This window comes from Eleutherodactylus coqui, chromosome 8 (genome assembly GCF_035609145.1).
Source record: "Eleutherodactylus coqui strain aEleCoq1 chromosome 8, aEleCoq1.hap1, whole genome shotgun sequence".
Lineage (NCBI taxonomy): Eukaryota > Metazoa > Chordata > Amphibia > Anura > Eleutherodactylidae > Eleutherodactylus > Eleutherodactylus coqui.
The window spans coordinates 141,564,575-141,693,339 of NC_089844.1; the positions used below are offsets into that span (position 1 = coordinate 141,564,575).

The 128,765-nt window shown below is 46.4% G+C and overlaps 1 protein-coding gene and 1 pseudogene across 5 annotated transcripts; both read right to left on the reverse strand.

The window, feature by feature from the left end:
- Window positions 1–25,306: 25,306 nt before the first annotated feature.
- Window positions 25,307–116,907, reverse strand: LOC136576940 (uncharacterized). 5 transcript variants are annotated; one of them, XM_066576590.1, is made up of 7 exons: window positions 116,874–116,907; window positions 105,625–105,744; window positions 102,850–103,107; window positions 99,274–99,389; window positions 27,429–27,481; window positions 26,212–26,297; window positions 25,307–26,129 (listed from the first exon to the last, which is right to left on the reverse strand). In XM_066576590.1, exons 4-7 carry the CDS (start codon window positions 99,300–99,302, stop codon window positions 25,656–25,658), a joined length of 642 nt encoding a protein of 213 aa, XP_066432687.1. In that variant the 5' UTR covers window positions 99,303–99,389; window positions 102,850–103,107; window positions 105,625–105,744; window positions 116,874–116,907; the 3' UTR covers window positions 25,307–25,655. The 5 variants fall into 5 exon arrangements, with proteins under 5 accessions (XP_066432687.1, XP_066432684.1, XP_066432686.1 ...); XM_066576587.1 differs by lacking the exon at window positions 116,874–116,907 and adding an exon at window positions 108,640–108,725; XM_066576589.1 differs by lacking the exon at window positions 116,874–116,907 and adding an exon at window positions 106,006–106,086.
- On the reverse strand, window positions 31,985–38,735 carry LOC136576939 (serine hydroxymethyltransferase, cytosolic-like; annotated as a pseudogene).
- Window positions 116,908–128,765: the final 11,858 nt, after the last annotated feature.

The following is a 128,765-nucleotide window of genomic DNA, read 5'->3' on the forward strand; positions in this document are numbered from 1 at the left end:
CGTAATCAGACCCAGTGCCCCCCAGAGACCCATACTCACCTGTCCGTGAGTGTCTCGGCCTGCGAGGGGGCGCGCATGCGCAGTGCAGCACATGACGCGCCGGCGCTGGGCTGTGACGTGGATTCCCGCGATACTTCTGTAGTGCTCACAACGGAAGTATCGCAGGACGGGCGGCCTCCATTGACTGCAATGGGAGCCGTCCGTGTGATTTTCCACACAGAATAAAACATGCTGCGATTCTCCCCCGTGAGCGGAATAATCGCAGATGATTTCCGCTCGTGGGCTGCGGAGAATCTTTTGACCTAGTATGTCTACGGACGGACATTGCTGCGGAATTCGTGGTGGGGGGGCGTCTAGCCACGAATACCGCAATGAAAATCCTTCGGTGGGCATTCGGCAAAAGGCTCGTTACAAACGGGCATATGTGCATGAAAATTTTGTGCACGCAATATACAGAAAATAGATCCCATATGCGTTCACGCACAAGTGCGGATTTTGCTTGCGCAATTGCATCTTTCAGAAAAAAAACGCAGCTCGCTCTATTTTTTTTCCACATTTGCAAAAGAAAAGAACACATCGTGACCTCATTACACTGATTGGCCGTTTCATTGGCTGCGGGCATCGTTGCGTGTTTTTTTGCACGCACGAATGCACACGCAAATCCTCTTCCGCTGGTGTGACACCGGCCTAAGGCTGGTCTGAGACGCGCCTATTATAACACGCCCACAATACGTATCCGCCATACGGACATGTCGCAGGTGACATTACAGCCGGACGTCATCATGTTTGAGGTTTTGGATTCCGCATATTTTATCTTACTGGACAAACACCGATCCATATCTGTCCAATAGGGAAGAACAACAAGACGGAATTCCTGTTTCCTTTGAAATAAACCAAGTGATACAGAAACGGGCGAATAACATAAGCAGCGCTAAACGCTGCCGCTGCTTTAAGTAGGAAGAAAACGCATTGAAGAGCCCCAAAGCAAATTGTAGAAAGGGGCCCGAGCCGAGAGCCCGTGTCACTATTCTGCTCAGCAGGGGCTGGCTGGCCAAGCACAGAGCACCGGCCCATGAGCAGCGGCCCACCTTGGGGTCTGCTCACACACGGCCGACTTGGTGTGGATTTTCTGTACCATTTTCTGTGGATTTTGATGCATATTTTGGTGCATATCCACAGCAGATTTCACCCCTTTAACCCCTTAGTGACGGCCCCATCGGGAAACTATGTAGAATTATGCGTCCTCTTAGGATTAATGCCCCTCAGGCTCTGGAAGTGACAGCTCCATGCTGTCGGTGCCCGCAGGTAGCCGACAGCATGGAGCTGTCATCCCGGGCTGCGGGCAGTCCCCCCGGCAATGCGATCGGCGCTATCCAATCGATATGCTACTACATTGTATACGGGCTGCGGGTACCCGCGTCATTGCTAAGCGACGGTGCGGGAAATACAAACAAAAAAAAAGGTGTACTGCGCATGACCGCCCGTGTAAGTACGCATTTATGCGCAGTACATTACGCGGCCTTACGCAGGGTCACAGCCGAGCTCACAGCTGGGATCCGCTGCGGGCCTCCGCAAGCGGGTTCCACCTACGGCTGCATGAGCCCGGCGTTATTCAGACCACTACCTGTAATACGCAATTTACAAGAAGCCCCGGGAACGCTCACCTTCCTGCAGTTCCAGGAGCAGCTTGTTGAGCGTCTTCTGTGTGTGACCGCCGCACCTCATCAAGTTTACGGAGACTCACGGAACCCCACTTTGTACACCCCATACCCACCACTGAGGTCAAGAAATGACCCCCAAAAAGCATGAGAGGAGGGGAGATACCCGGTTTTATGGCACCATGGGCCCATTCCAACCAGCCTCCGTAATTACCCCTGTCTTCGGAAATATCACACAGTTCGCATTATTACTTTTATCTAAGATTTGGGGAACGCCAAAAAGGGCACGGAGGGGGGGGGGGGTGGATATTTTTAGGGAGTCAATTTTTATTCCATACAAATGAGCAATGCGGCCTGGAATTTATTCAGTTGTGCCCTGCAATTCAACGGGTGTTCCCTCCATTACAGGCCTTGCCATGTTTCCTGTAAGTAGATTAGGGTCACAATGGGTATGTTTTTGAACACGGGACACGTTTGGGTGAACGTCTTCATTCCTATGTACACTGTACAAAAATACTGTGGGGTCAAAATACGCAGTACACCCCTAGATGTATTTGTTAAGGGGTTTAGTTTTCCAAATGGGGTCATTTGTGGGGGTTCTTTATCGTTTTGGCCGCTCAATGGCTCTATAAGTGGGCAATGGGGCCTGGAATTTATTCAGTTGTACCCTGAAATCCGACGGGTATTCCTTTCATTGTAGGCCTAGCCATGTGTCCTGTAAGTCTATTAGGGCCACAATGGGTATGTTTCTGAACACGGGACAAACAGGGGTATCCATTTTGGGGTGAAAGTCTTCATTTATATGTGTGCTGTTCAAAAAAACCTGTTTTAAATTGATGCAATTGCCCAATAAATGAAAATCATAATTTTTTCCTACTGCTTTGCTTAGATCTATTCAAAAATTGTAGGGTAAAAATACACAGTACACCCCCAGATGAACACGTTAAGGGGTCTAGTTTTCAAAATGGGGTCATTTGTGGGGGTTCTCTTGTAGTAGACATGATGATTAGTTAGCGTAAAAGGTCTATTGATTTGTACTAAACTAGAAGTATTACGCAGCGGTAGCGATTTAACGCTATAGAGGCAAATGGCTGCATAATCTTATTATGGTAATTGCTGGACAATGGCATGGTGAAAGATGTGTGTTTTATAACTTCAGCCTAATATAAAGCTCTTCTGCATAAGGAAAGAGTTAAATCACATTCCTATACTGTGTGTTTCCCCAGCTCTACCTCCCCTATACCGAAACTTCCCCCCACACAGAAACTTCTCAAACAAAGACTGCCACGTACACTGAGACCGCATGCTGAGAGGACAAAGTCCACACTACACTGGACTTGACAGAAGGTGGGGAGGGAGGCGGGGAATTCTATATGACCCAGCGAATAAAAAAATGTATACATTACTGATGTAATCTGTTAAACGCCCATAAAGGGCAGGTATTATGTGTTTCAATAAATTAGGGCTCTGGGGATTATAACTTCAGAGAGACCTGGTTGAGATTCAAGGCTGATGACTTGTGTCCGATTGGTTTCTTTCATTATGTGTGCACACTATACAATTAGGAAGCTACAGAATACCCTGAAACCTGCTGGAGGAAAATATGATCCAGTTCACTCTATGGTTTTGGCCACTCAAGAGCTCTACAAGTGTGCTATGGGGCATAAAAGGCCTTCAAGGAAAATTTATGTTCTAAAAGCCTCCGACTACTCCTTTCATTTTGGGCCCCATTGTGCATGCGGACATAATATAAGGGCCACAATGGGTATGTTTCTGAAAACAGCACAAACAGGGGTTTCCATTTTGGGGTGCAAGTCTTCATTCACATGTGTACTGTACAAAAAAAGCTGTTTTTAAAATGACAGAATTGCCAAAAAAACGAAAATCCCATTTTTTTCCCTTTTGCTTTGCTTGAATTCATTCAAAAACTGTGGGATCAAAATACGCAGTACACCCCTATATAAATTCGTTAAGGAGTCTAGTTTACAAAATGGGGTCATTTGTGGGGGTTCTCTATGGTTTTGGCCGCTCAAGAACTGTACAAGTGTGCTATGGGGCCTAAAAGGACTTCAAGCAAAATCTATGTTCTGAAAGCCACCAATTACTCCTTTCATTTTGGGCCCCGTTGTGCATCCAGACATAAGATTAGAGCCACATTGGGTATATTTATAAAAACAGGACAAACAGGGGGATCCATTTTGGGGTGCAAGGCTTCATTCATGTGTGTGCTGCACAAAAAAAGCTGTTTTTAAAATGACAGAATTGCCACAAAAATGAAAATCCCAATTTTTTCCTTTTACTTTGCTTGAATTCATTCAAAAACTGTGGGGTCAAAATATGCAGTACACCCCTAGATAAATTCGTTAAGGGGTCTAGTTTTCAAAATGGGTCATTTGTAGGAGTTTTCTATGGTTTTGGGCACTCAAAAACTCTACATGTGTGCTACGGGGCCTAAAAGGACTTCAAGCAAAATTTCTGTTCTGAAAGACACTGACTACTCCTTTCATTTTGGGCCCCGTTGTGCATCGAGACATATGATTAGGGCCACAATGGGTATGTTTCTGAACACGGGACAAATGGGAGTATCTATTTTGGGGTGTAAATCCTCATTTTCATGTAAACTACAGGAAAAAAATATGTCTTTAAAATAACATATTTGCAAAAATATGAAATTTTACTTTTTCTCCTTTAAATTGAATTAATTCCTGAAACAACTGTGGGGTCAAAATACTCATGACCCCCTTCAGTCAATACATTAACGGGTGTAGTTTTTAAAATGGGGTCATTTGTGGGGGTATCTATTATTTTGACACTCATGAGCCTTTCCAATCTTGGCTAGGTGTAGGAAAACAAAATGTTCCTCGAAATGCTGAAAAGTAATTTTAAATTTGTACTTCTCCTAAATAGTTAAAAAAAAACACAAAATTTTTTCAAATGCGCATCCAGAATAAAGTAAACTGATGGAAATATATACATTAGCAAAAATTTGTACAGTATGTTTGCACATATTTGCGTAATTACAGTTGAAAATGTGAAAAAATGACAATTTTTTCAAAATTTTCCCAATATTGGCACTTTTAATAAATATTCCTAAATACTATCAGTCTATTTTTTCCACCTATATGAAGTACAGCATGTGGCGAAAAAACAATGTCAGAATCACTTGGATATGTAAAGCCTTTATGGAGTTATGCTATGTTAAGTGACACAAGTCAGATTTTCAAAATTTGGCTCTGTCACTAAGGCGTAAACAGGCTTCGTCACTAAGGGGTTAACTGAAGGAGTTACATCTATTGCAGATCTGCACCCAAATCTGTGTCAAAATCTGCACCAAAAGATGGAGATTTTTGGTGCCGATTTTCTGTAAATTTTTCCAAGGTTAAAGATCCACACAAATCCACTACATGTGAATATATCATTAGGGTGGGAATACACAGCGCAGCCGCCGCACCCAGCCAAACCACGGCCACACAAATCCACTGCATGTGAATATATCCTTAGGGTGGCAATACACAGTGCAGCTGCCGCACCCGGCCAAACCACGGCCACACAAATCCACTGCATGTGAATATATCCTTCGGATGGGATTACACAGTGCAGCCACCGCACCCAGCCAAACCACGGCCACAACAAATCCACTACATGTGAATATATCCTTAGGGTGGGAGTACACAGTGCAGCTGCCGCACCCAGCCAAACCACGGCCACAGTAAATCCACTACATGTGAATATATCCTTAGGGTGGGAGTACACAGTGCAGCTGCCGCACCCAACCAAACCACTGCCACAGCAAATCCACTACATGTGAATATATCCTTAGGGTGGCAATACATAGTGCAGCTGCCGCACCCAGCCAAACCACGGCCACAGCAAATCCACTACATGTGAATATATCCTTAGGATGGCAATACACAGTGCAGCTGCCGCACCCAGCCAAACCACGGCCACAGCAAATCCACTACATGTGAATATATCCTTAGGATGGCAATACACAGTGCAGCTGCCGCACCCAGCCAAACCACGGCCACAGCAAATCCACGACATGTGAATATATCCTTAGGATGGCAATACATAGTGCAGCTGCCGCACCCAGCCAAACCACGGCCACAGCCAATCCACGACATGTGAATATATTCTTAGGATGGCAATACATAGTGCAGCTGCCGCACCCAGCCAAACCACGGCCACAGGAAATCCACTACATGTGAATATACCCTTAGGATGGGAATATACAGTGCAGCTGCCGCACCCAGCCAAACCACGGCCACAGCATATCCACTACATCTGAATATATCCTTAGGGTGGGAGTACACAGTGCAGCTGCCGCACCCAGCCAAACCACGGCCACAGCAAATCCACGACATGTGAATATATCCTTAGGGTGGCAATACACAGTGCAGCTGCCACACCCAGCCAAACCACGGCCACAGCAAATCCACTACATGTGAATATATCCTTAGGATAGCAATACACAGTGCAGCTGCCGCACCCAGCCAAACCACAGCCACAGGAAATCCACTACATGTGAATATATCCTTAGGATGGCAATACACAATGCAGCTGCCGCACCCAGCCAAACCACGGCCACAGCAAATCCACTACATGTGAATATATCCTTAGGATGGCAATACATAGTGCAGCTGCCGCACCCAGACAAACCACGGCCACAGCAAATCCACTACATGTGAATTTATCCTTAGGATGGCAATACACAGTGCAGCTGCCGCACCCAGCCAAACCACGGCCACAGCAAATCCACTACATGTGAATATATCCTTAGGATGGGAGTACATAGTGCAGCTGCCACACCCAACCAAACCACGGCCACACACATCACTGCAGCCAAGGACCACCGTGGGTGGACGTGGTTTAGCCTAGAGTAGTCAGCACCCCCATTGTCTTTACACCTTTTACCCGTTTACAAATACAGCACCAAAACCACGTTTATACCATAAATACAGCACCACAGCCAAGTTCATACCATAAACACAGCATCAGAGCCAACCTGTAACATGAATACAGCATTAGATCCCAGCTCATAGCATAAATATGGCACCAGAACCAATCTAATTACATAAATACAGTACCAGAAAAAGCTCATAACAAATAAAGTAGCAGTACCAAGCCGATTACATAAAAACAGCCACAGAACCAAGCTCATAACATGAATACAGCACCAGAACCCCTAAATAAAATAAATATATATATATATTTTATAAGACAACCTTTGTGGCAGACGGTGGATCTGTTGTAGAGTCCAACCATACCTAGGCTGTTTCTTCTGAAAGCACAGACACTTTATTGCACCAGTGCATAGGTTCAGTTGGAATCTCCATAAGACCGAACCAACAACAAATGCCAACATCCTCTCTTAGACAATCAACACAAAGACATTCCTTTGTTACCAAAATACAAGCTGATTGGTTACACTTCACTACAGTATTAGGCCTCCTTCCCAGTACAGTATTAGGCGGGTCGGACACTGCATTCGGGATTCCCGCAGTGGAGTTCGACCCCGTGCCCAGCCGGTGACTCCTGCATACCTGTCTGGTGGCTTCTGTTCAGTGCTGTAAATGTGTTGCCTGGTATTCCGTCGCACATGCGCAGTAGCCGCCGGCGCTGTGTGATGACACAGATCCCACGATACTTCCACAGTGCTCACTGTTGAAGTGCAGTGGGACAGACAGCTTCCATTGACTTTAATGGTAGCTGGACGTGCGTAGCCCACACAAAATCGCAGCATGCTGCGATTTCTCACACGTGAAAAGAAAATCGCATTTTGCCATAGCATAACTTTGGGCTGGATTTGCTGTGGAATCTGGAGGCGGAATCCCACTCCGGATTTCACAATGCAAATCCACCCATGTGAAGAAGGCCTTACATAGCCACAGTATGCCTGCCCTAAAATAGGTATACTTCCGCCCTCCTTTTAACAACACCCACCATCTTTCTTTCCTTAACTCTTTCTTATCCTAATCCCAGCTGCCACAGATCAGCTCTAGTATACCTCTAAACGAATGGCGCACTGCCTGAGCATGTGTAGTCGTTGCTCCACTCATTTCAACAGAGCTGACAAAAACATCAAAAAGAGGTGTGGGGACACCTAGAAGGTAAGGAGACTTATAAGGCCATGCAAGCTCTTCTGAGTAATTTATGCAAATAAGGAAGATGAAATTACTACCTCTGCAGCGCCACCACCAGGATAAAAAGCAAACAAAAAACGTAAAACAACATGTCAGGGTAATAAAATATTCTAAGTACAGCACCAATCAGGCCCACCCCACTTGCCCGCTGCCGGCGATAAGAAGAAAACACCACACAGAGGTCTGGTATCATTCCTTACACGGGACATGGCTCTCAGCTGTGCTTTATTACAGATTACATGAGGTCTTATACCCTCTGTCCCATCACCACCAGGGGGTGATGGGCTCATAACCATATATGGGAAGTCCAGATTTCCGGCCTTAGACAGTGAGGCGCCTCTGGCTTGTACATTTGAACATCTTGATATTGCGCTTCTGGGAAAACAGCCAAGTACATGCGTCCTTCATGTCTGGTTCGGTATCATCTCTCACAGCCTTGCAAAGCCTTGGAATATCTGATGTAAGGCGACATAAAAGTTTTTTCTCATTTGGAATTGAATAAAACTTGCATATAGGTATAAAAGTATAAAGAACATATGGCAATATATATATATACCCTCACAAACACCCCTAAAAAACTTAATATGGAGATCAAGCATCAGACCTTGCACTCTTCCTCGGTCGTCTCTCCCTTGCGTCAGGGTTTCCCCACTGCTCGTAAGTCCCTACTCCTAAAAGGGAGGGATCCCTACCTCACCTCAAAAGGAGGCCATGGATTCTCTGGGCTTATTTCCGGGCATCCATACCCTCTATCTGTACGAGTTAACACCCCGCAGGGTGTGCCCTCGCCGGAACCTAAGGTCTTCTGCACTTTCCCTAGGCAAATGGGAATTCCACTGACAGTCCATCTTATGAGATCGGGGCAGACACAGAACTAGTCCATCTCTCCATTCTTCTGGTAACGTACGTGGCTGGCATTATCGGAACTGGCTCTTCATCTTTTTCAAACAAGGGAAATTTTGGTGTCACATTATGCAGTCCCTTACTCATACTCTTTTTGATGAAAGGGATAATACACGTACAGGAAATTACATACCCCACCTCTTTCTGCTAAAATCATATCCAGGGCCACTCTATTTTGGAACGCCGTGGATGCAGTGGGCCCTAACTGGTCAGCTAACCCTTGCGAAGCATCTCTGGTGTAGTTTACAAACCTCTGCTGATTGTAATAGATATAATTCATCCAATCTACATTATTATTAACAGTGACAATAGCAAATAAGGACTCAAAACCTGCTTTCTAGAATTAAATTAATCTGGCACCCCCCTTGGCACTCCTATTGCATCTATGTATACATGTGGATAAAAGTTATCACCTGGAGCGTCAACTTCTCTCTTAGCACAATGCGGTGTTGGATTCTCACCCTCAGTGTAGGCTTCATATTGCACATTTGATTATATTAATTTGTTCTGAAACAGGGGCTAGTGTACAGTAGTCAAAGGTGTGTGTTAGAGGAATTGTACCACATTAGAGCATGTAAAGGATATGCAGGATCATTAGTTTTTTCAGTGCGAAGTGTGGATCCAAGTGGGCTTTCCTTCGAGCTTGACTGCAGTTGGGATGGTGAACAACATCTGGTAGGGACATTGAAACCGGATTTCTCTCTCAAACTTTTTTACATAGACCCTGTCACCTGGTTTCAAATTGTGACACTCATCTGTAGGACCTGGGAGAAAAGCAGAGACTACAGAATGGATTACTAACAATTCCTTGGAGAGACCTATGACAAAATTAACAAGAAAAACATTCCCCAAGCTCAGCTACTGTGGCATGTACCCTCCGGAGAAAAAGAAAAACTAATGGAAGACACTCAATTCAAGATTTGCCCATTTCCTCCATTGTCTTTTGTATCTACTTTCCCCCTACTCCGCGGATGGTAGGGTGTGTGAAAAGCCTGGAATATACCCAAAGCAGACATTATGTGTTGCATTATTTCACCTGTGAAGTGTGTACCTTTGTTTGACTCAATCACTTCCGGTGCCCCATATCTGCGGATTACCTCATTCATGAGCTTCTGTACGGTTACCTGCTTATTTACTTTGGTAACAGAGTAGGTCTCCAACCTGAAAAGAAATCAACAACAAGCACATATTCATGCTTCCCAACAAGTGGGAGCTGAGTGTAGCCAATTTGCAATCCCTGAAATGGGTAGAGTGGTCTAGGCAAGTGTGATGTGGCAAATTTACTTCTGCCCTGTTGCTTACGGCAAAGATCATGCAAAATTGGACAAATGATGCAGCAGCTACAGAAAACCAAGGAGCCACCCGTCCTCGTTCAAGCGTTGACATTATTGTTGCTTTGAGAGGTGCGTTTTTCCGTGCGTCAGCTGGGCCATCATGGGGCACAGGGACTATGGTAAGCAAGTTCTGTTGACTGTTCACCATACGCCGTCCCTTTTTAGTCCATTTTTCCTTTTCTTCCTTGCTGGCTTGTAAGTGTAAAGTCATTAGCATATCAAAGGCCAAGTTCAAATCAAAGTCCAAGTTCAAATCAAAGTCCAAGTGCAGTCAAAGTCCAAAGTTATTATCAAATTCTTCTTTTCTTCTTTCTTCCACGGCTTGAGGGCCGCTGCCTTTGCTGTGTGGTCTGTGATGACGTTGCCTCTCGCTTCTCCGGTGTAGGAATTGGTGTGAGCTTTCCACCTTGTCAGGTAGAAGTAGGGCCTCCATGAGACTGCACCGCTGCAACATTCTTAATTGGCTGTCCTGCTGTGGTAAAAAACTGTCTGGCCTTCCATTTTGGGCCGTAATCATGAGCTATGCCAAATGCATACCGGGAGTCAGTGTAAATGTTTGCCGTCTTACCTGTGGCCACTCTACACGCCTCAGCGAGGGCCTTTAGTTCCGCTTCCTGTCCTGGGACATGCGGAGACATTCTGCTTTTAGGACATCTTGTTGTGTAACCACTGCATATGCAGTGTGGAGTCGTCAATCACCCTGGGTACCATCTATAAAAAACAACTCAAAATATGCATTATTAACAAGGGCTTTCAGTAACTTATTTATTTTTTATTTTTTTTAAACTTAAATTTTCTTATTGCATCACTGCTAGACAATCAGGCTGATATTCTATTTCAAAAAGATCAGAATCTTGTTGCAAAAAATTTAAAAATTTAAAAATGGCTTGCAAAAAAATTTAAAAATGGCTGACTTTAAAAATGGCTGACTTGCAATACCTAGATCACCTATGCCTTCTCCTCCCCCCTTTAAACCAGGGTACTCAATTGGAACAATAGTACCCGGTTTAAGGTAGTACAACATTGTAAAAAGATTTGATGGATGCAGATAAGGCCTGTAAGATGTTAGCACCTATAACAGAAACATGAGTTACACCAGGGCAGAATAATCTACAAAACATCTATTAATATTTGAAATGTGATATTCCTTTAAGTGAATTCATTATTAGTCTGTTCCTGCCTGCAATGTCTTAGACAGGAGAAAAAAAACCAACAAAACAAAAACTTTTACTAGCTGCTCAAGCTCCTCACCCCTCCCTTGTGGACAAGAGGGATGAAACATTACGTACTATTACATCATCTAGCTCCACCCCTTCGATATTGGCTCCGTGCGTCCGTCTTCTCAGCTCATTTCAGCTTAACCGTCCAAGCATCCACATCACAACCAAGCAAAGTCCCATGCATGGGGAGGACTTTTATCTCCAGTCATTACCTGCATCACACATTCCACCACAGCTTGAACACAGGTCACTAACTCTCATCCATCCATGCTCTCAAGTCTGCTCCGTCACCCTCCATTGAAGGTGTACCAGTACATACAGATGCACGGACAAAAAAAAAGTTTGGCAAACATACATACATCAGCTGAAAAACATTGAGGTGAGTGCTTTTAATTTTATAAAGTACATAATTCTATTGAGATGAGATTGTGAGCGCTATCTTTAACAAATTATGTGAAAAAGTTTGCTGAGTGACTGAGATATTCTATATTTCTTATCTACTGAAGCTATTATATGCTGTATTAAACGCTGAAGTGTTTTAGAATCTCTGGGTATTTTTCAACCCCCCTGCCTTTCTTTCTCTGTATTTCTCTGTATTTGACCCTGAACAAAAAGTGAAGTCTGAAAGCCCCCACCTTTTAAAACATCTCTTATCTCTCTACGAATATGAAACACAGACTGAATTGTTTTAGCGTAAACTATTGCCTGACCTTGCAACATTCATTTTCAACCTCTGTATAAGTAAGAATATAACTTAGAAATTGATTGCTACATTTCCCTGCCTACTAAGACAGTATAATTAATTAAATTCATTTCAATTCTTCATTCCTTTACAGCAAGCAGAGATATTATCCAGGGTTATTATTGCATTCTTTCTCTCGCTTCGTTATCTCTTGACCTTGAAGAGCTTACACAGACTCGCAGCTACATGTCAACAAAACTCTTCTCCCCTAAAAGCAAGCTCAGTTAACTATTTGCACACACAGTATATACATATATACACACATATATATCCATATCTATTATCTATCTTGTATTATACACATTTTCTTCTTTCTTTGGCAACAAATCACATGCATTGTAACTTTCTTATCGACTTGCTTGTTTCTCATACTTCTCTCCCCTACCTAACTGCCAATATAACCTTCAATAGACACTCTCCTGACGCCCTCTTGATCACTTACTGTACTTTTCAACATTTCACTTACGGATACTTTCTTAAACAAATAATGTGTACATACAACTTTCTCTGACTGTCTCTCTCTCTCTCCTCCTCCTCCTCCTCCAGATTTTCTAGCAAACCTTGATCTTCCAAGGCACCTCTCGGTCCTAAAGACCTCCCTCCCAGACACCATTTTGTAATCTGCCGTGCGGGTTGGTGTCACACATTTTCATTAGAGTTTTCTTACATTTTACAGATTCATCCACACGGCGGCAGCCCTTGAGGGGCTCTGTCTTCTTTAATAAGATCTTACGCATATTAGAACAACAATAATAATAATAACACGCTCCCTAGAATGCATCCCTCTTAATTTTCAAATTGTCAGCCCCTTATATACCGGCAAGACAACCGAGGGTCCCTTCTCCTATGGAACCAGCCTCATAAAATGCATCCCTCTGAAATCAAATCGTTAGCCCCATATATAAGGCAAACCGACCGAGGATCCCTTCTCCTATAAAGCCTATCTCACAAAATGCATCCCTCTCTGCTAAACCATTAACAACTAACTAAACTAAACTGAGGGTCCCTTCTCTTGTGAGATTAAATGAAAATAAAGAGAGAAAAAAAAAACTTCTGCAGATACAACAATCTCCACTATTATTAAAACGTTAAAACTTCAAAGTACAAATAGACTACAGACTAGTTTCCGGGTGACCGATTGGTGCGCATATCACGGTCAGTGGTCCATGACGGCAAACCCGAAGCCCACACGAGTTACCGTGTAGAACTCTTAACCCAACCCGTCTGGTCACAAACCACAGATAGTCAGTCCTGCTGCAAGACTCGCAGTGTAAAACACAACATAAATATATGCTGGCCTTACCTGGAGTTCTAAGTGAGTTGATCAGGCTCGGTTTGCAGCAGGACGGCTTCCCCGTGGCGTGGATCTGGGTGAATTGCGCTGTAAGCTCCTGGTTTTACCGCCCCAGTTGGTTGCGCCATTTATCAGGGTAATAAAATATTCTAAGTACAGCACCAATCAGGCCCACCCCACTTGCCCGCTGCCGGCGATAAGAAGAAAACACCACACAGAGGTCTGGTATCATTCCTTACACGGGACATGGCTCTCAGCTGTGCTTTATTACAGATTACATGAGATCTTATACCCTCTGTCCCATCACCACCAGGGGGTGATGGGCTCATAACCATATATGGGAAGTCCGGATTTCCGGCCTTAGACAGTGAGGTGCCTCTGGCTTGTACATTTGAACATTTTGATATTGCGCTTCTGGGAAAACAGCCAAGTACATGCGTCCTTCATGTCTGGTTCGGTATCATCTCTCACAGCCTTGCAAAGCCTTGGAATATCTGATGTAAGGCGACATATAAGTTTTTTCTCATTTGGAATTGAATAAAACTTGCATATAGGTATAAAAGTATAAAGAACATATGGCAATATATATATATAGCCTCACAAACATATATTCAATTTTCAAGGGAAGAGGAAGCTGCCCCTCCCTGTACAGACGAATGTAAAGTCTGACATTGAAAGTCCTCCTTTATCAAACAGAGTTGGTTTTGGTAAAATGGCGCAATTGGTAAATTACTTTATTCACTTTATAATTAAAATGATAGTCCTATATTAAACGCACACATTAAAAATATTGCTGGTAATGGTAGAATCAGTATAAAATCTGCCCAGAAGGGCTGCAGCCGACCTCCAGGGATTAGAGATAAAACAAAGACCCCATAAAATCCATCAGCAGGCTAAAAATCACGCTTCTTCTATGAGAAGTCGAGGAAGATGATGATGACTTACCATCTAGAAGCGCTGGCAGCGTTTGGACATGTGACCTGGTAACAGAGAAGAGGGGCACTGAGGCTCCCCACAGCGCTAGTCCGGAATATAAGCACTCAGTCCTCGCTGTTCCTTATCTTTCTCCTCCCCTGCCCTAATCTAGCAACCGAACATCACACCACCCTCAGCCGTGACAAAGTAACATCAAGCTGTACAAATGCTATATAGAGGACGTGCTTTTTATGTGGATGTTTTTTTTGTTTAAGATTTTAATGCTTTAATTACATATTTAACCAGAATGATTTTAAACTCTCAGGAAAAAGCTCTGCTTGAAGCGTCGAATATCTTGACATCGTACTGAATCCAAAACATTTTTTAAGCCCGCTGACACCAACAGCTTCCCGAGCTACAAAAGTGCCCACTATAAAAAGGGGAGCACAAATATACCTTACGTCTCGTTCAAAAGACTCCGACGGCCCTGGGAAGCTCTACTGGGTAAACGGATCCCCAACATCCCCAAACACACCCACAAATGGATGTCCTATTGCTTCCTAGCTGTACGGATCGCAGTCGCCCGCTCCTGGAGAAAAACCTCAGTTAGTATGGACTTTGTGAAAACTAAATTATCTTGGATCATGGTCAATGCGAAGCTGGCAGCCATTCTTATGGATCGGGAAGGGTTGTACAAAAAAACGTGGGCGTCCTGGTACCATTATTCGCAGACTATGCGCCTATGGATCCCAACAGCCAGAGCTTTGACCCTTCCAGGGCAGTCTAGTTAACCTTCAAGCATTTCATCTAGTCCCCCAACAGATTTATGAGGAGCATGGCTACAGCCAGGTTAATAGAATACATTAATTTTTACTTTTCCTTTTCAGGCTCACCCACATAATAAATCATATTACAGCCTCATCCCTTATTTCCCTTTCGTTTTTCCCTTATGTGTTCCTCTTGTGTTCCCCCACTCGTTACTTTCATTTATGGTTCTCTAATGTTTATACTGATTAATCTGATTAGAAGTTGCAGTAATTGAAGAAGTGAAAATTGACACTTTACTTTTATTTTACTTTGTATGTTTATTAAAAATTAAATCTGGCAATATAACTCCTGATGTATCTGTCCAATCTACTTGCTGCTGGACTTCACACATGACTGGAATGTTGGCATTCCTGATTGATATATTTTGGAACATCATAAAACCAATAAATATTTTGTTAAACAAAGACGGAATTGCACAAAAAATGAGAACTTCATCTTTCAAAGTAACACTATAAAGGAGAGGCTCAGACAAAAGGAATCCCCATATAGCCTGGTATCATCAGCATTCACTACATTTACTGAGGCAACTAATGAAACCCAACCAGATTGAAGAAAAGAGGAGCAGATGAGCAGGACCTCCAGGGATTTAGCCTCAGCCTCGTCACAACGTATAATCCCTCGCACTCCGCCATTCGGGAAATACTCAAGAAACGCTGGCCAGTCCTCCTACAGGACCCACACTTGGTAGATGTCATCCCGCCTGAGCCACGTATCACCTTTGGAAGGCAAAATCACTTAAGGCTGCGGTCACACGGGGCACAAATATCACGGTATGACCACAGTAGGTCCGCATAGAAATACTGCGAGATTTCCGCGGCAGAAATGCAGATTCAAAACCCCCGCCAATCAGCATGGGTTTTAAAGCAGCTTCACCGCCTGTATTACACAGTGGCCAACTCTTCCCACCGAGAGGAGAGAGGCTGCCGCGGAAACGGCGATACAATTGTCATGTCGCGGCTTTGAATTCCGGCATATCAATTTCTGCGTGGCTTGGCCACATCGGCTTCTCCACAGTGGATACCTTGAAAGAAAAAGCTCCGGCAGCATCCAAGGTGCAATTTCAATATCCAAAAGGTTTTATTTTTCCATCACAAGAAACATGCAGGCAACGTTTCGGCCATGTTGGCCTTTGTCAAGCTCATCCAAACTGTGTGTGGATAAGATTTTTGCAAATCTCATCCACTTTGCTGGTTAGGCTTGGACTTACGATTGCCGGAAGATTTCCGTACGGAAAGCTAGCACGGAAATTCTGCGACAATTCGGCCCCGTGTGAACCCAGCCTAAGAACAGTCTAGCACCAAGCAGACTGAAAGTAGCCAAGATGAACGGACACATTGCTAACAGTTCTTCCTAGATATAGTTGGTTGTTTTAGGCCCCCTGTCCACGGCAGTTTATTTGCCAGCGGTAAACCGCCGGCGAATCACGCCGGCCGATGCTTCGCATAGCATTGCTTTGGAAAGCGCAGCACCTGTCCACGAGTGGATAATCATTGCGATTCTCCGCTCGCAGCGGGCAATTCGCAGCATGCTTTGATTTGCCCCGATTCTCCGCGGTCAGCCTATCTATTAGATATACCGCATCGCCCGTTGACAGCCGGCCTTAGATGTATCAAGAAGAACTGCAAATGCTGCTCAAGTATCGTAAACAGAACCACGTAATCTTTGATTTACACTACGGCCGAAAATTGTAAAATACGGTTGTTCACTAATTGTTCTTTGGACTAGCTTCTGTCTGCTCATATATATGTCCTCCTTGGAAGTTGAGATGTGATTTGGGTTAGCTGCATCGGTGGTCAGAGCTGGGAGTGTAATTAAAGTCTTCACTCCCATTCAAATCAATCCAAGAAAAAAGTTTTATCGTAAAAAATAAAGGACACGCAAAGTAAAAAAACAAACAAAAAAAACAACTTTTCCTATAATTATAATAAAAATGTCAAAACAAAAAAACCCCCAAAACATAACACCAGAGTTGCACTCTTTTGGTCACCCTGTTTCCAAGTAAAAATATAATAAAAAGCGATCAGAAAGACACATGTGCTCCAGTCATGCCAGTCAGAAGATGCAGAAGATGGCAACAAAAAATCTATAAAGTAGTACAAGAAAAAAAATCTGTAAATAAATGTGGTATTATCATAATCCTACTGACCCCCATAATAAAGTTACCATGTTATTTTTGCTGCGGTTTGTATGCCCCTAAAACAAGATTTTGGGTCAGGGACATGCGTGTGAGCTCAGCTGACACGCGAGAGGAGCTTTGCAACAAAGGTCACAAAAACCGTGAGTCCATCTGGGCACACAGTTCAGGCCACATTCTTCAGCTCCACCCTCCAGCTACTGAGGTGAGCTTGCAGGGGTCATCCTCAGGGGTTGCCGCTGCCCGCTGATCTCCGCAAGTGGAATCGGGGCCTCCTCTCTCCACTTCTGGCGACTCTGGCAGTGTCACTCCGGACTGCCAACGCTTAGGAAATGCTGCAAGGGTGGTAGCGCTGTTCGCTGGAGCACCTGTGCTCCCTGCTACAGGCGGGAGACCTGCTGAAGTTCAGGCAGTGCCGCGCTGAGACAGTGCTATAGTACCACTGTAGTGACACAGAGGGTCCTACAGGGTAAAAAAACAGGTAACAAATCCCAAACATACATACTATGAGCTCCTAGGGAGACATAGGAGGCATCCTGTGGGAGTAAGACGTTTTTCTCTACACTTCGGGTTAGAAAATAGTCTGCCCGGCAACAGCTCATCCTGATTGACTGTCTATTAGTAAATTCCCTGATGGGTGGAGATAGAGGAGACGAGTCAAGTCCGGGAAAGTGAGCAGGGTGTAGGAGTCAGAGAGAGAAAGAAAAGTTCGGGAAAACTACAGGAAGGGGGAGTGTGTCGTTGGAGATGAAGGAGACAGGAGGCAGAGAGATGAGCTGCCGCGACTAAACCGTTACCGGAGGTTGGGAGGTGAAAGAAAGTGACCGGAAACACTGAAAAGAGTAGAGTACAGGAAGGAAAAACCTGCGAAGTGTAAACTTCTCCGTAAAACTAAGAGAAAATGGAAGTGTAGTCGGCCCGGCACTAGTCCCTCCATACTGTTAGTCAAAAAAAAAAAAGAACCTTCCGGAGTATAATCCCAGATAACAGACTGGTGGGTTCATTTATCCAAGCAAAGCAAGGAGTCAGTAGTGGTTGTATGCTACTGTTACCTACAGGAAGACTGTACAAGTTACTACTGTGTCAAAATCTGCAAAGTGCATTATTCAAGAGACTGTTTTACAAAGTGTTGAGTAAACTGTGTACCTTCGGGTTACCCCTAATGTACCGTGGATTTGTCTCATTATTCGTACGACATCAACATAAGTCCACTTTCAAAACGTACTGGCATCACGAATTGACAAGCCCCTTAAACATACAGTAGTTTATTACAATCTGTATACTGCATGAGTAGTTCCCAGAGACGGAGTAGACACCATCATTGACCACGCAAAAGCTAGCACCTCCACTCAGGCTACCTGCACCCTTCTGCTCACTGCACCGTGTCAGCAGCATATCCTCGCTGGGGATTCTCCTTCACTGGAGGATGCTGATCTTACTACACCAGGCTGCACTTCAGCAATAAGGCAGGGGATCCTGGCCATCCCCGACTTCCCACAGCCTGTTGGTGCCCCATAATAGGATTCAGGAGACCCAGGAAAGCCCTAAATTTGTTTGGGACTGCGCTACAAGCTATCTCTACAGGAGGCCTGCTTTTCATACACTTTCTTTTCTATTTTATGAGCAATCACTGCCGCCATCTGGTATAAATGAATGAATCTACATTTCCATATATAATCTAGGGACACTTTTCATAATGATCTAAAGCACCATGTTATAAACATTTCAAGCAGGGGTTCCTTCTCCTCCAAGTTTGCCAGTCTGACTCTCTGGGGTACCGGTTTCTTTTCATACCCTATTTTAGACATAATAATGACAAAGATAACAAGAAACAAAAAGAGAGGCGCTAGACCTTCTAAATTGACATATTTTATTGTAGCTGCAGCCAACCCACAACAGGGAGCGGACAACACTGACCGTCGGGTCGTCTTCTACACCTCAAGCATAGCAAACAAAGAGACCCAGAACACCTTACCTAAGCAAGACATTAGACCTCAAGATGCTAGCTCTTCCTCTCCCTCCTCCCAAGATATGAGGACAAACTCCACTCCACCACACATTTCCTTCCTTATGGAACATAAATCCTCTACCTTGTTTAACGAAGAAAGAAGTGTAGTGGCCAGAAGTCTATGTTGCTGGCCCTCCATAAGTGTCATACATGTAATGTCTTTTGTAGGTGCGCCGTGCAAAAGTGTCTTGTCATTCTGTTATGTGTATTGAACAGCTGCAGCAAATGGGGAGATGCTTGCAACATATCAATTTGTCTTGTCCCGTGGTGAGAGTGAAGATATAAATATGAGTGCTTGGAGTTTTGACAGGGGTTCTGCTTGGTTCTTCAATTCTGAGAGTTGTATTTTGAGAGTGCCAGCCACATGGGAGTACCTTCAACTCCCATGTGGTGAAGAATGGAGAAGGAAGAGCGGTTCCCGAATATCTGTATGCTAGTGATCATGCCGTAGTTAGCCCCAAGAGAGAGAGAGAGCATGAGCGTGTTGGTGGCAAGTTAAGGCTAAGTCCCTGTGCAGAGGTACTTTAATTCTGGTGTTCCTACGCGGCCTCCTGTGCCTCGGGATCACCCATAGAGGTACTTTAATTCTGCTGTTCCTACGCAGCCATCCTGCACCTCGGGATCACCCATAGAGGTACTTTAATTCTGCTGTTCCTACACGGCCATCCTATGCCTAGGGATCACCATCTAGAGCTGCTATAATATTGTTGTTTGTCTGCAGGTCCGTTCTGTGTAAACTGTGCCTTTCATCCAGTGTTTATATGAAGTAAAGTTCTGCCAAGCCCTGACCGTTCCCAGGGACCTGAGGTACGTTATTCCAGTCTGCAGCTCAATTATTTACTGCCAAGGGTCATTCCGGTGGATAATGAAATGGTGGCGTCACCAGTGACAACCCATATACCTGTTCGCAAAGTTATCTGGCCATCTCTTTCCGAGGGGTGCCCGGAAAAGGCCCAGCGCTGCCCTGGCTACGTGCATCCCTCTGGGAGGGAGTATGGTTCACTATGACCAGTGTCCATCTTGACTTCCCAGCTCCTCAACGTACGCCCTGTGTCCGGGGGTCACCCTACGGAACGCTGCAGCAGCAGAACATATTTCACCTGAGACACTAAAAGCTATGTTTCATGACCTTAAAGACACCATTCAAAAGATAATAGAGAAACCATTTCCTCCATTCACAGCGATATCATGGCCATAGGTGAACGTTCTTCACACCTTGAGGAGAAGATGGAGGATTTTGTGACGGCTCACAACACACTAGTGATGCTCACAATGAGGCACAGAATGACATTGCAGCAATAACATTGAAGCTGCAGACTTGGAGGATAGATCGAGGAGGAATAATAGAAGATTCAGAAACATTCCAGAAACCGTTAATGACTCTCAGCTCATAGAATTCTTCACAGATCTCTTCGCCGCTTTTATTTCTGATGCTCAACAATCCGACCTCCTGATTGACAGAGTTCATAGAGTACCCAAACCTAAAACTATACCTGCAGGAGCACCCAGAGATGTACTCACAAGGTCAGATTTTTTCCAATCGCAAGGAAGTTCTCCTAAGGCTGGGATCTCACAGGGCGGAATCCCGCCAGAAATCTTGCAGTTTGGCCGCAGCAAAAAAAGCGCAAGATTTCCAACGGGAAAGTGCTGCTTCAAAACCTGCGGCACTTAGCTGTGGGTTTTGGAGCAGCTTGCTCGCATGCTTTTGCGTTGCAGCTGGCGCTCCTATAAAGGAGAGCGCTACCGCAGCGGGGAAAAAAATTGACATGCTGCGGCCAGGGGATCTGCACCGCAGTGCTGGCTTCTGCCAGCATTGCCACAACGGATTGGCCATTCCATGTGGACAAGATTTTTGAAAAAATCTCGTCCACATGGCTGGCTAATCCCGGGATTAGCGTCCACAGGCGGATTTACCGCAGTGAAATTCCGGACTGAAAACCGTGGCAAATTTGCGCTGTGTGAACCCTGCCTAAAGGCTCAAACAAAAACCTCCCAGACCCCTTCCAGCAGATCTCTATTTTTTCAGACCCATCACCTGCCACACTAGCTAGAGGCAGAGAATCTGAAAATTTACAACATTTCTAAGAGAAGAAGAAATACCCTACAAATGGGGCTTCCTGATTTTCAGAAAAGGAATTATACACAATACCTCTTCTCCTAAGGAAGCGGAACCCATGTTCTCAATAGAAACTCAGAAAAATTTGGAGATATACTTCCATTTAAATGACATCAACGATACTTCGAGTCCATCTAAACAAATCCCTGGGATCGGATGGTCTATCTAATGAATAATAGTTCTTAGTATTATTTATAGTCCCAGTGTTTCTGGTGACACAATGTGCCACTTATAATATAGTGAATGACATCATCACATGTAACTCACTGAAGGACCTGTGATAAGGGTTGGAGTTGGTCAAAATCGAAGGACCTGTGATGATGTCACTATTGTGTGATCAGGGGCGGAGCATGTAACTTACTCTCCATGACGGATCTTTGATGTTGTCACAGTCATGTGATCAGGGATGGAGCATGTAACTCCCTCACTCACAAACAATTGGTGGTTAGTACTTTCATTATAAAAAATCTGCCAGCAGTCTTGCCTCATATCTTTTAAAAATCTTTAACCACGCAGTTCAAAAGGACTCCTTTCTCTATGAAATGCTAAACACATCAATTATCACACTCTTGGAAGCAGGTAAACCGCACGCTATTCCTGGAAATTGTAAGCCCATTTCTTTATTAAATTCTGATATAACATTTTTTGCCAAGATTTTGGCCACACGACTCAGAAACATTCTACCAAGCTTATTCCAAAACCGATCAAGTAGGCTTTATGTCAAACAGACCCGCTTCTGATGCAACCAGATGATTTATTCAGTTGGTTATATGACTTCAACTTTAAGGCCCCCTGTCCACGGATGTGATTTCGCAGTCAGTAAATTGCCAGCGAATCACGTCGTCTGAAGCTTTCCAAAGCATTGTTATGGAAAGCGCCGGCCCCGTGTCCATGAGCAGAGAATCATTGCGATTCTCCACTTGCGGCCGGCAATTTACAGCATGCTGCGAATTGCCACGATTCTGTCAGATAGGCTGACCGGCGGAGATTTGTCTGCGGCTCCTGCTCCCGGGCATCGTCCGTGGACAGGGGGCCTAAACCCCTTTTTTTACTTGCAAATTTTTAAGAGTTCTTCAAAACATTCTATGGGATTTTAATTAGTATCAATGAAAAATGCAGCTTGTCACACACAAAAAACACTCGGCCAGCTATGTGAATGGGGAAAGAAAATTCAGGATTTTTTTGAAAGTATGGAGGAGAAATGACCGCCCATTTACACGGGCCGACAGTTGCTTGGTTTTTACGTGACTCCAAGAGGTGAGCAATTTCTTGCTCAGTGACCTGTTGGTGGTCGAGTATACATGGGGCTACCATCGCCCCAAATCGCTCTTTGCATCGACGATTTGAGTGATAATCAATTAATCACCCATGTAAAGATACCTTTAGGCCCAATGTCCACAGGCAGATTTGATTTGCGGAATCTGCACGGGGCACCCGCACTTCAATATACACATGCAATGGAAGCCGTCCAATCTGTGGCCCGTCCGCAGCAAAGCAGGAGTAAAAAAAACCCCAAAACTATATTGCGCATGTGCGTGGCCAGCAGTTCTGCACACATATACAGTGCAGAAAAAAGAAGACAGGCACAGATATGCAGGGTCGCCGGCTGGGGGCAGGTTCAGATTTCGCTGTGGGCTTCCGCATGTGGAATCCGACCCGCCCATGGACTTGAGGCCTTAAGTTGTTTTCATGTAGCATTTCCTGTCCAGCTCTGGCTCCACCCCAGGTTTCCGTCTTCGGTGCAGAATGCTGTATAGGGACTGAAACCAGGATGGAGCCAGGACAGAACCATACGGCTCAATATGTGAGGAGGAGGAGACCTCTTTGGTCTGTATTTCGCATGGTTTCCATCCCTGTCAGTCTTTATAGCTGGATAGAAAAGCGCTGATTATGATGCTTTTCCATCCAGCCTTAAATGCTGACAGGGAATGAAGGTAATTGGAGTTAAGTGGCCCTACTGAGATTCCTACACGGGGCCCCATCTACAAGGAATTAAAGATTTCATAAATGTTACAAATGGAAATGTTTATACGGTTAAATTAGTGTAGAACTAAACAGGAGCTGTAACTTCTATGTGGACCTTGTAGAATTAAAGGGTAGCTGTCACCTTCTATAAGAACCATAAACTAAGTATGATGCTTGTAGGACAGGTCCTGCGGAGTCCCGGGATGTAATGTTTATACTTACCCGGCTCCCCAGGAAGTCAATGCTCCATCTATCAGCGTGACTCTTCATTCAGTCTGTGTGCGCACTCCCATAGAGAACAGTCGAGCGTGTGACAGCGCGGGAATGGGGAGTATATACATTACATCCCCGGACTCCGCCGGACCTGACCTATAAGCATGTATCTTAGTTTATGGTGCTTATAGGAGGGGACAAGTTCTCTTAATAGATTTTGTATGAGATGGGAATAATGGGTCTGACTGGGCATGAGCTGCGATACCAGATGCAACATATTAACAAGAGTGGCGCTGTTTCTAGATAAAAAGGCCCCTTTTACCCAAATCTCACACATTTCTTTCTTACTAGTATAAACGAGACGGCACACAGGATATATTTCTAAGGTTGTTTATTTCCACTATATACTTTTATTATATCGCTAGTATTATTACACTGTTTTCCTATCACTATTGTTATAATATCACTAGTTTTATCATTCTACTATTATTATTCCATCACTATTATTACTATTATGTTATTGTTACTCTAACGCTATTATGTTGTATATGAAGCTATCAGACTACTGCTAGAATCATTAGACCATTTTTTACGCCATCACTAGTATTATAAGGTTACTGTTATTATCAGTGTACTATGTTGTTCTTTTACTAATTCTAAGATGCCTATCCCTAACATTGTTGATCCAGAAGAAGGCGAAAAAACCCTGGACACATTCAGCCAATTGGTGACCAGGGAAAAAGTCCTTCTTGACCCCGGGAAAAGGCGATCAGTCCTAGAACCCCGGATCAAAGCCCCTAAAGCAATGAACAAATTCCTGGCTGATATTAGATTATAAATACTATTATATTATGATTTTAAGAGTATTATTACTATTATTTATATTACTAATATTACATTATTACTTACCGTATATGCTAATACTACTAATATTACATTATTACTTATATGCTAATACTACTGATATTCCACTATTACTAATATCACGCTATACCTAACCCTAAAACTTTAGATCCAGAAGAAGGCGAAAAAACCCTGGACACATTCAGCCAATTGGTGACCAGGGAAAAATTCCTTCTTGACCCCGAGAAAAGGCGATCGGTCCTAGAACCCCGGATCAAAGCCTCTAAAGGAATTTACAATGTTTACGATTTCCTATTATTTAACCTACGACTAATATTATTACATTGTTTATACAGAAGGTAATTATTTTTTATAATTACTAGTATTACACTATTATTACGCTTGCTTCTACTATTAATACTCCACTATTAGTAATATTACACTAACCCTAACGCTATAGTTATTGATCCAGAAGAAGGCGAAAAAACCCTGGACACATTCAGCCAATTGGTGACCAGGGAAAAATTCCTTCTTGACCCCGAGAAAAGGCGATCGGTCCTAGAACCCCAGATCAAAACCTCTAAAGCAATTAACAAATTCCTAGTTAGTATCATATTATAAACCTTATTAAGGCTATTATATTATGATTTTAAGATTATTATTACTATTGTTTATAATGACCAATATTCCACTATTATTACTTATATGCTAATACTATTATTATTCCACTATTACTAATATCACACTATACCTAACCCTAAAACTTTAGATCCAGAAGAAGGCGAAAAAACCCTGGACACATTCAGCCAATTGGTGACCAGGGAAAAATTCCTTCTTGACCCCGAGAAAAGGCGATCGGTCCTAGAACCCCGGATCAAAGCCTCTAAAGGAATTAAGAAAATTCCTAACTGTTATTCAATTATAAATACTATTTTATTATCATTTTAAGAGTAATACTACTATTGTTTCTTATTACTAATATTACACTGTTATTACATGGATACTAATATTACACTGTTATTACATGTATACTAATATTACACTGTGCCTAACCCTAACATTGTTGATCCAGAAGAAGGCGAAAAAACCCTGGACACATTCAGCCAATTGGTGACCAGGGAAAAATTCCTTCTTGACCCCGGGAAAAGGCGATCGGTCCTAGAACCCCGGATCAAAGCCCTTCCTACTGTTATTGCTGATCTTATTATTTTTATTATTCTACTATTAATTTATTTTTGTTACTATAATTACTATTATAAATATTATTATTATATTATTATTACTATTATAAATATTATTATTATATTATTATTACTATTGCTGATGTTACTGCAATAGTTCAGAGGTGGAGGGTTCTTCGCAGGATCGTCCACATGATGTTCCTCTTGCCCCACATGCGGGGGCTGCCATGGTGGATGGAGCGCTGCCTGATCCTGCTTCTTCTCAGTGACCGGTCCTGAATCCCTCTCAGTGGGTCAGATGGATCACCACTGTTGGATTCCCGGTCCTCTTCGACCTCATCCTCAAGATCTTCTTCCTCTCTTTCCTCCTCCTCTACTTCCTCATCCTGAATGTTATTATCGTCTTCCTCTCCTTCCTTTTCCTTCTTCTCCTCTACTTCCTCATCCTCAATGTTCTCCTCATTTTCTTCCTTCTTTTCTTCCTCATCTTCATCCTCCAGCCCCTCACATAGCATGTGAGCGATGGCTGCTCTTGCTCGCAGTGCCAACTCTACCTTTGTTGGTCTTGGTCTGATGATTTCACGAGTTGGCCGATATTGTCTCTGGGCTTCAGGGTTTGTTGGCATGAGGCGCTTAAAATAGAGTGGATCAGTAATTTGTGTGCTCAGGTGACTACATATATACATGTCCATGATAGCTGGCACGTTTACTCACCTCCTTCTTGAAGAGAGGGGACGGCAGGAGTTGCATACATTTCGTCACCAGTCGGAACTCCTCCGCCGACGTGACGCTGGCATAAGCTGAAGAGAGAGAACAAGCAGATAATGAGCTCAATCATGAATGTAGAGGAAGAGGCACAAAACTGACCAATATATGTAACCTGCTCGCTGCTCAGAGTGTGACGGATAAAGGTCAGTTAGCAGCCATCCGTTCTATCTCCACCCTGTACTACATGGTCACCAGTTTCAATATCCAAACCGGCTGCAATTACCAATCCCCAGGACAATATGTTTTAGAGAAGTGGTTGTCCATGTGGGCAATCTTTTACAATCTGAGCTCACCACTAAGATCAAGTTCACAACTGCTGTGTGCCTTGTGTCCTCACTGCATCAATCAATAAATGTGCCAAACATATCCATCAGGATCCACTCACCCAACAGAGACCAAAAGAGCCTCCCTTCAGCCTCTGTTGGGTCAGTAGATCTCAGTACCATTTTTGAGTCATGGAATCGTATGGTAAACAACACAACTCAATATACACCTATACAAGAGAAATCTATATATACCACCCTGTATATGTTTTATTAAAGTGGGAGCCTATAAGCTACATATCCCAGGGTATTCCTATACATCGGAAGGTATTCCAGCCTTCCATCAGTGGTTTATGTTGGTCAGAAACGCTCTTTTCTCCTTAGGGAGAGCAACTATATACTATAAATAAGTGAGGAGACTCAAATGGCCACGCACGCTCCTCTGGGTAATATGCAAATAAGGGAGATGGAATAAATCCTCCACAGTGCCACCTACTGCCTTTCAGTAGGTGGCACTGTGGAGGATTTATTCCATCTCCCTTATTTGGTTTATGTTGGAATCAATTGTACCAGCAGGGCACTTGACTGTATATACCGTCTAATGTACAAACCCTTAAATGTGGCTACATAAGAGGACATAAACCAAAAAAGGAAAACGCCTATCACACCATAATATAAAACAATATCTTTACTGTAATCACAAATTCATGAAATCATAAATGAAAATACTTTACCCATGCAAGGGGGCGCCCCAGACGAAGGCAGCTGTTGTGCCAAAACATGTTGGGTGCACCCTGAACCCTTGCTTGGGTTAATTATTTTGCCCCCTGCCTACCTGTTGTCATGGCCCTGGGAGAGCTATCCCTGACAGCAGATGATAAAGACAGTGAAGAGTCTTACCTGATCCAAAGCCGAGGCTGCTAATCTCTGTAGACCACATTGTTTCTGATAATCTGCATCACATCCAAAGCACAAAGAAAAAAGTGGTGAGAAAAGTTCTTCCGGCACAAGTTACTATATGTAATGTGTAACGTACCAAACCCCCGGGCCGGCAGTGTGGTTAGTGCTGTGGTCTTACCGCACTGGGGTCAAATTGACTAAACCCCCTGCATACCAGTATATTTGGGGTAAGTCGACGGACAGCACATGGCCCGTTATAGGGCTATGAGCACATGTACATTGACAGATTTTCACACAGATCAATCATCTGTGGCAAAAAAAACTCATTACATGCTGTTTTCCTGTCCATATCACAGACATGAAATAGCATATGCCAATGCATGTAGGTGTGCTGTGCCCGCTTACATCAGATAGCACATGGACAGCGTGCTGTCTAATGCACGTAGTACCTGAGTCTCTTGGATGTAACTATCATTCATAGCTAGTGTGTGCCTTTCCTTCAGACAACATCTGCATTGAGTTTGTATCTTTTTCCTCAATAGGCAGGCTGTTAAAATATAGTATAATGCAATACCATTATATTGCATTATACTGTATGAGCGATCAGAAATCCGCAAGTTCACTTTACCCCACTTACAAATTTTTAGAGCTATGCTGCATATACAGAACATATATACACAGAGAGCTATGCTGCATATACAGTACATATATACACACAGAGCTATGCTGCATATACAGTACATATATATATATATACATACACAGAGCTATGCTGCATATACAGTACATATATACACACAGAGCTATGCTGCATATACAGTACATATATACACAGAGCTATGCTGCATATACAGTACATATACACACAGAGCTATGCTGCATATACAGTACATATATACACACAGAACTATGCTGCATATACAGTACATATATACACAGAGAGCTATGCTGCATATACAGTACATATATACACAGAGCTATGCTGCATATACAGTACATATATACACAGAGAGCTATGCTGCATATACAGTACATATATATATACACAGAGCTATGCTGCATATACAGTACATATATATATATACACAGAGCTATGCTGCATATACAGTACATATATACACACAGAGCTATGCTGCATATACAGTACATATATACACACAGCTATGCTGCATATACAGTACATATATACACACAGAGCTATGCTGCATATACAGTACATATATACACAGAGCTATGCTGCATATACAGTACATATATATATATATACATACACAGAGCTATGCTGCATATACAGTACATATATACACAGAGAGCTATGCTGCATATACAGTACATATATACACACAGAGCTATGCTGCATATACAGTACATATATATATATATACATACACAGAGCTATGCTGCATATACAGTACATATATACACACAGAGCTATGCTGCATATACAGTACATATATACACAGAGCTATGCTGCATATACAGTACATATACACACAGAGCTATGCTGCATATACAGTACATATATACACACAGAACTATGCTGCATATACAGTACATATATACACAGAGAGCTATGCTGCATATACAGTACATATATACACAGAGCTATGCTGCATATACAGTACATATATACACAGAGAGCTATGCTGCATATACAGTACATATATATATACACAGAGCTATGCTGCATATACAGTACATATATATATATACACAGAGCTATGCTGCATATACAGTACATATATACACACAGAGCTATGCTGCATATACAGTACATATATACACACAGCTATGCTGCATATACAGTACATATATACACACAGAGCTATGCTGCATATACAGTACATATATACACAGAGCTATGCTGCATATACAGTACATATATACACACAGAGCTATGCTGCATATACAGTACATATATATATACACAGAGCTATGCTGGATATACAGTACATATATACACACAGCTATGCTGAATATACAGTACATATATACACACAGCTATGCTGCATATACAGTACATATATACACACAGCTATGCTGCATATACAGTACTTATATAAGTTTTACAGGACATTATTTGGTACATTAAATGGTAACATTAAAAACTATAACCGCCAAGAAAAAAAATAAAACGACAAAAAAATAGGAACATTATGACACTTAGAAGGGGGAGACACAAAACATGAAAATGAAAAGGCAAAATAATGGCTGTGTCCTCAAGGGGTTAAAGATGGGTTCCTGCTCTGTAAGACTGAGCGACCCTGTATTACATGACACCCAGTTATTTATATGATCACCATGTAGTGCTACACTAATCCTGCTGGGGGCAGTCACCTGGTGATAGCTGCACGGTCTATGTAATCAACTGATCACCAGCAGGTCTGTGCTATGAAAGGAGGGAACCCTGTGAATGGCACTAGGGGGCGCTATCCTCATATAATCAGATCATGTTAGTATACAGGACCCCCACTGTTGTCGGAGTAGGAGAGCTCAATGCCAATTGATTTAAGGAGGTTCATGAGCTCCATAGCGCCCTCAGAAGTTTAGAAAGTGACTACGACCCCCTGTTCATAGCACACCTAAAATACGAGACCCCACAAAATAAGTGGTATAGAGACAAAAATATTTGTTCATTACATAACCGCCCCGGCTCCACCCACAAGTCCTTATACCAGAGACGTCTTTGGGTTACAGCAGGATTATAATGCAATGGAGTCATGAGGAAATTCCTAGAACTCTGAATTAAAGGGGTTTTGCCAAGTTATAAAGAGCCCCCTCTCCATGGGATCCACAGGACGGGGTAACTTTATGATCAGCGGGGGTCCGACTGCTGGGAAACCCACCGATCCCGAGAACACAGTTCTGGTCAGTCCCTGGGTGAATGGAGCCATCGGCCCCCCACTGATAATTTGGGATACCTTTATACCTTGGCACAACCCCTTAGAACATAGAAGAGACATCATTCCATTACCTGAGATCACGCAGAAACGTGCGGGTGTCCGTCGTCACTCACTGCTGAGCTCTAACAGACTGAGCACAAGTGACAGTTGGAAGACTTTCAAACACCAATGCTGCGATCCTATTGGTCGGTCACGGATGCTGTCGCCATGGTGACAGATGTAGCTGCCGATTCACTATATGGATATCCTTATATCAAGGCGTCACATTTAGTGCTTTAACTACTGGAAATGTTTAGAGTTTCCGTTTTTTTCATCCTCTCTATCCAAGAGCTAGAACTGTTTTATTTTACAACTCATCACTCTCTGCTGGTTTGGTTTTGCAGGACAAGTTGTACTTTTTAATGGTAACATTTAATGTGCCGTATAATATATACATTTTTCAGTGCAGTGAAATGGAAAATAATTCATACATGCTATTTTTCGGGGGGGGGGGGGAGGGGGGGGGAGGTTGCTTTTGTAGTGTACATAGTGACTTAAAAATGACCTTAACTTCATTCTATATGTCAGTACCATTACAGCGATTCTATATTTATAGAGTTTTTTACGTTTTACTACTTAAAAAAAATTTTAAAAAATCCCCTTTTTTAAAAAAGAAAAAAATGCTTTCTGTTATATTCTGACATCTTTACTCTTCCATCGATGGGGGTGAGGTCTTGTTTTCTGCAGAGCGAGCCGTAGTTTTTAATGCTACCCTTTTTGAGTACCGGCAACTTTTCATCACTTTTTATTTATTTTTATTGTGCAGTGGGGTGACCAAAAATGCTATTTCGGCATTATGTATTTTTCTTTTTTGACAGTGTTTACTGTGTGAGATAAAAAATGTGATACTTAGAAAGTTCAGGCTTTTTCAGATGCGGTGACGACAATTGTGTTTATTTTTTATCATTTTGTGGAAAAATGAGAAAAGGATTTTTTTTTAAATTTTCCACTTATTTTTTTTTTACATTTTATTTCACTTAAATTGTACATTTTTGTGTGTTCTTAAGGGACATGAACTTGCAATTGTTTAATCACTTCTACAATATACTGCAATACTTCAGTACTGCAGTATATTGTATTTTTTACATTTACATATTAAGGCCTGCAAAGGCAAGGATTAATATGAATAAAGGGGTTGTCCCAGTTGTACCACCTCTGCATAACCCCTTCCCCATGCACTAACATACCAAACAGTCAACCCCGGTGACAGAGACAGAAAGTATTTGCATTATGCAGGCAGATGTCTCTTATGTGTATCTGACAATTTCTGCACACAGTTCCTGTTTTTCGTGCATGAGGGTCTCCACACAAGGACCAGTGCTGTGTGCTTGCCCCCAGGTTAAAATTTGGCAGACAGCCCTTGAGTGTCATTCTAATGCAAAAGAAACCTCTTGGACCAGTGTGTATGGCTGTTGTAGCATAACAATACCAGTAGAGGGAGCTCTTAAGGACCATACTAGTTTGCAATGTAACCCCTAAGCGTCACGCTGCCGTTAGTCATTAAGAAAATATCCAATTCTGACAAATACCGATCTAATAACAACCTGGAAGCATTCCTGTGTGACTGGCATCCTAGAGATCGCTTGAGGGTCTTCATAGGTACATCTAGATTTCTCCACGGCTAATGAGTCATGTGACCACAATGCACAAATTGGACTTCTAAATTGAATAATTGCTACTGGTAGATTCTTCTTGTAAAGCCGCTTCTCGATTGGTCTGTGAATGAGAGATGAGATTTATTAAAACTAGTGCGTTAAAAACGCAGATGATCGGCCCACAGCAACCAGATCAGCACTTACTGTTCAGAGGCCTCGGGCCCTTTGGAAGGGTTGTTATAGGCAACGGCTCCATTATTTATTTCAACGGCTTTAATAAAAAGCTTTTTTACATTACAGATTTAATTTACTATCATTTCTGCTCAGCTACCGCGGATACACACACCCAAACCTGCATGTGCAGTTATATATCAGGCCATCCAACAGGGGGCAGTGACGGCTGCAAATAGTTTTATACATCAATCTGATTTTTTTACACTACAGGTATAGAGGATATATGTTTGATTGGTGGGGTCTAGTACTTATCATAAGAACAGGGTCCCATGCACCTCTTGAATGAATAAAGCAGCGGTCAGGCAACTGCTGGGGACTGCTGAGCACTTGTACTGGACTATGTTCAGTAGTCAAATTAAGATGAATCTGGCCCCTTATCTACAAGATTATACCTACTTTAAATACTGCCCCCTATGTACAAGAATATAACTACTATAATACTGCTCCTATGTGCAAAAATATATAACTACTATAATACTGCCCCCTATGTACAAGAATATAACTACTATAATACTGCCTCCTATGTACAAGAATATAACTACTATAATACTGCTCCCTATGTACAAGAATATAACTACTATAATACTGTCCCCTATGTACAAGAATATAACTACTATAATACTGCTCCCTATGTACAAGAATATAACTACTATAATACTGCCTCCTATGTACAAGAATATAACTACTATAATACTGCCTCCTATGTACAAGAATATAACTACTATAATACTGCTCCTATGTGCAAAAATATATAACTACTATAATACTGCCCCCCTATGTACAAGAATATAACTACTATAATACTGCTCCCTATGTACAAGAATATAACTACTATAATACTGCTCCTATGTGCAAAAATATATAACTACTATAATACTGCCTCCTATGTACAAGAATATAACTACTATAATACTGCTCCCTATGTACAAGAATATAACTACTATAATACTGCCTCCTATGTACAAGAATATAACTACTATAATACTGCTCCTATGTACAAGAATATAACTACTATAATACTGCTCCTATGTGCAAAAATATATAACTACTATAATACTGCCCCCCTATGTACAAGAATATAACTACTATAATACTGCTCCCTATGTACAAGAATATAACTACTATAATACTGCCCCCCTATGTACAAGAATATAACTACTATAATACTGCTCCCTATGTACAAGAATATAACTACTATAATACTGCTCCCTATGTACAAGAATATAACTACTATAATACTGCTGCCTATGTATAAGAATATAACTACTATAATACTGCCCCTTATGTACAAGAATATAACTACTATAATACTGCCCCCTATGTACAAGAATATAACTACTATAATACTGCCTCCTATGTACAAGAATATAACTACTATAATACGTACGTAAGGACTCCCCCGAGGTGAATGTGTTGTGCGCTATAACCTGCAGGACAGTCTACGGCCACTTCTTTCTTGATGAAACAATTGGGGATTTCGTACCTGGATGCTACAGATATGGCTTCTGCCGCAGCTGGAACAGGAAATCCCAGGGTTCATCTTCCAACATTACTGGTGAAGTGAGAAGTCAGCTCAATAGGCAACTACCAAACAGATGGGTTGGCCAGGCACATGGTGACGTCAGTGAACTGCTTCCTTGGCCTCCACGTTCCCCGGACCTTCCCTTGTATTTCTCTGGGGGAGTGTTACTGTTTATATGCCCCCCTTATCACCCACTATGTGTGATCAGTGGCATCACGGAAGCCATCGCATCAGTTGTGATTTGCTACAACATGTATGATCGGGCTCACACAGCCAAAAGCGTTAAGTGCCACAGGGCTCCTGCAGCGGTTTACTGGCCGTGATCCTATGTACGTCTGCGTATGGCGGCAAAATTGCACTGTGCATGGGCTTGTACTCACGCAGGCAGTCATAAGCAGTACACCTGGTTTTGGTTTTTTTGTTTATATTACCTATGGTGTTGCTTCGCGATGATGCATATACACACCGCCCATATGCAATATAATTGCATACGGGTGAGGGTATATACTCAACAATAGGTAACAATGGTCTTCACGCCACGAGGTTCAAATAATGTGTTAATCTTTCTTCTCCGAATTATTAGTATTTTGGTGTAGTAGAGAACTCTGATTCCAGCCACTGTAGCAGGATGCCGGCAGATTTAGTACTTTCCTATCACCACAAAATAAAGGGCACCAAATACGGTGAACTTCACACAATTCATCAGATACCTGATAAAGCATATTCCTGCAGCGGCTCTTAGTAAGGCTACTTGGGAGCATCTGCCATTCACGTTGGAGTTGTCTGAATGCAGCCCATGTGTAGGAACATCCACATAACATGAACTACTCACCTTGATGAATGAAATCTGCAACTTTCTTGAAGTCGTCTTCTCGGAATCCTCGGGAAGTCAGGGCAGGGGATCCTAAACGAAGGCCGCTGGGACGAAGAGCACTCTTGTCACCTGCCGAGGGCACAGATAGCGGAAAACATTCATCAATGACATGGTGCAGTCTGCGTGGCTTAGAAAGACTTCAAAATAGATTTCACATCCGAACCTCTGACTGACATTAATCAGGTTTAGTTCCTCGTGAATCCACAGGATACGAATTCGCTGCCCCGTTTCCATAGTTGTATCACTTACTTCACACCTCCAATAGAGCTGCACTCACCTGGGCAGGTGTTCTTGTTGCAAGCAATGGCGCAGGCTTCAAGGACCTTCTCTGCTCTTCCTCCATCTGTCTTCTTGTTCTTCAGGTCCACGAGGATGAGATGATTATCAGAACCTCCTGTGAAGTGACAAAGCATACATTTATTTCCAGTAATTCTGACAAAACAAGAAGCAGTTAGAGTTGTTTCAACCAAGTTAGAGGGGTTGTCCCACTTCTTGCCATTTGGCTGCAGGAAACAGATAGTTCCGTATACTGCACAGTGACTCGCAGTGATATAGGCCAAGTGTTGAACCATTCAATAAGACTTAGCATGCAGCACCAATCCAGGCCACTGTGCAATGTACAGCGCTGTCTGCCATCTAGAGAGACATACTCCGTGATGTCCCGCGGCGTTCTGGTCCTCTAGGACCTGACGCCGGCGCCTGTGCACAGGGCAAGGAGGCTCAGGAAATTTAAAAACTCTACTCCCGGCTAGTAGGAGTAGCTGAGAGCAGGGAGCTGTCACCAAGAGCAGCTGTATGCGGTTCTCAGTCACATGATCGCTGCTATCCAATGGATAACAGCGATCATGTAAAAGTTTAAAAAAAGTGTAAAAAAGTTAAAGTTTGTTTCATCTCCCCTCATGCATCAGATCCATGAGGGGAGATGAAATGATATACCTAGGGCCCCCGGATTTATCTGCAGACCTTACCCCGGCATCTGCGCCCGTGCCCATCTCCAAAATGGTGGACGCATGCACAAAAGCCGTGGATTGCCAGGGTAATCTAAAATCTCCCTGCTCCTGGCTACCAAATATAGCTGAGAGTCTGGAGTTTACACGTGAATGTCGCTATCCAATGGATAATGGCGATCACTTTAATTTAAAAAATAGTTATCGTTTCACTTTCCATCTCTGATCCGATCCATGAGGGGAGTTACGTACCTAAGGTCTCTGGTGAGGTTCCCCGATCTTTATCCGTGGTTCTCTCCCTAGCTTTGGCGCATGCACCAGTGCCAAAATGGCAGACGCAAGTGCAGTAGTTGGGGAGGGCCTGGGAAATGTAAAATCTCCTTGCTCCTGGCTACTAAAGGCAGCCGAGAGCCTGTAGCAGTGACCGAGGGCCGCGGTGAGCGGTCTCAGTGGATAATGGCGATCAGGTAAAAGTTAAAAGACAGTTGAAGTTTGATACTTTGTTCGGTTTGGGCCCCGTTGTGCATACAGACATACAATTAGGGCCACAATGGGCATGTCTTTGAAGACAGGACAAACAGGGGGATCCATTTTGGGGTGAAAGTCTTCATTCTGATGCGTGCTGTACAAAAAAAAATGTTTTTAAAATGACACAATTGCCAAAAAAATGAAAATCGCAATTTTTTCTTTCTTTGCTTAGATTCATTCAAAATCTGTGGGGTCAAAATATGCAGTACACCCCTAGAAGAATTCGATAAGGGGTCTAGTTTTCAAAATGGGATCATTTGTGGGGATTCTCTGTAGTTTGGGCTGCTCAAGGGCTCTACAAGTGGACAGTGGGGCCTCAAACAGAATGCCATGCTCTTTCAGTGTTTTACTTTGATTCCCTACATTTGGTATATACACATTTTCTTTTGGTTCCATGTTGTCTTTTTTTGAAGTGCCGCATGCTTAAGGTATGGCGTTTAACATACTTCTCTCTATAGGAAATAAACTAAAAACAAAAACAAAAAAACACTAAAGCCTCTAAAATAAAATCTGTCTCGTCTATTGGGGGACACAGCTTAGGACCATGGGGTATAGCTACTGCCACTAGGAGGCAGACACTAAGCAAGAAAGTGTGAGCTCCTCCTACCAGCTGTTCCCCTCCTGCAGGCACCAAGCTAGCCAGTTTGTACTTAAGCAGTAGGAGCAGCAAGTAGACAAGCGAAAACCATAAACAATGTAAGAGTTTAGAACCACATGTTGAAGGGGTGAGCTCTGTGACCTCTTCCTGAGGGCTTATTTACACGAGCGCATATCAGATGTCATTTTCATGGCTGGCTGCTACACGCTTTCATCTGAGCACCCCCCCCTCCCCCTCACCGACTGTTTCTCTCCTCCCCTCCAGCAGTTTCAATGGGAGTAGGCGGAACAGGGGAGGAGCTTCACCGACCCTTGTCCATAGCTAGCAATGGGAGTGGGCGGGACAGAGTGGCGCTTAGCTCTGCCCACATCCCACCCACTCCCATTGCAGACACCGGACTGGAGGAGAGAGGCAGAGAGGTGGTGAGGGGAGGGAAGGGGGCAACTGCTTAGATGGAAGCGTAGATCGGCTGGGCGTGAAAACCTGACCGGTATACACTCGTGTAAATAAGCCCTCAGCCTGTGATGTCACATTCATCCGTGCCATGACATTTATATAACTCATTCCCATTCAACTGAATGAAACTGAGCTGCAATACAAGTAACCAGCACTACACACTGCGCAACACCGTGTCTGGTATCCAATAAAGAGGCCGCAGCGCTCACCCAAGATCGCAGCCCCATTAAAAAGCTGATGCCAGAAGTCAGCCCACCCCACTGATTTGACAATATCGAATACCTAGAAAACCCCTTTAAACAAACCACTGATGTCACCGGGTGCCACATATTGCTTCGTGTTCCCCACAGAGTCCCTTAGTGTCAGACCTGTTCATGGTGAACAACCCGCTCATTGATGAGCAGTAGGGATTTCTTACATTCCCCCCGTGTATCGGCACATCTGCTCTGTAAAACATTCCCTTCTATAATATCATAATGCAGAAACTGTAACAAGTCTCACCAGTAACAATGTGATAACCGAGCTCTTCCAATGCACTTGCCAACGCCCGGCAATTAGAGAGAACCTGTTTCTGGTACAACCTGAACTCTGGGGTCATCGCTTGTTTTAGTGTCACAGCAATACCTGGAATAGATCACCATATGGAATATATCTGATGAAACCACACACGTTTGGTGGGTGGTGGATACACCATAAAGCCCATTAAATGTCGGTGGGTCGTACCTGCAATAGCGTGATTATGGGGGCCACCTTGTAGGCCAGGAAACACAGCTTGATTGATCAGGCTCTCATAATTGTACATCATTTCCTTCCCCGTCTTTGGATCCAGACTGCGGACGCCTGAAGAAATCACATCAGTTCAGCATTCGTAGAAGTTCCTCATTCCATCTCCCTGAGGAGGACAACTCACCCTTCCGGTAAAAGACAACGCCAGCTCGGCAGCCGCGCAGGGTCTTGTGGGTTGTGGTGGTCACAACATCACAGTGTTCAAAAGGAGAAGGCACGACTCCGGCTGCCACCAACCCGCTGATGTGCGCCATGTCAGCCATGAGAATAGCATTGTTTTCATCAGCTATCGCCCTCATCCGAGCATAGTCCAAATCCCGGGAGTAGCAGCTGACGCCTTAGACAGGGAAAGGAAAAATATCACAAGGTTCAAAACTCTTTATTGTAAACTTTTACAACAATGCAGGTGACACATTTGATGAATTGATGTAAATAGATGATGGAGGTTGTAGTACTCACCAGCAATGATCAGTTTGGGATGAAACAAGCGGGCATTTTCCTCTAGTTTGTCGCAGTCTATATAACCGGTGTTTGGATTCACCTGTATAAGAGTGTGAAACGCGGCCGCATAAATCATCTCATAATAGAAGAGCCGTATAGACAGAGTGCACGAAACCACTAAATAAGTGACATACAAGGATGTACTCCGTGTAACGGGCGTCACTAGAGCTCTGCAAGGACCCACAGCAATGGCTGCTTACCTAGTAAGGCATAGATTCAAAGAAGATGGATGTGGTGGAGATTTTCTTCTTGCCAGTCATGAAGCCCCCCATGGGGTAAGATGCCCCCATCAGGCAGGTTCAGTCCCATGATCCGTCCATGAGGCTCTACCAGAACCGTGTACACTGCAAAGTCTGCAGGGGAACCTGAAACCAGAAGATAAAAGTAGAATAAAGTCCATCAGGTGACGGATCCAGCTCTCCACAACACATTCACAATACCCCGGATGTCCACAGCTTCTGGCAACTTGTATTTAGTCAGGAGCGCGTACAAAAGACCCCCGTCTGTGATGGAAGTGTAGCCAGCCCTATATAAGTGACCCGGTCACACTGTAGTTTCTGCACAACGCCTGGTGAGGGCGCTGTTGGGCAGGGATAAGCAGTGAAGGGGACACAGTGCTAGATCAGTGCTGCAGTCACTTCATCCACCAGCGAGGAGCCCAGAGATGGTAAAGTGCCGACCTACATTACCAACATATCACCTGTGTATAATATAGGAATACTCCCTTAAAGCGACCCTCCAGCCCTGGACAGACGGCCGAACCGCTATGACTATCTGATGCACGTGTGTGTTAGTATGCAGCCGCAGTCTAAGGATGTGCTCACATGTGTGTTAGTATGCAGCCGCAGTCTAAGGATGTGCTCACATGTGTTAGTATGCAGCCGCAGTCTAAGGATGTGCTCACATGTGTGTTAGTATGCAGCCGCAGTCTAAGGATGTGCTCACATGTGCGTTAGTATGCAGCCGCAGTCTAAGGATGTGCTCACATGTGTGTTAGTATGCAGCCGCAGTCTAAGGATGTGCTCACATGTGTGTTAGTATGCAGCCGCAGTCTAAGGATGTGCTCACATGTGTGTTAGTATGCAGCCGCAGTCTAAGGATGTGCTCACATGTGTGTTAGTATGCAGCCGCAGTCTAAGGATGTGCTCACATGTGTGTTAGTATGCAGCCGCAGTCTAAGGATGTGCTCACATGTGTGTTAGTATGCAGCCGCAGTCTAAGGAGGTGCTCACATGTGTGTTAGTATGCAGCCGCAGTCTAAGGATGTGCTCACATGTGTGTTAGTATGCAGCCGCAGTCTAAGGATGTGCTCACATGTGTGTTAGTATGCAGCCGCAGTCTAAGGATGTGCTCACATGTGTGTTAGTATGCAGCCGCAGTCTAAGGATGTGCTCACATGTGTGTTAGTATGCAGCCGCAGTCTAAGGATGTGCTCACATGTGTGTTAGTATGCAGCCACAGTCTAAGGATGTGCTCACATGTGTGTTAGTATGCAGCCGCAGTCTAAGGATGTGCTCACATGTGCGTTAGTATGCAGCGGCAGTCTAAGGATGTGCTCACATATGTGTTAGTATGCAGCGGCAGTCTAAGGATGTGCTCACATGTGTGTTAGTATGCAGCCGCAGTCTAAGGATGCGCTCACATGTGTGTTAGTATGCAGCGGAAGTCTAAGGATGCGCTCACATGTGCGTTAGTATGCAGCGGCAGTCTAAGGATGCGCTCACATGTGCGTTAGTATGCAGCGGCAGTCTAAGGATGCGCTCACATGTGCGTTAGTATGCAGCGGGAGTCTAAGGATGTGCTCACATATGTGTTAGTATGCAGCGGCAGTCTAAGGATGCGCTCACACGTGTGTTACTATGCAGCCGCAGTCTAAGGATGCGCTCACACGTGTGTTAGTATGCAGCCGCAGTCTAAGGATGTGCTCACATGTGCGTTAGTATGCAGCCGCAGTCTAAGGCCTTAGTCAGACGGGCGTTTTTCGCGCGATTTGCGGGTCGCATGCTGGATGCGCATCCGCAAATCGCGTGACCGATGCGCGCAAGTCGCCCGCAAATCGCCCGAAAATCTGCTCCTAGCCGCGTTTCATTAGAAACGGGCCGAAGCTGTCCAGCGCATTGCATTCAATGGAGACGGCAATAGAGCCGCCTCCATTCAAAGCAATGCGCTGCGGGCGAGCCCGGGATGAATTGTCGGGAAGGGCTTAAATATATAAGCCCTTCCCTGCAATGCATCCTAAAATGTGTTAAAATAACAAAAAATTGTATACTCACCTTCTCCCCGCAGCCGGAGCTCCGCGCGGCCGTCCTGCAGTGGGTGTGAAGGGGGTGTGAGTCAGACCTGCCCCCTGATTGGCTCAGCGCTGAGCCAATCAGAGGCATGCCCCACTCACACCCATTCATGAATGGATGTGAGTCAGACCTGCCCCTGATTGGCTCAGCGCTGAGAGGCAGCAGTCACTCACCCATTCATGAATTCATGAATGGGTGTGTGAGTGAAACCGGCCTCTGATTGGTCAGGGCTGTGACCAATCAGAGGCAGATCATTCAGCAGGCGGGGATTTTAAAGCCCCGCCGGCTGAATAGTGCCGAGAAGCAGTTCAGGAGAACTGACAGCGGCCGCGGCTGGACTCCGGCTGCAGCGGAAAGGTGAGTATACAATTTTTTTTTATTTTAACACATTTTAGGATGAATTGCAGGGAAGGGCTTATATATTTAACCCCTTCCCGACAATTCACCCCGCGCACGCCGGCAGCCCATTGCTTTCAATGGAGCAGCTGTATTGTCGCTCCATTGAATTCAATGGGCAAACATCGTTCTTCTCTGCCACAGCTGTTACAGCTGTGGCAGAGAAGAATGATTTGTCTTCTATATGTTCTCAATGGGGTCAGCGCTGCTGCCGCCGGCCCCATTGAGCGCATATACAGAAGAGAACAGGAATCGCAGATCGCAGATAGGTGCGATCTGCGATTTTTTGTTCTATAATTTATCGGACGAGCGCATAAAAAGCGCTTATGTGTCCGATACCATTGCAAAGCAATGGTTTTATAATATCGCCGGACGCATGCGCAAATCGCAGCTAAAAACGCCCGTCTGACTAAGGCCTAAGGATGCGCTCACATGTGCGTTAGTATGCAGCCGCAGTCTAAGAATGTGCTCACATGTGCGTTAGTATGCAGCCGCAGTCTAAGGATGTGCTCACATGTGCGTTAGTATGCAGCCGCAGTCTAAGGATGTGCTCACATGTGTGTTAGTATGCAGCCGCAGTCTAAGGATGTGCTCACATGTGCGTTAGTATGCAGCCGCAGTCTAAGGATGTGCTCACATGTGCGTTAGTATGCAGCCGCAGTCTAAGGATGTGCTCACATGTGCGTTAGTATACAGCCGCAGTCTAAGGATCTGCTCACATGTGTGTTAGTATGCAGCCGCAGTCTAAGGATGCGCTCACATGTGTGTTAGTATGCAGCCGCAGTCTAAGGATGTGCTCACATGCGTGTTAGTATGCAGCCGCAGTCTAAGGATGTGCTCACATGTGTGTTAGTATACAGCCGCAGTCTAAGGATGTGCTCACATGTGTGTTAGTATGCAGCGGCAGTCTAAGGATGTGCTCGCATGTGCAGTTGTTCAAACCAGAAGTCAACCAAAATGAAGGAAAAAAAATAATAAGGAAGGGGGGGACAGAACCCGTCTTTACGTCTCTCCTTTTATGAGCCTCACCTGGTTTTGGTTTCAAAATCCACATCCAAACCTCCAGGTGTGAATGAAGACATCCCGAGACACTGCATGCTGCTCTGACTGGTCAGCGCTGCTCCCGTGGGCAACACTGGCCAATCACAGCAGGTGTAGTGTTTTAGACTACCGATGTGTACTAATTCACAGTGTGCAGCAGACAGTCAGAGAACCGGTGCGGCCATCTTTGTTTGTCTAGGACTGGAGGGTCACTTTAAGGAGGGTTACATGTAGCTTTAGTTTCCCCACTGAGGCTAGTTTCACACAGCTGAGCGATATTTCGGGCAAAGAAACTCGTCCCGATATCACGCTTGTGCGATGTCCCTGCGGATGTTAGGCGTTTCGTGTCAAAACCGCCTCCCATGACTTCAGTAGAATCGCGATCCAATGGGAAACCTCGCATCGCACGCTGTGTGATCTTTCTGGCCCCATTGAAAACAACGGGTGAGGCGTTCCGAGGGAACACCCAATCAGAGGACAGGCAGCGGGGGAGGAGAACAAAAAAAAAAAAAGTATGTATATTACCCCGGATCAAAAGAACGTAGTTCATAGTCGTGCGAGATTTGTGCGTCTCGCAATACGTGATTTTCTCACCCATGTGAAGGCAGCCTGAATGACACAAAGACCTCCAATACTGTGGAGTGTAACACGGCATAATGCAGGTTTCCATGACATGCAGACTCCATGGAAAGCTGGATGACAACTGCGATGGCCAACATAATAGATTCCATTAGTGGTCAGCGCCCAGCATCTATTACCCCATGTAGGGAACCAAGATACCTTGGAGTCTTGGATGTGCAGCTCATTCTTTAAGACCCTTTTACATGGGAACACACATTTGTCAGAAGGTTTATCTCCCCGATCATCGCCCCGCCTGAATGCGCCCCAATCAGCTGATGAACATTCAAAACGCTCGCTCACCGGCTGACTGGATCTTTCATGCGGGCATAAAAATGCTCATTCGTTGGCAGGACATCCTCCGTGTAATTAGGGGGGCGGCTGCTGACAAGAGCTGCTGCTGGTGAAGGATGATCAATATTAGTGACCGGTCGTCCCAATACTAGTGATCCTCCAAACCGCGAGCGGCAGAACGAGGACTGATCGGCAGCTATACTGTCAGTCGCTCATTACAGCCAGCAGATGGTCCGTCTTCAGTGTAGAAGCACCTATAGTGCAGTGAGAGCGGAGCGTCTCGTATGTCTTACCTCTGGATCACCTGTTTCAGGAGGTTCCAGGACCATCTGGTTATGAGATGCCCACAGATCGGCATGCCCGCCATTCATCACCGGGGAGTCGGCCATCATCCTGCCTCAGATACTTCACCCCTGGAACAAAAACACAGTTTTAATCCCGCGCCATTTCAAGATCTTTGCTTGCTGTTAATGAATGGAAGCATTCTTGATTACTCCCAGAGTTGTATCCGATCTGGGTAATGCTCTGCAAAGCCAGACCAAACAACCAGATACCGGGCTCTGAGGGCACAAGGTAAAGCGCTCTTTAACGCTGCAGGGTGCCGGCTGTTTATTACAGCTGACACCCGCCGATAATAGCTGCAATCAGCCACGCGGCTGATTGGCGCTATTTACCCTTTAAATGCCCTGAACGATGTTCGTTGGTCCCTTATTGCCCCCCTTCCCTCAATGAGATGGCAGGGAGCCGTGTGGGTGTCATGGTAGCTGGAGGTCTTCTGAAAGGACCCAGGGCTGTGTTCACAGAATGCCTATCAAGCCATCCCTGAGGGGAGGCCAGATCACAGTATGATGTAAAGCATCGCCAGTTGTGGTCCCCTGTGGGGGCTAAAAAGAAAAAATTTGGAAAAAAAAAGTTTCTCATTTTTTTTTATAAAGTAAAAAAAACACAACAACTTTTACCATATTTACAATAAAAACCTAAGTAATAAAACAAAAATACATATCTGTTATCGCTGCGTCTGTAAAAGTCGGATCTATTAAAGTAACACATTATTTATGTTGCATGGTAAAAGTCTGAAATAAAAAAAACCTACAGAATGTCAGAAATCCGCATGTATGTATTCCAAGACGGCACCATCGCAAACTACAGGACGTACCGCACAAAATGAGCCCTCGGACAACGGCGTCGACGGAAAAATAAAAAGTTACGGCTGTCAGAAGACTGTGGCAGAAACCGATTTTAAAGAATTAAATGTCTGGGAAAAAAAACATAAAAGTACTCCAGCAAAAAAAAACAAACAAAAAAAAAAACCTCGCAGTCATCTTACTGACCCATAAAATAAAGTTATGTCATTTTTGTGCCACAGAAACAAGACAAACCAGAAGATGGCGGAATGTAGGCTTTCTGTTTTCATTTTACTCCATTTAGAAATTCTTTAAAAAAATTTCAGTACATTAACCCCTTCCCGCTCCAGGACGTACATTTACGTCCTGGAGTGTCCGGGTATGTATGCAGAGAGGGCGCGGGGGGTGACCTCTCTGCATACAGCGCTGGCATCAGCTGTTTACTACAGCTGACACCCGCGGGCAATAGCCGCAATCAGCTGTTTGGCCGATTGCGGCTATTAATCAATTAAATGCCGCTGTCAATTCTGACAGTGGCATTTAAAGCCCCCGAACGCTGTTCGAGGGTCCCATACAGCCCCCCCCCCCCCGCGGTGAGATCGGGGGAGCCGTGCAGATGTCATGGCTGCCAGGGGCCTTCTGAAAGGCCCCAGGGCTGCCTTGAGAGACAGCCTATTAAGCCATCCCCGTGGGGTGGCTTGATAGGCTGTCTGTCAGAATGCAGTATGACGTAATGCTATTGCATATTGTAGTCCCCCAGGGGGACTTAAAAGTAAAGTGAAAAAAAGAGCAAGGAAGTTTTTTTAATAGTAACAAAAAAAAAAAAGTTATAAAAGTTTAAATCACCCCCCTTTTGCCATATCTAGAATTAAAATGTGTAAATAATAAAATAAAAATACATATTTGGTATCGCCGCGTCCGTAAAAGTCCGATCTATCAATGTAGCACATTATTTACCCCGCATGGTGAACGTCGACTGAAAAAAAAATAAAGAACCCCAGAAATGCACTTTTTCAGTCACCCTGTATCCCCCCCAAAAAACGCAATAAAAAGCGATCAAAAAGTCGTATGCATCCCGAATTAGTACTAACGGAAACTACAGGACATCCCGCAAAAAACGAGCCATCGCTGAACTACGTCATCGGAAAAATAAAAAAGTTATCGCGCGCGCAAAATGACCGCAGAAAATAATTGAAAAAAATTAAATGTCTTTGAAAAAAAAAATAACCCCTACAAGTTTGGTATCGCAGTAATCGTACCGACCCATAGAATGAAGTTATCATGTCGCTTTTGTTGCCGTTTGTGCTCCGTAGAAACAAGACGCACTAAAAGATGGCGGAATGTCGGGTTTTTTTTTCATTTTACTCCACTTAGAATTTTTAAAAAGTTTTTCAGTACATTATATGGTACATTAAATAGCACCATTGAAAAATACAACTCGTCCCGCAAAAAACAAGCCCTCCTACAGCGACGGCGATGGGTAAATAAAGGAGTTACGATTTTTTTAAGGGGGGTGAAAAAACGTAAAAGGAAAAAAAAAGGGCGGCGTCATGAAGGGGTTAAATAGAACCACTGAAAAATACAACACGTCCCGCAAAAAACAATCATAAGCGAAGGCGATGGGTAAATAAAGGAGTTACGATTTTTTTGTTTTTTTTAAAGGGGAGGAAAAAACTAAAAAGTGTTAAAAATAGGGCGGCATACTTAATGGGTTAAGGGGCACGTTGGGACCAACCTTCATACCCGCTGCGGCTCACCAGCAATCACACAACTGAACTGTACCATAAACTAAATCCATAAGACAACCCCCGTCCACCTGGGCAGAGGCCGACCTCCTCCCCCCTTCCTGACAGCACCTGCCTGCCCGGAAAGAGGCCGAACACCCTACGACAAACCCCGGCCGCCGGGGCAGAGGCCGACCTGACAACCCCCTGACAACCCGCATCCGCCGGGGCCGACCTCCCTCCCCCGACAAACCCCGGCCGCCGGGGCAGAAGCCGACCTGCCTCCCCCCTGACAACCCGCATCCGCCGGGGCTGGAGCAGATCTCCCTCCGCTGGGGCCGACCTCCCTCCCCCGACAACCCCCGTCCGCAGCTCCTCCCCGGTGTTATATGTGGCCTCATCCTTCACGTGTGAATACCACCTCACGTGACCCCACTGACAGCCAAATTTATATCACAGTGCGACTGGCCCGCGCACCCCTCAGTGCCCCCAGCTCTTCTGTGGACCCCCTGGCTGCCCCCCGTAACCCTCCCCGGTCACTCACCTCTCCGCCGCCCCGTGTCTGCTCCCGGCCGCACGACCTTCTCTCTCACGCCGTACAACCCGGCACACAGACTGACAACCCTAGCTGGGCGCCGAAAACTCACTGTCCAATCATCTAGAGGCTCATGCAGCGATTGACCAATCACTGTCAAGTATTCCTTCTCACCAGCCAATGAGAGGACGGTAAATTTCACGCGGGAAAAGGCAGTTTCTATCAAAGTGACAGACGGGATGAACGAGGGAGAATGTGAGAGAGTGATAAATCTGCTGCTGTCCATGCAGGGGCCCCGGCAGCTACAGCACAGGGGGGCCACAGCTGGACACCATGTGCAGGATATTACCTCAGAAAGGCCCACTAATGGCAGAAGAGGGCAGGACATTGCTGGACTAGCAATCCCTCACACCAGCGTCTGGTCACTGTGTATTACGTCTGCAGTTTGTGGGTGTAATATGCAGGTCCGATCTCCCATAGACTTTACTGTGACTCACACTGCAGGAGAAATACGTGCGCAAAAACATCATGGCGCGCCGCATCTTGGCACACATACCCACCAACACAGGGTACGGGGCATGGCGGCACGCAGCAAGTACCCATGTCACTGCATACCTCCTGGCACACAGCTAACTGCGCCCGTGAGAGAGGCCTTAGGCCATGTTCACACGCAGCGGATTTGCCGTGGATGTTCCACATGGCCCCTCGCACTGACAATCATCCACACGCCGGGGACAAGATCCGCCGCGGACATTGACCTGCGGAGGGGATTGTGGGTCCGCCGAATGCCAATTATAGCGCCGGATTGTGCGCCGATTCACCTCGTCAGATGGGGGTGAATTCTGCACTAAAATCCTCACCAAATGTTGTGCCTTCTGATGCGTATTTTCCCCTGCGGATCGGCTGCGGACATTCCACCGCAAATCCGTGCCGTGCGGACATCGCCTTAATGTGCGCAGTGTTACTATGTATTGTACCCCACTCCCAGGGCTTTGGGCCCATTGCAAAACCGGATTCACACCAATATGTGTTTTTGCGGAATGAAAATTGCGTATTTACACACGCAACTGCCAAATTAATGTGCGCCAAATATTTTCATTTCCTGCGCTGATGCACAGAAAAATAGAGCATGCTGTGTGTTTGCGTGCACAAAATACACACTTGTGCGCAAACCCAGTGACATCAACGGGTTCTATTTTCTGCATATTGCACGCACAAAAGTTGAACGCGCACATGCGCCCGTGTGACTCCGGCCTACGGCCTCATGCCCGCGTCGGATTCCGAATGTGTAATCTGGCAGCGTAATCAGACCCAGTGCCCCCCAGAGACCCATACTCACCTGTCCGTGAGTGTCTCGGCCTGCGAGGGGGCGCGCATGCGCAGTGCAGCACATGACGCGCCGGCGCTGGGCTGTGACGTGGATTCCCGCGATACTTCTGTAGTGCTCACAGCGGAAGTATCGCGGGACGGGCGGCCTCCATTGACTGCAATGGAAGCCGTCCGTGTGATTTTCCACACAGAATAAAACATGCTGCGATTCTCCCCCGTGAGCGGAATGATCGCAGATGATTTCCGCTCGTGGGCTGCGGAGAATCTTTTGACCTAGTATGTCTACGGACGGACATTGCTGCGGAATTTGTGGTGGGGGGGCGTCTGGCCACGAATACCGCAATGAAAATCCTTCGGTGGGCATTCGGCGTAAGGCTGGTTACAAACGGGCATATGTGCATGAAAATTTTGTGCACGCAATATACAGAAAATAGATCCCATATGCGTTCACGCACAAGTGCGGATTTTGTTTGCGCAATTGCATCTTTCAGAAAAAAAACGCAGCTCGCTCTATTTTTTTTCCACATTTGCAAAAGAAAAGAACACATCGTGACCTCATTACACTGATTGGCCGTTTCATTGGCTGCGGGCATCGTTGCGTGTTTTTTTGCACGCACGAATGCACACGCAAATCCTCTTCCGCTGGTGTGACACCGGCCTAAGGCTGGTCTGAGACGCGCCTATTATAACACGCCCACAATACATATCCGTCATACGGACATGTCGCAGGTGACATTACAGCCGGACGTCATCATGTTTGAGGTTTTGGATTCCGCATATTTTATCTTACTGGACAAACACCGATCCATATCTGTCCAATAGGGAAGAACAACAAGACGGAAATAAACCAAGTGATACAGAAACGGGCGAATAACATAAGCGGCGCTAAACGCTGCCGCTGCTTTAAGTAGGAAGAAAACGCATTGAAGAGACCCAAAGCAAATTGTAGAAAGGGGCCCGAGCCGAGAGCCCGTGTGACTATTCTGCTCAGCAGGGGCTGGCCAGCCAAGCACAGAGCAGCGGCCCATGAGCAGCGGCCCACCTTGGGGTCTGCTCACACACGGCCGATTTGGTGTGGATTTTCTGTACCATTTTCTGTGGATTTTGATGCGTATTTTGGTGCATATCCACAGCAGATTTCACCCCTTTAACCCCTTAGTGACGGCCCCATCGGGAAACTATGTAGAATTATGCGTCCTCTTAGGATTAATGCCCCTCAGGCTCTGGAAGTGACAGCTCCATGCTGTCGGTGCCCGCAGGTAGCCGACAGCATGGAGCTGTCATCCCGGGCTGCGGGCAGTCCCCCCGGCAATGCGATCGGCGCTATCCAATCGATATGCTACTACATTGTGTACGGGCTGCGGGTACCCGCGTCATCGCTAAGCGACGGTGCGTGAAATACAAACAAAAATAAAGGTGTACTGCGCATGACCGCCCGTGTAAGTGCGCAGTTATGCGCAGTACATTACGCGGCCGTACGCAAGGTCACAGCCGAGCTCACAGCTGGGATCCGCTGTGGGCCTCCGCAAGTGGGTTCCACCTACGGCTGCATGAGCCCGGCGTTATTCAGACCGCTATCTGTAATCCGCAGTTTACAAGAAGCCCCGGGAACGCTCACCTTCCTGCAGTTCCAGGAGCAGCTTGTTGAGCGTCTTCTGTGTGAGACCGCCGCACCTCATCAAGCTTACGGAGACTCACGGAACCCTACTTTTTACACCCCATACCCACCACTGAGGTCAAGAAATGACCCCCAAAAAGCATGAGAGGAGGGGAGATACCCGGTTTTATGGCAACATGGGCCCATTCCAACCAGCCTCTGTAATTACCCCTGTCTTCGGAAATATCACACAGTTCGCATTACTACTTTTATCTAAGATTTGGGGAACGCCAAAAAGGGCGCGGAGGGGGGGGGGGTATTTTTAGGGAGTCAATTTTTATTCCATACAAATGAGCAATGCGGCCTGGAAATTATTCAGTTGTGCCCTGCAATTCAACGGGTGTTCCCTCCATTACAGGCCTTGCCATGTTTCCTGTAAGTAGATTAGGGCCACAATGGGTATGTTTCTGAACACGGGACAAATGGGAGTATCTATTTTGGGGTGTAAATCCTCATTTTCATGTAAACTATAGGAAAAAAATATGTCTTTAAAATAACATATTTGCAAAAATATGAAATTTTACTTTTTCTCCTTTAAATTGAATTAATTCCTGAAAAAACTGTGGGGTCAAAATACTCATGACCCCCTTCAGTCAATACATTAAGGGGTGTTGTTTTTAAAATGGGGTCATTTGTGGGGGTATCTATTATTTTGACACTCATGAGCCTTTCCAATCTTGGCTTGGTGTAGGAAAACAAAGTATTCCTCGAAATGCTGAAAAGTAATGTTAAATTTGTACGTCTCCTAAATGGTTTAAAAAAAAAAAAAAAACACAAAATTTTTGTGCATCCAGAATAAAGTAAACTGATGGAAATATATACATTAGCAAAATTTTGTACAGCATGTTTGCACATATTTGCGTAATTACAGTTGAAAATGTGAAAAAATGTCAATTTTTTCAAAATTTTCCCGATATTGGCACTTTTAATAAATATTCCTAAATACTATCAGTCTATTTTTCCACCTATATGAAGTACAACATGTGGCGAAAAAACAATGTCAGAATCACTTGGATATGTAAAGCCTTTATGGAGTTATGCTATGTTAAGTGACACGTCAGATTTTCAAAATTTGGCTCCGTCACTAAGGCGCAAACAGGCTTCGTCACTAAGAGGTTAACTGAAGGAGTTACATCTATTGCAGATCTGCACCCAAATCTGTGTCAAAATCTGCACCAAAAGATGGAGATTTTTGGTGCTGATTTTCTGTAAATTTTTCCAAGGTTAAAGATCCACACAAATCCACTGCATGTGAATATATCCTTAGGACGGGAATACACAGCGCAGCCGCCGCACCCAGCCAAACCACGGCCACAGCAAATCCACTACATTTGAATATATCCTTAGGGTGGGAGTACACAGTGCAGCTGCCGCACCCTGCCAAACCACAGCCACAGCAAATCCACGACATGTGAATATATCCTTAGGGTGGGAGTACACAGTGCAGCTGCCGCACCCAGCCAAACCACGGCCACAGCAAATCCACTACATGTGAATATATCCTTAGGATGGCAATACACAGTGCAGCCACCGCACCCTGCCAAACCACGGCCACACAAATCCACTGCATGTGAATATATCCTTAGGTTGGCAATACACAGTGCAGCTGCCGCACCCAGCCAAACCACGGCCACAGCAAATCCACTACATGTGAATATATCCTTAGGATGGCAATACACAGTGCAGCCGCCGCACCCAGCCAAACCACGGCCACAGGAAATCCACTACATGTGAATATATCCTTAGGATGGCAATACACAGTGCAGCTGCCGCACCCAGCCAAACCACGGCCACAGGAAATCCACTACATGTGAATATATCCTTAGGATGGCAATACACAGTGCAGCCGCCGCACCCAGCCAAACCACGGCCACAGCAAATCCACTACATGTGAATATATCCTTAGGATGGGAGTACACAGCGCAGCTGCCGCACCCAGCCAAACCACGGCCACACAAATCACTGGTAAAATTGTGCAGCCACACGGGTTATGGCGCCTCTCCCTCAGTATTTGCTGGGGACACACTATGTAAGAACATGTGACAAATAATAAAACAAGGGGAACGGGGGCATTTTTATAGATACAAATATCAGGATGCAATTACACATGAAATACGATAGGCAGAGAATAAAGTATTAGAAGGTAATGGGGATAAAAAACAAACGAAAAACGTAAATCAACATATATTAAGTTTTCAAGGGAAGAGGAAGCTGCCCCTCCCTGTACAGCCGGATGTAAAGTCTGACATTGATAGTTCTCCTCTATAAAACAGAGCTGGTTTTGCTAAAATGGCGCAATTGGTAAATTACTTTATTCACTATATAATTAAAATTATAGTCCTATATTAAACGCACACATTAAAATATTGCTGGTAATGGTAGAATCAGTATAAAATCTGCCCAGAAGGGCTGCAGCCGACCTCCAGGGATTAGAGATAAAACAAAGACCCCATAAAGTCCATCAGCAGGCTAAAAATCACGCTTCTTGAGAAGTCGAGGGAGATGATGATGACTTACCATCTAGAAGCGCGGGCAGTGTTTGGACATGTGACCTGGTAACAGAGAAGAGGGGCACTGAGGCTCCCCACAGCGCTAGTCCGGAATATAAAATGGGTAGCGCTGGGAGAGCAGGAATTGAGTATGTGCCCTGTGCCCATGCTGGGGCTGTCTAGGAGGACTATGCAGGGGGTAAAACACTTAGTAATGGCCTCTCCTATTACAGGGGATGCAAAGCAGCAATCTGCAGAAAAGAAATCCCTCCATTAAATGGTTCAAAGGTGGTAGGGATTATATCAGGGGCGGGGGTATCGTCAGTTCTGGGTGTACAATGGAGACAGTAGTATTGTGTACACAGGTTTATTAAAATTACGCTGTGATATCCGAATTATAACACAAGTATTATGACAAATATTATAACATACCAGTAATTATTAGGAAATTATAGTACCAGTGTTTCGGGTGGCAATGCGCCACAGAGCTCTGCTACATGCGCGTGTCACACACACCACACACTGCTCTACTGCATGAGTATGTCACAGACCAACAGAGAGCACTGCTAAATGCTCGTCACACACAGTTCTGGTACATGCATGTCACCCCCCCACAGCTCTGGTACATGCATGTCACACACCACACACAGCTCTGCTACATGCATGTCACACACACCACACACATTTCTGGTACATGCACGTCACACACACCACCCACAGCTCTCGTACATGCATGTTACACATACCAGACACAGCTTTGCTACATGCATGTCACACACACCACACACAGCTCTGCTACATGTGCATCACAAAAACCACACAGCTCTGCTACATGCGCGTCACAAAAACCACACAGCTCTGCTACATGCGCGTCACACAAACCACACAGCTCTGCTACATGCACGTCACACATACAGCTCTGCTACATTACCTGTGCGTCACACACAGCTCTGCTACATTACATGCGCATCACACACAGCTCTGCTATATTACATGCGCATCACACACACACCACAAACAGCCCTGCTACATTACATTCGCATGTCACAGACACACACAGCTGTACTACATGCTGGTTTAGGATCTGTGATGACCCCATGGTCATGCGATCAGGGGCGGAGCTCAGAGTCGGTAACTGATCACACAACAGTGACATCATTACAGGTCCTGTCAGCACACGGCTGCCGTCCGGCTCTGGAAGTTAGTAAAGTGAAGCACCTGTGATGACGATCATATGATCAGGGATGGAAGAATATTTAAAATACGGTTGTTCACTAATTGTTCTTTGGACTAGCTTCTGTCCGCTCATATATATGTCCTCCTTGGAAGTTGAGACATGATTTGGGTTAGCTGCATCGGTGGTCAGAGCTGGAAGTGTAATTAAAGTCTTCACTCCCATTCAAATTACGGTAATGTAAAAAAACTCGAAATAAAAAAAAAAACTTTTCCTGTAATTATAATAAAAATGTCAAAACAAAACAGAAAAAAAAAACATATCAAAACATAACGCCAGAGACTTTTTTTCACCCTGTTTCCAAGAAAAAATAATAAAAAGCTATCAGAAAGACATATGTGTTCCAAAGTTATTCCAGTCAGAAGATGGCAGCAGAAAATCTATATTTTTTTAAATTTATTTTTTCAAAATAGCACAGGAAAAATTTGTAAATAAATGCGATATTATCATAATCCTACTGACCCACATAATTAAGTTATCATGTTATTTGTGCTGTAGTTTGTATGCCATAAAAACAAGACATTGGGGCGTGGACTAGAGTCTTAGTTGAGCCGACGCATGAGCGAGGAGCTCCGGCACAACAAAGGATACAAAAGCTGCCTGTTCACCTGGGCACCCAGCTCAGGCAGCATCCTCAACCGTCCCACTACCGAGGTGAGCTTCGGGAATCATCCTCGGGGTTACCGCTGCCCGCTGATCTTCTCCACAAGTGGAATTGGGGTCTCCTCTCTCCACATCGGGAGGCTTAGGAAGCACTGCAAGGCTGGGAATGCTGTCCCCTGGGGCACCTGTGCTTCCTGCAACAGGTGGGAGACCCACTGAGGTTCAGGCGGTGCCGCACTGAGACAGCGCTATAGTGCCGCGTCAGCACCATAATCAAGCTGGGATTCTCCTTCACTGGAGGACGATGATCTTTCTACACCAGGCTGCACTTCAGCAATAAGGCAGGGGATCCTGGCCCCCCCTGACTTCCCATAGCCTGTTGGTTCCCCACAATCAGATTCAGGAGACCCAGGAAAGCCCTGAGTTAGCTTGGGACTGCAGTACAAGCTATCTCTACAGGAGGCCTGCTTTTCATACACTTCCTATTCTATTTTATGAGCAATCACTGCCACTATCTGGTATAGATGAATACATTGCTTTTCTAGGGACACTTTTCATAATGATCTAAAGCACTATGTTTTAAATAGTTCAAGAAGGGGTATCTTCTCCAAGTTTGCCAGTCTGACTTTCTGGGAGCACCCATTTCCAGGGGGCGTACGTAAACACTCATGGGCCTGGGTGTAAAATTTTATCTTAGAGACCCCCAACTTCTCTTAACCCCTTAACTAAGGTGACCAGACGTCCTGATTTAGGCAGGACAGTCCTGCTTTGGGACCCTGGCAGGAAAGCCATTTGTCCCACTTTCGGGATGTCTGGTCACCATAGCGATTACCAAGTGGGGTGCTGCAGCTTCCCGCCGGTAATCATTTTGTGTCAGTGTGCATCTGGGATCTTCCTCCCCTGACCTCTCCTCTTTAGTTCCGCAAGAGGAGAGGAGGGGGGAGGTGGTAATGCTGCGGGCGCACACACTTTCCACGGCAGCAGCGCCGAAAAGAGAAGTAGCATTGTTCTAAAGACCAGAAAGAGGGTAAGTATATCGGTTTCATGGGGGCTCTACTACTACTACTGTGGGAGGGGGGTCACTGTTACTTCCGCATTCCGCCCGGCAATCATGTGACTGCCGGGTGTCACCTGACCCGCATTCCCCCCACGGTGTAGTGACCACCCGCACACTCCTGAACTCTGTCAGATCAGGAGGTTGAATGGAAAATTTATTTTTTCTCATCCATTCTTCCCAGCTCCAAATAAATTGGAGCTGGGGAGAATGGATGAGAAAAAAAATGGATTGGAAAGGGTTAATGAGGAATATCCGGTCATGAAACTGCCAGTGCTTCTCGTCCAGAATCCCCAATAAGCTTATGGTCGGGATGAGCGTGACTGGCATTTCCATTAGCTGGCATAGAAATTCTGTGATCTGCCTCCAGTACGCATAGATCTCTGGGCAGCTCCATATTAGATGGTTAACATTTGGGCCCGGTGTCTGGCACCTGTGACATATATTAGTAGGCGCCCTGTTCATTTTGTAAAATCTAGTCGGTGTTGGGTAGCACTGATGAAGTATATACAATTGCATTAACTTATTATTTGCAGCTGGCGATTCTGAAATCTACTCTATTGGCCCAACTATTCTTCAACTCCCCATTTCCCTCTAATTCAGCTACTCTTCTTGCTGGTGCCAGTGTGGTGGCAAAAAAAAGCTGAAGTAGATCTGCTGGAGGTTGCACTCGAAAACTAATCTCTTTAGAGGGGCGTGGCCTGGCTAATGGAGAGCTAGGACGTGCAGTACTTGCGCTCCGTCTCCCTCACGGCATTAAACGCTCTTAAATAGGCATCCACCTACCAAATTACTGCAGGAGACAAGGATGGGAAAGAAGAAGGGGGGCACCAGCCTTTGCAAGCCCAGAGATGAGGACCCCGGTCCGCTGGACCGCTATATGACTGCCGGCGGGGACCGCCGCAAGCAGGAGGGGGAAGGCGGGAAGCCATCAACCGCGGAGCCGACCACGGAGGCCAAGGAGAGAAGACCTCAAGCGGCGACCACAGCAGCAACTACCGCGGGGGACAGGCCCCCACAGAGAACCGACAGCCTCACCAGACCGGTGCGCTCGGCAGCGACAGCGCGGCACCCGGACGACACCCAAGATGGCGGCGGTCGCAGCACGGCGGACCGCGAGCGCCCGCGAACACCGGAGAACGCGGGGTCGGACCTGGGTGAGAAGAATCCGGCTCCCCTCCCACACCCGAAACCCCACTAACCGCACAAGGCACTCCAGACACAGGCGCCGAGCCCGGAGGATCCGCAGGCCGAGCCGGAAGTACAGGCCCGGCGGCCATTTTCTTGTAGCCCTCCACCGGAAGTGAGGGATCCAGCGAGCTCACGGCCGCGGAGGGAAGCGGCGGGAGATCCCACAGCACAGCAGAACATTCCCCCAAATGTAGGTACAGGGGAGGGGGTCAGGGCCAACCCCACCACCATGCGGGAAGCCGGGCCGGGGCAAAATGAACCCGGGAAGTAGGCAATATACAGAGAGGGGGCAATACGCAGACCACCGCCCCCACATCCCAGGGACACCATATCAGATGGGGAAGAAGAGTGGGCTGCCTCACCGGGACCTCCTGGACCCCTGAAGGGAAGAGGAGGAGAGAGGCCCGCAAGTCACATAAACAAAAGGCCCAGTACAGGGCAAGCCCCAGAATCCCCCGCTTATGAGACCACAAGAGAAGGCAAGGCTAAGGGGAGAATGCCGCAGCCACTGATATCCGGCGGGGAAGCCACCGAAATCACCCCCACAAATCCCTTGTCCCCTAAACAACAACGAGGGGGACAAACATCAGGCACAAGGGCCCATCATGATTTTCATGCGCAGAGAGAAGGGGAAAACCCAAAACGCCCAAGCACAGACACCACAGATAGTTGGGATTGGAAGGAACACCTTAGGTCGATCCCCACCAGAGAGGACCTGGACAAACACTTTGCCCAGTTTGCCTCATCACAAAAATCAGCTTTGGAGTCCCTACAAAGGGAAATTCAACAAATGGGGCACCGCATCAGAGAAACCGAGGAGACCCAAGACCTAATGCTCCAGCACCTAAACGAACATCACGACATCTTAAGCGAGCACGCTTTTCAAATAGCTGAACTTGCCAATCATTTAGATGATATAGAGAACCGTCACAGACGGAACAATTTAAGAATCCGAGGACTGAATGAAGAAATAGAAAACAAACACCTAGAGGCCTGGGCCATCAAGTGTTTTGGGGAACTCCTGGAAAGACCCCCGAATGACCCAATAGAAATAGATAGGAAACAGAGGGCCCTGGGCCCCAGGCCTACAGACCCAGATAGACCTAGAGATGTAATCTGTAGAATACACTTTTTCAAGGAGAAAGAAGAAATTCTACGCCAGATCAGGAATAAAGGACCGATCAAATTCCGAGACAGAAATCTGCAGTTCTTACCGGACCTCTCCAGAAAGACTCTTCAACAGCGCCGAGCGCTCAGACCATTGCTACTACTGCTAAAGGAAAGGGAGATCCCATACCGTTGGGGATACCCTTTCCAACTGATGGCGGGCTCGGGGAGAGAAGGGGCAGTCTTTAGATCTCTGGGAGACCTTCCCAAATTTCTCACGGCACTCAAGCTACCGACGGTCTCACTACCGGAATGGCCAAAAATGGGGGCCCCTTCACTCACCCCCCCTAGGGGGCAATGGCAACCAGTGAACAACAACCGCAAAAGGTCAAATGCGAACAACCAGGAACACCCCCTAAAGACCCGCACTTAATGAAACAGAAACAGTACGTACCCAATACGGGTCTCTCCCGAGGAGCACAAGGCAGCCCTGAAGAGACATAAACAAAGGGACATATATCTCAACAACCACTCCACAAGAAGCTACTGACTCTGGGTGAATGGGACTTATATCCCGCTTCAGAATTCGGGACACACTACGAATTTGGCATCGGAGTAGACGGACTCTCTCACCAGGGACAGTCAGACTAGCAGTGACAGCATACCCTCATATCCTGAGATACTTAAATCCCTTTCACCTCTCGAATGTTTAGTCTGGTTTGGCTTCCCTCCTCGGGGGGGGGGGGGGTCCTCCCCTATATTTCGTTACTTTGTCTTCTCTCTCCCATCGCTTGAGTTTTTTCTTTCCTTTTTTCTCTCCTTTTTCTTTTCTACAAAGGGATGGATGCCCAACATGTTGTTTTCAGCCGCCGTGGGGGAGGGGAGCGGGACTCAGATTTGACCGGACCCAGTCACCCCCCCCACTAGGGACTACAGCCGCATACGGTTGTACAGACGATAGTCGTTTGTTAGTAACCAAATCTTGTCCACCCATGAGACCAAAGCCGGCAATGTTAATGTATCTTCAAAAGTGGATGCTTGTTTTTTATGTTTCCCCTCACCCCTTTACCCTTATGTGTGATCCCTTCCCCCCCCTATTTCAGGCCACCCTCCGAGGTGAGATATTACCTCCAAGAATTAGAAGACCACCAACACAACCTCCTCATACTATGAGATGGCCCGACTAAATGTCTGCTCGTTCAACACAAAGGGTCTGAACTGCCCTAATAAGCGTAATCAGGTGTTGTACAGGCTCCACAGGAAAAAGGTAACAATTGCTTTACTCCAAGAAACGCACTTCCCACGTACGGGTCCCCCGGACTGTGGGAGGAACAAATTTTACCCGGTATGGTTCCATTCCACACACCCAGAAAGCAAAACCTGTGGAGTCTCCATAACATTCCATAAATCCCTGAACCCCGTAATCTTGTCACAAGAGATAGGGGATGACGGGAGATACATTTTCCTTAAGGTATCCATGGCCAATAGAAGTCTCACAATTGCTAACATGTACTTCCCCAACCAGGGTCAAGTGGGCTTTGCTTTGGAGACTCTCCGGAGACTGCAGGAGTTCGCGGAAGGTACACCAATCATCCTGGGAGGTGATTTTAATATGTGTATGGACCCCCGGCTAGACTCCTCCACGGGACGCTCCGCACTCACAAGAGCAGCTATACGTAAAGTTCAGAGAACACTTGTGAGTATGGACCTGATCGACTTATGGCGCACTCTCCATCCGGGTAAGCGTGATTACAGTTTCCATTCCATGGCACACAATACATATAGTAGAATTGATTATATTTTCATATCGCATAGTTTACTCGATGGGGACCCTCTATGTTCCTTAGATGTATTTTTGTGGTCAGATCATTCACCAGTGTTTGCATCCATGGGCCCGGGAGAGGGGGAAAGGGGCATACCAACATGGCGTCTCAACGACAGCTTACTCAGGGACACCATATGCTTAAATGAGATAAAAAGAACAATAGAAAATTTTAGAGTTGATCACGCAGTGGACCCCACACCAGCCCCAATAAAATGGGAAGCCCTTAAAGGAGATGTCCCGCGCCGAAACGGGTTTTTTTTTTTTAAACCCCCCCCCCCGTTCGGCGCGAGACAACCCCGATGCAGGGGTTAAAAAAACCACCCGCACAGCGCTTACCTGAATCCCGGCGGTCCGGCGTCTTCATACTCACCTGCTGAAGATGGCCGCCGGGATCCTCTGTCTTCATGGACCGCAGGGCTTCTGTGCGGTCCATTGCCGATTCCAGCCTCCTGATTGGCTGGAATCGGCACGTGACGGGGCGGAGCTACACGGAGCCCCATAGAGAAGAGGAGAAGACCCGGACTGCGCAAGCGCGGCTAATTTGGCCATCGGAGGGCGAAAATTAGTCGGCACCATGGAGACGAGGACGCCAGCAACGGAGCAGGTAAGTATAAAACTTTTTATAACTTCTGTATGGCTCATAATTAATGCACAATGTACATTACAAAGTGCATTATTATGGCCATACAGAAGTGTATAGACCCACTTGCTGCCTCGGGACATCTCCTTTAAATGTGTGTTAAGGGGCGTGTTCATCTCCCATGGAGCCAGGATCAAAAAAGAGCAAACAGCTAGACTCACCGAATTAATAAGGGACCTAAACGCCAAAGAAACATCAAATAAATCACGGGCTACTGCTGCCCTACAAGTCGAAATTTCGGAATTGCGACATAAAATATTAGACGTTCTAGATCAAAAAGCCTTGGGGAGGAAGGATAAACTTAAAGCGGGTTATTATGAATATGGGGATAAGAGCGGTAGATGGTTAGCTAGAGCGTTACATCCTAGGACGGCACACCCACATATTCACCATATCAACTCAGCGGAGGGCAGACGGTTGTATTCTCCGAAAGATATACTAGAAGAGTTCCGCCTTTATTACTCAAAATTATATAATATTCCCGAGACACAGGCCACATCAGATGCTCAACACAGACAGAGGATAGAGGGATATCTTGATCTCCATCTATCGAGGCATCTCTCCTCGGAGGAAACTTTGGCGCTGGAAGGGGATATGGAGGCAGAGGAGCTCAAACAGGTGATTCAAGGAATTAAAACTGGGAAAAGCCCGGGACCTGATGGGTTCTCACCGGGATTTTACAAGGTTTGCGGAGACTTACTTTCAGACTTACTCTTGAGGGCCTTCAACACTATTTCCCGGGACCATCCCTTACCACCCCAGGCTCTTCAGGCCCACATTGTACTAATCCCTAAACCCGGGAAGGATCCCTTGGCGTGTGGCAATTACCGACCGATCTCGCTCATTAACTGCGACCTCAAAATCTTCTCAAAGATCATAGCCAACAGAATAAATACCTTGATACCACGACTCATACATGGGGACCAGGTGGGTTTTGTCCCAGGAAGGGAGGCTAGAGATAATGCGGCCAAGACCCTGTCCTTGATCGATTGGGCAAAAAAGAAAAGATCTTCACTCTGCCTGCTTTCTGTCGATGCAGAGAAAGCATTCGACAGGATCAGTTGGAGATTTCTAGAAACAACGCTGGAGAGGATAGGTCTGGGGCCTAGAGCCCTGGCTTGGATCATGGCGCTTTATAGGAACCCCTCGGCCCAGGTCAGGGTCAACGGCAAGCTGTCTACTTATTTCAGGATTAGGAATGGTACACGGCAAGGGTGTCCCCTTTCCCCCACGTTATATATAATGGTGATGGAGTCTTTGGCCAACGCCATTAGGAATAATCCCTCAATAAAAGGGATGCGGGTGGGAAGGGGAGAACATAAGGTCTCACTCTACGCGGATGACCTACTAGTTTACATCACAGAACCACGAATAGGCCTCCCTAATATCATGCAAGAATTTATAGCCTTTGGCAAATTGAGCAATTACAAAATTAATGCCCAAAAGTCAGTGATCCTCAATGTGTCGATTCCTAAAAGGGAAGCGGATGAACTGGCCTCAGCCTTCCCGTTTCTATGGAAAGATGATTCATTTAAATACCTAGGGATACAAATTCCGACGGATTTGACTAGGATATACGAGCTAAATTATAAGCCAATCCTACGGACATTAGCAAGAGATTTAGAGAGATGGTCGGGGACGCCTATGACGTGGTTTGGGAGATTGAGCGCAATTAAGATGGACATACTCCCGAGACTGTTATATATTTTCCAGACCGCTCCGTGTAACCCCCCGAGCACCTTCTTCGATAAACTGCGAGGCCAATTGCTTAAGTTCATCTGGAAAAGTGGTTCTAAAAGACTTAGTCATAAAAGTCTAACCAAACCAAAAGATAAGGGTGGACTGGGGTTTCCCGATTTTCGCTGGTATCACAAAGCGACAATTGGAACTTTCATATTGGATCTGTTCCATCACAGGGAGGATAAACTCTGGGTGCACATAGAAAACAATAACAACATTTCTGAAACCAGAGGGGTGTTCTGGATTCCGGGTAAGGTACACTGGGAGAAGGTAGAGATATCATTTATGATGAACACATTGATAAGGGCTTGGAAAGGGGGATGCAAGATCTCGGTCCCGGGGCCCCTTTCCCCTCTGGCTGGAAACCCAAATCTACGGGCAACTCTAATGACACGAAACCTGGAGTTCCTACCCCCAGGAGTAGAGGCTAGGGTGGGGGAAATAATAGAATCAGGGGACACACGGGATCTGGGGTCCCTGAGGGGACCTGGAGGGGCGGACCCGGGCTCATGGATGCAATACCTACAGATACGTAGTTATATGGGTGGGATTAAACCCTCCCAGGGTTGGAACATGACGCATACTCCCTTCGAGAAACTTTGCTGTGCCTCGGAAACTCCTAAACACACGGTATCAATACTCTACAATCTACTAGTAGAGGAACATCTTGGAAATCACCAACCCAGATGGATAGGCGCGTGGGAGGAGGCATTGGGCAGGTCTTTCCCGGTGGAGGCATGGGGTAAGGCATTTCAGCTTACCCACAAAATGTCAATATCCAGCAGGCTTCAGGAGCTAAATTTCAAGATCATCTCAAGATGGTACCTGACCCCGGAGAGATTACACTCCTTCTTTCCCGCAACTCCGAACATCTGCTGGCGTTGCAGAGCTGACACCGGTTCAATGCTCCATATTTGGTGGGACTGTCCCATGGTCACACCCATATGGCAGGATGTGAAACACCTATACGAGAGAGTGTGTAGAGAGTCATTTTCCCTGACACCCGAGTTGGCACTTTTGTCCATCGCTCACGAGAAAGTTCATTTGTTCAAAACAGGTTTGCTAAAATTCTTTATCATAGCCACAAGGCAGGTGATTCCTAGATTTTGGAAACAGAGTGTAGAGATTCCCAGAAGTGCATGGGTGGGAGCGATGGATGAGATTGAGAGATTGGAGAGACTCAGAGTGGCGGAAGATCCAACAGGATATGATAAGTTCTATCGTACTTGGGCAACTTGGATAGATATACGAAATACACCTAGGTTTTCGAGATGGCTAGCAACAGGCAATTGTGACTGAACGTGTGGTATACATACAGTACATGTATATAACAGCTGATGCAATTAAGAATGGATCCTGGATGGCCTCCCCCCCCCCCCCCCTCCTTACCCTTCTCCCCTTTTCCTTTGTTGTCTTCCACCCGTCGGTGTGTACCCAACCCCCCTTTGTTATCGTTAATTATGAGTATCAATACACATAGGAAGTTTATTCAGTTCAAGAAGGTTTATTGGTGATTTTGTACAAGATATCTGAAAACGTTAAAGGTTGCTTTTTTATATGATTGAGGTGTACAATATCAGAAAGCCTTCCTTTATGTGTTATAATCTTACGTGTTATGTTTATGAAAAAGCAATAAAATGTCTTGGAAGAAAACTAATCTCTTTAGCTGCCAAAATCTAGGTTTAACTTAAATGAGTCAATTTTGGGATAATGAGCGGTTTTTACTATTCTCAGAGTTGACTACTAGATTTGATATCCTTTAGGGTTCTTTCACACGGGTGTTGGCGTTTTTACATTCATCCGCTGGCACCATAAAACGCTTGAACGAGCGCATAAAGGTAACGTTTGTGCACCCGTTCTAACTGCCCTGGCCTGGCACAAATATGCAGAGCTCGGAATGCCACTGGGCATGCGGATACCGTTTAGCTGCTAAGCTGTCTCCCCCCTCACTGGCTCCCTGCAAGGGGAGGAGGCAGAATGGGGTGGGAGCTATTGTGCTAAGCTCCCACCCCCTCTCCGCCCCTTGTTGGCAGCCAGGAATTGGAGGGGGCTGGACAGAGGAAGCTTAGCAATTAGCTCCATCCCCATCCCACCCCTCCCATTGCACACACCCAGAAAGGAGGATAGTCACGCTGCTAAACCCCCTCCCATCTCCCTTTTCTGGCTGCTGTCATTTGCTCTCATGGGAGTCTATGGCAGCAGCCGTATTCCGGCCAGGAAAGATAGTTCCAGGACTATATTTCCTGCCTGACATAAAAGCGCCTAGCACTGTATTGACCGGCTGGGCGCTTTTATGCCGAGGGAATACGCCTGTGTGATCTGATGCATTGCAGTACAATATAGCAGATGGTAGCGTATATCGTCCGGTCATGAAACCGGCGCCTGATATACTCATGTGAATAAAGCCTCAATCAGATTTTCCTTAAATACCTTGAAATTAGACATCTCCTAAAAGCTTTTTCCCTACAAGAATCAATGTCCCATCTAAACTTAATGCCTGGCTCTCATCTTTTCAAGGTACTTAAGCCCCATTTACATGCAACGATTAATCGATCGCTCAAAATTTGTTAAAACAAAGGCTTTGAAGCATCAATTGTTGTCTGTAAATGCTACCATTGCGCACTTTTCATTTGAGCTCAGACCTTCTGCTATGTTCTGCAACAGTTCCTGGGAGGTTCATTTGCATGGAAATGAAGCTGATAAAGTACTAATAGGCATAAGTGATAAGTGCCAACTAGTACTTTATGCAAAATGATCGCGCAAAACTGTCATTCTCCTTATCTTTTAAATGAATTTTGAGCGATCATCTTTGCATGTAAATGGAGCTTAATAAAGGCCTCTCCACTTGTTATCAGATTCAGAGCCAACTGTTGATACACCATTTAGAAAGCATCAATAAAAAATGGGAAAATGACCTAAAAATTCAGATCTCAGATGACCAATGGAGTGAGGCATATTCCTCAATTACTTCTGTTTCTAAAAGCACAAACCACGTTGATCATTCTAGAATAGTAATGTATAGATGGTACCCAACTCCTCATATTATCAATAAAACGTCTCCTCAGTTTTCTAAATGCTGTTGGAGATTTGGCTCAACTAATGGTACTTTTATGCATTTCTGGTGGGATTGTCCATATATTTCAAACCTCTGGAGTCAGATTTTTCAGCTAATCTCAAACGTTAGTAATATCCAGATTCAAGCCAACCCTGCCTTAGCTTTGCTAAACATAGATGCTGAACAATTCCCTTCCACCCTACGCACCCCTTACTCCATATGTTGATAGCATGTAGAACCAACATTGACCACCATTGGAATAACAACATAATTCCTTCCTAGGTCCCTGAAATTATTTTTGAGGGCCCTCAAAGAGGATTTCAGGGACCTAGGGTCCAAGCTTAGGGCGAGGACCTCCAGGGTAGTTTTCTCGGAAATACTACCTGCACCTAAGGCCACACTAGAAAGGCAGCAGGATCTTAGGGAGGTAAACAAGTGGCTCCGGAGTTGGTGTAAGAAGGAGAGATTTGGGTTCCTGGAGAACTGGGCTGACTTTGCTGTCGGCTACAGGCTCTACCGTAGGGACGGGCTGCATCTTAATGGGGAGGGTGCAGCTGTGCTGGGGGATAAGATGGCTAGAAGGCTGGAGGAGTGTTTAAACTAGGGACTGGGTGGGAGGGTAAAATGAGAAATAGTGGGGTAGCCAGTGTAGCTAGCGACCTGGGTCAAAGAAATGTGAATGGGGGTCGAGCAGGGGGTGGGGATAGTACAGTTAGAAATGTAAGGTCAGCCATTAGTACAAATAGCAACAAAACGATTTTAAAGAACAAAAATAACAATATCAATTTTATGACCACAAATGCACAAAGTCTGATTGGTAAAGTCGGTGAGCTTGAAGCAAGAATGACTGATGAAAGTTATGATATAGTTGGAATAACGGAAACATGACTTGATGATAAATGCAATTGGGCGGTGAATTTACAGGGGTACAATCTCTTCAGAAGAGACCGAAGGAACCAGAAAGGGGGAGGGGTATGTCTGTACGTTAAATCGAACTTAAATCAGAGACTACGGGAGGATATAGGGGTAGGAGACGAACAGGTGCAATCTCTGTGGGTAGAAATACAGGGAAGAAAAAATAACAAAATCCTGATAGGGGTCTTCTATAGACCACCAAAAGTAGCAGAAGAAATTGAAAACTTACTATTAAGGCAGATAGAAGAGGTGTCAAACCGCAATGAAGTAATTATAATGGGGGACTTTAATTATCCAGATATAATATGGGAAAATGAGACCTGCAAATCTCACAGGGGAGATAAGTTCTTGAGAGTAATTAAAGATAATTACCTGAACCTACTAGTACAGGAACCAACAAGAGGGAGGGCCATTCTGGACCTAGTACTAACTAACAAACCGGACCGAATAAAGGGGGTACAGGTTGAGGGGCACTTGGGGAACAGTGACCACAATATAATCATCTTCCAGCTGTCATTTAATAGGAAGCCTTCTCAGGGAGCGACAAAGAAACTAAACTTTAGTAAAGCAAAATTTGATGAGCTTAGAACTACTATCGGTAACATTAATTGGGACAACATCCTCAAAAAATATCAGTACAGAGGACAAATGGGAAAAGTTTAAAAGGATCCTAATCACCTCATGGTGAGCAGTTAATTCCCTTTAAAAATAAAAGAATCTCAACTAAAAGGAAACCAATGTGGCTCGACAAGACGGTAAGAGGGGCAATAAACGAAAAAAAGAAAGCGTTCAAACTACTAAACAACAAGGCAGCGAAGAAGCGCTAAAATCGTACAAGGAAAAAAAATAAAATATGCAAAGATAGGATCAAAATTGCCAAGGAGGAGTCAGAAAGACTGATCGCCAAAGAGAGCAAAAACAACCCGAAACTATTTTTCAACTATATTAACAGCAAAAGGATTTGCAGGGAGAGCACTGGCCCTTTAAAAAACAATGCAGGAGAAATCATTGATGACGAAGGGAAAGCAAATCTACTAAATAGTTTCTTTTCAAGCGTATTTACAAACGAAAAGGAAATGCCACACGAGATACAGGGGAATAAAATAAACCCCTCGCAAAATATGTCATACCTAATGAAGGAGGAGGTGCGGAACCGGTTAAAGAAGATTAAAAATCGATAAATCGCCAGGCCCAGATGGAATATACCCAAGGGTACTAAGGGAACTAAGTGATGAGATAGCTAGGCCGCTATATCTCATATTTCTAGACACTATTGGATTGGCGCATTGCCAATGTGGTTCCAATTTACAAAAAGGAGACCAAAAGTGAGCCTGGTAACTATAGGCCGGTAAGTCTCACTTCAGTAACGAGAAAATTTTTCGAGGGGATTCTGAGAGACGCCATTCATGAGCACCTCAAGGAGAACAAGGGAATAACTCCTCACCAGCATGGATTCATGAAGGGTCGCTCATGTCAGACAAATCTGATCAGTTTCTACGATGAAGTAAGCTCTAAGCTGGACCTGGGAGCATCTATTGATCTCGTATATCTGGACTTCTCTAAAGCCTTTGACACCGTGCCATATAATAATTGGCTAATATAAAAAATGAGACAGCTCGGATTGGGTGAAAACGTGTGTAATTGGGTTAAAAATTGGCTCATTGATAGAAAGCAGAGGGTGGTAATAAATGGCTCATACTCTGATTGGGCCACCGTCGCTAGTGGGGTGCCACAGGGTTTAGTATTGGGCCCCATTCTGTTCAATATATTTATCAACGGCCTGATAGAGGGGCTGCACAGCAAAATATCAATATTTGCAGATGACACAAAATTATACAATATAATTAATGCAATGGAGGACAATGTGCAGCTACAAACAGACCTGGATAAGCTGGGGACTTGGGTAGAAAAATGGCAAATGAAGTTCAATGTTGATAAATGTAAGGTGATGCACATGGGCAGCAAAAATGGATGTTACCAATATACACTTAATGGGGCACTGCTAGGGAAAAGTGATATGGAAAAAGACCTGGGGGTACTAGTGGATTGTAGACTAAACTGGAACAACCAATGCCAGTCAGCTGCTGCAAAGGCAAATAAAGTTTTGGGATGCATTAAAAGAGGTATAGGGGCGAAGGACGAGAACATTATCCTTCCATTATATAAAGCACTTGTCAGGCCCCACGTGGAATACTGTGTACAGTTCTAGTCACCGGTGCTCAGGAAAGATGTTACAGTACTGGAGGGTGTTCAAAGAAGAGCGACTAAGCTAGTATATGGAATGACGGGACTGGAATACCCAGAGAGGCTATCAAAATTGGGACTATTTAGTCTAGGAAAAAGAAGTTTAAGGGGCGACCAAATAACCATGTATAAGTACATGAGGGGACAATATAAGGATCTGTCTCAGTATCGGTTTATACCCAGGACTACGACGGTAACAAGAGGACATCCGCTACGCTTAGAAGAATGCAAGTTTCATCACCAACATAGAAAAGGGTTCTTTACTGTTAGAGCAGTTAGACTGTGGAACTCTCTGCCTGAGGACGTAGTGATGGCAAAATCCATAGAGGAGTTTAAAAGGGGACTTGATGTCTTTCTGGAGAGGAAGGATATTATAGGCTATAAATCTAAGGTTATTTGTTAATCCGGGTTTACAGGCAGGTAGGAACTATTATGCTAGGTTCACACTTGCCGTATTCCCGTCGGAAATCTTGCAGTTTCGCAGCAAACACCGCGAGATTTCCGCCAGGAGAACCACCGCGGCGGCTTTGAAGTGGCCCGGCCGCTTGCTTTTCCGTTGCGGCCGGCTCTCCCATAGAGGAGAGCGCGGCCGTAGCATAAACAAACAAAAATCCAAATGTAAACAGACATGCTGCTTCTTTTGAAACCGCGGCTGCGGCGGCCGCAACCGCGGTTTCAACCAGATTTACCGCAGCGGATTAGCCGTCCCGTGTGGACGAGGTTTCTGAGAAACCTCGTCCCCATGGCTGGCTAATCCCGAGATTAGCGGCCACGGGCGGTTTTGCCGCGGGCGGATCTGCTGCGGCAGAACCACGGCAAATCCGCCCTGTGTGAACCTAGCCTTAGGGGTTGATCCAGGGAACAGTCTGATTGCCATTAGGGAGTCGGGAAGGAATTTTTTCCCCAAAAGGGCTAATTGGCTTCTGTTCTTGGGGTTTTTTGCCTTCCTCTGGATCAACAAAACAGGAGGCTAGACAGGCTGGACTAGATGGACATTGTCTTCATTCAGCCTTACGAACTATGTTACTATGTTACTATCTTCGAAATAATTAAATCAGTGAATAAAAACTGTTGGTTTGACAGCATTCAAGGGATCTTAATAAAAAAGATACATTTAGAATAGGTTGGACAGCCCGGCTCCAGAGTTCCTACAGCTTCATGCCCACATTAATTAATCAATTAATCATCGATGTTCCTCATTTAAGAGCAAGAATGCATAAACCCTAAATTCGAGTTCATTTTTCGTATTAGCCTTCTATCCACTTATTTGAATTCATTTGTTTAAATAGTGTTCTGTGTAATTTTTCATATATGGATACCTACGATCTTCTATTTGTTGCTCAATTTGCTTTATCATCATCATTGTTACAGTTGTTAAAAATTTCACTAAAAATCTACTGTGTTAAAACAAAACAATCAAAATAAAAATACTCCCTTCCACCCCACCCCAAAATGTTCCAAATGAGTTCTATGTACATTTCACTTCACTTGGAAAGTTTTAAAAAATCTTCAAAACATTCTATGGTATTTTAAGTAATACCAATGAAAAATGCAACTTGTCACACATAAAACAAGCACTCAGACAGCTGTGGCAATGGGGAAAGAAAAGTTATGATTTTTTTGAAAATCTGGAGGAAGAATGACCGCCCATTTACAGGGGCTGACAGTTGCTTGGTTTTTACGTGACTCCAAGAGGTGAACAATTTCTTGCTCAGTGCCCTGTTGGTGGTCGCGTATACATGGGGCTACTATCGCCCCAAATTGCTCTTTGCAGCGATGATTTGAGTGATAATCGCCCCATGTAAAGGTAACTTTAGGTTGTTTTCATGTAGCATTTCATGTCCAGCAGTGGTTCCACCCCGGTTTTCGTCTTCGGTGCAGAAAGCTGTATAGGGACCGAAACCAGGATGGAGCCAGGACAGAACCATCCGGCTCGATATGTGAGGAGGGGAGACCTCTTTGGTCTGTATTCCGCACGGTTTCCATCCCTATTAGTCTTTATAGCTGGATAGAAAAGCGCTGATGATGATGCTTTTCTATCCAGCTTTAAATGCTGACAGGGAATGAAGGTAATTGGAGTTAAGTGGCCCTACTGAGATTCCTACACGGGGCCCCATCTACAAGGAATTAAAGATTTCATAAATGTTACAAATGGAAATGTTTATACGGTTAATTTGCTGTATGACTAAACAGGAGCTGTAACTTCTATGTGGACCTTGTAGAATTAAAGGGTAGCTGTCCCCTTCTATAAGCACCATAAACTAAGTATGATGCTTATAGGACAGGTCCTGCGGAGTCCGGGGATGTAATGTTTATACTTCCCAGGCTCCCCAGGAAGTCAATGCTCCATCTATCAGCGTGACTCTTCATTCAGTCTGTGTGCGCACTCCCATAGAGAACAGTGGAGCGCGTGTGACAGCGCGGGAATGGGGAGTATATACATTACATCCCCGGACTCCGCGGGACCCGTCCTATAAGAATGTGTCTTAGTTTATGGTGCTTATAGGAAGGGTCAAGTTCTCCCTAAACAGTTTTTATGAGATGGGAATAATGGGTCTGACTGGGCATGAGCTGCGATACCAGATGCAACATATTGACAGGAGTGGCGCTGTTTCCAGATAAAAAGGCCCCTTTTACCCAAATCTCCCACATTTCTTTCTTACTAGTATAAACGAGACGGCACACAGGATATATTTCTAAGGTTGTTTATTTCCAGTATATACTTTTATTATATCACTAGTATTATTACACTGTTTTCCTATCACTGTTGTTATAATATCACTAGTTTTATCATTCTACTATTATTATTCCATCACTATTATTACTATTATGTTATTGTTACTCTAACGCTATTATGTTGTATATGAAGCTATCAGACTACTGCTACAATCATTAGACCATTTATACCCCATCACTAGTATTATAAGGTTACTCCTATTATCAGTGTACTATGTTCTTTTACTAATTCTAAGATGCCTAACCCTAACATTGTTGATCCAGAAAAAGGCGAAAAAACCCTGGACACATTCAGCCAATTGGTGACCAGGGAAAAAGTCCTTCTTGACCCCGGGAAAAGGCGATCGGTCCTAGAACACTGGATCAAAGCCTTTAAAAGAATTTACGATTTTCTGTTATAATATTTAACCTACAACTATTACATTGTTTATACAGAAGGTAATTATTTTTTTATAATGACTAGTATTACTCATATATACACAGAGCTATGCTGCATATACAGAGTACATATATACACAGAGCTATGCTGCATATACAGAGTACTCATATACACACAGAGCTATGCTGCATATACAGAGTACTCATATACACAGAGCTATGCTGCATATACAGAGTACTCATATATACACAGAGCTATGCTGCATATACAGTACTCATACACAGAGCTATGGTGCATTTACAGGGTACTCATATACACAGAGCTATGCTGCACATACAGAGTACTCATATACACAGAGCTATGCTGCATATACAGTACATATACACACAGAGCTTTGCTGCATATACAGTACTCATACACAGAGCTATGCTGCATTTACAGAGTACTCATATACACAGAGCTATGCTGCACATACAGAGTACTCATATACACAGAGCTATGCTGCATATACAGTACTCATACACAGAGCTATGCTGCATATACAGAGTACATATATACACAGAGCTATGCTGCATATACAGAGTACTCATATACACACAGAGCTATGCTGCATATACAGAGTACTCATATACACAGAGCTATGCTGCATATACAGAGTACTCATATACACAGAGCTATGCTGCATATACAGTACATATACACACAGAGCTATGCTGCATATACAGAGTACTCATATACACACAGAGCTATGCTGCATATACAGAGTACTCATATACACAGAGCTATGCTGCACATACAGAGTACTCATATACACAGAGCTATGCTGCATATACAGTACTCATACACAGAGCTATGCTGCATATACAGTACTCATATATACACAGAGCTATGCTGCATATACAGAGTACATATATACACAGAGCTATGCTGCATATACAGAGTACTCATATACACACAGAGCTATGCTGCATATACAGAGTACTCATATACACACAGCTATGCTGCATATACAGAGTACTCATATACACAGAGCTATGCTGCATATACAGAGTACTCATATACACACAGAGCTATGCTGCATATACAGTACATATATACACAGAGCTATGCTGCATATACAGTACATATATACACACAGAGCTATGCTGCATATACAGTACATATATATACACAGAGCTATGCTGCATATACAGTACATATATACACACAGAGCTATGCTGCATATACAGTACATATATACACAGAGCTATGCTGCATATACAGTACATATATACACACAGAGCTATGCTGCATATACAGTACATATATACACACACAGCTATGCTGCATACACAGTACTCATATATACACAGAGCTATGCTGCATATACAGAGTACATATATACACAGAGCTATGCTGCATACACAGAGTACTCATATACACAGAGCTATGCTGCATATACAGAGTACTCATATATACACAGAGCTATGCTGCATATACAGTACATATATACACAGAGCTATGCTGCATATACAGAGTACATATATACACAGAGCTATGCTGCATATACAGAGTACTCATATACACAGAGCTATGCTGTATATACAGAGTACTCATATATACAGAGCTATGCTGCATATACAGAGTACTCATATATACAGAGCTATGCTGCATATACAGAGTACTCATATACACACAGCTATGCTGCATATACAGAGTACTCATATACAAAGAGCTATGCTGTATATACAGTACATATACACACAGAGCTATGCTGCATATACAGTACATATATACACAGAGCTATGCTGCATATACAGAGTACTCATATACACACAGAGCTATGCTGCATATACAGAGTACTCATACACACAGAGCTATGCTGCATATACAGAGTACTCATATACACAGAGCTATGCTGTATATACAGTACATATATACACACAGAGCTATGCTGCATATACAGTACATATATAAACAGAGCTATGCTGCATATACAGTACATATATACACACAGAGCTATGCTGCATATACAGTACATATATATACACAGAGCTATGCTGCATATACAGTACATATATACACACAGAGCTATGCTGCATATACAGTACATATATACACAGAGCTATGCTGCATATACAGTACATATATACACACAGAGCTATGCTGCATATACAGTACATATATACACACACAGCTATGCTGCATACACAGTACTCATATATACACAGAGCTATGCTGCATATACACTACATATATACACAGAGCTATGCTGCATATACAGAGTACATATATACACAGAGCTATGCTGCATACACAGAGTACTCATATACACAGAGCTATGCTGCATATACAGAGTACTCATATACACACAGAGCTATGCTGCATATACAGAGTACTCATACACACAGAGCTATGCTGCATATACAGAGTACTCATATACACAGAGCTATGCTGTATATACAGTACTTATTTCAGTTTTTCAGGACATTATTTGGTACATTAACCGGTAACATTAACAACTATAACTCGTCCCACAAGAAAAAAAAAAGGGACAAAAAAAATATATGACCGTTGCGACTCTTAGAAGGCGGAGACATAAAACATGAAAATGAAGAGGCAAATAATGTCTGTGTCCTCAAGGGGTTAAAGATGGGTTCCTGCTCTGTAAGGGCGCCCACCCACTAGCGTTTGTGAATTTCGTGCGTGAAAAGCGCTGCGTTTTCGCGGCGGTTTTCCCGAATTTTTGCCGCGTTTTCGCGGCTTTTCCATTAATTTCCATTGACTTTCATGGGTGCATTAGGAGAAAAATAAGGACACATATGCAACTGACAGTTCCTATGTTAAAAAACGCAACGCAACACAAAACGCCAGTGGACAGGAGTACATTCAATTCTAATTGCTCTGCAGAAAAAACGCAAAACGCAAAGAAAAAAAAAATCGCCAGTGGGTGGGCGCCCTAAGGGTGCGTTCACAAGAGCGTATATCGGCTCGGTTTTCACGCCGAGCCGATATACGTCCTCCTCATCTGCAGGGGGGGAAGCCTGGAAGAGCCAGGAGCAGGAACTGAGGCTCCCGCCCCCTCTCTACCCCTCTGCAGTATTTTCAAAGAGAGGAGGCAGAACGGGGTGGGGCTAAGATCTGCAAATTAGCCCCGCCTCCTCCCCGCCTCTCTTCATTGCAAATAGTGCAGAGGGGTAGAGAGGGGGCGGGAGCTCAGTTCCTGCTCCTGGGCTCTTCCAGCCTCCCCCCCTGCACATGAGGACAACGTATATCGGCTCGGCGTGAAAATCGAGCCGATATACGTTCGTGTGAATGCACCCTAAGACTGAGTGACCCTGTATTACATGACGCCCAGTTATTTACATGAGCACCATGTAGTGCTACACTAATCCTGCTGGGGGCAGTCACCTGGTGATAGCTGCAGGATCCATGTAATCAACTGATCACCAGCAGGTCTGCGCTATGAAAGGAGGGAACCCTGTGAATGGCACTAGGGGGCGTTATCCTCATATAATCAGATCATGTTAGTATACAGGACCCCCACTGTTGTCGGAGTAGTCTGGGGCACTGATGATAATTACATCACTTGTGCAATACTGAGGAAATCCTGAAAACATGGCCTGTTGGCGGTCCCTGAGGACTGGAACTGGGGAACACTGCCCTAGGGTGAGCACTCATGTTGGTTCTGTGTCCTGTAACTTGTTATCAGTCATGGTCGGTCCTGTTCCCACTTGGATCTGTATTTGCAAGTAAGTATATTGTGTGGCTCTGCTTCCCCAAGATTGTCTGGAAACCTGTCGTCCTAGTCTGCAGTACATGCAGCTCCCTTTTTCTTCCCCCTGTTCAGGTGCAGCCTCCAGAAATCTTATGTCTTACTCCAGGTGTCAGTTGGTGTAACTGGACACTCCCTTATGTCAGCCATAGGCCCGGGCCCAGGGTAATGGCTCCAAATTGGCATTAGAACACAGTGCGGCCGGTGGTGCTGCAGCTGAACCCCAGGGGTGTAACACCTTACGGGGCCTGAAAACTGAAAGCATTGTCGGAAGGGAGCTGATGACAGCTCAGCTGTCAGAGGTGGTACAACAGTGAACGGGAGCCTCCATGCCCAACCGTATCACATCTTTTATGAAAGCTGGAGCAACAGGGCACTAGAGAGTCCATGCCAGCCCGTATCACATCTTGCATCCAAGCAAAAGGTGGCCCTGCTTAGCACTAGAGCATCCATGCCCCCCGGTATCAAATCTTGTATCCAAGCTAAAGGCGGTGAAACAGACTACTAGAGCCACCTTCCCCTTCTCCCACCCCCAGGAAGCCAGTTCAGGGTCGACTCAGCCTTCCATCCTTCCGAGGTCGGTGCAATGAGTACCCAGCTTGCTGGGGGGGGTAGAGTGGCAGCTGAGGGCATACCATCATGTGTTTCGGTGGATTTCTGCGCAGCGCGCTCTACTTTTTACCTTAGTGGCCTAGGCTTTGTACCAGACCCCTACCATTATGTGTTCCGGTGGATTTCTGCGCAGCGCCCTCTACTTTTTACCTTAGTGGCCTAGGCTTTGTACCAGACCCCACCCACCCTCTGGCCTCTGTATTCAATTGACCACTCATTTCACATCCTTTTACTCTAACTAGAGAAGAATTCAAAACCAACAAAACTTAAATCGTCACCGCACAACATAGTTCCGTTACACACTGCAATTTCCCTGCCACACTCCCGTGGACATCTATTTAACCCAACAGTTTGTATATATAGAAGACCAGAGAAAATCATTACAGGCCTCTTACATTCTGCACATGGCGCCAAGGCGCCATTTCTACCCGCAACCCGAACGCTGCACTGCCCACCAAGCTGTTAGCCACCAAAAACGTAGGTGGCTATGGGTGACGCTGACCCTCACCTGGGTTGGCTCGCCGGGCCTCGCAGCTCCACTGCCGCACCCCCTCGCCTTTGTGAGGGTCGACCCATAGTACCGCCCAATCGTGACTGTAAACCTGAGCACTATTTCTATGCCGCCAACCGCAGAGTCTTTGCCCTCAGGGAGACGCGCGCATTTTACTTATCACAACAGAACGCAAAATTCCGGCCGAAATCTTAGCTCCGCGTGCTGAAAACCCTGAAAGAGCCAACCGAAATTAACCGCTAGGAGATTGCCATTGGAAAAACAGTGGCTTTGTCACCTGCCTCTCCGCTTATTCCACCAGCTCCTTTGCATACGTCACTAAGCAAGCGCTGTGATTGACTGGCACTGTAGCTTTATGGTTAGTGTAGCACCACCCGCAAGGCGATTCATTATGGGCATCTCAAAGCAGCCATAGGCCCGCGCCCAGGGTAATGGCTCCAAATTGGCATTAGAACACAGTGCGGCCGGTGGTGCTGCAGCTGAACCCCAGGGGTGTAACACCTTACGGGGCCTGAAAACTGAAAGCATTGTCGGAAGGGAGCTGATGACAGCTCAGCTGTCAGAGGTGGTACAACAGTGAACGGGAGCCTCCATGCCCAACCGTATCACATCTTCTATGAAAGCTGGAGCAACAGGGCACTAGAGAGTCCATGCCAGCCCGTATCACATCTTGCATCCAAGCAAAAGGTGGCCCTGCTTAGCACTAGAGCATCCATGCCCCCCGGTATCAAATCTTGTATCCAAGCTAAAGGCGGTGAAACAGACTACTAGAGCCACCTTCCCCTTCTCCCACCCCCGTATCACATCTTATATGAAAGCTGGAGTGTCCCAGCAGGGCACTAGAGATTCCATGCCTGCTCGTATCACATCCTGAATCTAAGCAAGAGGTGGCCCAACTTGGCTCTACAGCATCCATGCCCCACCACACCGTAGCACATCTTGTATCCAAGCTAGAGGCGGTACAGCAGGGTACCAGAGCCTCCACGCCTGTCTATATGGCATCTCGTTTCCAAAGCTAGACACTGGACCAGGATTATAGATGTAAACCGACACCTAGTTACATTGTGAGCCTCGTGTGGCGCAGAGCATTAGGGCAGTGGCCGTGCATGCTCTCGCTCACGACCTGAAGTATGCAGGTTCAAACCCCGCATAGGCCAGGTAGCCGGTTCAGGGTCGACTCAGCCTTCCATCCTTCCGAGGTCGGTGCAATGAGTACCCAGCTTGCTGGGGGGGTAGAGTGGCAGCTGAGGGCATACCATCATGTGTTGCGGTGGATTTCTGCGCAGCGCGCTCTACTTTTTACCTTAGTGGCCTAGGCTTTGTACCAGACCCCTACCATCATGTGTTCCGGTGGATTTCTGCGCAGCGCCCTCTACTTTTTACCTTAGTGGCCTAGGCTTTGTACCAGACCCCACCCACCCTCTGGCCTCTGTATTCAATTGACCACTCATTTCACATCCTTTTACTCTAACTAGAGAAGAATTCAAAACCAACAAAACTTAAATCGTCACCGCACAACATAGTTCCGTTACACACTGCAATTTCCCTGCCACACTCCCGTGGACGTCTATTTAACCCAACAGTTTGTATATATAGAAGACCAGAGAAAATCATTACAGGCCTCTTACATTTTGCACATGGCGCCAAGGCGCCATGGCGCCATTTCTACCCGCAACCCGAACGCTGCACTGCCCACCAAGCTGTTAGCCACCAAAAACGTAGGTGGCTATGGGTGACGCTGACCCTCACCTGGGTTGGCTCGCCGGGCCTCGCAGCTCCACTGCCGCACCCCCTCGCCTTTGTGAGGGTCGGCCCATAGTACCGCCCAATCGTGACTGTAAACCTGAGCACTATTTCTATGCCGCCAACCGCAGAGTCTTTGCCCTCAGGGAGACGCGCGCATTTTACTTATCCCAACAGAACGCAAAATTCCGGCCGAAATCTTAGCTCCGCGTGCTGAAAACCCTGAAAGAGCCAACCGAAATTAACCGCTAGGAGATTGCCATTGGAAAAACAGTGGCTTTGTCACCTGCCTCTCCGCTTATTCCACCAGCTCCTTTGCATACGTCACTAAGCAAGCGCTGTGATTGACTGGCACTGTAGCTTTATGGTTAGTGTAGCACCACCCGCAAGGCGATTCATTATGGGCATCTCAAAGCAGCCATAGGCCCGCGCCCAGGGTAATGGCTCCAAATTGGCATTAGAACACAGTGCGGCCGGTGGTGCTGCAGCTGAACCCCAGGGGTGTAACACCTTACGGGGCCTGAAAACTGAAAGCATTGTCGGAAGGGAGCTGATGACAGCTCAGCTGTCAGAGGTGGTACAACAGTGAACGGGAGCCTCCATGCCCAACCGTATCACATCTTCTATGAAAGCTGGAGCAACAGGGCACTAGAGAGTCCATGCCAGCCCGTATCACATCTTGCATCCAAGCAAAAGGTGGCCCTGCTTAGCACTAGAGCATCCATGCCCCCCGGTATCAAATCTTGTATCCAAGCTAAAGGCGGAGAAACAGGCTACTAGAGCCACCTTCCCCTTCTCCCACCCCCGTATCACATCTTATATGAAAGCTCGAGTGTCCCAGCAGGGCACTAGAGATTCCATGCCCGCTCGTATCACATCCTGAATCTAAGCAAGAGGTGGCCCAACTTGGCACTACAGCATCCATGCCCCACCACACCGTAGCACATCTTGTATCCAAGCTAGAGGCGGTACAGCAGGGTACCAGAGCCTCCACGCCTGTCTATAGGGCATCTCGTTTCCAAAGCTAGACACTGGACCAGGATTATAGATGTAAACCGACACCTAGTTACATTGTGAGCCTCGTGTGGCGCAGAGCATTAGGGCAGTGGCCGTGCATGCTCTCGCTCACGACCTGAAGTATGCAGGTTCAAACCCCGCATAGGCCAGGTAGCCGGTTCAGGGTCGACTCAGCCTTCCATCCTTCCGAGGTCGGTGCAATGAGTACCCAGCTTGCTGGGGGGGGTAGAGTGGCAGCTGAGGGCATACCATCATGTGTTCCGGTGGATTTCTGCGCAGCGCCCTCTACTTTTTACCTTAGTGGCCTAGGCTTTGTACCAGACCCCTACCATCATGTGTTCCGGTGGATTTCTGCGCAGCGCCCTCTACTTTTTACCTTAGTGGCCTAGGCTTTGTACCAGACCCCACCCACCCTCTGGCCTCTGTATTCAATTGACCACTCATTTCACATCCTTTTACTCTAACTAGAGAAGAATTCAAAACCAACAAAACTTAAATCGTCACCGCACAACATAGTTCCGTTACACACTGCAATTTCCCTGCCACACTCCCGTGGACGTCCATTTAACCCAACAGTTTGTATATATAGAAGACCAGAGAAAATCATTACAGGCCTCTTACATTCTGCACAAGGCGCCAAGGCGCCATTTCTACCCGCAACCCGAACGCTGCACTGCCCACCAAGCTGTTAGCCACCAAAAACGTAGGTGGCTATGGGTGACGCTGACCCTCACCTGGGTTGGCTCGCCGGGCCTCGCAGCTCCACTGCCGCACCCCCTCGCCTTTGTGAGGGTCGACCCATAGTACCGCCCAATCGTGACTGTAAACCTGAGCACTATTTCTATGCCGCCAACCGCAGAGTCTTTGCCCTCAGGGAGACGCGCGCATTTTACTTATCACAACAGAACGCAAAATTCCGGCCGAAATCTTAGCTCCGCGTGCTGAAAACCCTGAAAGAGCCAACCGAAATTAACCGCTAGGAGATTGCCATTGGAAAAACAGTGGCTTTGTCACCTGCCTCTCCGCTTATTCCACCAGCTCCTTTGCATACGTCACTAAGCAAGCGCTGTGATTGACTGGCACTGTAGCTTTATGGTTAGTGTAGCACCACCCGCAAGGCGATTCATTATGGGCATCTCAAAGCAGCCATAGGCCCGCGCCCAGGGTAATGGCTCCAAATTGGCATTAGAACACAGTGCGGCCGGTGGTGCTGCAGCTGAACCCCAGGGGTGTAACACCTTACGGGGCCTGAAAACTGAAAGAATTGTCGGAAGGGAGCTGATGACAGCTCAGCTGTCAGAGGTGGTACAACAGTGAACGGGAGCCTCCATGCCCAACCGTATCACATCTTCTATGAAAGCTGGAGCAACAGGGCACTAGACAGTCCATGCCAGCCCGTATCACATCTTGCATCCAAGCAAAAGGTGGCCCTGCTTAGCACTAGAGCATCCATGCCCCCCGGTATCAAATCTCGTATCCAAGCTAAAGGCGGTGAAACAGGCTACTAGAGCCACCTTCCCCTTCTCCCACCCCCGTATCACATCTTATATGAAAGCTGGAGGGTCCCAGCAGGGCACTAGAGATTCCATGCCCGCTCGTATCACATCCTGAATCTAAGCAAGAGGTGGCCCAACTTGGCACTACAGCATCCATGCCCCACCACACCGTAGCACATCTTGTATCCAAGCTAGAGGCGGTACAGCAGGGTACCAGAGCCTCCACGCCTGTCTATAGGGCATCTCGTTTCCAAAGCTAGACACTGGACCAGGATTATAGATGTAAACCGACACCTAGTTACATTGACCTAGTTACATTGTGAGCCTCGTGTGGCGCAGAGCATTAGGGCAGTGGCTGTGCATGCTCTCGCTCACGACCTGAAGTATGCAGGTTCAAACCCCGCATAGGCCAGGTAGCCGGTTCAGGGTCGACTCAGCCTTCCATCCTTCCGAGGTCGGTGCAATGAGTACCCAGCTTGCTGGGGGGGTAGAGTGGCAGCTGAGGGCATACCATCATGTGTTTTGGTGGATTTCTGCGCAGCGCGCTCTACTTTTTACCTTAGTGGCCTAGGCTTTGTACCAGACCCCTACCGTCATGTGTTCTGGTGGATTTCTGCGCAGCGCGCTCTACTTTTTACCTTAGTGGCCTAGGCTTTGTACCAGACCCCACCCACCCTCTGGCCTCTGTATTCAATTGACCACTCATTTCACATCCTTTTACTCTAACTAGAGAAGAATTCAAAACCAACAAAACTTAAATCGTCACCGCACAACATAGTTCCATTACACACTGCAATTTCCCTGCCACACTCCCGTGGACGTCCATTTAACCCAACAGTTTGTATATATAGAAGACCAGAGAAAATCATTACAGGCCTCTTACATTCTGCACATGGCGCCAAGGCGCCATTTCTACCCGCAACCCGAACGCTGCACTGCCCACCAAGCTGTTAGCCACCAAAAACGTAGGTGGCTATGGGTGACGCTGACCCTCACCTGGGTTGGCTCGCCGGGCCTCGCAGCTCCACTGCCGCACCCCCTTGCCTTTGTGAGGGTCGACCCATAGTACCGCCCAATCGTGACTGTAAACCTGAGCACTATTTCTATGCCGCCAACCGCAGAGTCTTTGCCCTCAGGGAGACGCGCGCATTTTACTTATCACAACAGAACGCAAAATTCCGGCCGAAATCTTAGCTCCGCGTGCTGAAAACCCTGAAAGAGCCAACCGAAATTAACCGCTAGGAGATTGCCATTGGAAAAACAGTGGCTTTGTCACCTGCCTCTCCGCTTATTCCACCAGCTCCTTTGCATACGTCACTAAGCAAGCGCTGTGATTGACTGGCACTGTAGCTTTATGGTTAGTGTAGCACCACCCGCAAGGCGATTCATTATGGGCATCTCAAAGCAGCCATAGGCCCGCGCCCAGGGTAATGGCTCCAAATTGGCATTAGAACACAGTGCGGCCGGTGGTGCTGCAGCTGAACCCCAGGGGTGTAACACCTTACGGGGCCTGAAAACTGAAAGAATTGTCGGAAGGGAGCTGATGACAGCTCAGCTGTCAGAGGTGGTACAACAGTGAACGGGAGCCTCCATGCCCAACCGTATCACATCTTCTATGAAAGCTGGAGCAACAGGGCACTAGAGAGTCCATGCCAGCCCGTATCACATCTTGCATCCAAGCAAAAGGTGGCCCTGCTTAGCACTAGAGCATCCATGCCCCCCGGTATCAAATCTCGTATCCAAGCTAAAGGCGGTGAAACAGGCTACTAGAGCCACCTTCCCCTTCTCCCACCCCCGTATCACATCTTCTATGAAAGCTGGAGGGTCCCAGCAGGGCACTAGAGATTCCATGCCCGCTCGTATCACATCCTGAATCTAAGCAAGAGGTGGCCCAACTTGGCACTACAGCATCCATGCCCCACCACACCGTAGCACATCTTGTATCCAAGCTAGAGGCGGTACAGCAGGGTACCAGAGCCTCCACGCCTGTCTATAGGGCATCTCGTTTCCAAAGCTAGACACTGGACCAGGATTATAGATGTAAACCGACACCTAGTTACATTGTGAGCCTCGTGTGGCGCAGAGCATTAGGGCAGTGGCCGTGCATGCTCTCGCTCACGACCTGAAGTATGCAGGTTCAAACCCCGCATAGGCCAGGTAGCCGGTTCAGGGTCGACTCAGCCTTCCATCCTTCCGAGGTCGGTGCAATGAGTACCCAGCTTGCTGGGGGGGTAGAGTGGCAGCTGAGGGCATACCATCATGTGTTTTGGTGGATTTCTGCGCAGCGCGCTCTACTTTTTACCTTAGTGGCCTAGGCTTTGTACCAGACCCCTACCATCATGTGTTCCGGTGGATTTCTGCGCAGCGCCCTCTACTTTTTACCTTAGTGGCCTAGGCTTTGTACCAGACCCCACCCACCCTCTGGCCTCTGTATTCAATTGACCACTCATTTCACATCCTTTTACTCTAACTAGAGAAGAATTCAAAACCAACAAAACTTAAATCGTCACCGCACAACATAGTTCCGTTACACACTGCAATTTCCCTGCCACACTCCCGTGGACGTCCATTTAACCCAACAGTTTGTATATATAGAAGACCAGAGAAAATCATTACAGGCCTCTTACATTCTGCACATGGCGCCAAGGCGCCATTTCTACCCGCAACCCGAACGCTGCACTGCCCACCAAGCTGTTAGCCACCAAAAACGTAGGTGGCTATGGGTGACGCTGACCCTCACCTGGGTTGGCTCGCCGGGCCTCGCAGCTCCACTGCCGCACCCCCTCGCCTTTGTGAGGGTCGACCCATAGTACCGCCCAATCGTGACTGTAAACCTGAGCACTATTTCTATGCCGCCAACCGCAGAGTCTTTGCCCTCAGGGAGACGCGCGCATTTTACTTATCACAACAGAACGCAAAATTCCGGCCGAAATCTTAGCTCCGCGTGCTGAAAACCCTGAAAGAGCCAACCGAAATTAACCGCTAGGAGATTGCCATTGGAAAAACAGTGGCTTTGTCACCTGCCTCTCCGCTTATTCCACCAGCTCCTTTGCATACGTCACTAAGCAAGCGCTGTGATTGACTGGCACTGTAGCTTTATGGTTAGTGTAGCACCACCCGCAAGGCGATTCATTATGGGCATCTCAAAGCAGCCATAGGCCCGCGCCCAGGGTAATGGCTCCAAATTGGCATTAGAACACAGTGCGGCCGGTGGTGCTGCAGCTGAACCCCAGGGGTGTAACACCTTACGGGGCCTGAAAACTGAAAGCATTGTCGGAAGGGAGCTGATGACAGCTCAGCTGTCAGAGGTGGTACAACAGTGAACGGGAGCCTCCATGCCCAACCGTATCACATCTTCTATGAAAGCTGGAGCAACAGGGCACTAGAGAGTCCATGCCAGCCCGTATCACATCTTGCATCCAAGCAAAAGGTGGCCCTGCTTAGCACTAGAGCATCCATGCCCCCCGGTATCAAATCTTGTATCCAAGCTAAAGGCGGTGAAACAGGCTACTAGAGCCACCTTCCCCTTCTCCCACCCCCGTATCACATCTTATATGAAAGCTGGAGGGTCCCAGCAGGGCACTAGAGATTCCATGCCCGCTCGTATCACATCCTGAATCTAAGCAAGAGGTGGCCCAACTTGGCACTACAGCATCCATGCCCCACCACACCGTAGCACATCTTGTATCCAAGCTAGAGGCGGTACAGCAGGGTACCAGAGCCTCCACGCCTGTCTATAGGGCATCTCGTTTCCAAAGCTAGACACTGGACCAGGATTATAGATGTAAACCGACACCTAGTTACATTGTGAGCCTCGTGTGGCGCAGAGCATTAGGGCAGTGGCCGTGCATGCTCTCGCTCACGACCTGAAGTATGCAGGTTCAAACCCCGCATAGGCCAGGTAGCCGGTTCAGGGTCGACTCAGCCTTCCATCCTTCCGAGGTCGGTGCAATGAGTACCCAGCTTGCTGGGGGGGTAGAGTGGCAGCTGAGGGCATACCATCATGTGTTTCGGTGGATTTCTGCGCAGCGCGCTCTACTTTTTACCTTAGTGGCCTAGGCTTTGTACCAGACCCCTACCATCATGTGTTCCGGTGGATTTCTGCGCAGCGCCCTCTACTTTTTACCTTAGTGGCCTAGGCTTTGTACCAGACCCCACCCACCCTCTGGCCTCTGTATTCAATTGACCACTCATTTCACATCCTTTTACTCTAACTAGAGAAGAATTCAAAACCAACAAAACTTAAATCGTCACCGCGCAACATAGTTCCGTTACACACTGCAATTTCCCTGCCACACTCCCGTGGACGTCCATTTAACCCAACAGTTTGTATATATAGAAGACCAGAGAAAATCATTACAGGCCTCTTACATTCTGCACATGTCGCCAAGGCGCCATTTCTACCCGCAACCCGAACGCTGCACTGCCCACCAAGCTGTTAGCCACCAAAAACGTAGGTGGCTATGGGTGACGCTGACCCTCACCTGGGTTGGCTCGCCGGGCCTCGCAGCTCCACTGCCGCACCCCCTCGCCTTTGTGAGGGTCGACCCATAGTACCGCCCAATCGTGACTGTAAACCTGAGCACTATTTCTATGCCGCCAACCGCAGAGTCTTTGCCCTCAGGGAGACGCGCGCATTTTACTTATCACAACAGAACGCAAAATTCCGGCCGAAATCTTAGCTCCGCGTGCTGAAAACCCTGAAAGAGCCAACCGAAATTAACCGCTAGGAGATTGCCATTGGAAAAACAGTGGCTTTGTCACCTGCCTCTCCGCTTATTCCACCAGCTCCTTTGCATACGTCACTAAGCAAGCGCTGTGATTGACTGGCACTGTAGCTTTATGGTTAGTGTAGCACCACCCGCAAGGCGATTCATTATGGGCATCTCAAAGCAGCCATAGGCCCGCGCCCAGGGTAATGGCTCCAAATTGGCATTAGAACACAGTGCGGCCGGTGGTGCTGCAGCTGAACCCCAGGGGTGTAACACCTTACGGGGCCTGAAAACTGAAAGCATTGTCGGAAGGGAGCTGATGACAGCTCAGCTGTCAGAGGTGGTACAACAGTGAACGGGAGCCTCCATGCCCAACCGTATCACATCTTCTATGAAAGCTGGAGCAACAGGGCACTAGAGAGTCCATGCCAGCCCGTATCACATCTTGCATCCAAGCAAAAGGTGGCCCTGCTTAGCACTAGAGCATCCATGCCCCCCGGTATCAAATCTTGTATCCAAGCTAAAGGCGGTGAAACAGGCTACTAGAGCCACCTTCCCCTTCTCCCACCCCCGTATCACATCTTATATGAAAGCTGGAGGGTCCCAGCAGGGCACTAGAGATTCCATGCCCGCTCGTATCACATCCTGAATCTAAGCAAGAGGTGGCCCAACTTGGCACTACAGCATCCATGCCCCACCACACCGTAGCACATCTTGTATCCAAGCTAGAGGCGGTACAGCAGGGTACCAGAGCCTCCACGCCTGTCTATAGGGCATCTCGTTTCCAAAGCTAGACACTGGACCAGGATTATAGATGTAAACCGACACCTAGTTACATTGTGAGCCTCGTGTGGCGCAGAGCATTAGGGCAGTGGCCGTGCATGCTCTCGCTCACGACCTGAAGTATGCAGGTTCAAACCCCGCATAGGCCAGGTAGCCGGTTCAGGGTCGACTCAGCCTTCCATCCTTCCGAGGTCGGTGCAATGAGTACCCAGCTTGCTGGGGGGGTAGAGTGGCAGCTGAGGGCATACCATCATGTGTTTCGGTGGATTTCTGCGCAGCGCGCTCTACTTTTTACCTTAGTGGCCTAGGCTTTGTACCAGACCCCTACCATCATGTGTTCCGGTGGATTTCTGCGCAGCGCCCTCTACTTTTTACCTTAGTGGCCTAGGCTTTGTACCAGACCCCACCCACCCTCTGGCCTCTGTATTCAATTGACCACTCATTTCACATCCTTTTACTCTAACTAGAGAAGAATTCAAAACCAACAAAACTTAAATCGTCACCGCGCAACATAGTTCCGTTACACACTGCAATTTCCCTGCCACACTCCCGTGGACGTCCATTTAACCCAACAGTTTGTATATATAGAAGACCAGAGAAAATCATTACAGGCCTCTTACATTCTGCACATGTCGCCAAGGCGCCATTTCTACCCGCAACCCGAACGCTGCACTGCCCACCAAGCTGTTAGCCACCAAAAACGTAGGTGGCTATGGGTGACGCTGACCCTCACCTGGGTTGGCTCGCCGGGCCTCGCAGCTCCACTGCCGCACCCCCTCGCCTTTGTGAGGGTCGACCCATAGTACCGCCCAATCGTGACTGTAAACCTGAGCACTATTTCTATGCCGCCAACCGCAGAGTCTTTGCCCTCAGGGAGACGCGCGCATTTTACTTATCACAACAGAACGCAAAATTCCGGCCGAAATCTTAGCTCCGCGTGCTGAAAACCCTGAAAGAGCCAACCGAAATTAACCGCTAGGAGATTGCCATTGGAAAAACAGTGGCTTTGTCACCTGCCTCTCCGCTTATTCCACCAGCTCCTTTGCATACGTCACTAAGCAAGCGCTGTGATTGACTGGCACTGTAGCTTTATGGTTAGTGTAGCACCACCCGCAAGGCGATTCATTATGGGCATCTCAAAGCAGCCATAGGCCCGCGCCCAGGGTAATGGCTCCAAATTGGCATTAGAACACAGTGCGGCCGGTGGTGCTGCAGCTGAACCCCAGGGGTGTAACACCTTACGGGGCCTGAAAACTGAAAGCATTGTCGGAAGGGAGCTGATGACAGCTCAGCTGTCAGAGGTGGTACAACAGTGAACGGGAGCCTCCATGCCCAACCGTATCACATCTTCTATGAAAGCTGGAGCAACAGGGCACTAGAGAGTCCATGCCAGCCCGTATCACATCTTGCATCCAAGCAAAAGGTGGCCCTGCTTAGCACTAGAGCATCCATGCCCCCCGGTATCAAATCTTGTATCCAAGCTAAAGGCGGTGAAACAGGCTACTAGAGCCACCTTCCCCTTCTCCCACCCCCGTATCACATCTTATATGAAAGCTGGAGGGTCCCAGCAGGGCACTAGAGATTCCATGCCCGCTCGTATCACATCCTGAATCTAAGCAAGAGGTGGCCCAACTTGGCACTACAGCATCCATGCCCCACCACACCGTAGCACATCTTGTATCCAAGCTAGAGGCGGTACAGCAGGGTACCAGAGCCTCCACGCCTGTCTATAGGGCATCTCGTTTCCAAAGCTAGACACTGGACCAGGATTATAGATGTAAACCGACACCTAGTTACATTGTGAGCCTCGTGTGGCGCAGAGCATTAGGGCAGTGGCCGTGCATGCTCTCGCTCACGACCTGAAGTATGCAGGTTCAAACCCCGCATAGGCCAGGTAGCCGGTTCAGGGTCGACTCAGCCTTCCATCCTTCCGAGGTCGGTGCAATGAGTACCCAGCTTGCTGGGGGGGTAGAGTGGCAGCTGAGGGCATACCATCATGTGTTTTGGTGGATTTCTGCGCAGCGCGCTCTACTTTTTACCTTAGTGGCCTAGGCTTTGTACCAGACCCCTACCATCATGTGTTCCGGTGGATTTCTGCGCAGCGCCCTCTACTTTTTACCTTAGTGGCTTAGGCTTTGTACCAGACCCCACCCACCCTCTGGCCTCTGTATTCAATTGACCACTCATTTCACATCCTTTTACTCTAACTAGAGAAGAATTCAAAACCAACAAAACTTAAATCGTCACCGCGCAACATAGTTCCGTTACACACTGCAATTTCCCTGCCACACTCCCGTGGACGTCCATTTAACCCAACAGTTTGTATATATAGAAGACCAGAGAAAATCATTACAGGCCTCTTACATTCTGCACATGGCGCCAAGGCGCCATTTCTACCCGCAACCCGAACGCTGCACTGCCCACCAAGCTGTTAGCCACCAAAAACGTAGGTGGCTATGGGTGACGCTGACCCTCACCTGGGTTGGCTCGCCGGGCCTCGCAGCTCCACTGCCGCACCCCCTCGCCTTTGTGAGGGTCGACCCATAGTACCGCCCAATCGTGACTGTAAACCTGAGCACTATTTCTATGCCGCCAACCGCAGAGTCTTTGCCCTCAGGGAGACGCGCGCATTTTACTTATCACAACAGAACGCAAAATTCCGGCCGAAATCTTAGCTCCGCGTGCTGAAAACCCTGAAAGAGCCAACCGAAATTAACCGCTAGGAGATTGCCATTGGAAAAACAGTGGCTTTGTCACCTGCCTCTCCGCTTATTCCACCAGCTCCTTTGCATACGTCACTAAGCAAGCGCTGTGATTGACTGGCACTGTAGCTTTATGGTTAGTGTAGCACCACCCGCAAGGCGATTCATTATGGGCATCTCAAAGCAGCCATAGGCCCGCGCCCAGGGTAATGGCTCCAAATTGGCATTAGAACACAGTGCGGCCGGTGGTGCTGCAGCTGAACCCCAGGGGTGTAACACCTTACGGGGCCTGAAAACTGAAAGCATTGTCGGAAGGGAGCTGATGACAGCTCAGCTGTCAGAGGTGGTACAACAGTGAACGGGAGCCTCCATGCCCAACCGTATCACATCTTCTATGAAAGCTGGAGCAACAGGGCACTAGAGAGTCCATGCCAGCCCGTATCACATCTTGCATCCAAGCAAAAGGTGGCCCTGCTTAGCACTAGAGCATCCATGCCCCCCGGTATCAAATCTTGTATCCAAGCTAAAGGCGGTGAAACAGGCTACTAGAGCCACCTTCCCCTTCTCCCACCCCCGTATCACATCTTATATGAAAGCTGGAGGGTCCCAGCAGGGCACTAGAGATTCCATGCCCGCTCGTATCACATCCTGAATCTAAGCAAGAGGTGGCCCAACTTGGCACTACAGCATCCATGCCCCACCACACCGTAGCACATCTTGTATCCAAGCTAGAGGCGGTACAGCAGGGTACCAGAGCCTCCACGCCTGTCTTTATGGCATCTCGTTTCCAAAGCGCTAGGAGATTGCCATTGGAAAAACAGTGGCTTTGTCACCTGCCTCTCCGCTTATTCCACCAGCTCCTTTGCATACATCACTAAGCAAGCTCTGTGATTGACTGGCACTGTAGCTTTATGGTTAGTGTAGCACCACCCGCAAGGCGATTCATTATGGGCATCTCAAAGGAGGTTTTGAATTTGTATCTACAAACTCCTCAAATCGCGCCTTTCTATGGGCTACCTAAGGTACATAAAGGTTTGGCGCCACTGAAAGGTAGACCCATAGTGTTGGTGATCGTCCCAAGGAAGTAGCAAGTATCTGGATATTATCCTGAGACCGTTTGTTGAGGCATTACCAGCTTATACGAGAGATACCACGGATGTACTCAAACGGCTGGAAGGCATATAATCACCGGATACGAAGCTGGCGAGTTTGGATGTAGAATCCCTCTACAGCTCTATCTCCCACTCAGGCGAACTGCAAGCTGTGCAATTCTTTTTGAACCAGAGAGGTACACATCTAACATAGTAAGAGTATCCAGCTCACTCGGATTAAGACCCAACTCAGAGCATTTTTTTCCTGCTCTGGATAGAAAAAAAAGCAAAACAAACAAACTTGTGCCAGCGTAACTTTCTTAAGAACAGTGAAACATCCTTGGTCCAAATGGAACAGTCAAATTTATTAGTAGGAATCAAAGACAAGCCTTTCCTCATTACTGCCTGCTCAACCTCTGACCCTTCAGGATACATTGATGATCTGTAAATCATCTTTCATGGCTGGGGGTGCAGAGTGCGATTGCCTCTCATGAGAATTGATCAGACTTCTCACGGGGGAAGACCTATTGACCGCTATTCAGGAAACCCCATGCCACCGCGATTCCTCAACATATATTTCAAAATTAGTGGGTCTAAAAACTATGCTCCATTTGAGTTAAATCTTCCCCTACCACGCATTCTGGGTATAGTGCCACCCCTACCCCTAGGTCTCTCTGGGTAGGACCCTCTTTAGACTACTTATTACCAGAGATCACAGAGATCCCTATTGCACTGAAGAGGTTTCCGTTCCCTCAGATATCCAGTATACTTTTCTATTGCAGGTTTGAGTGTTTTCTCCTTTTTCTCATCTTCTGTCTTTCCTGAGAACCCCCGGGTATCCTTAATCATTTCCTCTAAGCTCTTACTCTTCTTTTCTAGATTTATCTTCTCTTCCTCTAATAATAGATTTATGAGCCTAAAAGAGCTTTCAGTGGCCTCTTTCTCCCACCGTGTCATGAAGGGACCCGTTCTTAGTTTTGGTGGTGGCAAAATGTGAACCCTCAGCCCGTGAGGTACTATTTTGTGTTCTAAATAGTGGGTCAGCCCCTGCACCTCCCACCATGACCTTATACATTCCTTATAGGGCCTAGTTAAATAAAAACTCTGCGCTGCGTTTTTTTTAACTGTGTATTGTTTTCTTGTTTTTGGGGGGCTCTCTACTGGGAACCCCTTTTTTACCCTGCAGCTCTCCCTATGTTTAGGGGATTTGAGATCGGTGACTTCAGAAAGGAACAACAGGACCTTGTGGCGCACATTCCATTTGTTTTTTTATAGGGCCTAGTGAGATTCTTAAAGGCATAATTAATCAAAGTAGCTTGAGTATGTATATCCAGATCTTTATTCGAGAAAACTAATTTGGCCTCTAATAGCCAGGGGGCAGTATTGATGCTCCCTGACAGAAAACCTGCCATTTCAATTATAAGCAAATCACCGCGGCAGAAAGGTCCTTATAACAACTATTCCATCACCGAGAAGAACAGAAAAAATGTATTTTTTTCAAATATAACCTTAATAATATTCCTTAAAAACAAGGTGTACACATAATATTCCACATGTGTCTCCAATACAGAGAGATCACACATAATCCTAAATAAAGTGGATTATACCCACCTGATAATCAGGTTTCCAGTAGTCTCCACGACAGCACCAACTGAGATTGCCTCCACCTGGTAGGACAGGAACATACTGAGAGGTTAAAAGCTCCCCCCCTTCCCCACTTTCCTCAGTGGATTCTAACGAATTGCCGGGGCAGGAGCTAAACTTAAATTTCTTCCCCTAACCGGGGTTTTTTTATTTTTAAATTTATTATTTTACTTTTATAGGGCGGGAAAGGTACGGGTGCTGTCGTGGAGACTACTGGAAACCTGATTATCAGGTGGGTATAATCCACTTTTTCCCCCAGTCGTCTCCACGACAGCACCAACTGAGACGTACCAACTAAAGTTTATTAGGGTGGGATCGCTGCCGAGAGGACTTTACGGCCAAAGGCCATGTCCTCGTCCTGCTGCACTTTTACCCTATAGTGTTTAGTGAACGTGTGGGGTTTTTTCCAGACTGCGGCCTTGCAAATTTGCTCGACCGAGGTTGAACTGTGTTCGGCCCATGAGGACGCTACTGCCCTTGTGGAATGGGCTTTAAGAGCTAACGGGATCTCCTTCCCGAGGGCCTTATAGGATTCTATGATAGCCAGACGGATCCACCTGGCTATGGACCTTTTTGCTGCTTTGCTACCCTTATTTGGGCCACTGAACTGGACGAACAAGTTGTCGTCTCGCCTCCAGTGGCTCGTTGTATCTATGTAGGTTAGGACTGCTCTCCTAACGTCCAGGCAACTTAGGGTTCTTTCCTCCTCGTTTTTTGGGTTACTGAAGAATGAGGGGATTATTATATCCTGGGACCTATGAAAATCTGACACTACTTTTGGCATAAAGGCCGGGTCTGTTTTAAATATTAGTTTGGTGTCTGCGATTTTCATGAACGGGTGGCGGATGGACAAGGCCTGTAGTTCGCTAACCCATCTTGCGGAGGTGATGGCTACTAGGAAGATGGTCTTGATTGTAAGCATTCTTATAGGTAGCGCCTCGATTGGTTCGAATGGTACCGCTGCCATGGCCCCTAGAACCCAATTAAGGTTCCAGTCTGGGAACAGGTTTATGGGCCTAGGGCGTAGTCTAGCTGCTGCTGTTAGGAACCTGTGGACCCATCTGTCGTCTGCGAATTTTGTGTCGCAGATGGCGCTAAGGGCTGAAACCTGGACTTTTAGGGTGCTCGGGGAGAGGCCCATCTCTAAGCCCTCCTGCAGGAATTCTAAGATTAGCGGAGTGTCGGGGATAGAATCCCCGCGATCCCTTCCCTGTCTCCATGAGGAAAACCTTCTCCAGACCTTCTGGTAGATCAGGTGGGTCGTCTTTTTCCTACTGGACATTAGGGTTTCTACTACTTTCTCTGAGAATCCTTTCTTTCTTAGCGAGGATTCTTCAAGAGCCATGCCGTTAAATGGAGTTTGTCTAGGCCGGGGTGGTTCAGTGGCCCCTGCGATAGAAGGTCTGTCCAGGTAGGGAAGGTGACTTGGTCCTGGACGCTCAGTGTTGTCAGAAGACCGAACCAGCTTCTTTTCGGCCAGAAGGGGGTCACCAGGATTAGCGTGCATCCCTGGGTTCTGAAGTGCTGTAAGACCCTGGGAATTAGTGGTATGGGAGGAAAGGCGTAAGCCAGTCCTTGACCCCAGTCCTGGCCTAGGGCGTCTACCGCTATCGGGCGATCTCCTGGCCGGAGGGAGAAAAAGTTGCCTACTTTTGTGTTCTCCCTGGTTGCGAAGAGGTCCAACTGTGGGGTCCCCCACCGGTTGGTTAGGATTCTGAATGCCTCTGGGGAGAGGGACCACTCTCCTGGGTCTATTTGCTTCCTGCTGAGGAAGTCTGCTTTTTCGTTTAGTGTACCCTTCAAGTGGGTTGCCGTGATCGAGAGGATCCGGCCCTCCGCCCAGTGAAAGATTTTCTGTGCGATGCTTTGCAGTGGGGGAGATCTTGTGCCCCCTTGGTGTCGTATGTGAGCGACCGCGGTGACATTGTCTGACAGTATTTTTATGTGTTGGTTCTGTAGCGAGTTGCCCAACTGCTGTAGAACCTGCCAAACTGCCTGTAGTTCTCTGAAATTTGAGGACTGTTCTTTTATCCTCTGGGGCCAGGGACCCTGAAAGAATTGGTTCCCCACATGCGCTCCCCATCCACAAGCGCTTGCGTCTGTTGTGATGTGGATGGCTGGGCTTTGTAGCCAGTGAACCCCTCTCCGCAGGTTCTCTGGGGATGTCCACCAACGCAGGGATGTTTTTGCCCTGTTTGGGATGTACATCCTTGCCCCTAACGAGGACTGCCTTTTGTCCCATGAGGATAGGACTACGGCCTGCAGGGCTCTGGTGTGGGCCTGGGCCCATGCTACTCCTGGGATGCATGATGTCAAGCTCCCTAGGAGAGACATTGCCTCCCGAATTGTGCAGAATCGTCTTCGTAGGAAAGTTTTGACTATTCTGCGGATTTTTTGTATTCTCTCCTCGGGTAGGTAGGAGCATTGCGATTCTGAGTCGAGAGTTATTCCCAGAAACGTCTTCTGCTTGTCGGGATCTAGGCTGGATTTTTCCCAGTTTATAATCCATCCCAACGATTGGAGAAGTTCTAGCACTGTCTCCAGGTGTTTTGTTAGGAGTTTTTTGGACTCTGCTATTAATAGAACATCGTCCAGGTAGGGTACTACTAGAATCGATTTTTCTCTCAGGTGGGCGGCTACCTCCCCCATAATCTTGGTAAAGATTCTGGGGGCTGAGGATATCCCGAAGGGCAAGCATCTGAATTGGTGGTGCTCTATTCTTCTGCCCATGTCCACTGCGAACCGCAGGTATTTCTGGGAATCCTTGTGGATCGGGATGTGAAAATAAGCGTCCTTTAGGTCGATGGATGCCATATAGGCTCCTCTGGGGATCAACTTTATTGTGGAGGAGATGGTTTCCATTTTGAATCTCCTGTATCGGACGCAGGTGTTCAGGCCTTTCAGATTTATTATCGTCCGGTGTTTCCCTCCGGGTTTTTTTTACTAGAAAGAGCCTCGAATAATAGCCCTGGGTTTCCTCGTTTCGCGGTACGGGAGATATTGCGTTTAACCGTTGCAAGTCGCGCACGCTTTGCCTTAGTAAATGTAGCTGTTTTTTTGGGGCTCGCGTGGTAATAAATTTCCTTCTGGGGATGGACACTAGCTCTATCCGGTATCCGTGCTGTAGGATTTTTGGGATCCATGGGCCCCCGCAGATTGCGGCCCATTGATCCGCAAAGCTCCCCAGCCTTGCCCCTACGGGGATGGCGTCAGGGTCTCTGCTTCGGCTCCCCCTGGTGGGGGTTGAAGAGGATATTCCTTCCTCTGCCCCCCTTGGGGTAACTCCAGCGGCCTGTCTTGCCCTTGCCTCGGTAGGCCTCGGGCTGCTGCATTGGGGCCCGGGAAAAGGTCTTCGCTCTCTGTGGCTTTTCCTCAGGGAACCCTTTTTTCCTGTCGGCCGCCTTTTCTAGAATTTTGTCTAGGTCCGGTCCGAATAAAAATTGGCCGTAGAATGGGAGGGCACACAATTTGTTTTTCGAGGCCAGGTCGCCTGACCATGATCTCAGCCATAACACCCTTCTGGCTGAGTTAGAGCGGGCTGTGGCCTTTGCTGAGAGCTTGACGGTCTCGGCCGCGGCGTCCGCTAGGAAGTTAGTTGCCATGCGCAAGATGGGAAGGGAGTTAAGGATCTGATCTCTTGGTGTTTTGTTGGTCAGGTGTAGTTCCAACTGCTCTAACCATACCCCCAGGGTCCGCGCCACGCAAGTGGCTGCGATCCCTGGCCTAAGGATGTTTGCCGCTGCCTCCCATGATTTCTTTAGGAGTCCCTCTGCCTTGCGATCCATGGGGTCTTTTAGCTGTGCGGCATCCTCAAAGGGGAGAGTCGTCCTCTTGGCTACCTTGGCCACCGGGACGTCTACTTTAGGTATTTCGTCCCAGCTTGCGCAAGCTTCCTCTTCTAAGGGGTATCTCCTTTTTACGCCTCGAGCGGAGAAGGAACCTGCGTCTGGTCTACTCCACTCTCTCTGAATTATTTTAGAGATGTTTTTGTGGACCGGGAAAGTATGTTTACGCCTCTCCCCAAGTCCACTGAATATTTCATCCTGAAGAGTCCGTGGCTCTCTGGGCTGTTCCATTTTTAATGTAGCCCTGACTGATTTAATTAATTCCGTCAACTCGTCTTGATGGAACAAATATTTCCTGTAGTCCTCCTCCTCTGAGGACTCCTCGGCCGCCTGTTCCTCTTGCTCTGATCCGATGGAATTCTCGGAATCAGAAGGCTCCTCGGGAACATACGCCTTTTTCTGGCGTTTTGCTGGCGGTGCCGGCAGTGACGTTAGAGCTGATCGCACCTCCTCCTTCACCAGCTTCCTAACGTCATCCAGGAATCCCCCCGATTCCTCTCTGACTAGCCTAGCCACGCATGCCTTGCATAGAGGCCTCTGGTACGTGGCTGGCAGTCTCGTCCCGCATTCCACGCATTTTCGCAGTTTTGTTCTGGGGGGGGGATGTCTTTTTTATCCCCCTGACAAACAAAGCATTTTTGCGGGTAAACATGCAATTTTTCCATATACAACATACTGGATATTTGCATTGTATTTTTGCCGCACTGGCTACTTACGGCCGCTGAGGCTGAGGTTTCAGCTGTCTCTGGGGCTGGAGCACTCATCTTTATACCAGTGCTGCAGACACCCTGCGACCTGTAGTGCTGCTGTTCTGGCTTCTCTCAGGTTCCTATTTGAATTTTGCGCTCCTGCGCTAAGCCCCGCCCCCTCCGCTCCTAATGCAGACGCGATGACGTCATCGCGCTGGACGTGAGATGCGGCGCCCCGCCCCCTGCCCGTCAAAGGGCTTCCTGGAGCGCCGCGCTGTAATTTCTGCCGGAGGACGAGGGGGACTGAGGCTCCCGCTTTGAACGCCCCATGGGCCGCCGCGGGAGGAACCTGGCCCGGGGGTTACCACCCTGATGTGGCGTCCCGGGAGTCGTCTGGCTGCGAAGGGATGACAGGGTGAGCCACTGCCTTCCGATCCGCCTGTATACTTTCGCTGGCTTCTCCACCAGCTCCTCTCAGCGATCCTGCCTCCTGGCAGGACAGGAAGACACTGAGGAAAGTGGGGAAGGGGGGGAGCTTTTAACCTCTCAGTATGTTCCTGTCCTACCAGGTGGAGGCAATCTCAGTTGGTGCTGTCGTGGAGACGACTGGGGGAAAAAGATCCTACAGATCACGGGTGAGATCACCTTCAGGGCAATGTATATAGATGAATCACCAATATTGGTAATCATTATGGAAGTCCCCAGCAAAGTATCACGTGTATCCTTTCCTTTATCATGTTCTTAAATGTTCTCCTGTGCTTGGTGCATACACTTTTATACTGCCTCCTATGTACAAGAATATAACTTCTATAATACTGCCCCCTATGTACAAGAATATAACTACTATAATACTGCCCCCTATGTACAAGAATATAACTACTATAACACTGCCCCCCTATGTACAAGAATATAACTACTATAATACTGCCCACTATGTACAAGAATATAACTGCTATAATACTGCCCCATATGTACAAGAATATAACTACTATAATACTGCCCCATATGTACAAGAATATAACTACTATAATACTGCCTCCTATGTACAATAATATAACTACTATAATACTGCCCCCTGTGTACAGGAACATAACTACTATAATACTGCTCCTATGTGCAAGAATATAACTACTACAATACTGCCTCCTATGTACCAGAATATAACTACTATAATACTGCCCCTATGTACAAGAATATAACTACTATAATACTGTCCCTATGTACAAGAATATAACTATTATAATACTGTCCCCTATGTACAAGAATATAACTACTATAATACTGCCTCCTATGTACAAGAATATAACTACTATAATACTGTCCCCTATGTACAAGAATATAACTTCTATAATACTGTCCCCTATGTACAAGAATATAACTTCTATAATACTGCCCCCTATGTACAAGAATATAACTACTATAATACTGCCCCCTGTGTACAAGAATATAACTACTATAATACTGCCTCCTGTGTACAAGAATATAACTACTATAATACTGCCTCCTGTGTACAAGAATATAACTACTATAATACTGCCTCCTGTGTACAAGAACATAACTACTATAATACTGCCCATATGTACAAGAATATAACTACTATAATACTGCCCACATGTACAAGAATATAACTACTATAATACTGCCCACCTATGTACAAGAATATAACTACTATAATACTGCCCACCTATGTACAAGAATATAACTACTATAATACTGTCCCCTATGTACCAGAATATAACTACTATAATACTGCCCACATGTACAAGAATATAACTACTATAATACTGCCCACCTATGTACAAGAATATAACTACTATAATACTGCCCACCTATGTACAAGAATATAACTACTATAATACTGTCCCCTATGTACCAGAATATAACTACTATAATACTGCCTCCTATGTACAAGAATATAACTACTATAATACTGCCTCCTATGTACCAGAATTTAACTACTATAATACTGCCCATATGTACAAGAATATAACTACTATAATACTGCCCATATGTACAAGAATATAACTACTATAATACTGCCCCCTATGTACAAGAATATAACTACTATAATACTGCCCCCTATGTACAAGAATATAACTACTATAATACTGCCCCCTATGTACAAGAATATAACTACTATAATACTGCTCCCTATGTACAAGAATATAACTACTACAATACTGCCTCCTATGTACCAGAATATAACTACTATAATACTGCCCCCTATGTACAAGAATATAACTACTATAATACTGCCCCTATGTACAAGAATATAACTACTATAATACTGCCCCCTATGTACAAGAATATAACTACTATAATACTGCCCCCTATGTACAAGAATATAACTACTATAATACTGCCCCCTATGTACAAGAATATAACTACTATAATACTGCCCCCTATGTACAAGAATATAACTACTATAATACTGCCCATATGTACAAGAATATAACTACTATAATACTGCCCCCTATGTACAAGAATATAACTACTATAATACTGCCCCCTATGTACAAGAATATAACTACTATAATACTGCCTCCTGTGTACAAGAATATAACTACTATAATACTGCCCATATGTACAAGAATATAACTACTATAATACTGCCCATATGTACAAGAATATAACTACTATAATACTGCCCATATGTACAAGAATACAGATAGTCCCCGACTTGCGAACATTCGACTTGCGAATTTCGCTAGTTGCGAACAATCTGTTCTGCACAGTATGATGTAATGCTATGGCATTACATCATGCTGTGCAGGGACCGGAGAGGCTTCTATCAAGCCTGATAGAAGCCTGTCCGGTCACATCGCGGTTGCTGGGCAGCCGGGGGCCTTCTGAAAGGCCCCAGGGCTGTCTATGCAGAGCGCCTAGCAAGCCGTGCGCTTGATAGGCACTCTGCATAGGCAGCCCTGGGGCCTTTCAGGAGGTCCCCGGCTGCCTAGCAACCACACAGCGTCCCGCGATCTCATCGTGGGACGCTGTACGGCGCCCCTGAACGTCGGGTGCAGGCTGTTCTTACAGCGGGCACCCGGCGGCAGCAGTCCCGATGAGCCGCGCCGCTCGTCAGAACTGTTAACACTTTAAATACCGCTGTCAGAGCGGTATTTAAAGTGTTAACAGTTCCGACAAGCGGCGCGGCTCATCGGGACTGCTGCCGCCGGGTGCCCGCTGTAAGAACAGCCTGCACCCGACGTTGTATGGAGCGGGATCCACCCGCGATCCCGCTCCATACTACTACTTGTTCGACTTGCGAACAAAACGGACTTGCGAACGGGCTCCCGGAACGGAACCTGTTCGCAAGTCGGGGAGTAACTGTATAACTACTTTAATACTGCCCCCTATGTACAAGAATATAACTACTATAATACTGCCCCCTATGTACAAGAATATAACTACTATAATACTGCCTCCTATGTACAAGAATATAACTACTATAACACTGCCCCCTATGTACAAGAATATAACTACTATAATACTGCCCCCTATGTACAAGAATATAACTACTATAATACTGCCCCCTATGTACAAGAATATAACTACTATAATACTGCCCCCTATGTACAAGAATATAACTACTATAATACTGCCCCCTATGTACAAGAATGTAACTACTATAATACTGCCCCCTATGTACAAGAATGTAACTACTATAATACTGCCCCCTATGTACAAGAATGTAACTACTATAATACTGCCCACTATGTACAAGAATGTAACTACTATAATACTGCTCCTATGTACAAGAATATAACTACTATAATACTGCCTCCTATGCACAAGAATATAACTACTATAATACTGCCCCCCTATGTACAATAATATACCTACTATAATACTGCTCCTATGTACAAGAATATAACTACTAGAATACATTAAAAACCCCATTGATTTACATTGGGCCAGTCGGACCTACGTTTTTCACAGATATATTAGGTGCACGTCTTTTTTTGGTGTGTAATACGCACCATTACAATCTATGGGTGCAGTAAATAGTGAATGTGCATGTTATATTACTTCATGGACTCACCTGAATAAGGCTGCACATTCACCCCCCATTTCTATGGGTCCAAGCTGTACGCTTCCAAAGCCCTCTTCTGGCACAGGCTCTCCAACTCATCCACGTGCTCCGTGCCGCCATAGTACCTGTCAGTAGAGGCAGGAGAGAACATGAAGACCCTCTTTTTGGTGTCCTAGTGTAGTATAGCGCCTGCTAGAGGAGCTTCACACAAGGTGTAAATTTTGCACAATTTCTGAACAGAAGATCCACAGCATTTCCAGTCTGAGCCGCGTGGAGGAGATGTAAACCTCTTCCACATGGTGCATAAAGATCTGCACAAGTCAGTACAGAACTGATATGTGGTGCGGTTTTAAGTCCGCAGCATGTCAGCTTATACTGTGGATATTCAGTATGAATTCCACCCCTTCACATGAGGCTGTGAAAAATACACCAAAATCCACGTGTTGCGTGTATGGCGACATTGATTCTTGTGCCAACTGCACTAAAATCTGCAGCGCCAGCTGAACAATCATACTAACAATTGTTCGTCTTCATGCAATCATCTGCCGTGTGTGAACGCAGTGATGAAGCGCTGATCACAATGCTTTGCCGACCAGCACATGTTACAAGTAGCCAAGAATTGGCCAATGGAAGAGCTCCCTAACGCAGGGTTTGTTGCACAGGAGTCACATAACCCGAATAGCGCTGTATGCAGAAAACAGCAAGAGACTGTCTGGAACAGACATTTTTGTTGCAGAAGTCTTCATACCCTTTATGTAAAGCAGCTCTAACACTCAATATGAGGGGCTCCTAGTTGGGTCTCTCTGGGATGGGGGATTGTCTAAGGCAGTGGTCCCCAACCTTTTTGGCACCAGGGACCGGCTTCAAGCAAGACCAGTTTTACAAGGCCCGTAAGGGTTGGGCGGGACATGGGCGGGGCTTTGGTTATATGGGGCGGGGTTATGAAGGGGGTTGGAGTTTAGTGCATTCTTATTTAATTATGACATTTAGAATGTCCTGGCAGTACACACATAGGGCAGTATATAATCTATCCCCCCCCAGCACACAGATAGGGCAGCATATAATTTATCTCCCCCCTCAGTAATAGACAGCCCGCACCCCTCAGTTATTAGCAGCCCCTCCCCCAGTAATAAGCAGGTCCCCCCCATAATAAGCAGGTCCCCCAGTAATAGACAGCGCCGCCCCCGTAATAGGCAGCCCCTTACCATGTAATAAGCAGCCCCCACGCCATCCAATAATAAGCAGCCCCCCCAGTAATAAGCAGCCCCCCCCCCAGGAATAAGCAGCCCCCCCCCCCAGGAATAAGCAGCCCCCCCCCAGTAATAAGCAGCCCCTTCCCCTGTAATAAGCAGGTCCCCCCCCCCAGTAATAAGCAGGCCCCCCCAGTAATAGGCAGCCCCTTCCCCTGTAATAAGTACCCCCCCCCCCGGTAATAAGCAGCCGCCCCAGTAAGCAACCCCCCCCCAGTAACAGGCAGCCCCCCCCCCCCCAGTAATAGGCAGCCCCGCGTAATAGACAGCCCCCCCCAGTAAGCAACCCCCCCAGTAATAAGCAGGTCCCCACCCCAGTAATAAGCAGCCCCGCGTAATAGACAGCCGCCCCCAGTAATAGGCAGCCCCCCCAGTAATAAGCAGGTCCCCCCCCCCAGTAATGGGCAGCCCCTTCCCAGTAATAAGCAGGTCCCCCTTCCCAGTAATAAGCAGGTCCCCCTTCCCAGTAATGGGCAGGTCCCCCCTTCCCAGTAATGAGCAGGTCCCCACCTTCCCAGTAATGGGCAGGTCCCCACCTTCCCAGTAATGGGCAGGTCCCCACCTTCCCAGTAATGGGCAGGTCCCCACCTTCCCAGTAATGGGCAGGTCCCCACCTTCCCAGTAATGGGCAGGTCCCCACCTTCCCAGTAATGGGCAGGTCCCCACCTTCCCAGTAATGGGCAGGTCCCCACCTTCCCAGTAATGGGCAGGTCCCCACCTTCCCAGTAATGGGCAGGTCCCCACCTTCCCAGTAATGGGCAGGTCCCCACCTTCCCAGTAATGGGCAGGTCCCCACCTTCCCAGTAATGGGCAGGTCCCCACCTTCCCAGTAATGGGCAGGTCCCCACCTTCCCAGTAATGGGCAGGTCCCCACCTTCCCAGTAATGGGCAGGTCCCCACCTTCCCAGCAATGGGCAGCCCCCCCCCCCCCTTCCCAGTAATGGGCAGCCCCCCCCCCCCTTCCCAGTAATGGGCAGCCCCCCCATAATATGCAGCACCCCTCCCTCCTGTAATAGGCAGCCCCCCCAGTAGTAAGCAGCCCCCGCAGTAATAGGCACCCCCCCCCCCGCAATTCTAAGCAGCCCCCCAACCCATATACTTACTACAGCGTCGCTCTCTGTCTGCTTGCTCTGACGTCAGTGTGCAGCCCGGCACGCTTCCTCCCCGAGTCCTCTCCTGCGGAACTAATGAGCAGGGGACTCGGGGAGGAGAATCCAGGCTGCACACTGAGGTCAGTGTGCGCCGGGATCAGCGCGATTACCAGCGGGGAGCTGCGGCACCCCCGCTGGTAATCGCTTCAGTGCTCAGCGGCGTTGGCACGCTGCGGGCCACATGACACAAGGCAGCGGGCCGGATTCGGCCCGCGGGCCTTGTGTTTAGAGCAAAAGTTCCCGGCGGTGCCGCGGACCGGCGCTAAACACACAACGCCCGGCCGCGGTCCGGTGGTTGGGGACCCCTGGTCTAAGGGATCTCACACAAGGGCACCCTCTCTACAGGGGTTGTCCCAAGATATAGGCTTATCTCCTTATTCACAGGATAGAGGATAAATGTCTGATCAGTGAGAGTCTGACTTCTGGGATCTGCAGAGATCACAAAAACAGAGGGGACTGAGGCTTCCCATAAGAACGGTGTAGCAGTCGCGCACACGCCCTGCTAGCCTCAGCAGCCCACATGCTTGATCGCTGCTCCATTCATACAGTGGGGGACACAAGACCTGCATTTTCATGATAGGCAGGGGTCCGAGAATTCAGAACCCCCACCAATCAGACATTTATCACCTATCCCGTGGATAGGAGACAAGTTTGTAACTTGGGACCGTCCATGGAAGTCAATACTGTGTACAGCAGCAATAACCTTCTCTATTATACAGGCAGTTTGTCTGTCGCCACCACCAAGGCTTTCTGTAAGAACACAGTTAAGTAACATTACGGGTGTTTTCACATCTGCGCTGGGGATTCCAATGTCCTCCTCTGGTTGGGAAACAGAAAAGAAGAAACCCCGCAGTCCGCCTGTGGATGGAACCAAACAGTGTCGGGCGGACCCCATTGACTATAAAGGGGTCTGTCCACTTTCCGCCCAGCTACCCGGTTTTGCAACCACATCTGTGAGGACACCTCCGTCTGGAGGTCCTGATGCAGACATGAAACCACCCTTAGAATGTGTCTTGTATTAGTCCATGACTATACAAATTCAAGGAAAAACATAACACCAAGGATACCAGACACACACTGCAGTTGGCATTTCCTTTAAAGGCCTGGTCCTCATCATAACGGACACGTCCCTATGTGATCAGCCCTGCCCATTATGATGAGATGCACTGGTGTCACCCACTCACCTCTGTCCTGGGTAACCCTCCGAATACTTGTTGTTCATACAGGAGCCCAGAGCCTGCAAAACTACACAGCTGGCAAAGTCCTCGGAGGCGATGAGCTCCAGCCCGTAGCGCTGCCGCTGCTTCTCGAAGCCCGGGGTGGAACAACCTGGTACTGATGTTCTGCTGCATTCCTTGGGCATTCTGATGCCGTTCCATATATACCTTCTGATCCGGCTCTCCAGCACTTTCAGTTTTCTTCTCCAATGATGAAACTGAAAACTGGAAATGACAACTCCGATGTAACCCAGCCTAATCCAGCGGACATTCTCATAATTCAGCCCCTCGTAGCCTGGAAATATGATAATCTAGCAAAGGGCAAGAATACTCCCATCCAAGGCCAATAGGAATCTACCTGATCGTCAGGCAGCCGGACCGTCTGTGAGGGAAGTGTAGCCAGCCCTATATAAGTGACCACACTGTAGTTTCTGCACAGTGCCAGGTGAGGGCGCTGTTGGACATGAATAAGCAGTGAAGTTGTCACAGTGCTAGATCAGTGCTGCAGTCACTTCATCCACCAGCGAGGGGCCCAGAGATGGTAAAGTGCCGACCTACATTACCAACATATCACCAGTGTATAATATAGGAATACTCCCTTAAAGCGACCCTCCAGTCCAGGATAGACGGCCGAGCCGCTATGACTATCTGATGCACGTGTGTGTTAGTATGCAGCCGCAGTCTAAGGATGTGCTCACATGTGTGTTAGTATGCAGCCGCAGTCTAAGGATGTGCTCACATGTGCGTTAGTATGCAGCCGCAGTCTAAGGATGCGCTCACATGTGTGTTAGTATGCAGCCGCAGTCTAAGGATGTGCTCACATGTGTGTTAGTATGCAGCCGCAGTCTAAGGATGTGCTCACATGTGTGTTAGTATGCAGCCGCAGTCTAAGGATGTGCTCACATGTGTGTTAGTATGCAGTCGCAGTCTAAGGATGCGCTCACATGTGCGTTAGTATGCAGCCGCAGTCTAAGGATGCGCTCACATGTGTGTTAGTATGCAGTCGCAGTCTAAGGATGTGCTCACATGTGTGTTAGTATGCAGCCGCAGTCTAAGGATGTGCTCACATGTGCGTTAGTATGCAGCCGCAGTCTAAGGATGCGCTCACATGTGCGTTAGTATGCAGCCGCAGTCTAAGGATGTGCTCACATGTGCATTAGTATGCAGCCGCAGTCTAAGGATGTGCTCACATGTGCGTTAGTATGCAGCCGCAGTCTAAGGATGTGCTCACATGTGCGTTAGTATGCAGCCGCAGTCTAAGGATGTGTTCACATGTGCGTTAGTATGCAGCCGCAGTCTAAGGATGTGCTCACATGTGCGTTAGTATGCAGCCACAATCTAAGGATGTGCTCACATGTGTTAGTATGCAGCCGCAGTCTAAGGATGTGCTCACATGTGCGTTAGTATGCAGCCGCAGTCTAAGGATGTGCGCACATGTGCAGTTGTTCACACCAGAAGTCAACCAAAATGAAGAAAAAAGGGTAGAAACTGAACCCGTCCTTTAGTCTACCCTTTATGAGCCTCACCTGGTTTGGGTTTCAAAATCCACATCCAAACCTCCAGGTGTGAATGAAGACATCCTGAGACACTGCATGCTGCTCTGACTGGTCAGCGCTGCTCCCGTGGGCAACACTGGCCAATCACAGCAGGTGTAGTGTTTTAGACTACCGATGTGTACTAATTCACAGTGTGCAGCAGACAGTCAGAGAACCGGTGCGGCCATCTTTGTTTGTCTAGGACTGGAGAGTCACTTTAAGGAGGGTTACATCTAGCTTTAGTTTCCCCACTGAGACTAGTTTCACACAGCTGAGCGATATTTCGGGCAAAGAAACTCGTCCCGATATCACGCTTGTGCGATGTCCCTGCGGATGTTAGGCGTTTCGTGTCATAAACGCCTCCCATGACTTCAGTACAGTCGCGATCCAATGGGAAACCTCGCATCGCACGCTGTGTGATCTTTCTGGCCCCATTGAAAACAATGGGTGAGGCGTTCCGAGGGAACACCCAATCATAGGACATGCAGCGGGGGAGGAGAACAAAAAAAAAAAAGTATGTATATTACGCCGGATCAAAAGAACGTAGTTCATAGTCGTGCGAGATTTGTGCGTCTCACAATACGTGATTTTCTCACCCATGTGAAGGCAGCCTGAATGACACAAAGACCTCCAATACTGTGGAGTGTAACACGGCCTAATGCAGGTTTCCATGACATGCAGAATCCATGGAAAGCTGGATGACAACTGCGATGGCCAACATAATAGATTCCATTAGTGGTCAGCGCCCAGCATCTATTACCCGATGTAGGGAACCAAGATACCTTGGAGTCTTGGATGTGCAGCTCATTCTTTAAGACCTTTTTACATGGGAACACACATTTGTCAGAAGGTTTATCTCCCCGATCATCGGCCCGCCTGAATGCCCCCCAATCAGCTGATGAACATTCAAAACGCTCGCTCACCGGCTGACTGGATCTTTCATGGGGGCATAAAAATGCTCATTCGTCGGCAGGACATCCTCCGTGTAATTAGAGGGGCGGCTGCTGACAAGAGCTGCTGCTGGTGAAGGATGATCAATATTAGTGACCGGTCGTCCCAATACTAGTGATCCTCCGTACCGCGAGCGGCAGAACGAGGACTGATCGGCAGCTATACTGTCAGTCGCTCATTACAGCCAGCAGAGGATCCGTCTTCTGTGTAGAAGTGCCTATAGTGCAGTGAGAGCGGAGCGTCTCGTATGTCCTACCTCTGGATCACCTGTTTCAGGAGGTTCCAGGACCATCTGGTTATGAGATGCCCACAGATCGGCATGCCCGCCATTCATCACCGGGGAGTCGGCCATCATCCTGCCTCAGATACTTCACCCCTGGAACAAAAACACAGTTTTAATCCCGCACCATTTCAAGATCTTTGCTTGCTGTTAATGAATGGAAGCATTCTTGTTTACTCCCAGAGTTGTATCCGGTCTGGGTAATCCTCTGCAAAGCCGGACCAAACAACCAGATACCGGGCTCTGAGGGCACAAGGTAAAGCGCTCTTTAACGCTGCAGGGTGCCGGCTGTTTATTACAGCTGACACCCGCCGATAATAGCTGCAATCAGCCACGCGGCTGATTGGCGCTATTTACCCTTTAAATGCCCTGAACGATGTTCGTTGGTCCCTTATTGCCCCCCTTCCCTCAATGAGATCGCAGGGAGCCGTGTGGGTGTCATGGTAGCTGGAGGTCTTCTGAAAGGACCCAAAGCTGTGTTCACAGAATGCCTATCAAGCCATCCCTGAGGGGAGGCCAGATCACAGTATAATGTAAAGCATCGCCAGTTGTGGTCCCCTGTGGGGGCTAAAAAGAAAAAATTTGAAAAGAAAAAAGTTTCTCATTTTTTTTTAATAAAGTGATAAAGTAAAAAAAAACAAAACAAACTTTTACCATATTTACAATAAAAACCTAAGTAATAAAACAAAAATACATATTTGGTATCGCTGCGTCTGTAAAAGTCGAATCTATTAAAGTAACACATTATTTATGTCGCATGGTAAAAGTCTGAAATAAAAAAAAAACTACAGAATGTCAGAAATGCGCATGTATGTATTCCAAGACGGCACCATCGCAAACTACAGGACGTGCCGTACAAAATGAGCCCTCGGACAACGGCGTCGACGGAAAAAAAAAAAGTTACGGCTGTCAGAAGACTGTGGCAGAAAACGATTAAAAAAAAATTAAATGTCTGAAAAAAAACAAAACATAAAAGTACTACAGCAAAAAAAAACCAACAAAAAGAAAACCTCGCAGTCATCTTACTGACCCATAAAATAAAGTTATGTCATTTTTGTGCCACAGAAAGAAGACAAACCAGAAGATGGCGGAATGTAGGCTTTCTGTTTTCATTTTACTCCATTTAGAAATTCTTTAAAAAAATTTCAGTACATTAACCCCTTCCCGCTCCAGGACGTACATTTACGTCCTGGAGTGTCTGGGTATGTATGCAGAGAGGGCGCGGGGGGCGACCTCTCTGCATACAGCGCTGGCATCAGCTGTTTACTACAGCTGACACCCGCGGGCAATAGCCGCAATCAGCTGTTTGGCCGATTGCGGCTATTATCCAATTAAATGCCGCTGTCAATTCTGACAGTGGCATTTAAAGCCCCCGAACTCCCATACAGCCCCCCCGCGGTGAGATCGGGGGAGCCGTGCAGATGTCATGGCTGCCAGGGGCCCTCTGAAAGGCCCCAGGGCTGCCTTGAGAGACAGCCTATTAAGCCATCCCCGTGGGGTGGCTTAATAGGCTGTCTGTCAGAATGCAGTATGACGTAATGCTATTGCACATTGTAGTCCCCCAGGGGGACCTAAAAGTAAAGTGAAAAAGAGAGCAATGAAGTTTTTTTAATAGTAACAAAAAAAAAAAGTAATAAAAGTTTAAATCACCCCCCTTTTGCCATATCTAGAATTAAAACGTGTAAATAATAAAATAAAAATACATATTTGGTATCGCCGCGTCCGTAAAAGTCCGATCTATCAATGTAGCACATTATTTAGCCCGCATGGTGAACGTCGTCTGAAAAAAAAATAAAGAACCCCAGAAATGCACTTTTTCAGTCACCCTGTATCCCCCCCAAAAAACGCAATAAAAAACGATCAAAAAGTCGTATGCATCCCGAATTAGTACTAACGGAAACTACAGGACATCCCGCAAAAAACGAGCCATCGCTGTACTACGTCATCGGAAAAATAAAAAAGTTATTGCGCGCACAAAATGACCGCAGAAAATAATTGAAAAAAATTAAATGTCTTTGGAAAGAAAAATAACCCCTACAAGTTTGGTATCGCAGTAATCGTACCGACCCATAGAATGAAGTTATCATGTCGCTTTTGTTGCAGTTTGTGCTCCGTAGAAACAAGACGCACTAAAAGATGGCGGAATGTCGGGGTTTTTTTTCATTTTACTCCACTTAGAATTTTTAAAAAGTTTTTCAGTACATTATATGGTACATTAAATGGCACCATTGAAAAATACAACTCGTCCCGCAAAAAACAACAAGCCCTCAAACAGCGACGGCGATGGGTAAATAAAGGAGTTACAATTTTTTTAAGGGGGGTGAAAAAACGTAAATGGGAAAAAAAAGGGCCGCGTCATGAAGGGGTTAAATAGAACCACTGAAAAATACAACACGTCCCGCAAAAAACAATGATAAGCGAAGGCGATGGGTAAATAAAGGAGTTACGATTTTTTTTGTTTTTTTTTAAAGGGGAAAAACTAAAAAGTGTTAAAAATAGGGCGGCATACTTAATGGGTTAAGGGGCACGTTGGGGCCAACCTTCATACCCGCTGCGGCTCACCAGCAATCATACAACTGAACTGTACCATAAACTAAATCCATAAGACAACCCCCGTCCACCTGGGCAGAGGCCGACCTCCTCCCCCCTTCCTGACAGAACCTGCCTGCCCGGAAAGAGGCCGAACACCCTACGACAAACCCCGGCCGCCGGGGCAGAGGCCGACCTGCCTCCCCCCTGACAACCCGCATCCGCCGGGGCTGGAGCAGATCTCCCTCCGCCGGGGCCGACCTCCCTCCCCCGACAACCCCCGTCCGCAGCTCCTCCCGGGTGTTATATGTGGTCTCATCCTTCACGTGTGAATACCACCTCACGTGACCCTACTGACAGCCAAATTTATATCACAGTGCGACTGGCCCGCGCACCCCTCAGTGCCCCCAGCTCTTCTGTGGACCCCCTAGCTGCCCCCCGTAACCCTCCCCGGTCACTCACCTCTCCGCCGCCCCGTGTCTGCTCCCGGCCGCACGACCTTCTCTCTCACGCCGTACAACCCGGCACACAGACTGACAACCCTAGCTGGGCGCCGAAAACTCACTGTCCAATCATCTAGAGGCTCATGCAGCGATTGACCAATCACTGTCAAGTATTCCTTCTCCCCAGCCAATGAGAGGACGGTAAATTTCACGCGGGAAAACGCAGTTTCTAACAAAGTGACAGACGGGATGAACGAGGGTGAATGTGAGAGAGTGATAAATCTCCTGCTGTCCATGCAGGGGCCCCGGCAGCTGCAGCACAGGGGGGCCACAGCAGGACACCATGTGCAGGATATTACCTCAGAAAGGCCCACTAATGGCAGAAGAGGGCAGGACATTGCTGGACTAGCAATCCCTCACACCAGCGTCTGGTCACTGTGTATTACGTCTGCAGTTTGTGGGTGTAATATGCAGGTCCGATCTCCCATAGACTTTACTGTGACTCACACTGCAGGAGAAATACGTGCGCAAAAACATCATGGCGCGCCGCATCTTGGCACACATACCCACCAACACAGGGTACGGGGCATGGCGGCACGCAAGTACCCATGTCATTGCATACCTCCTGGCACACAGCTAACTGCGCCCGTGAGAGAGGCCTTAGGCCATGTTCACACGCAGCGGATTTGCCGTGGATGTTCCACATGGCCCCTCGCACTGACAATCATCCACACGCCGGGGACAAGATCCGCCGCGGACATTGACCTGCGGAGGGGATTGTGGGTCCGCCGAATGCCAATTATAGCGCCGGATTGTGCGCCGATTCACCTCGTCAGATGGGGGTGAATTCTGCACTAAAATCCTCACCAAATGTTGTGCCTTCTGATGCGTATTTTCCCCTGCGGTTCGGCTGCGGACATTCCACCGCAAATCCGTGCCGTGCGGACATCGCCTTAATGTGCGCAGTGTTACTATGTATTGTACCCCACTTCCAGGGCTTTGGTCCCATTGCAAGACCGGATTCACACCAGTATGTGTTTTTGCAGAATGAAAATTGCGTATTTACACGCGCAACTGCCAAATTAATGTGCGCCAAATATTTTCATTTCCTGCGCTGATGCACAGAAAAATAGAGCATGCTGTGTGTTTGCGTGCACAAAATACACACTTGTGCGCAAACCCAGTGAAATCAACGGGTTCTATTTTCTGCATATTGCACGCACAAAAGTTGAAGGCGCACATGCGCCCGTGTGACTCCGGCCTACGGCCTCATGCCCGCGTCGGATTCCGAATGTGTAATCTGGCAGCGTAATCAGACCCAGTGCCCCCCAGAGACCCATACTCACCTGTCCGTGAGTGTCTCGGCCTGCGAGGGGGCGCGCATGCGCAGTGCAGCACATGACGCGCCGGCGCTGGGCTGTGACGTGGATTCCCGCGATACTTCTGTAGTGCTCACAACGGAAGTATCGCGGGACGGGCGGCCTCCATTGACTGCAATGGAAGCCGTCCGTGTGATTTTCCACACAGAATAAAACATGCTGCGATTCTCCCCCGTGAGCGGAATGATCGCAGATGATTTCCGCTCGTGGGCTGCGGAGAATCTATTGACCTAGTATGTCTACGGACGGACATTGCTGCGGAATTTGTGGTGGGGGGCCGTCTGGCCACGAATACCGCAATGAAAATCCTTCGGTGGGCATTCTGCGTAAGGCTGGTTACAAACGGGCATATATGCATGAAAATTTTGTGCACGCAATATACAGAAAATAGATCCCATATGCGTTCACGCACAAGTGCGGATTTTGCTTGCGCAATTGCATCTTTCAGGAAAAAAACGCAGCTCGCTCTATTTTTTTTCCACATTTGCAAAAGAAAAGAACACATCGTGACCTCATTACACTGATTGGCCGTTTCATTGGCTGCGGGCATCGTTGCGTGTTTTTTTTGCACGCACGAATGCACACGCAAATCCTCTTCCGCTGGTGTGACACCGGCCTAAGGCTGGTCTGAGACGCGCCTATTATAACACGCCCACAATACGTATCCGCCATACGGACACGTCGCAGGTGACATTACAGCCGGACGTCATCATGTTTGAGGTTTTGGATTCCGCATATTTTATCTTACTGGACAAACACCGATCCATATCTGTCCAATAGGGAAGAACAACAAGACGGAATTCCTGTTTCCTCTGAAATAAACCAAGTGATACAGAAACGGGCGAATAACATAAGCAGCGCTAAACGCTGCCGCTGCTTTAAGTAGGAAGAAAACGCATTGAAGAGACCCAAAGCAAATTGTAGAAAGGGCCCCGAGCCGAGAGCCCGTGTGACTATTCTGCTCAGCAGGGGCTGGCCGGCCAAGCACAGAGCACCGGCCCATGAGCAGCGGCCCACCTTGGGGTCTGCTCACACACGGCCGATTTGGTGTGGATTTTCTGTACCATTTTCTGTGGATTTTGATGCGTATTTTGGTGCATATCCACAGCAGATTTCACCCCTTTAACCCCTTAGTGACGGCCCCATCGGGAAACTATGTAGAATTATGCGTCCTCTTAGGATTAATGCCCCTCAGGCTCTGGAAGTGACAGCTCCATGCTGTCGGTGCCCGCAGGTAGCCGACAGCATGGAGCTGTCATCCCGGGCTGCGGGCAGTCCCCCCGCCAATGCGATCGGCGCTATCCAAACGATATGCTACTACATTGTGTACGGGCTGCGGGTACCCGCGTCATCGCTAAGCGACGGTGCGGGAAATACAAACAAAAAAAAAGGTGTACTGCGCATGACCGCCCGTGTAAGTGCGCATTTATGCGCAGTACATTACGCGGCCGTACGCAGGGTCACAGCCGGGCTCACAGCTGGGATCCGCTGCGGGCCTCCGCAAGCGGGTTCCACCTACGGCTGCATGAGCCCGGCGTTATTCAGACCACTACCTGTAATACGCAATTTACAAGAAGCCCCGGGAACGCTCACCTTCCTGCAGTTCCAGGAGCAGCTTGTTGAGCGTCTTCTGTGCGAGACCGCCGCACCTCATCAAGCTTACGGAGACTCACAGAACCCCACTTTTTACACCCTATACCCACCACTGAGGTCAAGAAATGACCCCCAAAAAGCATGAGAGGAGGGGAGATACCCGGTTTTATGGCACCATGGGCCCATTCCAACCAGCCTCTGTAATTACCCCTGTCTTCGGAAATATCACACAGTTCGCATTATTACTTTTATCTAAGATTTGGGGAACGCCAAAAAGGGCGCGGAGGGGGGGGGGGTGGATATTTTTAGGGAGTCAATTTTTATTCCATACAAATGAGCAAAGCGGCCTGGAATTTATTCAGTTGTGCCCTGCAATTCAACGGGTGCTCTCTCCATTACAGGCCTTGCCATGTTTCCTGTAAGTAGATTAGGGCCACAATCGGTATGTTTTTGAACACAGGACACGTTTGGGGTGAATGTCTTCATTCCTATGTACACTGTACAAAAATACTGTGGGGTCAAAATACGCAGTACACCCCTAGATGTATTTGTTAAGGGGTCTAGTTTTCAAAATGGGGTCATTTGTGGGGGTTCTTTATAGTTTTGGCCGCTCAATAGCTCTATAAGTGGGCAATGGGGCCTGGAATTTGTTCAGTTGTACCCTGAAATCCGACGGGTATTCCTTTTATTGTAGGCCTAGCCATGTGTCCTGTAAGTCTATTAGGGCCACAATGGGTATGTTTTTGAACACGGGACAAACAGGGGTATCCATTTTGGGGTGAAAGTCTTCATTTATATGTGTGCTGTTCAAAAAAACCTGTTTTAAATTGATGCAATTGCCCAAAAAATGAAAATCATAATTTTTTCCTACTGCTTTGCTTAGATCTATTCAAAAATTGTAGGGTAAAAATACACAGTACACCCCCAGATGAACGCGTTAAGGGGTCTAGTTTTCAAAACGGGGTCATTTGTGGGGGTTCTCTTGTAGTAGACATGATGATTAGTTAGCGTAAAAGGTCTATTGATTTGTACTAAACTAGAAGTATTACGCAGCTGTAGCGATTTAACTCTATAGAGGCAAATGGCTGCATAATCTCATTATGGTAATTGCTGGACAATGGCATGGTGAAAGATGTGTGTTTTATAACTTCAGCCTAATATAAAGCTCTACTGCATAAGGAAAGAGTTAAATCACATTCCTATACTGTGTGTTTCCCCAGCTCTACCTCCCCTATACCGAAACTTCCCCCCACACAGAAACTTCTCAAACAAAGACCTCCACGTACACTGAGACTGCATGCTGAGAGGACAAAGTCCACACTACACTGGACTTGAGAGAAGGTGGGGAGGGAGGCGGGGAATTCTATATGACCCAGCGAATAAGAAAATGTATACGTTACTGATGTAATCTGTTAAACGCCCATAAAGGACAGGTATTATGTGTTTCAATAAATTAGGGCTCTGGGGATTATAACTCCAGAGAGACCTGGTTGAGATTCAAGGCTGATGACTTGTGTCCGATTGGTTTCTTTCATTATGTGTGCACACTATACAATTAGGAAGCTACAGAATACCCTGAAACCTGCTGGAGGAAAAAATGATCCAGTTCACTCTATGGTTTTGGCCACTCAAGAGCTCTACAAGTGTGCTTTGGGGCATAAAAGGCCTTCAAGGAAACTTTATGTTCTAAAAGCCACCGACTACTGCTTTCATTTTGGGCCCCATTGTGCATGCGGACATAATATAAGGGCCACAATGGGTATGTTTCTGAAAACAGCACAAACAGGGGTTTCCATTTTGGGGTGTAAGTCTTCATTCATATGTGTGCTGTACAAAAAAAAGCTGTTTTTATAAATGACAGAATTGCCAAAAAAACGAAAATCCCATTTTTTTTCCTTTTGCTTTGCTTGAATTCATTCAAAAACTGTGGGATAACCCCCGACACCCCCCTCCTCCATCCCAACCTCTACTTTCCACCCTCCCCTTTGCCTCTGTCTGTCAAGTAATTGAATGTAACAATTATATCTTGTTGGTTTTCATAAGTTCTCTTTTAATTGTTACAATAAGACGATGGAGAAGCGAAACCACGACTCTATCGCTTTTGACAAGATAAAGTTATATATATATATATATGTTGTAAAATCAATAAAACATATTGAAAGAAAAACTGTGGGATAAAAATACGCAGTACACCCCTATATAAATTCGTTAAGGAGTCTAGTTTACAAAATGGGGTCATTTGTGGGGGTTCTCTATGGTTTTGGCCGCTCAAGAACTCTACAAGTGTGCTATGGGGCCTAAAAGGACTTCAAGCAAAATCTATGTTCTGAAAGCCACCAATTACTCCTTTCATTTTGGGCCCCGTTGTGCATCCAGACATAAGATTAGGGCCACATTGGGTATATTTATAAAAACAGGACAAACAGGGGGATCCATTTTGGGGTGCAAGGCTTCATACATGTGTGTGCTGTACAAAAAAAGCTGTTTTTAAAATGGCAGAATTGCCACAAAAATGAAAATCCCAATTTTTTCCTTTTGCTTTGCTTGAATTCATTCAAAAACTGTGGAGTCAAAATATGCAGTACACCCCTAGATAAATTCGTTAAGGGGTCTAGTTTTCAAAATGGGTCATTTGTGGGGGTTTTCTATGGTTTTGGGCACTCAAAAACTCTACATGTGTGCTACGGGGCCTAAAAGGACTTCAAGCAAAATTTCTGTTCTGAAAGACACTGACTACTCCTTTCATTTTGGGCCCCGTTGTGCATCGAGACATATGATTAGGGCCACAATGGGTATGTTTCTGAACACGGGACAAATGGGAGTATCTATTTTGGGGTGTAAATCCTCATTTTTATGTAAACTATAGGAAAAAAATATGTCTTTTAAATAACATATTTGCAAAAATATTAAATTTTACTTTTTCTCCTTTAAATTGAATTAATTCCTGAAAAAACTGTGGGGTCAAAATACTTATGACCCCCTTCAGTCAATACATTAAGGGGTGTAGTTTTTAAAATGGGGTCATTTGTGGGGGTATCTATTATTGTGACACTCATGAGCCTTTGCAAACTTGGCTTGGTGTAGGAAAACAAAGTGTTCCTCGAAATGCTGAAAAGTAATGTTAAATTTGTACGTCTCCTAAATGGTTAAAAAAAAAAAAATTTTTTCAAATGTGCATCCAGAATAAAGTAAACTGATGGAAATATATACATTAGCAAAAATTTGTACAGTATGTTTGCGTAATTACAGTTGAAAATGTGAAAAAAATGACAATTTTTTCAAAATTTCCCCAATATTGGCACTTTTAATAAATATTCCTAAATACTATCAGTCTATTTTTTCCACCTATATGAAGTACAACATGTGGCGAAAAAACAATGTCAGAATCACTTGGATATGTAAAGCCTTTATGGAGTTATGCTATGTTAAGTGACACGTCAGATTTTCAAAATTTGGCTCCGTCACTAAGGCACAAACAGGCTTCGTCACTAAGGGGTTAACTGAAGGAGTTACATCTATTGCAGATCTGCACCCAAATCTGTGTCAAAATCTGCACCAAAAGATGGAGATTTTTGGTGCCGATTTTCTGTAAATTTTTCCAAGGTTAAAGATCCACACAAATCCACTACATGTGAATATATCCTTAGGACGGGAATACACAGCGCAGCCGCCGCACCCAGCCAAACCACGGCCACAGCAAATCCACTACATGTGAATATATCCTTAGGACGGGAATACACAGCGCAGCTGCCGCACCCAGCCAAACCACGGCCACACAAATCCACTACATGTGAATATATCCTTAGGATGGGAATACACAGTGCAGCCGCCGCACCCAGCCAAACCATGGCCACAGCAAATCCACTACATGTGAATATATCCTTAGGGTGGCAATACACAGTGCAGCTGCGCACCCAGCCAAACCACGGCCACAGCAAATCCACTACATGTGAATATATCCTTAGGATGGGAATACACAGTGCAGCTGCCGCACCCAGCCAAACCACGGCCACACAAATCCACTACATGTGAATATATCCTTAGGATGGGAATACACAGTGCAGCCGCCGCACCCAGCCAAACCACGGCCACACAAATCCACTACATGTGAATATATCCTTAGGATGGGAATACACAGTGCAGCCACCGCACCCAGCCAAACCATGGCCACAGCACATCCACTACATGTGAATATATCCTTAGGATGGGAGTACACCGTGCAGCTGCCACACCCAGCCCAACCACAGCCACAACAAATCCACTACATGTGAATATATCCTTAGGGTGGGAGTACACAGTGCAGCTGCCACACCCAGCCAGACCACGGCCACAGCAAATCCACTACATGTGAATATATCCTTAGGATGGCAATACACAGTGCAGCTGCCGCACCCAGCCAAACCACGGCCACAGCAAATCCACTACATGTGAATATATCCTTAGGATGGCAATACGTAGTGCAGCCGCCGCACCCAGCCAAACCACGGCCACAGGAAATCCACTACATGTGAATATATCCTTAGGGTGGGAGTACACAGTGCAGCTGCCGCACCCAGCCAAACCACGGCCACAGCAAATCCACTACATGTGAATATATCCTTAGGATGGAAATACACAGTGCAGCTGCCGCACCCAGCCGTACCACGGCCACAGCAAATCCACTACATGTGAATATATCCTTAGGATGGGAATATACAGTGCAGCTGCCGCACCCAGCCAAACCACGGCCACACAAATCCACTACATGAGAATATATCCTTAGGATGGCAATACACAGTGCAGCTGCAGCACCCAGCCAAACCACGGCCACAGCAAATCCACTACATGCGAATATATCCTTAGGGTGGGAGTACACAGTGCAGCTGCCGCACCCAACCAAACCACCGCCACACACATCACTGCAGCCAAGGACCACCGTGGGTGAACGTGGTTTAGCCTAGAGTAGTCAGCACCCCCATTGTCTTTACACCTTTTACCCGTTTACTAATACAGCACCAAAACCACGTTTATACCATAAATACAGCACCACAGCCAACTTCATACCATAAACACAGCATCAGAGCCAACCTCTAACATGAATACAGCATTCGATCCCAGCTCATAGCATAAATATGGCACCAGAACCAATCTAATTACATAAATACAGTACCAGAAAAAGCTCATAACAATTAAAGTAGCAGTACCAAGCCGATTACATAAAAACATCCACAGAACCAAGCTTATAACATGAATACAGCACCAGAACCCCTAAATAAAATATATATATATTTTATAAGACAACCTTTGTGGCAGACAGTGGATCTGTTGTAGAGTCCAACCGTACCCAGGCTGTTTCTTCTGAAAGCACAGACACTTTATTGCAGCAGTGCATGGGTTCAGTTGGAATCTCCATAAGACCGAACCAACAACAAATGCCAACATCCTCTCTTAGAAATTCAACACAAAGACATTCCTTTGTTACCAAAATACAAGCTGATTGGTTACACTTCACTACAGTATTAGGCCTCCTTCCCAGTACAGTATTAGGCGGGTCGGACACTGCATTCGGGATTCCCGCAGTGGAGTTCGACCCCGTGCCCAGCCGGTGACTCCTGCATACCTGTCTGGTGGCTTCTGTTCAGTGCTGTAAATGTGTTGCCTGGTATTCCGTCGCACATGCGCAGTAGCCACCGGCGCTGTGTGATGACACGGATCCCACGATACTTCCACAGTGCTCACTGTTGAAGTGCAGTGGGACAGACAGCTTCCATTGACTTTAATGGAAGCTGGACGTGCGTAGCCCACACAAAATCGCAGCATGCTGCGATTTCTCACCCGTGAACAGAAAATCGCATTTTGCCATAGCATAACTTTGGGCTAGATTTGCTGTGGAATCTGGAGGCGGAATCCCACTCCGGATTTCACAATGCAAATCCGCCCATGTGAAGAAGGCCTTACATAGGCACAGTATGCCTGCCCTAAAATAGGTATACTTCCGCCCTCCTTTTAACAACACCCACCATCTTTCTTTCCTTAACTCTTTCTTATCCTAATCCCAGCTGCCACAGATCAGCTCTAGTATACCTCTAAACGAATGGCGCACTGCCTGAGCATGTGTAGTCGTTGCTCCACTCATTTCAACGGAGCTGACAAAAACATCAAAAAGAGGTGTGGGGACACCTAGAAGGTAAGGAGACTTATAAGGCCATGCAAGCTCCTCTGGGTAATTTATGCAAATAAGGAAGATGAAATTACTACCTCTGCAGCGCCACCACCAGGATAAAAAGCAAACAAAAAACGTAAAACAACATATATTCAATTTTCAAGGGAAGAGGAAGCTGCCCCTCCCTGTACAGACGAATGTAAAGTCTGACATTGAAAGTCCTCCTTTATCAAACAGAGTTGGTTTTGGTAAAATGGCGCAATTGGTAAATTACTTTATTCACTTTATAATTAAAACTATAGTCCTATATTAAACGCACACATTAAAAATATTGCTGGTAATGGTAGAATCAGTATAAAATCTGCCCAGAAGGGCTGCAGCCGACCTCCAGGGATTAGAGATAAAACAAAGACCCCATAAAATCCATCAGCAGGCTAAAAATCACGCTTCTTCTATGAGAAGTCGAGGGAGATGATGACGACTTACCATCTAGAAGCGCTGGCAGCGTTTGGACATGTGACCTGGAAACAGAGAAGAGGGGCACTGAGGCTCCCCACAGCGCTAGTCCGGAATATAAACACACAGTCCTCGCTGTTCCTTATCTTTCTCCTCCCCTGCCCTAATCTAGCAACCGAACATCACACCACCCTCAGCCGTGACAAAGTAACATCAAGCTGTACAAATGCTATATAGAGGACGTGCTTTTTAGGTGATGTTTTTTTTGTTTAAGATTTTAATGCTTTAATTACATATTTAACCAGAATGATTTTAAACTCTCAGGAAAAAGCTCTGCTTGAAGCGTCGAATATCTTGACTTCATACTGAATCAGAAACATTTTTTAAGCCCGCTGACACCAACAGCTTCCCGAGCTACAAAAGTGCCCACTATAAAAAGTGGAGCACAAATATACCTTACGTCTCGTTCAAAAGACTCCGACGGTCCTGGGAAGCTCTACTGGGTAAACGGATCCCCAACATCCCCAAACACACCCACAAATGGATGTCCTATTGCTTCCTAGCTGTACGGATCGCAGTCGCCCGCTCCTGGAGAAAAACCTCAGTTAGTATGGACTTTGTGAAAACGAAATTATCTTGGATCATGGTCAATGCGAAGCTGGCAGCCATTCTTATGGATCGGGAAGGGTTGTACAAAAAAACGTGGGCGTCCTGGTACCATTATTCGCAGACTATGCGCCTATGGATCCCAACAGCCAGAGCTTTGACCCTTCCAGGGCAGTCTAGTTAACCTTCAAGCATTTCATCTAGTCCCCCAACAGATCTATGAGGAGCATGGCTCCAGCCAGGTTAATAGAATACATTCATTTTTATTTTTCCTTTTCAGGCTCACCCACATAATAAATCATATTACAGCCTCATCCCTTCTTTCCCTTTCGTTTCTCCCTTATGTGTTCCTCTTGTGTTCCCCCACTCGTTACTCTCATTTATGGTTCTCTAATGTTTATACTGATTAATCTGAGTAGGAGTTGCAGTAATTGAAGAAGTGAAAATTGACACTTTACTTTTATTTTACTTTGTATGTTTATTAAAAACTAAATCTGGCAATATAACTCCTGATGTATCTGTCCAATCTACTTGCCGCTGGACTTCACACAGGACTGGAATGTTGGCATTCCTGATTGATATATTTTGGAACATCATAAAACCAATAAATATTTTGTTAAACAAAGACGGAATTGCACAAAAAATGAGAACTTCATCTTTCAAAGTAACACTATAAAGGAGAGGCTCAGACAAAAGGAATCCCCATACAGCCTGGTATCATCAGCATTCACTACATTTACTGAGGCAACTAATGAAACCCAACAAGATTGTTGGAAGAAAAAAGGAGCAGATGAGCAGGACCTCCAGGGATTTAGCCTCAGCCTCGTCACAACGTATAATCCCTCGCACTCCGCCATCCGGGAAATACTCAAGAAACGCTGGCCAGTCCTCCTACAGGACCCACACTTGGCAGATGTCATCCCGCCTGAGCCACGTATCACCGTTTGGAAGGCAAAATCACTTAAGGCTGCGGTCACACGGGGCACAAATATCACGGTATGACCACAGTAGGTCCGCATAGAAATACTGCGAGATTTCCATGGCAGAAATGCAGATTCAAAACCCCCGCCAATCAGCATGGGTTTTAAAGCAGCTTCACCGCCTGTATTACACAGTGGCCAACTCTTCCCATAGAGAGGAGAGAGGCTGCCGCGGAAACGGCGATACAATTGTCATGTCGCGGCTTTGAATTCCGGCATATCAATTTCTGCGTGGCTTGGCCACATCGGCTTCTCCACAGTGGATACCTTGAAAGAAAAAGCTCCGGCAGCATCCAAGGTGCAATTTCAATATCCAAAAGGTTTTATTTTTCCATCACAAGAAACATGCAGGCAATGTTTCGGCCATGTTGGCCTTTGTCAAGCTCATCCAAACTGTGTGTGGATAAGATTTTTGCAAATCTCATCCACTTTGCTGGTTAGGCTCGGACTTACGATTGCCGGAAGATTTCCGTACGGAAAGCTAGCACGGAAATTCTGCGACAATTCGGCCCCGTGTGAACCCAGCCTAAGAACAGTCTAGCACCAAGCAGACTGAAAGTAGCCAAGATGAACGGACACATTGCTGATAGTTCTTCCTAGATATAGTTGGTTGTTTTAGGCCCCCTGTCCACGGCAGTTTATTTGCCAGCGGTAAACCGCCGGCGAATCACGCCGGCCGATGCTTCGCATAGCATTGCTTTGGAAAGCGCAGCACCTGTCCACGAGTGGATAATCATTGCGATTCTCCGCTCGCAGCGGGCAATTCGCAGCATGCTTTGATTTGCCCCGATTCTCCGCGGTCAGCCTATCTATTAGATATACCGCATCGCCCGTGGACAGCCGGCCTTAGATGTATCAAGAAGAACTGCAAATGCTGCTCAAGTATCGTAAACAGAACCACGTAATCTTTGATTTACACTACGGCCGAAAATTGTAAAATACGGTTGTTAACTAATTGTTCTTTGGACTAGCTTCTGTCTGCTCATATATATGTCCTCCTTGGAAGTTGAGATGTGATTTGGGTTAGCTGCATCGGTGGTCAGAGCTGGGAGTGTAATTAAAGTCTTCACTCCCATTCAAATCAATCCAAAAAAAAAGTTTTATCGTAAAAAATAAAGGACACGCAAAGTAAAAAAACAAACAAACAAAAAAACTTTTCCTATAATTATAATAAAAATGTCAAAACAAAAAAAACCCCAAAACATAACACCAGAGATGCACTCTTTTGGTCACCCTGTTTCCAAGTAAAAATATAATAAAAAGCGATCAGAAAGACACATGTGCTCCAGTCATGCCAGTCAGAAGATGCAGAAGATGGCAACAAAAAATCTATATTTTTTATAAAGTAGTACAAGAAAAAAATCTGTAAATAAATGTGGTATTATCATAATCCTACTGACCCCCATAATAAAGTTACCATGTTATTTTTGCTGCGGTTTGTATGCCCCTAAAACAAGACTTTGGGTCGGGGACATGCGTGTGAGCTCAGCTGACACGCGAGAGGAGCTTTGCAACAAAGGTCACAAAAGCCGTGAGTCCATCTGGGCACACAGTTCAGGCCACATTCTTCAGCTCCACCCTCCAGCTACTGAGGTGAGCTTGCGGGGGTCATCCTCAGGGGTTGCCGCTGCCCGCTGATCTCCGCAAGTGGAATCGGGGCCTCCTCTCTCCACTTCTGGCGACTCTGGCAGTGTCACTCCGGACTGCCAACGCTTAGGAAATGCTGCAAGGGTGGTAGCGCTGTTCGCTGGAGCACCTGTGCTCCCTGCTACAGGCGGGAGACCTGCTGAAGTTCAGGCAGTGCCGCGCTGAGACAGTGCTATAGTACCACTGTAGTGACACAGAGGGTCCTACAGGGTAGACAAACAGGTAACAAATCCCAAACATACATACTATGAGCTCCTAGGGAGACATAGGAGGCATCCTGTGGGAGTAAGACGTTTTTCTCTACACTTCGGGTTAGAAAATAGTCTGCCCGGCAACAGCTCATCCTGATTGACTGTCTATTAGTAAATTCCCTGATTGGTGGAGATGGAGGAGACGAGTCAAGTCCGGGAAAGTGAGCAGGGTGTAGGAGGAAGTAAGTCAGAGAGAGAGAAAGAAAAGTTCGGGAAAACTACAGGAAGGGGGAGTGTGTCGTTGGAGATGAAGGAGACAGGAGGCAGAGAGATGAGCTGCCGCGACTAAACCATTACCGGAGGTTGGGAGGTGAAAGAAAGTGACCGGAAACACTGAAAGGAGTAGAGTACAGGAAGGAAAAGCCTGCGAAGTGTAAACTTCTCCGTAAAACTAAGAGAAAATGGAAGTGTAGTCGGCCCAGCACTAGTCCCTCCATACTGTTAGTCAAAAAAAAAAAGAACCTTCCGGAGTATAATCCCAGATAACAGACTGGTGGGTTCATTTATCCAAGCAAAGCAAGGAGTCCATAGTGGTTGTATGCTACTGTTACCTACAGGAAGACTGTACAAGTTACTACTGTGTCAAAATCTGCAAAGTGCATTATTCAAGAGACTGTTTTACAAAGTGTTGAGTAAACTGTGTACCTTCGGGTTACCCCTAATGCACCGTGGATTTGTCTCATCATTCGTACGACATCAACATAAGTCCACCTTCAAAAGGTACTGGCATCACGAATTGACAAGCCCCTTAAACATACAGAAGTTTATTACAATCTGTATACTGCATGAGTAGTTCCCAGAGACGGAGTAGACACCATCATTGACCACGCAAAAGCTAGCACATCCACTCAGGCTACCTGCACCCTTCTGCTCACTGCACCGTGTCAGCAGCATATCCTCGCTGGGGATTCTCCTTCACTGGAGGATGCTGATCTTACTACACCAGGCTGCACTTCAGCAATAAGGCAGGGGATCCTGGCCATCCCCGACTTCCCACAGCCTGTTGGTGCCCCATAATAGGATTCAGGAGACCCAGGAAAGCCCTAAATTTGTTTGGGACTGCGCTACAAGCTATCTCTACAGGAGGCCTGCTTTTCATACACTTTCTTTTCTATTTTATGAGCAATCACTGCCACCATCTGGTATAAATGAATGAATCTACATTTCCATATATAATCTAGGGACACTTTTCATAATGATCTAAAGCACTATGTTATAAACAGTTCAAGCAGGGGTTCCTTCTCCTCCAAGTTTGCCAGTCTGACTCTCTGGGGTACCGGTTTCTTTTCATACCCTATTTTAGACATAATAATTACAAAGATAACAAGAAACAAAAAGAGAGGCGCTAGACCTCCTAAATTGACATATTTTATTGTAGCTGCAGCCAACCCACAACAGGGAGCAGACAACACTGACTGTCGGGTCGTCTTCTACACCTCAAGCATAGCAAACAAAGAGACCCAGAACACCTTACCTAAGCAAGACATTAGACCTCAAGATGCTAGCTCTTCCTCTCCCTCCTCCCAAGATGTGAGGACAAACTCCACTCCATCACACATCCCCTCCTTATGGAGCATAAATCCTCTACCTTGTTTAACGAAGAAAGAAGTGTAATGGCCAGAAGTCTATGTTGCTGGCCCCTCCATAAGTGTCATACATGTAATGTCTTTTGTAGGTGCGCCGTGCAAAAGTGTCTTGTCATTCTGTTATGTGTATTGAACAGCTGCAGCAAATGGGGAGATGCTTGCAACATATCAATTTGTCTTGTCCCGTGGTGAGAGTGAAGATATAAATATGAGTGCTTGGAGTTTTGACAGGGGTTCTGCTTGGTTCTTCAATTCTGAGAGTTGTATTTTGAGAGTGCCAGCCACATGGGAGTACCTTCAACTCCTATGTGGTGAAGAATGGAGAAGGAAGATCGGTTCCCGAATATCTGTATGCTAGTGACCGTGCCGTAGTTAGCCCCAAGAGAGAGAGAGCATGAGCGTGTTGGTGGCAAGTTAAGGCCAAGTCCCTGTGCAGAGGTACTTTAATTCTGCTGTTCCTACGCGGCCTCCTGTGCCTTGGGATCACCCATAGAGGTACTTTAATTCTGCTGTTCCTACACGGCCATCCTGCACCTCGGGATGACCCATAGAGGTACTTTAATTCTGCTGTTCCTACGCGGCCTCCTGTGCCTTGGGATCACCCATAGAGGTACTTTAATTCTGCTGTTCCTACACGGCCATCCTATGCCTAGGGATCACCATCTAGAGCTGCTATAATATTGTTGTTTGTCTGCACGTCCGTTCTGTGTAAACTGTGCCTTCATCCAGTGTTTATATGAAGTAAAGTTCTGCCAAGCCCTGACCGTTCCCAGGGACCTGAGGTACGTTATTCCAGTCTGCAGCTCAATTATTTACTGCCAAGGGTCATTCCGGTGGATAATGAAATGGTGGCGTCACCAGTGACAACCCATATACCTGTTCGCAAAGTTATCTGGCCATCTCTTTCCGAGGGGTGCCCGGAAAAGGCCCAGCGCTGCCCTGGCTACGTGCATCCCTCTGGGAGGGAGTATGGTTCACTATGACCAGTGTCCATCTTGACTTCCCAGCTCCTCAACGTACGCCGTGTCCGGGGTCACCCTACGGAACGCTGCAGCAGCAGAACATATTTCACCTGAGACACTAAAAGCTATGCTTCATGACCTTAAAGACACCATTCAAAAGATAATAGAGAAACCATTTCCTCTATTCACAGCGATATCATGGCCATAGGTGAACGTTCTTCACACCTTGAGGAGAAGATGGAGGATTTTGTGACGGCTCACAACACACTAGTGATGCTCACAATGAGGCACAGAATGACATTGCAGCAATAACATTGAAGCTGCAGACTTGGAGGATAGATCGAGGAGGAATAATAGAAGATTCAGAAACATTCCAGAAACCGTTAATGACTCTCAGCTCATAGAATTCTTCACAGATCTCTTCGCCGCTTTTGTTCCTGATGCTCAACATCCGACCTCCTGATTGACAGAGTTCATAGAGTACCCAAACCTAAAACTATACCTGCAGGAGCACCCAGAGATGTACTCACAAGGTCAGATTTTTTCCAATCGCAAGGAAGTTCTAGTAAGCCTGGGATCTCACAGGGCGGAATCCCGCCAGAAATCTTGCAGTTTGGCCGCAGCAAAAAAAGCGCAAGATTTCCAACGGGAAAGAGCTGCTTCAAAACCTGCGGCACTTAGCTGTGGGTTTTGGAGCGGCTTGCTCGCATGCTTTTGCGTTGCAGCTGGCGCTCCTATAAAGGAGAGCGCTACCGCAGCGGGGAAAAAAATTGACATGCTGCGGCCAGGGGATCCGCACCGCAGTGCCGGCTTCTGCCAGCTTTGCCACAACGGATTGGCCATTCCATGTGGACAAGAGTTTTGAAAAAATCTCGTCCACATGGCTGGCTAATCCCAGGATTAGAGTCCACAGGCGGATTTGCCGCAGTGAAATTCCGGACTGAAAACCGCGGCAAATTTGCGCTGTGTGAACCCTGCCTAAAGGCTCAAACAAAAACCTCCCAGACCCCTTCCAGCAGATCTCCCTTTTTTCAAACCCATCACCTGCCACACTAGCTAGAGGCAGAGAATCTGAAAATTTACAACATTTCTAAGAGAAGAAGAAATACCCTACAAATGGGGCTTCCTGATTTTCAGAAAAGGAATTATACACAATACCTCTTCTCCTAAGGAAGCGGAACCCATGTTTGCCAAACGGTCTATTACCACACCCAGGGAAGACTCCAAGACCACACCAAGAAAACGGCCTCCCTCCCTTAGTCAGGAATGGTCTAAAGTTCCTCAAAAACATGTCTCCAAAACCTCTGTTTGAAAACACACAATAGTCACTCAATTGTTTCTGCCATGTTTGACATTTCGAGGAACTTGTGTGATCTTTTTTTCCCCTTCTCTTCTTCAAGACACGTAACGTGAAATTCAATATTTGTCCCTCTCTACCCGAGGCAAAGCTTAAGCCTAAATCTTATGTTTTTTCTTCTGCTAATGCTCACCCCCGTACCTCAAATGTCTAGTATTAAACAAGGTGCTGCAATAATCTGTGGAGATTTTAATATTGTCCCCAAAAGGGTCACATATCCAACTCATACAACTCAAGATTCACAAGATCTAATTTTCAAAGATGACTTGTACGACGTCTGGAGAATACAACATGCTAATGAATGAGACTATTCTTTCTTCTCACACCCCCATAAAATATATTTATGCATTGATTACTGTATGCTAGATAAATGGCTACTGCAGAAAATGCTGTCCTCCAACATAGATACCATGTTTTGGTAAGACCATGCCCCTATATCATTATGTATTAAAGAGGAATGTAATCTACCCTCGTCATCCCCTTGGAGATTTAATCATTTCCCACTTAATATAAACTTCTCAATAGAAACTCAGAAAAATTTGGAGATATACTTCCATTTAAATGACATCAACGATACTTCGAGTCCATCTAAACAAATCCCTGGGATCGGATGGTCTATCTAATGAATACTAGTTCTTAGTATTATTTATAGTCCCAGTGTTTCTGGTGACACAATGTGCCACTTATAATATAGTGAATGACATCATCACATGTAACTCACTGAAGGACCTGTGATAAGGGCTGGAGTTGGTCAAAATTGAAGGACCTGTGATGATGTCACTATTATGTGATCAGGGGCGGAGCATGTAACTTACTCTCCATGATGGATCTTTGATGCTGTCACAGTCATGTGATCAGGGATGGAGCATGTAACTCCCTCACTCACAAACAATTGGTGGTTAGTACTTTAATTATAAAATATCTGCCAGCAGTCTTGCCTCATATCTTTGAAAAATCTTTAACCACGCAGTTCAAAAGGACTCCTTTCTCTATGAAATGCTAAACACATCAATTATCACACTCTTGAAAGCAGGTAAACCGCACGCTATTCCTGGAAATTGTAAGCCCATTGCTTTATTAAATTCTGATCTAACATTTTTTGCCAAGATTTTGGCCACACGACTCAGAAACATTCTACCAAGCTTATTCCAAAACCGATCAAGTAGGCTTTATGTCAAACAGACCCGCTTCTGATGCAACCAGATGATTTATTCAGTTGGTTATATGACTTCAACTTTAAGGCCCCCTGTCCACGGATGTGATTTCGCAGTCAGTAAATTGCCAGCGAATCACGTCGTCTGAAGCTTTCCAAACCATTGTTATGGAAAGCGCCGGCCCCGTGTGTGTCCATGAGCAGAGAATCATTGCGATTCTCCACTTGCGGCCGGCAATTTACAGCATGCTGCGAATCGCCGCGATTCTGTCAGATAGGCTGACCGGCGGAGATTCGTCTGCGGCTCCTGCTCCCGGGCATCGTCCGTGGACAGGGGGCCTAAACCCCTTTTTTTACTTGCAAATTTTTAAGAGTTCTTCAAAACATTCTATGGGATTTTAATTAGTACCAATGAAAAATGCAGCTTGTCACACACAAAAAACACTCGGCCAGCTATGTGAATGGGGAAAGAAAATTCAGGATTTTTTTGAAAGTATGGAGGAGAAATGACCGCCCATTTACACGGGCCGACAGTTGCTTGGTTTTTACGTGACTCCAAGAGGTGAGCAATTTCTTGCTCAGTGACCTGTTGGTGGTCGAGTATACATGGGGCTACCATCGCCCCAAATCGCTCTTTGCATCGACGATTTGAGTGATAATCAATTAATCACCCATGTAAAGATACCTTTAGGCCCAATGTCCACAGGCGGATTTGATTTGCGGAATCTGCACGGGGCACCCGCACTTCAATATACACATGCAATGGAAGCCGTCCTATCTGCGGCCCGTCCGCAGCAAAGCAGGAGTAAAAAAAAACCCAAAACTATAATGCGCATGTGCGTGGCCAGCAGTTCTGCACACATCTACAGTGCAGAAAAAAGAAGACAGGCACAGATATGCAGGGTCGCCGGCTGGGGGCAGGTTCAGATTTCGCTGTGGGCTTCTGCATGTGGAATCCGACCTGCCCATGGACTTGAGGCCTTAAGTTGTTTTCATGTAGCATTTCCTGTCCAGCGCTGGTTCCACCCCAGGTTTCCGTCTTCGGTGCGGAATGCTGTATAGGGACTGAAACCAGGATGGAGCCAGGACAGAACCATACGGCGCGATATGTGAGGAGGAGACCTCTTTGGTCTGTATTTCGCATGGTTTTCATCCCTGTCAGTCTTTATAGCTGGATAGAAAAGCGCTGATGATGATGCTTTTCCATCCAGCCTTAAATGCTGACAGGGAATGAAGGTAATTGGAGTTAAGTGGCCCTACTGAGATTCCTACACGGGGCCCCATCTACAAGGAATTAAAGATTTCATAAATGTTACAAATGGAAATGTTTATACGGTTAAATTAGTGTAGAACTAAACAGGAGCTGTAACTTATATGTGGACCTTGTAGAATTAAAGGGTAGCTGTCACCTTCTATAAGCACCATAAACTAAGTATGATGCTTATAGGACAGGTCCTGCGGAGTCCCGGGATGTAATGTTTATACTTACCAGGCTCCCCAGGAAGTCAATGCTCCATCTATCAGCGTGACTCTTCATTCAGTCTGTGTGCGCACTCCCATAGAGAACAGTGGAGCGCGTGCGACAGCGCGGGAATGGGGAGTATATACATTACATCCCCGGACTCCGCCGGACCTGTCCTATAAGCATGTGTCTTAGTTTATGGTGCTTATAGGAGGAGACAAGTTCTCTTAATAGATTTTGTATGAGATGGGAATAATGGGTCTGACTGGGTATGAGCTGCGATACCAGATGTAACATATTAACAAGAGTGGCGCTGTTTCTAGATAAAAAGGCCCCTTTTACCCAAATCTCACAAATCATCTTTCTTTCTTACTAGTATAAACGAGACGGCACACAGGATATATTTCTAAGGTTGTTTATTTCCACTATATACTTCCATTATATCGCTAGTATTATTACACTGTTTTCCTATCACTGTTGTTATAATATCACTAGTTTTATCATTCTACTATTATTATTCCATCACTATTATTACTATTATGCTATTGTTACTCTAACGCTATTATGTTGT

Bases quoted from the DNA above. Each gene is read 5' to 3' on its own strand.
- LOC136576940 (XM_066576586.1), bottom strand. From the start codon at position 31,967: ATGAAGACCCTCAAGCGATCTCTAGGATGCCAGTCACACAGGAATGCT. The intron at 27,482-31,914 runs GTTGTTATTAGA...GATGTGATGCAG, and splicing joins TCACACAGGAATGCTTCCAG to ATTATCAGAAACAATGTGGT. The intron at 26,298-27,428 runs GTAAGACTCTTC...CTCTCTCTTCAG, and splicing joins CAGCCTCGGCTTTGGATCAG to CTTATGCCAGCGTCACGTCG.